Genomic DNA, 144,179 nt, shown 5'->3' with positions numbered 1-144,179 from the left:
ACTCACCACTCCTATTCAACATAGTGTTGTAAGTTCTGGCAAGGGCAATCAGGCAAGAGAAAGAAATAAAGGGAAGTCAAATTATCTCTGTTTGCAAATAAATCTCATATTTAGACAATTATGTCTAAATATGACATAATTGTATATTTAGAAAACCCCATCGTCTCAGCCCGAAATCTCCTTAAGCTGATAAGCAACTTCATCAAAGTCTCAGGATACAAAATCAATGTGCAAAAATCACAAGCATTCTTATACACCAGTTACAGATGAACAGACAGCAAAATCATGAGTGACCTCCCATTCACAAATGCTACAAATAGAATGAAATACCTAGGAAGACAGCTTACAAGGGATGTGAAGGACCTCTTCAAGGAGAACTACAAACCACTGCTCAAGGGAATAAGAGAGGACACAAATAAATAGAAAAACATTCTATGCTCATGGATAGGAAGAATCAATATCATGAAAATGGCCATACTGCCCAAAGTAATTTATAGATTCAATGCTGTCCCCATCAAGCTACCATTGACTTTCTTCACAGAATTGGAAAAAACTACTTTAAATTTCATATGGAACCAAAAAGAGCCTACATAGCCAAGACAATCCTAAGCCAAAAGAACAAAGCTGGAGGCATCACACTACCTGACTTCAAGCTATGCTACAAGGCTACGGTAACCAAAAAAGCATGGTACTGGTACTGAAACAGAGATATAGACCAATGGAACAGAACAGAGCCCTCAGAAATAATGCCACACATCTACAACTATCTGATCTTTGACAAACCTGACAAAAACAAGCAATGGGGTAAGGATTCTCTATTTAATAAATGGTGTTGGGAAAACTGGCTAGCCATATGCAGAAAACTGATACTGGATCCCTTCCTTACACCTTATACAAAAATTAACTCAAGATGGATTAAAGACTTAAATGTAAGACCTAAAGCCATAAAAACCCTAGAAGAAAACCTAGGCAATAGCATTCGGGACATAGGCATGGACAAAGTCTTCATAACTGAAATACCAAAAGCGATGGCAACAAAAGCCAAAATAGACAAATGGGATCTAATTAAACTAAAGAGCTTCTGCACAGCAAAAGAAACTATCATCAGAGTGAACAGGCAGTCTACAGAATGGGAGAAAATTTTTGCAATTTATCCATGTGAGAAAGGGCTAATATCCAAAATCTACAAAGAAATTAAACAAATTTACAAGAAAAAGAAAAAACCCATCAAAATGTGGTCAAAGGATAGGAACTGACACTTCTCAAAAGAAGACATTTATTTGGCCAAAAAACATATTTTAAAAAGCCCATCTTTACTGGTCATTAGAGAAATGCAAATCAAAACCACAATGAGATACCATCTCATGCCAGTTAGAATGGTGATCATAAAAAAGTCAGGAAACAACAGTTGCTGCAGAGGATGTGGAGATGTAGAACGCTTTTACACTGTTGGTGGAAGTGTAAATTAGTTCAGCCATTGTGGAAGACAGTGTGGTGATTCTTCAAGGATCTAGAAGCAGAAATACCATTTGACCCAGTAATCCCATTACTGGGTATATACCCAAAGGATTATAAATCATTCTACTATAAAGACACACGAGACCGGGCATGGTGGCTCATGCCTGTAATCCTAGCACTTTGGAAGGCCGAGACGGGCAGATCATGAGGTCAGGAGTTTGAGACCAGCCTGGCCAATATGGTGAAACCCTGTCTCTTCTAAAAATACAAAAATTCGTCAGGCATGGTGGTGTGCGCCTGTAGTCCCAGCTACTCGAGAGGCCAAGACAGAAGAATTGCTTGAACCCAGGAGGTGGAGGTTGCAATGAGCCGAGTTCATGCCACTGTACTCCAGCCTGGGTGACAGAGTGAGACTGTGTCTCAAAAAAAAAAAAAAGACACATGCACACATATGTTCATTACAGCACTATTCAAAATAGCAAATACTGGGAACCAACCCACATGCCCATCAATGATAGACTGGATAAAGAAAATGTGGAACATATACACAATGGAATACTATGCAGCCACAAAAAATGATGAGTTCATGTCCTTTGCAGGGACATGGATGCAGCTGGAAACCATCATTCTCAGCAAAGTAACACAAGAACAGAAAACCAAATACCACATGTTGCCGCTCATAAGTAGGAGTTGAACAATGAGAACACATGGACACAGGGAGGGGAACATCACACACTGGGGCCTGTTGGGGGGTGGGGGGCTAAGGGAGGGATAGCATTAGAAGAAATACCTAAGATAGATGACGGGTTGATGGGTGCAGCAAACCACCATGGCACGTGTATACCTATGTAACAAAACTGCACGTTCTACACATGTACCCCCGAACTTAAAAGTATAGTAAAAAAAGAAAAAAATTAAAATAAATTTTACAAAGGGCTTGGACAGGACAGTAAGGCAGAAAAAAAGTGAATTTGCACTTTTTCTGGAGCTGGGGCACCCATCTTCTCCTGCTCTTAGATATCAGAACTCCAGGCTATCTGGCCTTTGGACTCCAGAACTTGTAGCAGTGGCCTCCAGGTTCCTAGGCCTCCTGCCTTGGACTGGGAGCGATACCATCAACTACTTTACTTTTCAGGTCTTTGGACTTGGACTGAGCTATGCCAAAGGCATCTCTGGTTCTGCAGCTTGTAAATGGCATATCATGGGACTTAGCCTGCATAATGGTGTAACCCAGTGCCCATAATAAATCTCCTCTCATCTGCCTATCTACCTACCTATCTATATCTATCTACATACTTATCTGTCTCCTATCAGTTGTTTCTCTGAGAACCTTGACTAATACACTAATACTGTGTTTTTGAGAATTGGGTATCGTGGTTTGTTTATCCATTAAGCCCTTGGATTATAATTTAGTTGTTTAAAACTTTTAACGATTACAAATAAAGCCAGCATCAACATTTGCATACATGTTTTTGTGTGAATATACATGTTCACTTCATTTGAGTAAACATGTAAGAAAGGGATTGTTGGGTCATATGATGAGCATATGTTTAACATTATAAGAAGCCACCAAACTATTTTCCAAGTGGTTGTGCCACTTTTCATTCCCTCCAAGCATTGCTCTATATCTTTCCTAGCAGATGGTATGGTAAAAATTTTTAAGGCATTCTACCAGGTGTATTGTGTTACATCACTGTGGTACTTATTTGCATTTCCCTAGTGACTTCTGATATTGCAAAGATTTTCATGTGGTACTTCATCACTTGTGTACCTTTTATTGGTGCAGATCTTTTAAAATATTTTGCCTATTTTTAAATTGGTTCATTTGTTTCCGTATTACTGAGTTTATAAAAATAAATAATTAAAACTTAATCATAATTTTTGGAACCCTAAAATTTATGTTGAGCCTTGAAGGAAATATGAGCATGTGGTCTAAGCTATGCAATAAGTAGCTGCAACTTCTGCTTCTCCTATTATAGATTAACTCTCTTCCTCATTGCTCTTGTTCTGTAAATTGACTAAGAAAGACCAAATGGTGCCAGAGATGCCACCTTCTCCCCTCCTGCTTGCTGACCTTTCTTCCCTTATTATCTTCCACCTAACTCAGACCAGATGGTACAAAAGACCCCATCATTGTTACACCCTCAATGTGGATTGTTAAATATGCCTTTCCCAAAATGAACACTTTTGCAACCATCATATTAGTTGAACTATAGCTAATCATATTATAATATGATTAGTCAAACTTAACTCATCATATTCATTGAAGGCTAGTACTATAACTATGTGCTAGCCTTGTGAGGAAAATGTGGAAACCTAATTAAGCTTCCCAAGCCTTAGCTATAAACAACCCCAAACTTCCCCACTTTGGAGCACTGACTTCCATTCTTTCGAATCTGTGTTCCCTGGTGGCCGTTTTCAAACTTTGTACTAGAATGAACTCAATACTTAATAGTATTTTCTCATTCTCTTTATTTTAGGTTATCAAGTTTTTATAGTGATTTATATATTCTGTAAACAAACTTTACAGATAAGTTTTTGCAAATATTTTCTTCCAGTGTGTGGTTTTCATTTTATTAACTGTGCCCTTCTAAATAGTACCAGTTTTATAATTTGGTAAAGTCATACTCAGCAACTTTTAAAACTTTGATCATCTATTTCAGTGTTCATTATTTGTCATAGATTTAAATTTCCATCTAGTGTCATTACCCTTCAATCTAAATAACTTATTTTTGTAGTTTTTTATAGTGTGTGTTTGCTGGCAACAAATTATCCCTGATTTTGTTTATTAATCTGAAAATATCTTAATGTTGTAGGATATTTTGTTGAATATAAAATTCTAAGTTGCCAGTCTTTTGTTCGTTTTTTAAAAATGTCTTTTTTTCGTCTCTAGTTTTTGTGATGAGAAATCACCTTCATTATTATCATTGTCTACATGTGTCCATGTCTTCTTTCTTTTTTGGTTTTCAGCAATTTAATTATGATGTTTGCAGGTATGAGTTTTGTTTTTTGTTGTTTGGGGATTTTTTGTCTTTTTTTTTTTTTTTTTTTTGCTTTTAACCTTCTTGGGATTTGCTGGGATTGACCGATGTGCAAGTTATTCTTTTTCATCAAATTTAGAACAGTTTTTGTTGGCCAGGCATGGTGGCTCACACCTGTAATCCCAGCACTCTGGGAGGCCGAGGCGGGTGGATCATGAGGTCAGGAGTTCAAGACCAGCCTGGCAAAGATGGTGAAACCCCATCTCTACTAAAAAATACAAAAATTAGCTGGGCGTGGTGGCGGGCACCTGTAATCCCAGGTACTTGGGAGGCTGAGGCAGGAGAATTGCTTGAACCTGGGAGGCGGAGGTTGCAGTGAGCGGAGGTCGCACCACTGCACTCTAGCCTGGGTGACAGAGCAAGACTCTGCCTCAAAAAAAAAAAAAAAGAAAAGAAAAATTTTTGTTAAAATTTAAATACTTTTTCTGACTCATTCTTGGTCTATTTTGTTCTAGGGCTCTATTTACACATGCCTTAATACCACCTTGAAGGTTATTTTGACTGTTTTAAGTCCTTTTTCTTCCAGTGCTTTACTTAGGATGATTTAAGTTGATCCAATTTCAAGCTCACTTATTCTTTCTCCTTTATATAAAATCTTCCATTAATATCATCCAATCAATTTTTTTATATAAAATTTTTTTTTGCTCTAAAATTTTCACTTAGTTTTTTATTGTGGTTACCCTGATACTCCTTACTCTTGCCACATATATCCATCTTTGTAGATTTTTAAACATATTTTCATAGTTATTTTGAAATGTTTGTCTGCTAATTCCAACATCTGGGTCATCTGTGGGTCTATTTTGCGTTACACTGTTGTGCCTACGAAGCTGTCATCTCTTCTCTAAGTTCTTCATTGCCTTGGCCCAGATATGTGTAGTTCAGAAGTCAGCAAGGGACTTTTGGTATTTATATGTAAATATTATTAATCATTTTTCATATTATACTATAACAAACTATATATTTTGAAATTAAGGTTATCTTAATTTATAATAAGAATAAGATTCCAAGAGTTAAAATTATATTTTGGGTTGAGGTACTATTATAATTACATAATAAATCACATATACCACAAATGTTAATAAGTGGTAAATGTAAAAAAATAAAATTTTATGAGAAAATCACTTTTAATGAGATGGCTGGGCTTTCTTTTTTTTTTTTTTTTTTGACAGAATCTCGCTCTGTAGCCCAGGCTGGGGTGCAGTAGCACGATCTCAGCTCACTGCAACCCCTGCCTCCTGGGTTTAAGTGATTCTCCTGCCTCAGCCTCTCGAGTAGCTGGGAGCCACCACGCCCAGCTAATTTTTGTATTTTTAGTAGAGATGGGGTTTCACCGTGTTGGCCCAGCTGGTCTTGAACTCCTGACCTCAAGTTATCCGCCCCCTTCAGCCCTGCGAAGTGCTGGGATTACAGGTATGAGTCCCTGCGCCTGGCTGGATAGGCTTTTTAAAGTTTAATTTACTGACGTGTTTGTTAAACGTTAGTTATTGCTAGAATGATTCAGTGTTCAGCATCAATTTTATTCTTATTCTACTTTCATACGTGTAAGCATATGGAATACTATTGCATGTAAATAAATAGATAACAATGGAAGAAAATTTGTTAATACTAATGCCATTCTGTTCTTAGAATTCCTTCCTAGTTACATGCTAAAAAGTCATAAACTGTTCTAACATTAAAAATGATTTTCAAGAATTGTTTGCTTACAGCTGGATTAGGGCCTCCTACATTTTTTTCTTTAGAAAACAAGGAACTAGAGACAATTTTTTACCCAGTGAATAGAGTCATTTATTTTCTCAAGACCAGAAACCAGTATTTTGAATTGTCTCATTGTTTGGTGTCCTGGAGGACTTTATGTCCCAGGGCTCAGTACTCAATAAATGGTAGCTATTCTCACTGTTTATGGGCCCCAGAGACCCTCAAGGCACTGACTATACCCCTACTGTGGCAGTTTCCTCTTATTCCCTTCAAAATATCCAACATGAATTCACAATTTCTTTTAGACTATTCAGATCTATGTAGATAATCTCTTACCTTCTTTTTGAAATTGTCCTTAGCACTTCCAGCCCTCAGAGATCTTTTCAGAACTCTTCCAGCATACAAACTGTTCTACGTCATTATCACGGTTACTTACATAATTTTTTATACTGTTTTCTTTCTCTATTAATCATGTGGCCCGAGTAAGATTACACCCTTTCTGAGAACAGCAGTTCTGATTTATAATTCTACAAACTACACACATACCTCATTGCTGAATATTTAATTGCGTTTTAAATGACATATGCGCCATTTCACATTTTAATTCTTATAGTATATCTTGGCTTCTAATCAGCATAAGCTGGACTCCTAACAAGAATTTGCCCATGCACTTGATTGTGATTTGCGCTACATTTCCAAGAAACTCAGTCTCAGGAATTACACAGTGCCTCAGTTTCAATCTCAAAACTAAAGAGAGAGAAGGGAAAGAACATTTAACTCCTTCATGAAGGAAATAGTATTTACATAACTAAAATTGTAAGCAACTGCTTTATATTCTTGATCATTACTATACTTGAGTATTGTGAATTTACTGATAAACAGAAGAATGCGATATGTAATAATAGGTAGGTAAATTATCAAATTACTCTGATTGATTTTATATTATTTTGAATTGATAGCAGGGTTAATGCAAAACTATGGGATTCCTAGGGGAAATGATTAGCTGATACTTCATCCTAGCTTTCCTGTAATAATTTTGGATGTTTGAAGCAGTGTCAATTCTGGCAAACCCTGCTGAAGAAATGAATTTGTGTTTCTTCATGAACCACTTCCTTTTTTATTTTTCATTCATTATGCATTTATTGATAACGTGTGAGTCACACGAAGGTGAATATAATGTACGGTCCCTGCCTTGACTCTCTTCTTTGTTCCTGGCTAGTAATGGGTTAACTGGAAAGTTACTCTCCTCATGCCATCTCCATTTCCTCCACCCTTCCCCACAAACAGGTAAATATGCCGAACCCCCAATTATTACATGGTATACTCAAAGTCACCTGAAAGTTTAGGAATGTGGCTGACAGCACAATTTCTCAATCTTTTTAATACTTACTATCCTTCTGAGGATCTTAATAGACCTTTTTTCTTTTCTTTTCTTTTCTTTTTTTTTTTTTTTTTTTTTTTGAGACAGTCTTGCTCTTTCGCCAGGCAGGAGTGCAGTGGCACAATCTCGGCTCATTACAACCTCTGCCTCCTGGGTTCAAGCGGTTCTCCTGCCTCAGCCTCCTGAGTAGCTGGGACTACAGGCACGTTCCACCACGCCTAGCTAATTTTTGTATTTTTAGTAGAAACGGGGTTTCACCATGTTGGCTAGGATGGTCTCGATCTCTTGACCTCATGATCCGCCTGCTTCGGCTTCCTGAAGTGCTGAGATTATAGGTGTGAGCCACCGTGCCCGGCCGATCTTTCTTTTCTAACAGTGCCCCACCCATGAAATTTTAATACCACAAACATACTGTATTTCTTTTTTTAATTTTTTTTTTTTTTCAGACAGAGTCTCGCTTTGTTGCCCAAGCTGGAGTGCAGTGGCACAATCATGGCTCACTGCAGCCTTGACCTCCCAGGCTCAAGCCATCCTCCCACCTCAGCCTTCCAAGTAGCTGGGACCACAGGCATGGGCCAACACACCTGGCTAGTTTTTAAAATTTTTTTTGTAGAGATGAGGTCTCCCTATTGTTGCCCAGGCTGGTCTCAAGCTCCTGGCCTTAAGCGATCCTCCTGCCTCAGTCTCCCAAAGTGCTGGGATTACAGCTGAGAGCCCCTGGCACCTGATGCATACTGTGTTTCTGTTTAGTGATGTTGGCCTTTCAGAGGGCCACAAACCATTATAATATGAGAGATTCTTTTTACTCCCTAAAAAACAATTATTGCCCCCTTGGCAATGCTCCTTCTCCCATTAATCCTGCATGGTCTTGAGTGTCAGCCACACATATTCTGTTGGATGTCTCGCTGGCCCTCAGTGTTGTCCCTTGACTATAAATAAGAGGTCATTGGGAGAATCCAGAAACCGCTAAGTGCTAGGAATGTATCTTTGTGCAAGATAGTCATTGTCCTTGTCTTTGAAGAAAATAAAAATATTTTTCCCCAAAATATTTTTGACATATTTTGCAATGGTTGTTCGGAGAGTCAGCAAACACATGTAACCCTACAAAGCTGTTTTTATTGGGGAGGGTTAGTTTTTCAGGGCTGGGCACATTACCCAAATCAAGCCAATGATTACCAAGTGCATCTGTAGAGAATCCGCATTGAGGCAGCCAGGCCTTCCCTTGGCCAGATCTAGGAAAGATGAACTGAGAATCTGATGCTTTTAAACATGTGAAAGAAACATTTGCCATCTTTTCTGTCTGAGAGCTGCTACCTGTGAGGTCTCATGTACATAACAAGACCGCCTTTGCCAGCCAGGCCTCCTCTTCTCCATCGCCATAAACTGCTTGGCCATAATCCAAGACCCCATTCTTTTTGTAACCCTAAGAGGGTATATAAACTTCTAAACCGCATTGCTGTGGGGGGTGGTAATCACTGTGATTCTCTCCCATGTGCACATTAATGAATTTGTATGCCTTTTCTCCAATTAATCTGCCTTTCATGAGTTGATTTTTCAGCGCAACTTTTAGAGGGCAAAGGGAACATTTTCCCTTGGCCCCCACATCCTCGTGCTTATGGTGTTGTACAGTTTATTAAATTGCAAAAATAATTAAATTACAAATATGAGGCTGGGCATTGTGGCGCTCTTGCCTATAATTCCATCACTTTGGGAGGCTGAGTTAGGTGGACCCCTTGAGCCCAGGAGTTCAAGATGACCAGCCTAAGCAACATGGTGAAACCCCAACTCTGTAAAATACAAAAAAAAAAAAAAAAATTAGCTGGGTATGGTTACACATGCCTGTGGTCCCAGCTACTTGGGAGGCTGAGGTGGAAGTATCTCTTAAGCCCAGGTAGGTCAAGGCAGCAGTAAGCTGTGATCTCGCCACTGCACATCAGCCTGGGTGACAGAGACAGAACGTGTTACCAAAAAAAAAAAAAAAAGTACGAATATGGCTTCTGCATCTGAGTAAGATGTAATAAGTAGCAGAAAGTTATTACTCCTACTGCAACATAAGGAATTGCTCACTTTCCCTCCCGCTGTGGACGGACTGTTCCTGGGTACGGTAGTTTTATATCATTCTCAGGAGATATCCTGCAAGATCAAGCAGCCAGCTTGTCCAGTTCTATGAGGCACTTTTTGTATTTGTGTTTCCTCCTTCCTTTGCCTCACTTCCTCTTTTCCCCTTATTCTTATTTCTCTGGGATTGCATCTCTCCCCCAACCCCCATAAAAGTAACAGCACATACAATTTTGATTCAAGCATTGTTATTATTTTCTAGGGAACCCAGGATAAGTTATTAGGGAATTAATTTATTAATCTGTCTCCATAGTTACGAGGGTTAGGAGTTTTATTTAGTAAAATAGGAGCCAAGAAAGTTTCTTTTTCTAGATTTTTCACTTCCGAACTCTCAACTATTAGCAGAAATAGTACAAACCATTTGAGACTTGAATCCCCTTTCCAGCCTGTTTCTTTTAATAAGGCAGACATTATTTAAAGGGCACTGTTTTTGATAAGTTCCTGTGCATTGCCTCATTAGGGAGGCCCTCTATTTTTATGTGAGTTGAAAAAGCATTTAACCCTAACAAACTGTGTTTAGAACAGTATTTTTTCACTGAATTTTTTGAATGCCTAAGAGGGCAGCTTTCATGTTGGATGATAACCAAGACAAGCAAGTTTTCTCCAGATCAGGTATAAATTCATCTGAAGCAGACAATCTTTCTAAGAACGTTGACGACAGCATTCTACAGGAGCAAGAGGGAGAGGAGTGAGGAAGGTCGGAACTAGCTATTTAAGGAAGGCGGTGGTCTATTCTGTGTCAACGAAAAGAGGTCAAATTCTGTAAAATATTTGAAGAGATTTATTGTGAGCCAAATATGAGTGACCATGGCCCATGACACAGCCCTCAGGAGACCCTGAGAACATGTGCCTAAGGTAGTTAGGGCACGGCTTGGTTTTATACATTTTAGGAAGACATGAGACATCAATCAAATACATTTAAGATATACATTGGTTCAGTCCAGAAAGGCGGGACAACTCGAAGATGAAAGGTGGTTCCGGGTTATAGGTTGATTTAAAAATGTTCTGATTGGGAATCGGTTGAAAAGTGGAATGTCTAGGTTATGATAAGAGGTTGTGGAGAGCAAAGTTTGATCATGTAGATGAAACCTCCAGGTAGCGGGATTCAGAGAGAATAGATTATACATATTTCTTATCAGACTCAGGGTCTGTGTTGATGTTTAATGCTGGTCGGCTTTTCCTGAATTCCAAAAGGGAGGAGAGCATAATGAGGCATGTCTGACACACCCACCCTTCCCATCATGGCCTGAACTAGTCTTTCAGGTTAACTCTGGGGTCCCCTGGCTGAGGAGGGAGTCCATTCAGATGGTTGGGTAGGAGGGGGCTTAGAATTTTATTTTTGGTTTCCACCTGAATCTTTAGTGTTGTCCAAAGGGTCCATGGAGTAGAAGCAGTGAAAGAATAACATATAGGTGCAGCCATAAAAAAAAAAAATGAGTTCACGTCCATTGCAGGGATATGGATGAAGCTGGAAACCATCATTCTCAGCAAACTAACACAGGAACAGAAAACCAAACACCACATGTTCTCACTCATAAGTGGAAGTCAAACAATGAGAACACATGGACACAGGGAGGGGAACATCACACACTAGGGCCTGTCAGGGGTTGGAGGGAAGAGGAGGGAGAGCATTAGGACAAATACCTAATGCATGTGGGGCTTAAAACCTAGATGATGGGTTGACAGGTGCAGCAAACCATCATGGCACATGCATACCTATGTAACAAACCTGCACATTCTGCACACGTATCCCAGAACTTAAAGTAAAATTTTAAAACAATGGAAATTTGTCTTTACTTATAAAATTGAAACAAAAGTTTCGTCTTTATAATATTTTTTAAAAAAAGGGAATAACTTACAGGCACAACATGGGCAAATTCATAGGATTCTTTTTGTTTGTTTCAGTCAAGTTTTTTACATATAAACTTAGTAGAAGTTCAATGTGAAGTATCTGTGTAAAAGGACCTGTTCTCTCTCTTAATGAGAATTCTTAAGGAATTCTCATTTCTTTTCTCAAAACAAGTTGACATAAGAAACGAGAATTCCTGATACCTAGTTACAGTGCTAAGTAGCATCCACCCCTGGAAGCAGTATAAGTTAGGTCTGTGCTTCCCAGGATATACCATCAGACCAACTTATTACTGTTATTATTGTTGTTGTTTTACAGATCAACCCCTGTATTACATCTATCTATTTATTTATTTACTTTTGACCATCTAGACTCCCCACTTTTGGTCAAAGCACTCTGAATTTTTACTACCACTCCAATATAGATCCATGTTTAGGAGTAGAATTAATCCCTACTTCTGGATCTAGGGTTGAACATGGGATCCTTGTCTAGCCAATTAGTATCTCCCACCCCTTAGTCAGTGGGTTAGTTTTTCAGGGCTGGGCAGATTATTCAAATCAAGCCAATGATTATCAGGTTTGAAGGTCAGATAGCGAGAAGAGCCTGCCTGAACAAACCCAACAAAGAGGCAGGCTGGCACAAGTCCACGTCCTGGTCTCCTTCTGCGGCCTCTGCATCTGGTCCCACCAGAGCTTTTTGCATTAGTATCACATCCCTAGTGAAAGAATGGAGGATTCAGAGTACCAGATATTTTTTGTCTTTGGTCTTTGATTTTTCTATGTAAAGTGACAAAATATCTACATGAAAAGTGAAAAATTCAGTCACTGATTCATGTTGTCTACATATTTTGATGCATATAAATGTAACAAACAAAATTGTACATAGTTTGATATATGTGACTATTCAGTGCTATTTAAGTAAAATGTATGTTTTCAGCTTATTATCTTAAGCACTTGATATTCCCATCACTGAACACATCGCAGGCCCTCAATAAATATTTACTGATTTTTTTCTGTGTAATATTCAAATGAATATTAAAGAAAACAGTTACAATTTGCCCTTATATTTATGTATTCTGAAATTAGTTGTGGTCACCAGGGGTCAAGAATCAAGGGTGTTATGTTATTATTATCAATATTAGTATTATTTTGTTAAGGAAAATGAGATACATGAACAATTACTATTGAATGCTACTAAGAGGAGAAGGTTTAAGTCCTTATTTTTCTATTAATAATGTCAGCTGAGGGTTGGCGGTTGACCTCACCAGTCTGAGCCTCTCAGTTTCTTTATTTGTAAAAATGACATTATAATATTTTCCCTGCCTACCTTATGAGAGTGTTTTGAAATCAAATGGGGTCATTTTTAAGAGGAACTTGTGAACTGAAGAGTACTATATAAATGTTGGTGTTTAGGGATTATTTGTACCTTCTTAATGATGTTTCTTCCTTTTGAGGTATGACACAGTATCATTTTGAAATGTTATCTTGCTTTCCAAAAAGTAAACCTCCCAAGCTAATAAGTAAAAATAATGACAAGAAATAAGTTGCACATTGTGTTTACTCAAATTGATGACGTATCTGAAACTGCTGACGCCTGACTGGAAAGTGAATTCCACTCAGAATTGCTCTTGCTCAGTTTCTACTACAGCGACATGCAAGAACTTTTCCTAATTCTCAGAATTTTACCCTTGAAAAATTACAGTCCTAAGAAATACACCAGGAAATGGCTTTGGAACCCAGAGCCCAGAGGCCAATTCTCAGTATGGGAACTTAGAGAAAATGTAGAGATAATGCTTTATATGTGTTCAAAGTCAACCACCCTCATGGTGCTGGTCCTTAAATGGATTGATTTCTGTGCTTGTGAATTTCCTAGAGCATGAAGTCTTATAGGAGAGCTGTCTCTTGCACTCTGCTACTTATATGTCACCCTAGAAGAGTCCATCAGGAGATAAGCCTGTTTGACGCCTTAGCTTCTTATTTATATTGTCTTTAAGATGCTCTGGAGGCATCTGTTTAGATGGTATTTGTGAATATGGAGACTTCGGAAGGACTTAGCAGGGAGTTTGTGGCCACTGACCTTTGTCCCTTCATTTTGTTGGCAGCTTGACTTCTAATTCCCAGTGGTCTGGATCGAGGTGAGAGGTAGTGCTCCCTGGACTGAAACCTAGACCAGAACATCATAGGCATCGAATTTGTTGCTGGACAGCTCCCAGCTTTGCTTCTCCTCTCTTGTTTGCTTTGCCTTGCAAAAGACCTAATGAATATAAATAATCCGAACCCTAAGTTCCTAGAATGATCTCAACCAGGAGAACAGAGAGAGGAGGTTTTTCCTTCAGGGCAAGGCTACACTGTATTCCCAAGTATGATCTTTTATTTCTTAATCTCACAGATTCCTGTTGGGTGCTTGTCTATCTCCTAAAACTAACACCTCATTCATCTTACGAGAGAGAACTTCTTGTCTTTAGATCTAATTGATTGGAAAGGAAGAAATTAATTTTTGCCTATTTTACTGTTTTTCTCTATTACAAAATGGCATTATTCTTTTTATATATATAACACATATATAGGCATAATTCTTTATATATATAATATATCTTATGTAAATTATATATGTATATATGGATTGAGGTGAGAGGTGGTGCTCCCTGGACTGAACCCTAGACCAGAACATCATAGGCATCAAGTTTGTTGCTGGACATATATACACACATACTCTAAGTTCTGGGATATATGTGCAGAACGTGCAGGTTTGTTACATAGGTATACACGTGCCATGGTGGTTTGCTGCACCCATTAACCCGTCATCTACTTTAGGTACTTCTCCTAATGCTATCCCTCCCCTAGTCCTCCACCCCCTGATAGGCCCTCATGTGTGATGTTCCCCTCCCTGTGTCCATGTGTTCTCATTGATCAACTCCCACTTATGAGTGAGAACATGTGGTATTTGGTTTTCTGTTCCTCTGTTAGTCTGCTGAGAATGATGGTTTCCAGCTTCATCCATGTCCTGCAAAGGACATGAACTCATCCTTTTTTATGGCTACGTAGTATTCCCTTGTGTATATGTGCCACATTTTCTTTATCCAGTCTATCATTGATGGGCATTTGGGTTGGTTCCAAGTCTCTGCTATTGTGAAGAGTGCTGAAATAAACGTACATGTGTGTGTGTCTTTATAGTAGAATGATTTATAATCCTTTGGGTATATACCCAGTAATGGGATTGCTGGGTCAAATGGTATTTCTAGTTCTAGATTGTTGAGGAATTGCCACACTGTCTTCCACAATGGTTGAACTAATTTACACTCCCACCAACAGTGTAAAAGCGTTCCTATTTCTCCACATCTCTCCAGCATGTGTTGTTTCCTGGCTTTTTGATGATCACCATTCTAACAGGCATGAGATGGTTATCTCATTGTGTTTTTGATCTGCATTTCTCCAATGACCAGTGATGATGAGCTTTTTTAATATATTTATTGGCCACATAAATGTCTTCTTTTGAGAAGTGTCTGTTCATATCCTTTGCCCACTTTTTGATTTTTTTTTCCTGGTAAATTTGTTTAAGTTCTTTTTAGATTCTGGATATTAGCCCTTTTACAGATGGATAGATTGCAAACATGTTTTCCCATTCTGTAGGTTGCCTGCTCACTCTAATGGTAGTTTCTTTTGCTGTGCAGAAGTTCTTTAGTTTAATTAGATCCCATTTGTCAGTTTTGGCTTCTGTTGCCATCGCTTTTGGTATTTCAGTCATGAAGTCTTTGTCCATGCCTATGTCCTGAATGTAATTGCCTAGGTTTTCTTCTAGGGTTTTTATGGTTTTAGGTCTTACGTTTAAGTCTTTAATCCATCTTGAGTTAATTTTTGTATAAGGCGTAAGGAAGGGGTCCAGTTTCAGTTTTCTGCATATAGCTAGCCAGTTTTCCCAACACTATTTGTTAAACAGGGAATCTTTTCCCCGTTGCTTGTATTTGTCAGGTTTGTCAAAGATCAGATGGTTGTAGATGTGTGGTGCTATTTCTGAGGCCTCTGTTCTGTTCCATTGGTCTATATATCTGTTTTGATATCAGTACATTGCTGTTTGGGTTACTATAGCCTTGTAGTGTAGTTTGAAGTAAGGTAGTGTGATGCTTCCAGCTTTGTTCTTTTGTTTAGGATTGTCTTGGCTATGCGGTCTCTTTTTTGGTGCCATATGAAATTTAAAGTAGTTTTTTCTAATTCTGTGAAGAAAGTCAATGGCAGCTTGATGGGGATAGCATTGAATCTATAAATTACTTTGGGCAGTATGGCCAAAATGGCATAAGAGGTCAAGAATAACTGCATTACATGGAAATAATGTATTCTCAAATTTGGAGATTTTATTTTTATAAAGCAGAGTTGTTACTGAATATAGATTTGGATATTTGTTTTGCAAGGCAGTAATATTTTTTGTATGCAAGTTTTGGTTTGAGTTGGGTTTTCTGTTTTTAGAATTCTTCGGGAAGCACTCATATTTGGTTGTTGTTTTTGCTGTGGCTGTGGAACCATTCTGAACTTTGAAATATTTCATTGTAAAAATGTTTGCCCTTGGAGATTTAATCAACTAGAATTCATTTTTCCAAGCACTGCAAATTTTGATTGTTTTTAAATGGTTGAAATTTTTAGCCAAAAATCTGCTAACAATCTATCAGGTTCTCACTTAAGATATGGGATTGGACCAGTAATCTTGGGAGGTCTCTATAATTTGGTGCTTTTCAATGGGATCAGCCCATGTTTTGGGAAGACATGCTAGAGAGAGATGAAAAGACTGCCTGCTCTTGTACAATGTATTTGACTACGAAGGAGTTAGTAAATGGAGCTATCATTTTTATGATATTGGTTTTGTTTTGCAGCTGGGAGTTAAAAAAAATTCTGCCATAGCCTACCACCTCATGACTTTGAGTTTGTCTGTATTACACCAAGACAACATAGAAGTTATGAGGTAAGTTACCTATATGACATCAAGTACCTGAATATTTGCAAACCTTTTGATAGCTTTGCATATTTTTCCAGTTTTCAGTCTATACATGTAGTACAGTGACTGAACCCAATGTATGAATTCTACTGCATGACGGTGATTCATTGCATAGTACAGACAGGTCATCAGACATTTAATTTCACACCACTGCAATCCTAGACCCCGTATTTTCCTTACACCTTAGCAATAATTATGTCATCGTTACATAATTGCCACAGGGTTGTAAATATATATGTGGAGAAAGTTTCAAAATGACCAGAAGGCAGTTAAGTAAATTAATCAATTACAACTGAATTGTAGGTGCATTTTGCCATGAAGTTCCCTTTATACCATACCAGGTGCCTATTTTCTGCCTAAGATGACTAACAAAATGTCGGGGGAGACAGCCACCATTTTCTGAAGGCTCCAAAGGCCTTTGGACCATCTGTCTACATCTCCACTGCCTAATGAAGGTTTCCCTTCTTTGGGGCACCTAAAGGAAATTTAAAATTCAAGCTAGTAATAGGAAATACATGTGATGGCATCCTTTGCACTTTCCCACAAGCTGCTCTTTCATTCAAATCCCTATTTAATTATGTTCGTGATCAGTCGTTTAGAAGAAGTGAATAGCTTGTTCCAAGGGTCTTGCGTGGAGACTCTGTTGGCATGTCGCCCAGAAGCCATAGAACAGAGACTAGGGAGGAAAATTTAAAATGGGTAGAATTAGGGCTTGGAGATCAGGGAGGCACAAACTTGGGACTCTTTACATGCATTTTCTCAGCACATACGTTTCATGTTGGAAGCACAGCCAATTTGTCTCTCAGAAAAGTCTAAGCAACATAGCAAGACCCCATCTCTAAAAAAAAGATTTTTTTTTAAATTAGCCAGTTGTGGTGGTGCATGCACAGCCACTGTCCCCCAAGTGAGCAGGAAGCCGTTTAGTGGTGCAGACACCCATCCCTCACTCTCCTCTTGCACTGGCATTTGAATTCCTCTTTAGAATTCAAAGAACATTCCATGTGCATCCTGTTTGCTCTCACAATAGCCTTAAGAGGTAGATAGGGCAAGATATAGTATCTTCATGTTATTTTACTTATTTATTTAGAGACAGAGTCTTGCTCTGTCACCCAGGCTGGAGTGCAGTGCTGCAATCTCGATTTGCTGTAACCTCTTCTTCCTGGGTTCAAGCGATTCTTATGCCTCAGCCTCTCCTGAGTAGCTGGGACTACAGACCTGCGCCACCACGCCCAGCTAATTTTTGTATTTTCAGTAGAGGCAGGGTTTCGCCATGTTGGCCAGGCTGGTCTTGAACTGCTGGCCTCAAGTGATCTGTCTGCCTCAGCCTCCCGAAGTGCTGTGATTACAGGCGTGAGCCACCGCGCCCAGCCAGTACCTTCATTTGGCATGTAAGGTAAGTGAAGCTCACTGATGCTCAGGACTTGCTTAAAGGCATGCTGGGAACCAGGTGTAGTGGTTCACACCTATAGCCCAGTGCTTCAGGAGGCCAAGGCAGGAGGATCCCTTGATACCAGGGATTTGAGACCAGCCTGGGCAGCAGAACAAAAGATAAGAATTACTCAGGTGTGGAGGCACACACCTGTTGTCCCAGCTACTCTAGAGACTGAGGTGAAACGATTGCTTGAGCCCAGAAGTTCAAGGGTGTAGTGGACTACGATCATGCCACTACACTCCATCCATTCTGGGCAACAGAGCAAGATCTTGTTTCTAAAACAAAAACTAAAATAAAATAAAAGGCATGCTGGGTGGCTAAACTCCATCTCCTCTTTCCCTGGGGCTCCCCTGTGGGATGCCCTCTTCCAAAGTCCTGCTAGAATTTGAATCAGGACTCTCAGAGGGCACCCACCAGAGGACCCCAATGAGGGGATGGAAACAAATTAACCTCCATCATCACCAGCCCTATGCCCTGGGCTTTGTGTGCATGCTCTCGTTTAGTCCCTTCCACCTAAGAGGAATCATCATCCACATTTAACTCTGAGGAAAGTAGGGCTCAGAAAAGTTTAGTGACTTTTCCAAATTCACACAGCTAGTACGTAGTGAAGCTTATTCATTACACACGTCCCTGGTGTTTGAATTATGCCATCCTGACATCACCACAACTCACAAGGCCAGAGGGGCTCTTGATCTTATCTGCTCCCACTCTCCCATTTCACACATCTGGAAACTGAGGCCCTGGTGTTTGACACATACTTGCCCAAGTAATGGCTGTGTTGTGCTGAAGCTCCAGCCTCCTGATCCTCATCCTATTACTCTTTTCATTGTCCCATAGTGGGCTGCAGAGGAACTGTCGAGGTCCTGGTGCTGTCTGTGACCAAGGAAAACGGTGGCTTCCCATTCCAAGGTCTGGCCTGGAGCCCTGAACTGTGGTGGTCCCCCCGCGATGGCGGGACACAGGCGTTCCAGCCCTTTTACCTGGCCTAGCTTCCAATTACTACTGCTACTTTTGCAGCTAACTCCACATAACCTGTCCCCAACACTTTCCTTCCCTTCTCCTTTCCCCTTACACATTTCTACTCCACATATTTGTAAAGGTCTGAGTGTGTGGTGAACGTTATGAGAAATTGACATGCTGGAGGAAAATAAAAATCAGTTTCATCTTCCTTTCAGCATGCCCCATTTTCAGCAAGTGGTTTTTTGTTTTTTGTTTTGTTTTTAGAGACAGAGTCTCGCTCTGTCATACAGTGCAATGGCATGATCATAGCTCACTGCAGCCTCAAAATCCTGGGATCAAGCAATCCTCCCACCTCAGCTTCCTGAGTAGCTTGGACTACAGGCATGCAACACCATGCTGGGCTTTTTTTTTTTTTTTTTTTTTTGGCAGAGGTGGGATCTTGCTATGTTCCACAAGCTGGTCTCAAATCCCTGAGCTCAAGCGGTCCTCCTGCCTCAACCTCCCAAAGTGCTGGTAGGCCTCAGCAACTGTTTTGATTCTGGTATTTACATCTCAACTAAATCTTGTGTGGAAAGCTGTGGGTGGAGAGGAGCTGGAGGGTCTTGACCCAAAGTTCAGGTGACCTTTCAAGTTTCACATGAAGTGTAAAAATACCCTGGCTGCACTTAAATCATTGCCTCCCTTACATAACATGTTTATAGTCATAAATCCAATTCTGTAGCCATTTTACACATAGAAGTCCCAGTTAGGACTCCAGGGGCCACTACAAGCAGGAAGCAAAGCCACGGCTTCACATAGGAGGCTTTGGAAACCCAGTTCCCTTTTGTCACTTATGACATTTGAGCTAGGCCCACCATTCCCATCTCCTTTAAATAAATGCGATTGCCCATTGATATGGTTTGGCTGTGTCCCCACACAGATCTCCTCTCGAATTGTAATCCCTATAATCCCCACACGTCGAGGGCGGGGCCTGGTGGGAAATTACTGGGTCATGGGGATGGTTTCCCCCATGCTGTTCTCATGAGAATGAGTTCTCACTAGATCTGTTGGTTTTATAAGGGGTCCTTCCCTCTTCACTCACTCCACGTCTTTCCTCCAGCCTGGTGAAGGAGGTGCCTGCTTCGCCTTCCTCCATGATTGTAAATTTCCTGAGGCCTCCCCAGCCGTGTGGAACTGTGAGTCAATTAAACCTCTTTCCTTTATAAATTACCCAGTCTCAGGTATTTCTTTATAGTAGTGAGAGAATGGACTAATAAACGCATTTAGGATTTTCTAGTTCACAAGACACCTTTCTGTTTTTTCTCTCTCCTCTTCTAGACTACAGAATCCTGGCGAGGAACCTATTCCTATATTTACCTCCATCTCTCTGGTACCTGGCCTAAGTCTACACAGTAGGAGTGTAAACATTGTTGAACAAATATATGCTGTTCTTATCACAAGTGTTGGTAGTAGGATTACCAGTGTCTGTGTTTTACGTAAGAGAAAGCAGCTTCCAAAAAAGGTTGGGATCTGTTCAGGCCTCAGCTTAGAAGTGCAGGCCTTCTAATAATAGAGACTGAATTTTTCCACTTACCTCTGGCTACATGCAACAGACGCAGCTTTGAATTTGGAGCTTCTGTGTTCCTTCTTGCTAGATCCAGGAATGGAAGTGGGTAAGGTGCCTGTTTGCTGGCCTTGTGATTAACACAGCATCACTTGACCTCTAGGACATTCTTGTTGATTTCTGTGGGCCATTCCCATTGGCATCTGGGGTGGGAGGCAGGGGCAGGTGTCTAAATAGAATAAGGCTACTCTAACTACCTTAGAGTTTTACAAAGCCTCAAATAAGAGAATGGGTGTGAAAACTTTTTTTTTTTTAAATTTGTAGAACACTATACCAAAAGGCATACTGTTAATAATGATTGCTGGGCACAGTGGTTCACACTTGTAATTCCAGCATATTGGGTGGCCAAGGCAGGAGGATGGCTTGAGCCCAGGAGTTCAAGACCAGCCTGGGCAACATGGCAAAACTGTCTCTACAAAAAATAAAAAAATTAGCCAGGCATGCTGTCATGCACCTGTAGTTCCAGCTACTCAGGACACCGTGGTGAGAGGATCACCCGAGCCTGGTGAGATCGAGACTGCAGTGAGCCATAATTGCACCACTGTACTCCAGCCTAGGTGACAGAGTGAAACCTTGTCTCAAAAATAATAGTAAAAATGATGATAAATAAATTATTAGGTTCATTTAGCGTTAGGCTCTTGTATTCACTTTTCACAGGGTGAATAAGTTTGTGCTGTCAAATCTTGCTCACACTGGCCTAGGCAATTCTCTGACTTCCTGGATTCCTCTAGAATTTACTTTGTATTTTCACATGTTTTGTAGTGGTTTACTCCAGTGAATGTCTACTTCTGGACTTTTTCATTTTAGGACTTCCTGGTTTTAGAGTACTGCCTTGTGTGCCTGCCACTTTCAGGTTTTGGAGGAAAGTACATATTAGACAATTTTTCCCTTTTATTTAACCTTTTCTACCACAATTGAGCAACTTAAGAAACTGTTCTCTGATATTTCTCAGTCTTCACAGTGACACAAGTTCTATGGGGCAATATTTTTCTATTTTAAAATGTCTTTATCTTACTCAATTCACATGGCTTGCTGTTTGCCTGATTGGCTAGACATTGGAAACTGTGGAAGGCATTTTCACAATGGTTTGACATTTCAAACTCCATGCTAATATTGAAAACTAGGAAACTTCCAGAAACCCTAATGTCAGACCAAAATTTAATTTAAAATGTTTAATACATGAGCTATTCAGATGTTTCCAGATTTATCCTGAAATCTGCTCCAGCAGTTCTGTACATCTCATGTTGCAGGTAAGAAATGGAAGCCGGACACACAGTGGGTTGTTTAGGGTCATGAACTCTGGTGGGAGGAGAATCTCAGACCCCTGGCTGAGTTTCCCTAAGTCGCACCACCTGCCTTGCAGTGGTCTGGGCACCTGTTGCTGCAGAGAGTTGCCAACCCCATATCCTGTGAGTCTCCATCCTTGAGCACCAAGTATCTAATCATTCTCTCTCTCTCAGAGCTGCGGTGCTATGAAGATTTTGGCATCCTGCACTCATGGCCATGTTTAGTCTATGGTCACATTGACACTGGAGAGTTTCAGGGACCAGTGCAGTATGCCCAGGTCTGACATGGGCTTCCAAAATGTATGTGAACAGAATAAGAATGATACTTTTTTGCTTTTCAAAATATTTCACAGCTTAGGTGGCACTTACCCTTATCCCTTGTTTTCTGTCTTTACTGATAAATACTCATCACCTTAGATTATTTTAACATCTAACAACTTTCAGTTGCAACTAGAAAATATCTTTAGACATGTTAATTATAAAAATATTCTTCATTTATGAAATTGATTACGCCTAGTGACTTCATTCATCAATTGTCTCAAAATCTTGCCTTTAAACTACCCGCAGGAGGAATCTCCATATTCACAAAAGAAAAGAGGGCAAAGGCCAGGCACAGTGGCTCACACCTATAATCCCAGCACTTTGAGAGGCTGAGGTGGGAGGATTGCTTGAACCTAGGAGTTCCAGACCAGTGTGGGCAACATGATGAAACCCCGTCTCTACTAAAAATACAAAAAAATTAGCTGGGCGTGGAGGTGCCCCTGTGGTCCCAGTTACTTGGGAGGATGTAGTGGAAGGATTATCTGAGCTTAGGGGGTTGAGGCTGCAGTGAGTCACTGCACTCCAGCCTGGACAACAGACCCAGACTCTGTCTCAAGGAAAAGAAAAGAAGAGAAAAGAAGGAAAGGGAGGAGGGAGGAGGGAGGAGGGAGAAGGGAGAAGGGAGAAAGGAGAAGGGAAGGGAAGGGAAAGGAAGGGAAGGGAAAGTGGGCACAGAAGGAAAGCCGAGTGGAAGGGAAAGTAGGCACAGAAGGAAAGCCGAGTGGGAATAGAAGCAAAGCCAGAGGTGTCCCTCTTATCTCTCAGAGTGTTCTATATTTATAAATCCATTGAGTCCATTTTCCCTATGCCTTTAGAGAAATCACTGAGTCTCTGGGGGCGGGTGGGGACTTGGGTAAATTCAGTTAAAGGTGATTTTAGAAATACTCTGTTCTCTGACGTAAGCCACCCTTGCTCTGGTGGGCACCTGGTTCACCTCTGAGCAGCAGTGACCATCTGAAATGCTCCTTTATGCTGAATCCAAATCTCAGTTTCCCTCATGCTATTTATTGAAGAAAATAATCCCTGTGCCTGAAACAGGTACTATGAAAGATATTACATTTATAGAGATTATAATTATAGAGATAAAGAAAATGTCTCTTTGCTTTCCAGTTAATCTGAGTGTAGCCACGTTGGAAACCATGCCTTAAAAAGCAAATTACAAAGATGAATACAGTGACAAATACAGTACAATTTGATAAAGTTATTTGGACATGGAAATCCCCATGGAGTACTGGCCGCATAAACTGTGAACTTAGGCAAAGCACCACTGTCGCAAATGTGACACTTTACCCAAATTATAGGCCTTGGGCAAAAAGCAAGTAACTTCAGAATCCAAACTTGCAAATATGCTAACACACACAAGGCCTTTAAGTAGCTGTAGGATCAAAGGCAAGATTTTAAAACTCAGGTTGATTGGGATGTAATTTGCATAGTAAAATTTACCCTTGTTAGTATGAGTTTTGATCAATGCATTCAGCCATCATGATATAGAACAGTTCCATCATCCAGAAAACTTCTCTGGTGTGCTTTTGTAATCAACCCCTCCCCTCACTGCCAAGCCTTGGCAACCACTGGTTCATAATCTGTATAATTTGAAGACAGGATTCTTAATCTTTGTAAGTCTTGGTTTTCTGATTCATCATATGAGAATACTAACACCATCATCTCTGTCATAGGGTTGTTGAAATGATTAAGTAAGATCATACATGTAAAATGCTTGGTACATGTGTGGTGCAACAAGCACTAAATAAGTCTTAGTGATTTATTATTATTATTAAAATGCTGAGTATTGAGAAGTTGTAACCCAGAAGACACAATAGCATAAGTAAGAGTAAGTTTGAGTTTGTAAAACACAATCTTCCATGTAATATAGAAGCTTTTTTTTTAAAAAAAAAACAGAGTCTCATTCTGTCGCCCAGGCTGGAGTGTAGTGGCACAATCTCAGCTCAGTGCAACCTCCACCTCCCGGGTTCAAGCAATTCTTCTTCCTCAGCTTCCCAAGTAGCTAGAATTACAGGCATGCACCACTACACCCAGCTAATTTTTTTGTGTATTTTTAGTAGAGATGGGTTTCACTATGTTGGCCAGGCTGGTCTCAAACTCCTGACCTCAAGTGATCCACCTCAGCCTTCCAAAGTGCTGGGATTATAGGCGTGAGCCACCATGCCCAGCCAAGAAACATTTTATATGGTACTCTGACAACTGGTGGCCAAGCCTAAATTAGAATGGGAAACTCAGGGTTTCTCCAGGCAGTTTATTACATGGTTGGACAGTAATGGTTATTTAAATTTTTCTTTTTGCCTTTCCATAACTTTTACTCAGAAATCACAAGTACAATTTCTCTATCAAATAATGTCTTGAAATATTGGAAGAGAGTAACCTCACCTCTCCTTAGTCCTATTCCTGAGATTTTTCCCCACTAAAGAAGACCAAAAAAAAAAAAAAAAAAAGGTAAAGCTGGGTGTTATTTTTAGGTGCTGAAAGGATATTGATTGTACCTCAGTATATAAAAGAGTGTTCTAAGAGAATTACTCAAAGATGAATGCACCCTAAATAGAGGTAATTATTCCTCTACCCCTAAGCTGTTTAAATCTTGGTTGAAGAATAATTTGTCAGGGATGCAGTAAGATCTGGAATATTATATTGGTAGTTGAACGAAGTAATTGCTAAGTTCCTTCTAGCCTGAGGGATATGATTCTACATACATTTGTTCTTACTGTCATATTCCTATGTGACAGTTAATTTCATGCGTATCTTGACTGGACCGTGGGGTTCCCAGATATTCGGTGTTTCCGTGAGCGTGCTTTTCATGAGATTGACGTTTAAGTGGGGAAACTGAGTAAAGCAGATTGCCCACTCTAATGTGGGTGGACCTCATCTAGTTGGTTGAAGGCCTGCATAGAACAAAAAGGCTGACCCTCCCTGAGAAAGAGAGAATGCTCTCCTTCTATGTGATCATCTTCACTCTGGTACATCAGCCTTTTTTCTGCCTTCAGACTTGAACTTGAACTGAAACATTGGTTCTTCCTGGGTCTCAAGCCTGCCATCCTTGAGACTAAAAGTGCACCATCAGCTCTCCTGGTTCCCAGGCCTTTGGCCTCAGATTAGAAACAAAGCATCAGTTCTCCTGGGTCTCCAGCCAATTCACCCTGCAGATCTTGTGATTTATCAGCCTCCATAATTGCATGAACCAATTCCTCATAATATATCTCTTTCTCTACATATATACATCATATTGGCTCTGTTTTCTCTGGAAAACCCTAATGCACTCTAAAATATTTTATTCATAATTTCACAGAGTCATATGAATCATCCTGACTTCTTCGAGGTGATTCCTTGCCTTGTGCTTAGAAATCCATGTATCTTCCTTGAGCTGTTTAATCAAACTCATCTCAAGTTTTTGCTAACCCATTTGGATAACAGAAAATGCACGTGAGAACCTCTTTAACATTTTTAAGGTGCTGTCAAACTTTATGTAGTCAGAATCCTTAATTGCACCTCAAAACATAATTTTAACTATTTCCAATGGAAATTTGTCTAAATTGCATTTATGCTATGGCCATACTTTTTTACAGTTTAACTATAATTTATGCTTCCCTGTCTTTTTTTATTACTGCTGAAGATTTCACATTTGGGGCAAGACTCAGCATTATTGTTAAGAATACTGCTGGGTGCAGTGGTTAATGCCTGTAATCCTAGTACTTTGGGAGGCTGAGGCAGACGGCTCACTTGAGGTAAGGAGTTTGAGACCAGCCTGACCAACATGGCATCTGCTAAAAATACAAAAAAAAAAAAAAAAAAAAAAATTAGCTGGGTGTGGCAGCTCACGCCTGTAATCCCAGCTACTCAGGTGGCCGAGGCACAAGAATCACCTGAGTCCAGGAGGCAGAGGTTGCAATGAGCCTAGACTGTGCCACTGTACTCCAACCTGGACGACAGACTAAGACTCTGTCTCTAAAAAATATATATTAATTGGAGGCTGGGTGTGGTGTCTCACACCTGTAATCCCAGCACTTTAGGAGGCTGAGGTGGGAGGATCACTTGAAGCCAGGAATTTGAGACCAGCCTAGGCAACATAGCAAGACCTCATCTCTATTTTTTAAAAAAGTAAAAGAATATAAATTGAGATACTGAGTTGTAACAATAATGTTCGCAGGGACAAGTATAGGAATGGATCTTTGTCCCTAAATAAAATGCTCCCAAACAACTGTTTGTGTGTGTGCACTTGCATATATAGGATTTCTGCTTTTTTTCCTGCATCCTCGATCTGAAATAGTAGTCACAGTGCACTTACCTGTAGTAAGTCTGTCTTTTTAAAAATTTATTATGGCTTCAAAATCACATATCTAAGCTTATTAGAACAAAGTATCAAACAAGAATACATAAGTTCTGAGTGACGGACTAAGGTATAAAATTCATCAACCCTCCTGCATGGTGCTTATATATTGTTTATTTCTGCAGTTCAGAGTAGTTTAAAAATAACTTCTGGTTCTCTCTTGTATTGTGGGAAGAGGGGGTTGAGGCTGTGAGTGACTTGAGATCAGGTGAAATCTGGAATTATTTCTCCAATAATAACCAAAGTGAGTTTCTCACCTTCACATCCAGGATTAGCAGGGGCGCTGCATCCACAGCAGCATCTGCCGTTGCTGCGGGGGGACCAGCAGGTGCACGGAAAGCAGCATTCTTTTGGTGTCAAGAAAGAAGCCGGGCCAGAGTTTGATTTATATGCCAGATATCTTGGCCACCTTTACTCATTTTTTATAATTATGTCATTCAGTGAATATTATTTCAAAGAAAACTGTTAAAAATGCTAGATTCAAAGAAGTCAGAAAGGAAACTGATGGGAGAATTCACCCCAGCAGTACTCCCCTTTGGAAAGATGAAGTGGAGAAATGGGAGTCCAGAGAAAGAACTGAAGGCTGTTTGTAGGAAGACAAAATATGCAAGAAGCAGGAAGATGGGCTTATTTTTTCTTACGCTCATTTGTCACTGGCTTCTCCTTTATCCTGGGAGGTACATTTGGCTCTTTGTTCCTGGTAAAAGATGTTCTTGGATCTTGCATGGTGGCATCGTGCCAGGTGTAGCATCAGGAAGAAGCTGTGGGGTCACTGAGGTCAATGGTAAAAGCTGCAACCAGAAAAAAATGGGCTTCCTGGAATCTGCTGGACACCCTCCATCAGTGGCCCCAGCAGGACTTGTTCCCTTGGACTGCCAGGAACTGTGCTCCTGAGCTCTGCGCTTGGTGCCCAAACACCTCTCGAGAAGAGAATTTCTAGATTTCAGTGTGCATAGAGATCATTTGGGACACCATTGAAGTACAGGTTCTGACTCAGTAGGTCTGGGCTGGGACTGGAATTTCTAACAAGCTTCCCGGTGATGCTCATATGAATTGCACAGGGGCCTCTCTTTGAGTAGCAATGTTTTTGATTATTTCAACTAACTGATTATTTGAATTAGCTAGGAATCTTGAGAGGAAAGGAAATGGTAGTTATAAAATAAACCAAGTGCTGAACTCCACAATGTTAGTGCTAAAGGAACAGAGAGAACATCCACAAAAGGGAGGCCCAGAGAACTGTGTTTCCCCAGCACTCATCCCTAATGAGGGGTAACAGTGCTGAGAGCCAGAGGCCAGGCCTCTTGATTTCCCGAGCAAGGCTTTCCAGGTCACTGTGTTGTTCCTTGTGATAGATGGGTCTGGAAAATACTGAAAGAGAGAGGACCCTAGAACTGAAGAGAGAGGTGGAATAAAAATATGAAGAGCCTCAAAAGAGGAGAAAAGCAACTGAGAGAAAAAGTGACAAGTGGCAGGAGTAAAAAAGTCTGGCTGCATGGGTGGGGTCAGTAGGAAGTCCTCTAATGATTGGAATCAAGGATATTGAAAGATCCTGACCCCAAACTTTCTTCCAGTTGATATTACAAGTCTGGAACCATTAAAAAATGGACTCTGTTGAATCTCCTGACACCTTCCCACAGCCTCCATTTACTCCTAACTTCCCATTGGCAATGATGTCTCTTCCTCGTTATGAATGGCTCTCTTATGGTGAGGTTCTTTTCAACTGAACATTCCTGTCTTAGTACTGGCTGCTGTAATAACCCAATAGCATAACTGGATGGCTTACACAACAAGCATCTATTTATCACAGTTCTGGAGTCTAAGATCAAGATCAAGATGCCAGCAGATTCGGTGTCTGATGAGGGTCTGCTTCCTGGCTTGTAGGTGACCAGCTTCTCTCTGTATTCTCATGTGGCAGAAAGAGGATGAGCGAGCTCTCTGGGGGTTCCTTTTATAAGGGTGCTGATCCCATTCATGAGGGCTACACCCTCATGACCTAAGCACCTTTCAAAGGCCCCACCTCCTAATATCATCACCTTGAGGGGGTTAGCATTTCAGCATGTAAATTCTATGGGGACACAAACATTCAGGCCATCGCAACTACTGAGAAATTTAATACCTAAGTCTTTATCCTCTTGGCAAATACATGTAAAAGATGCTTATTTGGGAAAGACAGAAGCATCTTCGGCATGTTGGCAAAGGTAGGGGTAGAGGAGAGAAGCTGCAGAGCTGAGATGAGAAACAGGGAAGAACCTTGAAGGCAGCAGGACATTTTCACTAAAGAGCGAACTGCAATGCATTTGCCTCAGTGCCAGGAACCCCAGAGAAGAAAAGATGATACTCAAGAAGTGTCTGCTTAGCAGAAGAATTAGAGGCAAAGCTGTGTGCTCCCTGTGTTGGTTCCTGCTCTGCTCTTCATGTGAGCATTCCAGATCCTGAGCCTTGAGGTCCTAGAATATTCACCACGAAACTTACAGTCGAAGCTCAAATGGTGCCAACAGTGTAAATATAGCGTTCACATTCTCCTTCACTGTGAAGACAAATGAGGGTAATGAATCTAGGCGTTCTCTTCTCTCAGAATATTTGGCATTTGAAAGCACTTCACATTTCTATCATTTACTTGTGTGTGTAGACACCTACTTCCAAAACAAAAACACAGTTGGCCCTTGAACAACATGCAGGTTAGGGGTACCAATCCCCCACCTAGTCAAAAATCCATGTATAACTTTTGACTCCCCCAAAACTTAAATACTAACAGCCTACTTTTGACCAGCAGCCTTACCAATAACATGTTCTGTATGTTACACATATTATATACTGTATTCTTCCAGTAAGTGAGCTAGAGAAAAGAAAACGTTATTAAGAAAATCTTAAGGAAGAGAGAAAGTATTCACTATTTGTTAAGTGAAAGTGGATCATCATAAAGGCCTTCACCATCACTGGAGTAGGCTGAGGAGGAGGAGGAAGAGGAGAGGTTGATTTTGCTGTCTCAGGTGTGGCAGAATTGGAAGAAAATTCACCTATAGGTGGAACCACATGGTTCAAACCAGTGTGGCTCTAGGGTTAACTGTAATGATGACATATTAAAGCCATCACAAATTTAAAGTAAGTCATCCATTATTGTGCTTTATTAATAAACAAGAATCTCCTCTTCAATTGTCCTTCCCTCCTTCCATCTCTCTTTACCTCTTTTTCTTTCTTCTTTCCTTCTTTTCTTCTTCCTACCTTTCTTTCTTTTTTTTTTGAGATGGAGTCTCGCTCTGTCACCCAGGCTGGAGTGCGGTGGCCCAATCTTGGCTCACTGTAAGCTCCACCACCCAGGTTCACGCCATTCTCCTGCCTCAGCCTCCCAAGTAGCTTGGACTACAGGAGCCTGCCACCACGCCCAGCTAAATTTTTGTATTTTTAGTAGAGATGGGGTTTGACTGTGTTAGCCAGGATGGTCTCGATCTCCTGACCTCGTGATCCACCCGCCTCGGCCTCCCAAAGTGCTGGGATTACAGGCATAAGCCACAGCGCCCAGCCTACCTTCCTTTCTTTGTTTCATCCCTCCTTCTCCCCTCCCTTCCTTTCATTCTTTCTTCCTTTGATTTAATTGGAGTTCAGAGAAAATCCTAGTCTTGTCAAAATTAACCTTGATTCTTGATAGGATAATAAGTCTCCTCTAGAAAATAAAAGTTTACTAAGCAGAAACAACTTTGAAAGCAACTACCCATTTTTCAATGCAATCTACTTTCTGTTTTAGAGAAGTTCTTTTTCAAAATTAAGTGTCCTGCTAACTAAGCTCTCAGGCTATTAGTTGAAGTGAATGAAATTCCAAAGATTTTACTTTGGCTTTTGTGTGGTTTATGCTTTCTAAATTTCCTTCACAAAGAATAGCCTGTAAAATTGTCTAGAAAGAGATCCCTTTGGGGAAATATTTACTCTTGTGAGTATTTTTATTCTAAAAACAAGAGCTTGATGTTTAATGAACAGTTTTGCTTAAGTGAAACCATAGAAACTCTTACAGGGCTGTGTTTATGTTCTCTGAGATTCGTTGAATTTTCTAGAAGAAGGAGGTCTGTTAGAGAAAATCAGGATTATGGTATGTGATCAGTGCTATGCCCTATATTTTCTATAAAGCCAGTGTGCATTGAATGCCATTATTTTCTCTAACTGAACCACTTAATGTGTATTTGTATGTAGGGCCATGCAAACCTGCCTTTTCTCAGGTTACATACTTAATTTTCTCAATTTTAGAAGCCAGCAAAGTGGAAGGAATAGGCATCTGGCATCAGACAGAACTGGATTGTCATCCAGTGTCTGCCATGACTGGCTATGTGACCTTGAGAAATATTTTGAAACTGGTTGATCCCCAGTTTCTGTCTATAAAATCAGGGTAATAAAATCCCTCAGGCTTCTTGGGAAGAGTAAGTGAGATAAATGCAGTAAATATTGAAAAAAGGAAGAATATAAAATATGAAGTGAGACGTACTATAAAATTAGAAGACCAAAAGAGAAGGAACTAACATTCTTAGATTCAAATAGCTCAGATGTTCTTAAGGAAGCTTGAGAAATTGTTTAATTATTATGCTTATTTCTCTTACAAGTTTTCAGAAATGAAAATGACAACAAAATTAGAAAACATCTCTAAAATCTTGAATTATGTTGGAATAGTCAAAAGCTTCAACCAGAATTTTAAAGAGTAGTCATTTGTTATTTATGGAATATCTGATTTTGGGTTCCCCTGAATGCAGAGCTTGAGGCAAGGGTTTGAGTACAAGTATGTTAGTTTGGAGGTGTGGTGGCAGAATTCTGAAGGTGATCCTTCAAAATTTCCCATTCTAATTTCTGGAACAGTGAATATGGTGAGATAGCATGATGGGGATTATGTTAACATTGTATTGCCAAAGGGACTTTGCAGATGTGATTGAGTTGCTAATCAGCTGTCTTTGAGTTAATCAAAAAGGAGATTGTCTAGGTAGGCCTAATCTAAGAAATGAGCCCTTTAACACCAGAAAGTTTTCTCCAGTTGATTGCAAAAGGGGAAGACAGATTAAAAACCCAGGAAGGAACTGACATGCCATGACAGGCTTTGGAAATGGAGGGAGACAGGCAGAAAGGAGCTGAGAATGACCCCCTGGCTGACAGTCAGGAATCAGGCACCTCAGTCCCACGACTGCAAGAAACTGGATTCTGCTAACAAACTGAACAATCTTGGACGCAGATTCTTCCCCAAAGCCTCCAGAGAAGTGCCCAGCCTGGTGGAAACTTGATCTCAGCCTTGCACTATTCTAACCTGAGAACCCAGTCAATCCCAGTCAGACCTCTGACCTACAGAACAGGTAATGCATCTGATACAGGTAATAAATAGGTGGTAATCTGTAATGCAGCAATAAAACTGATACCGGAGGTGATCTCAGGAAGCAGGAGTAAGGGAGTGGAGAGTGAAGAGGGAAAGAGGAAAGCTGATATAAGTATGCCTGATGGGAGGCTGTGGTTGGGAGCAATGAGAGCTTGATGATCCTGTGATCTCCTAAGAAGCATGCAGAATGCCATCCAGAATTATCCATCGAAAGCCGTGAGACCACAGCATCTACCTGCTAGCTCCACCCAGCCCAGACCCCCACCCCTACTTAGGTTAGGGGGACTTAATTACCGGCACTCAAAGGCTATCCTTGCAGCACACTGTGGAAGTATCCAGAGTGGAGCAGGGGCGAAATGCAGAAAGATTTTTTTTTTTTTTTCCAGCTGAAGGCTGGACGTACAAAATCAGTCTGAGTTTGCACAGAATGTTCTAGAAAGCTGCAGTGGAAAATAGAATTAGGTGAAAGTCTAATGGATAGAGTGGTTAAAATAAAATAGCAATAAAAATAAATAAGAAATAAAAATTCTAAAGAGTCAGATCTGAGCCTCAGAGAGGAGAGGGGTCTCACTGAAAGGAGGCAAGTATGTGGACGTCAGGGTCAGAGTGGCCACTCCAGCCCCGAGATGACAGTGCAGCCTCTCTCCACTGCCCCTGGAGCTTCGGCCTCGTAGGAAACACTGTGTTAAACCAATGAGCTCAAGGTGGGAATACAAATTAGTTCAGCCACTGTGGAAAGCAATTTGGCGATTTCTCAAAGAATGTGAAACAGAATTACCATTTGACCCAGCAAGCAATCCCATTACTGGCTGTATACCCAAAGGAATGTAAATCGTTCTACCATAAACACACATGCATGCATATGTTCATTGCAGCACTATTCACAATGGCAAAGACATGGAATCAACCTAGATGCCCATCGATGGCGGACTGGATTAAGGCAATGTAGTACTTATACACCATGGAATAATACAGAGCCATAAAAAAAGAATGAGGTCATGTTCTTTGCAGCAACATGGATGGAGCTGGGGGCAATTATCCTAAGCAAACTAACACCGGAACAAAAAAACAAATACCACATGTTCTCACTTATAAGTGGGAGCTAAACATTCAGTACATATGGACACAAATAAGGGAACAACAGACCCCGGGGCCCACGTGAGGGTGAAAGGTGGGAGATGGTGAGGATTGAAAAGCTACCTATCAGGCACTATGCTTATTACCTGGGTGGCGAAATAAGCTGTACACCCAAAATGTCCCCCCCACCTTTTGGGTCACATTATTCTATGTATTATGCCAAACTAGAATACAAGGCTGTTTCTACCCTCTAAGTTCATTTCACACTTAAACATATAGTGCTTTCAACTAGAAATAGATTTCAGGGTTATGGTGTAGTAGCAAACCAAAATCATACAAAGCTTAGCATTGTTCACAAAGAACTAAATACCAGGATAGCTGGGGAAAGGTGATATTGGGCTGATTACCTGTATTTTCAAGTTTGCAAACTCTCCACAATTCATTTTGAGTAATCTAGAAACTTCTTAGCTTCTCCTGACTTGTGGCATATCTCTCTGGCTTCTGAAGTTGGAAGGGAATAGGAAAAGAATGGACAAAACAATCTGATCCCCAAATTTCTTGCTGACAAGTCTAGCTTCTTGTTCCAGGTCAGTCATCCTAATCTACGCCTATTTTTAAAGCAGTAAGTCTGTTACTTCTCTTAATACTAAGCATTTAGACATCTTATCTTGAGTAATTGAACTTACATAGCAACTAAGACTTAATAAAGTCTCTGATAAAGCTTTATCTTTGTACCCTAAAGTGAGGTTGGTAAGCTTTTCTGAGCATCTTATCTTAAATTTGATTTCAATTTCAGTTTCAACAATTTAGACTTGGTTTTTTAGGTGCTCCAATTACTCTTAAAATAATCTATTCATCATGCTGGGCTAGCATTCTCGTTATATTTGAGCTTCATTCTAAGTACCTGGATTTATAACAAAGGAAAACAAGAAAGTGATAGTTCACTTCACAAAAGGTTGAACAAAGACAGCTTAAAATAGAGTTCCATTAAAATGACTTCAAACATTCTGCAACAAAGAACTTTCTGCAATACATCCAAAGGAGTATATTTTATTAATTCAAAGGCATACTTTTTTTTTTAATGTTTTGGCAACTATGAAATTGGGATGTATCTTACATTGCTGTTGGCCAGGGAGCATTTGTAATGTGCAGATCTTTGCCTGTGTATGCACAAACATAAAAAATGCCAGCATCAAAACTTGTGGAGTGACTAAGTCTGACACAGCCTGATTTCTCATTCCTTCGCCACTGCCCTCCCCTTTTGAGAGCTCGCTCCAGATATAGGGGCCTGACTGAGGGTCTAGGTTTGGTTGTGCATCTTTGTACCATCAATTCAGTATGCTTGGAATGCATCTTCCTCCAATATCATTATAATCATCATTCTTATTCCAGTTGTGAAACCTGAAAATTTGAGACTGGTCTCAGTTAATTTAGAAAGTTTCTCTTGCCAAGGCTGAGGACACACACACACCCATGACGCAGCCTCAGGAAGTCCTGACAACATGTACCCAAGGTGATCGGGGCACAGTTTGGTTTCACACATTTTAGTGAGACATGAAACATCAGTCAATATATGTAAGAAGTACATTGGTTCCATCCAGAAAGGCGGGGACAACTTGAAGCAGGGAAGGGACTTCCAGATCACCGGTAGGTTGCATTCTTTGAGTTTCTGATAAGCCTTTCCAGATCAGCATATGCATCTGTCTCAGTGAGCAGAGTGACTTTGAATAGAAATGGGGGGCAGACTTGCCTTGAGCAGTTCCCAGCTTGAATTTTCCTGTTAACTTAGTGATTTTGGAGGCCCAAGATATTCTCCTTTCTCACAATCTCAGCCTAAAATGTCTACTTAAACACATAAACTAAAGTAGCTGTCCAGTCTAGTCATTACATATCTGCACTCACTCACCACTATCTGAAATTTTTCTTGCTAGTTACTGATTGATTGACTGACTGACTGAATGATGGATTGATTGATTATCTCCCCTTCCCAGAATGCAAGCTCCTGCTGAGTTATTCTGCCTGCCTGTGTCACTGCTGTATCCCTAACACGGAGAGCAATGCCTTGCACATGTGGTGCTTCACAAACACATGTGGAAAGTAAGAATATATGTCAACTTTATTTTAGTCCACATAATACATAATATGGGTGTTACCAAGACCAGTTTTTTTTTAATACTTAATTTTATTGAGTCAAAGGAAAAAAAAGGAGAAAACACAATTTAGCAGACCTGGCTGGTGTGGCAACTTGTGTTGTGTTAGATGTCAAGGAGAGAAACCCCTTGATATGGTTTGGCTGTGTCCCCACCCAAATCTCATCTCGAATTGTAATCCAAATTGTAATCCCCACGTGTGGAGGGAAGGACCTGGTGGGATGTGATTGGATCATGGGGCAGTTTCTTTCATGCTGTTCTCATGATAGTGAGTGAGTTCTCATGAGATCTGGCTGTTTGATAAGTGTCTGGCACTTCCCCCTTCTCTCTGTCTCCTGCCGCCATGTAAGACTTGCCTTGCTTTCCCTTCACCTTCCGCCATGATTGTAAGTTTCCTGAGGCCTCTTCAGCCATGTAGAGTGTGAGTCAATTAAACCTCTTTTGTTTATAAATTACCCAGTCTTGGGTAGTATATAGCAGTGTGAAAATGGCTTAATATATCTTTCCCCATTTCCAGTTTTTAAGCCTCTTAATGCCAGTTTCTAAAGCTCCTCTCTGCTCTCTCTGCTTCATGGAAAGCAAGTCCATGTCTCTTTGTTCCATGTCTCAAGAAATAATCAGAAGTGAGCAAAATTCCTGCACACACATTTATTCATGAGTACAAATGTTTTTGAGTGAATAAACATACACACATTAAGGGAGAGATTTCATAATCCCACCCAGTGACTGTGGAAGAAATGGAATGATTCCAAACAGCTCTATGGACCAGACCCACTTTTGGAAACAGGTGAGTTCTATGTGCAGATCTGAGTCAATGCCTGGGTCATTGTCTCGGAAAGCACAAAGTTCTATTTCTTATCACCATATCATGGAGCCAAATTCCCCCAATTTCCTCTACTGGGACAAAGGATATCCTTATATTTATATATAATGATCCTTTAATCACTGAGTAAATAAGTTCCCTTTTTTTCCAGAAGCTCTTTATTGTGTGCCAATTTAAGGGAATTGTAAAAGCCACATGTTAAAATTACAAATCTTAAAAACAGACAGGAAATCAATATTTCCCCTGGTCCAAGGAATGTGGCTTCACAAATGTATATTACCATGTCTCTTTTGAGTCCTGAGAAGCCGAGGTTGAAAGAGCCTTGGGGTCACCCATCTGTGAGGAGTGGAGCTGGCAGCGAGGTCACCTGTCTCATACTTCCCTGTTCTTTCTAATTCTAATCACAGCTGGTCCATATTTAGCCCAGATCTCATCATTTACGCATCTCATTTTTAAAACAGGGGCAAAAATACCTCTGCCATTAACCAATACCAAGTTACTCAGTATCAGTTATTTTTTTAAGTTATTTTGTTTGTTTGTTTGTTTGTTTGTTTTGAGACAGGGTCTCACTCTGTCATGCAGAGTCGTGATCATGGCTCACTGCAGCCTCAACCTCCTAGGCTCAGCTGATCCTCCACCTCCTAGGCTCAGCTGATCCTCCCGCCTCAGCCTCTTGAGTAGCTAGGACTTCATGCGCTCACCACCATGCCCAGCTAATTTTATTTTTTTTTGTATTTTTTGTAGAGATGGGATCTTGTTATGTTGCCCAGGCTGGTCTCAAACTCCTGGGCTCAAGCAGTCCTCCTGCCTCAGCTTCCCAAAGTGCTGGGATTACAGGCGTGAGCCACCCTGCCTGGCCTTCTTTAGTTTCTATACTCACCAAATGCTTATTGTAAGCACCATGGTGATTTTCCTTTGTCTAGGTGGTTCACTGTTTTCACAGTATTGACAGCTGAAATGTTGTCACCGAATCCATGAGAATGCCCCAGGCAATGAAAGAAAGCATACAAAGTATGGCTGAGAGGGGTGGCCACCAGATAGAAATATGGAAAACTCTGCCTCTGACCCTGACCCTGACCCTAACCCACAGAAAGAGACCAAGATACACAATTACCAATGCAGAGAAAAGAAAATGGACTGGAAGAAAAAGCATCAGATAGTTCACAGCAGAAATACACAATGTTGGAAAAAACGTTGTTTGCTAAATGGAGCAAAGAGTAGGTGAGGCAGAGAGAGTGATGTGAGTGGGTGCATTAGAGGAAAGGAGAGACAGCTGTCAGGGAGTGGATGACAGGTGAGCGGAACATGAAGTCCAGGTGGCAGAGCAAGTTGGCAGAGGGAGCCGGGTGAGGAAGTGAGCAAATTGCAGGGGTCAGACAGGACAGGCATTGATGAGGCAAGTATAGATGAGAGGCATTCAGAAACCACTGCTCAGCTGATCAGTCTTTTTTATTGCTTCAAGATCTAGCTTCAGTATCATGTAGAGCTAGTGGGGATGAAATTAGGTAAAACCGATTCAGTCCTCACAATCGTACTTCTTATAATCAGCATCAACTTAGAGTCCAAATTGTGTTGTCATAACCAATAGCATTTCTGTCTTCCAACACTGGTACTTTGTAATGAAGTCAGGTTAAGTCGGTAAGTAAACAGGGTGTGTCTGTACAAATGTGCTGGTTTTCCTTGAAGGCAAGTATTTATGAAAGCAGGAAGAGCTTACTGAATTCATCTCTGCTTTACAAAAGCAAAATATCAGTGAAAATGTACTGTAGCGGATAATTTGATTATTTCAGTTCAGCGTAGTCAGTATAGAAATGTTTATGGTTGCCTAAAATCTAGAGAAACAAATAATTTTTTCAGTAAAGATTGATCAATTAGAGCTTCTCTTTCTTGTGAGGAAAGGCTACACAATTCAATGTAATCAGTCAGGTGAGTGGAAAAAGAAGAGGAAGCATTTTCCCACTGAGAGGTAGAAAATGGTGCCACCTGCTGGTGTTCATATAAAACTTCATTTCTTTCCTTAGAGCGCGTAAGGAATAATTTAAAATATATATAAATGTATTTAATTTAAACTTTAAAAAGTAAAGCATAGAGCATATTTTAAAATCAAGTATAACTAAGTAACACATGACCAAAAAACGTGGACTATACCCACAGTCTTTTCCTCCCCTTCCCATCTCCTGTTCTCCAGAGATAATCTCTTTTAACGTTTTTAACTGTGTTTTCTTACATTTAGCTTTATACATCATTTTGGTAATAAACTTAGACTGCTGCTTTTGAACTATAAATTGTAGACATTATCTCTTGATTTCATGTTATTATAAATGACTATATAGTTTTCCTTTTCCCCTACTCCCATCAAATTAAATATTCACTTTAACTTGTATTTAAAGCCAGCCAGGGTTTATATGACCACGTTGTGACATTACAGAATTTATTTATTACCTTTCTTTTACCCTTTGCTTTTCCTGAATTGCCTCTTTCTTCTCCCTTGTGTAATTTCCTGTTAACATCATATTAATGTTTCCCATTGGCTGTATCATAGTCCTGTTAGTAGTTTTTCTCCAAATACATATATTTGGAGAAAAGATATTTTAGCGTTGATAGAAAAAGATATTCTATCAATGATAGAAGATATTATGTTATTTCCATTATTGCCTGGAGACCTCTTTCCTTCTGGAACCTTCCCTCTACCTGCTCAAATCGGGACCTGTTGCTCTTGGGCCAACTCAGTTATCTGTCATCTTGGGACCCCTCTTGACCACCTTCCTGCAGTTCCCTCCTGAACCACGTTTTCCTCTTCTTTGAAGTATATCCTCTCACAACTTCTAAAAAAGTGAGACATGAGATGTGAGTTTCTTTGAGTCCTTGTAAGAATGAATATGTAATTATTCCACCATTACAATTGATTGACATTTTGCTGGCCGTACAATCACTAGTTGAAAAAAATCTCCCCAGGATTTTGAAGAAACCCTACCATTTTTCTTCTATTCGTGATACTATAGTCAATGGCTTTCTGTTTCCTGTTGCTTCAAGAGGATTTTTTTCTTCTTCTTTGGATGTGCTTAGGACCGCTCTTCTCATGTTCTGAAATGTCAGTTTGATTTTCTTTGTGTTGGGTCTGTTAATTCTGCGGAGCGCTTGGTGGGTTCTTTTGATCCGAGGACTCACGCTATTCCATCCTGGGAAGTGTTCTTGTATTCTTTTATTAATTTTCTCCCTACATTTCCCGTGTACTTTCTTTCATAATTCCCATGGATGTTATGTTAGACCTCTTATATTGATCTTCTAATGTTCTCTTTTTCTAATTCCTGTTTTCCATTTTTTATCCTTTTGTTTGTTTGTCTGGGAATGTGCTATGTCTTTATCTTTTAATTCTTCTACCTTTTTTAAAACTTTGGCTACCATATACATTTTTAATTTCCAGGAGCTCTATTTATTCTCCTCAAGTTTCTATTTAATTGCATGCTATTCATAATATGTAGATGCAATATCTTCACACATTTATTTGAGGATGTCATAGTAGTTTTTTTTAATGTTTTCTTCTGAGTCTTGCATTCGTCAGGCTTATTAACTTTTGAGTTTCACTTCAAGGTCACTAGGCAGTGAGAGTCAGTTTCTTTGGAGAATTCCTAAATGTTTAATGTTTAACCTTTTCTCTTGGTCATTCAATTTCTCTAGAGACAAACTCATCAGTTTCTGACATGTGGTAGGCAGCTGTCATTTGTGGATAAGGACAGGAAAAGAGGTTTGGAAACTCTCACCAGTGCAATATGAAAATTTTCATTGGCTTCTATTATTTTGAGATTTTGCCCCACCTTTTTCCTGACCGTGTCTGGTTTTTCCTTATTTAAGAGCCTCGCTAGTGATCTTTACAAAGTCTTCCTGCCTCCTGCAAGGTAGAGGTGGGTTTGGATGGTATCTAGGATGTAACTGTTCATAAACAAACTTTCAATCAGTCCTTCATTTTTGGTCAGAACCTCACCCTACCTTCTTGGTACCTGGGTCTCAAATCCTAAGATTTTCACGGGTCTATAAAACACATAAGCTAACTACTCTCTGCATACTTATTTATAGATCAAGTTGTAGCCCTTTTTATTCATCTAAGAGAATTCCCACCACGTTTCTATCCACACCTATCTTCAGTAGATCTATTTAAACCTCATGTCCATTGTTATGCGCTCTTACCCTTTCTCTTTGCTCTTGTGGGATTATATCTCTAAATCTATCTCTGTCTCTATCTCTATCTCTATCTGTACCTCAGCCTAGTTCTATGTCTATATCTACCTATTCTTTGCCAATTTACAAGCAGGCCAGTAATGAAGGATTTCTGCATATATCCACCCATCAAGTTTAACTAGAACCATTTCCTGAAACTAAATCAGATTAGTCATCTCCCTGATTCGAACCTTTTAGTGGTTTTGCATTCAATTGACCCACAGCCCTTTCCCTGGCTACCTCTCTGGCCTCATCTTTTGCCACTCCCTTTAAAAAATCTGCTACTAGCTTGAGCCCAGGAGTTTGAGACCAACGTAAGCAACATAGGGAGACCCCATCTCTACAAAAAATAAAAAATTAGCCAGGCCTGGTGATGTACACCCATAGTCCCAGCTACTCAGAGAGCTGAGGCAGGAGGATTGATTGAGCCCAGGAATTCAAGGCTGCTGCAGTAAGCCATGATTACACCGCTACACTCCAGCATGAGCAACAGAGCAAGACCCTGTCTCAAAATAAGAAAAAGAAAAAAAAAATCTGCTGCTGGAATCTTAAAACTGGAAGTCGCCTTAAAGATTAGCCAGTTGAGTTGTTTTTAAACTCTGCCTTGCAGATACCCAGAGATTTTGTAGAGATGCCAGACTCACTGCTGAAGGTTGTGGGTTGTAGGGGGTTGTGGTGGGGTGGTTACAGAAGTAGACAAAGAGTCATACTCTGGTGTCTTCCCTCAGTTCAGTCTGAACAGCTCCACTTTTATCAGTTTTATGAGCCAAATCTCTGCATAAAAAAGCTGCAGGCTGCAGTAAAATTAAAAACACAAAAACCATCCATCCAAACCACTTATTTTAAACATGAGCAATCTGGAGCCCAGGGAGGTGGTCAGATGACTTCCACATTCATGGTCAGTGGGGACAGAGCCAGGGCACTCAGTATGTCATTTGCTCTGTGATGCTGCCCACAAAAGAATCTAGTGGATGATGTGGGCTGCCCAAGCCTGCACTGGAACAGAAGAGGCACATTTATATCTTGATATGTTCACATAAGAGAAGATTTATCCATCACCTGCCATGCCAGCCACTGTTCTAGAATGCAGGGGTGGAGCAGTGAACACAGCACACATGGTGATCCACCCACCTCAGGCTCCCAAAGTGCTGGGATTACAGGCATGAGCCACCGTGCCAGGCCAGAATTTTTTTTTTTTTTTTTTTTTTTTTTTTTTAGAAAAGCAGGCTGGGCGTGGAGGCTCACACCTGCAATCCCAGCACTTTGGGAGGCCAAGGAGGGCAGATCACCTGACATCAGGAGTTCAAGACCAGCCTGGCCAACATGGCGAAACCCCATGTCTACTAAAACTACAAAAATTAGCCAGATGCGGTGGCACGTGCGTATAGAATTGATTATGGTATAGGGCTTATCAGTGGACCAAACCTGGACCACTACTGCTTTTTGTAAATAAAGTTCTAATGGAACACAGCCATGCTCATTTGTTAATAGATTGTCTATGGCTGCTTTTGCAATTATAAGTCATTGCATCAAAAATTGAAATTTAGGCTGGTTGTAGTGGCCCCTGCCAGTAATCCCAGCACTTTGGGAGGCTGAGGCAGGTAGTAGATTGCTTGAACTCAGGAGTTCGAGAAATTTGGCAAAATTGTGAAACCCCATCTTTACCTAAAATAAAAAATAAAAGAATATTAACCAGGTGTGGTGCCCTGCACCTGTGGTCCCAGCAACTCAGGAGGCTGAGGTGGGAGGATCGCCTGAGCCCAGGAGGCGGAGGTTGCAGTGAGCCAAGATTGTGCCCCTGTACTCCAGCCTGGGTGGCAGAGTGAGACCCCATCTCAAAAAACAAACAAACAAAAAACCCAAAACACCATACATGCTGAAATGTAGACCCTCAAAGCCTAAAATATCTCATTATTTACAGGAGAAATTTGTTACATGCATAACATGAATGTATTCCACAAAACAAATGGTGGGTGGACGAAGAGCACTCCCGTAAAATTGAGAAATAGTTAAAACTAATCTAGCAGTCAGAACAGTGAATACTTTCGGAGTAAGTTGGTGATTCTGCAGGGTGTGCCGAGGGCTTCTGAGGAGCTGAGAATGTTCTATTTTTTTATATGAATGCTGGTTACATAGTTGGGTTAAATTTGAAACTTTATTGGGTCATACGCTGCATAACATTTGTTCAGTTTCAATATTATAAGTTTACTTTTAAAACTCATTTTTTGAGGTGAGGCATAAAATCTCTTCTGCAGTCTAAAAAACGGAAGGAGAGAAATTGCATTAAAGGCTAATTAAATATCAAGAATGTAGGTTTCCCGGAAGTATTTTATTTTCCTTATATGACTTCTTTCATGTCTTGTCCTGTCTTGTCCCTTCCTTCCTTCCTTTCTTTTCTTTCTTTCTTTTTCTTTCTTTCTTTCTCTTGCTTGCTTTCTTCCTTTCCTTCCTACCTTTCTTTCCTCTTCCCTCTCTCCCTCTTTCTTTCCTCTTTTCTTTTCTTTCCTTCCTTCCTTTCTCTTTCCTTTCTTCCCTTTTTTCCTTCCTTCCTTCCTTCCTTATCTCTTTCCCTCTTTCTTTCTTTCTTGCCTGCTTGCTTTCTTTCCTTCCTTCTTGCCTTCCTTCCTTCCTCACTCCCTCCCTTCCTTCCTTATCTCTCTCTCTCGTTCTTTCTTTCTTTCCTTCCTTCCTTCTGTCCTTCCTTTTCTCTTTCCTTTCTTCTCTTTCTTTCCTTTCCTTCCTTCCTTCCTCCTTCCCTCTCTCCCTCCCTTCCTTCCATCCTTTCTTCTGTTTCCCTTCCTCCCTTCTTTCCTTCCTTCCTGCCTTCCTTCCTTCCCTCCTTCCTTCCCTCCCTCGCTCCTTTCTTTCTTTCCTTCCTTCTTTCTTTCTTTCTTTCTTTTTTCTTTCTTTCTTTCTTTCTTTCTTTCTTTCTTTCTTTCTTTCTTTCTCTTTCTTTCTTTCTCTTTCCCTCCCTCCCTCCCTCCTCCCTCCCTCCCTCCCTTCCTTCCTTCCTTCCTTCCTTCCTTCCTTCCTTCCTTGTATTTGGGGTACTAGGTGTATAAATCTATTATGAGAAAGAAAAAAATTAACATTTCATTTCAGAGAGCTGTATAATTCTTTGAGGCTATGAAAATAACATATAATAAATTAACCACCCGAGGCAGATGTATTGTAATATAAAGAGTATTTCAGCTTCTAAAGCTCCCTGAAGTTACTTTTATGGAAAATCTCAGCACATCTATTAAAATGTAATCTTTCTTTCATGCAGAAGAACAGTGAGTTCATGAGCTGCCAAGCAAGCCTTTATGTTTATGCAAATGGATTTGATATACTCTGGGAGGTTACATTTATGTCAAATTAGGGATTAGATGTTTCCTGAGGTTATAGTATTAGGGAAGTGGTTTAACTCCTTAGGTAGGCTTGGTAAATGATTTCCCTAAATCATTAGCAAAAAGAAGAAAACATTCATGCTTTCAATTTTTTTTTGCTTTCTCCTCTTGCTTCCATTCAGTCTTTCCTAACTAATCTCTTTTCTTTAAAGTGCTTTTCTTCTTTTTATTAAATTTTCTTCTGAGACTACCACTTAACTGTTTCACAGTTTTTACAATGTGGTTTCACTTGTGCATGTAAGGCTTTCTTTTTTCTTTTTTTAAGGAAAAGGGTCTTGCTCTGTTGCCCAGGCTGGAGTACAGTGGTTCAATCGCAGCTCACTGCAGCCCCAACTTCCTGGGCTCAAGCAATCCTCCTGCTTCAGCCACCTCAATAAGTGGGACTACAGGCATGCGCCACCATACCTGGCTAATTTTTTAATTTTTGTAGAGATGGGGTCTTGCTATGTTGCCCAGGCTGGCCTTGAACTCCTGGGCTCAAGTGATCCCCCTGCCTTGGCCTCCCAAAGTGCTGGGATTATAGGCACGAGCCACTGCACCTGGCCAGAAGACGAAAATATTTTTCATGTTACATTAGCATGTATTTCCTGAATTCTAATTTAATCACTCATTCAAGAAGGAAGAGACCAAAGCTTGGGAAATGCCAGTCAGAAGCATGAGGCTGCTACTTGGCCTTGGGAAGAAGTTAGGTAACTCACCCTAATCACCCACCGAGACTTCAATTGCTACTGTTTGCCTGAGCCAAGGACATAGCTCCTGTCTTCAGAGGTGTCCTAGCATAAGCTGGATGACCCCTAGGGGGAATGTCATAGACCAATGGACAGTCCAATAGAACTATAATGTGAACCACAAATATGAGCCACATATGTAACTTTACATTTTCTAGAAGCCACATTAAAAACACGGAAATAAATAGGTAAACTTAATTTTAATAATATATTTTAACTCAACATATCTAAAATGTTATTTCAGTCTATAATGAATATAAAATAATTGAGATCATTTGTATCATTTTCTCCATAGTGAGACTATGAAACCTAATGCATATTTTATGCTTGGCTCCCATCTTAACTTTGACTAGACTCACTTCAAGTGCTCAGTAGTCACTTCTGGCTAGCAGATGCTGTGTTGGACAGCACAGTTGTAGATTTCAACACTGGGAGAAAAAGTGCGACCGGCCACAGGACTTCTAAAATCCTTTCCAGACAAGATAATTTAACCCTATCTACTTTGAGTATGGGGCTATTGTTTTTGTGGTTCTAATTGTATTTTGTTAAGGGAACAGAGTCTTTATTTCCTTGGTCATATGGACTGTCATTGTTCATTTTGTGTTACTATCACAGAATACTACAGATAAAATAAATACTACAGATAAATAAAAAAATTTATTTTCTTTCTCATACTGGAAGCTGGGAAGTCCAATATCAAGGTGCAGGTATCTGGCAAGGGACTTCTTGCTGTGTCTTCCCAGGCATCTGGCAAGGGACTTCTTGCTGTGTCTGGTAGAATGGCCAGAGAGCATAAGACAGTAAAAAAGCAAGAGAGGGTTGAACTCACTTTGATAATAAACCTAATTCTGTGATAATGACATTAATTCATTCGTAAGGGCTCTTCCCTCTGCCCTTATGGCCTAATCACCTCTTAAAATTCCCACCTCTCAGCACTGTTGCATTGGCGATTACGTTTTCAACACATAAACTTTGGGGAATGCATTCAAAACATAGCATTCCACCCCTAGCCGCACAAATTTGTCCTTCTCACAATGAAAAATTCATTCATTCTATCCCAATAGCCCCCAAAATCTTAATTCATTCCAACATCAATTCAAGAGCCTGAAGTCCAAAGTCTCATCTAGCTCCAAAATGGGTGAGACTTAAGGCACCATTCATCCTGAGGCAAATTCCCTCTAGCAGTGAGTCTGTGACATCAAAATAAGTTATCTAAAAAATGAGTTATCTCCACTGTAAAATACAGTGGTGAGATAGATGTAGGATAGACATTCCCATTTCATAAGGGAAGAATAGTCAAGAAGAAAGGGGTAACTGGCCCCAACTAAGTATGAAAACCCAAAAGAGAAAACAAGTCTTAAAACTCCAGAATGGTCTGCTTTGACTCCATGTCCCATGTTGTGGGCACACTGGAGTAGAGGTTGGACTCATAAGGCTCATACCACCCAGCAGCATTCACAGGTTGGAGTCTCTTGCTGTGCCTGCAGCTCTCCAAGGCAGTTCTGGGGTTGTGGGAGTGGTCTCACTCCCATGGCTCCACTAGGGATTGTCCTGGGGGTGCTGTCTGTGGGGGCTCTGACCCCACAGTTTCACTGGGCATTGCCCTCATAGGGGCTTTCTGTGGTGACTCTGACCCTATGAAAAGTCTTACCCTGGGTCCCCAGGCTGTCTGTGACATCCTTTGAAATGTAGGCAGAGGAAACCATGCCCCCAAGTTTCTTGCATTCTGCACGCCTGCAGAATTAGCACCATGTGTACACTGCCAAGATTTATGATTCGTACCTTCCAGAGTGGTAGGTTGAGCTACACTGGAATCTACTTGAGCCACAACCACGGTGGCTGAGGAGCACTGCACTGGAATGTGGAAGCAAAGCTCTGAGGTGGCTGTGGGCAATGAACCCACGGAGGGTACCCTGGTCTGTCCCCCAGATTCATTCTACCCTTCTAGAGCTCTGGGCCTGTGATGGCAGGGGCAGCCCTGAAAGTCTTTGAAATGCCTTTGGAGGCATCCTCCCATTGTCTTGATGATCCCTTTTATCCATATGAATCGCCTTAGCACACCCTTGGTTTGCTCTCCTGAGCACACCTTTTCATTCTTTACATGGCCAGGCTGAAAACTCCATTCTGCTGCCCTTTTAATTATGAAATCCATCTTTAAGTTATTTCTTTCCTCTTCTATCTTACTGTATGAGGTTAAAAATAGCAGTGCATCCCATCCCCTTGGGAATGTAACGTCATACCTGATCAGACCACTGACCTAAACTACTGGGCTTGCAATTACATATACACTTATGAGTTAGACAGACACTTTGAGAGCCAAGGTTGTGGCAGGTTTCGCTCTGTCAGCTACTTCTCTGATTGCCGAGAGCTCAGGCTGTGATGGGCCTTGGAGCTTTGAAACATCCCTCCTTCCCCTTCCCACTACCACACTGCTACTGCCCTCTAGCATCAAGGGACCTTACGTCCTTCACGGATTTCCCCCACTGTCTTGGTCAATCCAGCTTCTCTGGAGAACCGCTCCTATCAAAGTACATCTCAAAATTTTATAATTAGGCTTTACTTTTCTTAAAGCCCTGCTTCCATCCTAACTGAGCAATTGGGAACCCACTCACTATGTGGTTAACATACCTGGTCTATCAAGTGTATTCTCTAGGAGATCTATTTGCTATTTTCCCCATCTTTAACCATTGTGAACCAAAAGAGAAAAAGATCTCTGTATGTCAGTAAACCATGTGATTCCTGAACTTGTGCTCTGATATCTCCTAATTTTAATCTCGTAGAACACAATTCTACTGCCTTTATAATCAGAGATTATAAAATAACATATGTTACCAAAAATGACAGATGTTACCAAAAATGACAGATGTTACCAAAAAATAAAGGTTGAAATGACACATTGCATGGGATATATATTTGAATACATTTTAAAAAAACATTTGTGTTAAATAACCACACCCCATGAAATCTGCTATCTTAATCATTTCTAAGTGCACAGTTCAGTGGTGTTGAGTATATTCATATTGCTATGCATCCCATCTCCAGAACTCCTCATCTTGAAAAACTGAAAGTTTATACCCGTTGAACTAACAGTTTCCCATTCCCTTCCTTACCTGCTCCACCCAGCCAGCCCCTGGCAACCACCGTTCTACTTTGTGTTTCTAGTCATTTGGTGATTCTAGGTGCCTCATATGAGTGGGATTGTACAGTATTTGTCTTTCTGTGACTGGCTTATTTCACCCAAAATAATGTTTTAAAGGTTTATCCATGTCATAGCATATGTCAGCGTTCTTCATTTTTAAGGGTATTTTACACAAAATTAAAATTAGGGGGTGGGGCAGAAGGACTGGATAGCATGGGAAAACCAATGAATCAATCATTCCATCTTAACGGCTTACAATAGAAACTTATTAAGCCATATGAAGGGGGAGAAAAATAGTCTCCCATCTTCTCTACTTAGCTCTTAGCTGATGGATCCCTGTAGCAAAAGACAGATTAACAAGACAAAAACAAACAAGCTTATTAAAATGTATATATCATATACATATGACAGATACTCAAAAAATGAGTAATTATCAAAGAGGTGGCTTAGAACTCCAGCTTACATAGCAACTTCAACAAAGAACAACAACAGTTTTAGAATTGTGACAAGACAAAGGAAAGGGATTTTGAGCCTCCTGGGGCAAATAAATGGTTGACAAAGGAGAATTAGTAAAGCTTGTTATGTAAATTTCACTGGGTAGTCTCCAGGCTGATAAGGGTTTAAAGGTGTCTCTGGTGCTTAACCTTTGTCATTAGTAGAACGGGAAGGAGGGATACCCTTGTAAATTTATGTCCTGCTTTTAGACAAATAGAAGGAGGGCAGAGAGTTTTTCCTGTGTCTGTTTCTTCTCAATGCCTTCAACTCAAAATAATCTTTATGCTAAAAAGATATATTTTGAAGCGGTATATTCTGGTCTTTTACACATAAAAAGGAATAGAACACTGATACATACAAAACCATGGGTGAGCTGCAAAAACATTCTGTTAAGTGAAAGAAGCCAAACATAAAAGGCCACATGCTGTATGATTCCATTTATATAAAATATTCAGAATAAGCAAGTCGTGAAGACAGCAGACTGGTGATTACCAAGGTATGGGGCAGGGGTCAAATGGGAAATGCCTGATTAATGGGTATGGGGATTGTTTAATGGGCGTGAGCATTTCTTTTTGAGGTGAAGAAAGTGCCCTGGGATTAGATGGTGGTGATAGTTGCACAACTTTGTGAATAGACCAAAAAAATCACTGAATTGTACACTTTTTAAAGGATGAATTTTTATGGTATGCAGATTATATGCTAATTTTTAAAATGGTGTGATGGAAAAAATAGGGACATAAGGGAGACAGAGAAAGAGTTAACGTAGGGCATGGATACAATTCTGATTGCTTTATTTGCTTTCCCTACTACTAACTGATACAGGCAGGAGGTAGACAAATTCCTAGGCAGTAAAACGTCCTCAGTGAATCCCAACCTTCAAGCTAAAAGACAACCTGAAGCCTGAAAACCAGGCTGCCAGTTCCAGGTAGAGTCCACAACCTAGAGTGAGAATGTCCTTGGTGCCTTTTAGCCAATCAAATGGTGCTTTTTTCTTTTTTTTTTCTTTTTTTAAATATATATATATATTTATTATACTTTAAGTTCTAGGGTACATGTGTACAACTTGCAGGTTTGTTACATATGTATAAATGTGCCATGTTGGTGTGCTGCACCCATTAACTCGTCATTTACATTAGGTATTTCTTCTAATGCTATCCCTCCCCCATTCCGCTACCCCATGACAGGCCCCGGTGTGTGATGTTCCCCACCCTGTGTCCAAGTGTTCTCAATGTTCAATTCCCACCTGTGAGTGAGAACATGCAGTGTTTGGTTTTCTGTCCTTGTGATAGTTTGCTGAGAATGATGGTTTCCAGCTTCATCCATGTCTCTACAAAGGACATGAACTCATCCTTTTTTATGGCTGCATAGTATTCCATGGTGTATATGTGCCACATTTTCTTAATCCAGTCTATCATTGATGGACATTTGGGTTGGCTCTAAGTCTTTGCTATTGTGAATAGTGCCGCAGTAAACGTATGTGTGCATGTGTCTTCATAGTAGCATGATTTATAATCCTTTGGGTATATACCCAGTAATGGGATCACTGGGTCAAATGATATTTCTAGTTCTAGATCCTTGAGGAATCACCACACTGTCTTCCACAATGGTTGAACTAGTTTACAGTCCCACCAACAGTGTAAAAGCGTTCCTATTTCTCCACATCCTCTGCAGCACCTATTGTTTCCTGACTTTTTAATGATCGCCATTCTAACTCGTGTGAGATGATATCTCATTGTGGTTTTGATTTGTATTTCTGTGATGGACAGTGATGATGAGCATTTTTTCATGTGTCTGTTGGCTGCATAAATGTCTTCTTTTGAGATGTGTCTGTGCATATCCTTTGCCCACTTTTTGATGGGGTTGTTTGATTTTTTTCTTGTAAATTTGTTTAAGTTCTTTGTAGATTCTAGATATTAGCCCTTCGTCAGATGCATGGATTGCAAAATTTTTCTCCCCAAATGGTGCTTTTTTCAGGCCTGCCCATGGACCAATTAGTATGCACTCCCCGATTCTGAGCCTATAAAACCCTCAGACTCAGCCACACACTGGGACTATCTGCCTTCAGGCTCCCTCTCACACAGAGGGCTACCCACATTGGGTCCCCTCTTGTTTTGAGAGCTTTTCTGTCACTCAAGACAATTCTTCCCCATCTTGCCCACTCTCTGGTGTCTGTATAGCTCATTCCTCTTGGATGCGGGACAAGAACCTGGAGCCCACTGAATGGCAGGTGTGAAAAGAGCTGTAGCACTGTAGTCCTCCCACCCTCCACTGGTGCCAGATGGCTGCCCCATGTGACAGGAAGTTGTGACAGCAGAACTTGATCAGCCAAGGAGCCACGGGCCTGGGCAGGGCGGCAGGACCAAACAAGCTGGGACATGACCTGATTCGCTGAAGCTTGCAGATGATGGGAATGAATGAGCTGTAACGCAAATGAGCTGTAATGCTTCCTGAGGGCTCAAAGGAGACTTTGAGCTTAAAGTCCTAGCACTTTAGGAATCCCTGAGGAAAAGGCTGTAACACCCCTTGGGGCTCTGTGGTTGCTGGCATCTTCAAGCTTTCAGGCACTGCTGCATCCCCCTTACCCAGACATTGGCGCCCAAGGCAGAAGCCGTTCAAGGCAGCCTGCAGACCAGTTGCAGGCTGAGTGAAGAGCTGGTGGGCATGGGATCCAGGCCAGGAGCACAAGCCAAATACAGCCTGCCAGGACAAGTGGGTGGAGCAAGCCAGGCAGTGAACCCAGAGCTGAGCAAGGACCCTGCATTGCCAGTCACAGAGGTTTCTGGCTGACACAGAGGCACCAAAAGGCTCCTGTGTCATAACCTTTGTGGAGATAAAGATCACCCACATGAGAACAAGGTTTATTAATTGAGAGCTCGCTCTCTATTGTAAGAGGCAGCCACCACAACAGCTTGTGCTTGGCAGAGACTCAAAGGCAGGCAGAGGAGTAGGAAAGCTTTATGGTAGGAAAACAGGAGGGTGCATCCTGCTGGGAGCGGGCTGATCTGGGAATGGCTGGAGGCAGACTGACAAGAAGAGGTGCGTTCCGCATGATCCATGAGGGTCAGTGTATTTGGCTTCCCCTGTTGACCCTAACTTGGAAGTGGGTGTCAAAAATGAGGGACGGTCTGGATTCAGTCCTGAGCATTTGGGGCAGATCACTGTGGAGATGTGGGTAGGCTCTCCAGGCTGGTGGCTGCTCACGGCCTTCCTGTGCTCACCAGTGAATTGAGACAATTCATTGGCCTGGAAACCCTCTTTATCATCTCTGGTCAACTGAATACCTTTCCTAGACAGAGAAACTTTATTCAGTATTTCTATAACAACTCCTATTGGTAATCATAGTAATAATTACAATAATGATAAATAGCAATGACAATAATTACTTTTATATACTTATTAATATTTATAAAATTCTTATAATCTATACTTTAATTTACATTTCAGAATTTATATGACATACAGGGCTGGGCACAGTGGCTCACACCTGTAATCCTAGCCCTTTAGGAGGCTGAGGCGGGCAGATCACTTGAGGTCAGGAGTTTGATACCAGCCTGGCCAACATGGCAAAATCCTGCCTCCACTTAAAATACCAAAATTAGCTGGGTGTGGTAGCATGTGCCTATGGTCCCAGCTACTTGAGAGGCTGAGACAGGGGAATCACTTGAACCCAGGAGGCAGAGGTTGTAGTGAGCCGAGACTATGCCACTGAACTCCAGCCTGGGTGACAGAGCAAGACTCTCCCAAAAACAAAAACAAAAACAAAATTTATATAACATATTTATGTATTATATAATTTATAGATAAATATTTTGTATTTTATATATAGTTTATGTATAATAAAGTTATATATTTATAATACTTATATAATTTATATATATTAATTACAATTATGTTTATAAATAACAAAAATATTCTCATTACTATAAACCTCGTGAGTCACTCTCACACCTGACACTCCATCCTGCACCTTCCAGCTGAGGACTCAGTCTCAGTTTTTAACCCTCTAGCTGCCCTTTTGCACCAACCCTGGCCCATTCCCACCCCCATTTCACCAGGCTCAGGTCTGGCCATCTGGGTGACCTTCATGGATTACATAAAAGCAGCCACCAGCTTGTTCCTGGCAAGGGATACGAAAGTCTGTGTCCATGGAAGCCATCACAGGTGGTGAGGACACCCGGCCTTGGCTCTACTCACGTTGGGTCACATTTCTTGGCCCAAGGCTGGCGGAGAGTGCCCAGAGTGTGCCTGGCCTCCACCTTGGAGCTCCCTGGTTGGAATGGGTTGGAGGGGGCCGACCCCCACAGTCCAGGAGGCCTGGACTTTTTTTTTTTTCCAGAGGGCCCTGGGCCAGGGCCAGCTATGGGTGGGGGACAGTGGTGCCCTGCAAGGTTGGACATTCTGAGCCCTGAGCACCTCCTCCGTTGCCTCCCATTGGTGGAAGCCTTTTGCGGACAGAGAGCTGTACTCAGCGTGTTTATTGCTCTAGCTACGACAACGAATAATCATAACAGCGATAGTTACAATCATGATGAGTGACAGTGACAAAAATAACTTCAGGCCTGGCATAGTGGCCCACACCTATAATCCTAGCACTTTAAGAGGTGGAGGTGGCCAGTTCTCTTGAATCCAGGAGTTGGAGACCAGCCTGGGCAACATGGTGAAACCCCGTCTCTATAAAACATTTTAAAATCAGTCGGGCATAATGGCATGTGCCAGTGGTCCCAGCTACTCAGAAGCTGAGGCAGGAGGATTGCTTAAGCCCAGGAGGCTGCCATGAGCCATGGTCGCGGCACTGCACTCCAGGGTGACTGTTACTCTGGGTGACAGAGCAAGACCCTGTCTCTAAAAAAAGAAAAATAACTGTTCACGTTTATTTGTTTTTCACATGGATTTATCATTTATAACCTCTACAATTTATATTTAATGTTATAGAAGACTGTATTACAATTTCTGTGATTTCATATTTACAGATAAATATTTCTAATAACAATAACATTTTTCCCATAAACCTTGGGCCCCACCCCACCTGAGGAATGATTCTCTGCTTTACCCCCGCTGCCAGTCTGGGTCCCCGTGGGCCCCTCTCTAGGTTGGCCCTAGCCTCTCGTCTAAGGTGGCAGCCGGACAACTGGTCGACCCAGCAGCTCGAGGCCTTGAGCTAGTCCACTGTCTCAATGGGCTGTCCCTTGGCTACAGTCTAATGGGGACCGCTGGCCTAAGGCAGGCAGGGGCCTATCGATGTGAGTCTTTGGAGGTTGATGGACTGCAGAAGAAAGACCGAGCCTGGCAGACTGCTGGTCAACCCTGAGGATGCAGGGGGCTACCCATCCATCTCTGCTATCCCCACCGCTCCCCAACTTTGTCCCAGCCCAGGGTGCATCCTGGCAGGGTGAGGAGGCGGGGCATTGAGTCGGGTTGCCAGGAGGGTACCTGATCACTGCCGCCCCACAGTGTGGCTCCGGGTCCGAAGTCCTAGGGATCAAGAGGGATAGATGCATAGATGCTTGGAGCCTCCATATGGGTGGACAAACCCTGGTGTCCAGGACTGACTTTCAATGGATTGCAGCGAGGGAGCTGTTCTGCTGCTTAGGAAACCCAGAGGCAGGTCTTACTAGCATCAGTTTCCCCAGGAACCTGCATTTGGTGACGAGCGAGGGGCAGGTGTCTCTTTCTGGCAGTTCCCCTTTTCCCAGTAGGGACTCTACATCCAGATGGGCCTAAGCGTAGGAGGAGGATGCTGTGCACGCAGGGTGCACCCCGCTGCCCGGTGAGGGGAATGTCTGGGACGAGATATCCAAGGTCAGTCAAGCCTCCTATGCACCGCTCTATCTTCTGCCTGCCTTAAGGTCATCCCGATGGTAGCTTTGCCTCATTGGTTACTCAGACAAGCAGACACCAAAAGCCTGAGCCTGCAGTTCCTTTGTTAGGGAGCAGGATTGCCATGGCAACAGTACATCTCCTGTAGGAGTCTAAATGTTACAGTGGTCCAAACCCAGCTCAAATGTTCCCTGTCACAGGGACTGGGAGCAAGAGTTGACTCCCTGAATGGATTTCAAAAAGCTGGCTCTTGGGTTCTTGAGAAAACAGCTCTGGGGGGTCGCTTTGCATCTCAAAGGGCAAAGAATGTGTAATTGCAACCTTTTTTAAAGTAACTATTCTAAGAGAGAGTCCAGGGGCCTATCTGCCTATCACCTGGTTTGGTCTGGAATAAATTTTGGTAGCATGGAGCTTTCTCAGGCAGGCATTTTAAGTGGGACTGGGGTCATGGCCTTAAGCTGCTGGTAGCCAAGCTAGAGTTTGGTCAGGTCTCTTAGTGCAGCGATTTGGATGGAGCCATTAGGTGCTGAGAGGTCTGCAGTTTTCTCCCAGCTCCTTTTTATCTGCAAATTCAGTCTGAGTTTCCATTTTATTCTGTGGCCCTTTCCCTGCAGCCTCTTCACAGAGAAGTGGCACCACTGAATTTAAAAAAAGATGGTTAATCCTCTTTTAGCTAGTACCTACATTTTGGGGTATTAGAAAGTCTTGTTGTGATGTGCACTGCTCCTGAAACACTGAGCTGAGGAAGCTGTTCGTGATGGTTAATATTAGGTGTCAACTTGATTGCATTGAAGGATGCCTAGATAGCTGGTATTGTTTCTGGGTGTGTCTGTGAGGCTTTTGCCAGAGGAGATTAACATTTGAGTCAGTGGATCGGGAGAGAAAGACCCACCTTCAAGCTGGGTAGACACCAGCGAAGGTAGAACAAAGTAGGCAGAAGGTGGGATAAGCTGACTTGCTGAGTCTTCTGGCTTTCATCTTTCTCCCGTGCTGGATGCTTCCTGCCTTTGGACATCAGACTCCAGGTTCTTTGGCCTTTGGACTCTTGGACTTACACCAGTGGTTGGTCATGGGCTCTCGGGCCTTTGGCCACAGACTGAAGGATGCACTGTTGCCCTCCCTGCTTTTGAGGCTTTTGGACTTGGACTGAGCCACTGTGGGCTTCCTTCTTCCCTGGCTCGCAGACGGCCTGCTGTGGAGCTTCACCTTCTGATCATGTCAGCTAATTCTCCTTAACAAACTCCCTTTCATATATACATCTATCCAATAGTTCGGTCCCTCTGAAGAACCCTAATAGTGTTAGAAAACCTAAAGGTGAGAGTGTTTAATTTGGGAGCTTTTAGGTGGCAGCACATCCCATGACTAAAAAAAGGATAGCTTACATATTTGTAATAAACTCATATTACACTGATAAACACTGCAAAACAAGCTAGTTAATATTTTTGAGATCAGATGTCTCTTATTTAAAACATCTTATTGATTTTAATATAGCTGTAAAAAGGATCTTTATTTAGAAAAGATTTCTAAGACCTTTTATGCAGAGTAACTGCAAAACTTCTTAGCTCTTTCATTAAATACTTCCTTGAAACAAATTTTATTGATGTTTGTCTTCTGTATAATTTCATGAAGAGCAAAAGGAAAATAACATTAGCCTAATTAAAAAAAAATTAGCCTAATAGCTAATGTTGGCCAGCACTAACTACACTCAAGGCCCTCTCCCAAGCATTTCACGTGGAGCAGCATTTCATCCTCCCACTAACCAGCGAGGGGAGGACCACTCAGCTCCGTTTTCAGACAAAGCGCTTGAGGCACACAGAAGTTACCTTGTCCACGGTCACATAGCAAGTAAAGGGCAGGGCAAAGCCAGGATGCAAAGCCACACAAGGCCACCTGGCTCCAAAGCCCCTGGGTAGAAACCAGTGGGCCACCCTGGCACAGCAGCAGGGCCTTCCTGGAGCCAGACAGCAATGGGGAGGCTGCTCTGCCACACCTCGCCTCTCACCTCCACTTCCTGTCCTGGGCTTTTCAGCAGCCCTGAGCACCTCTCCTTCAGGGGACCGTCAGTGGGGAGAGGTCAGGCTCAAATTCATTTTTACATAAATGTTTTTGGTGTTAAAACTTCCCGAATGAGGCCAGGTATGGTGGCTCATGCCTGTTATACCAACACTTTGGGAGGCTGAGGTGGGAGGATTGCTGGAGGCCAGATGTTTGAGACCCACCTGAGTAACATAGTGAGACCCTGTTTCTACATAAAATTAAAAAACAATAGCTGAGCATGGTGATGTGTACTTGTAGTCCCAGCTACTTGGGAGGTTGGAGGCAGGAGGATTGCTTGAGGCCAGGAGTTTGAGGCTGCAGTGAGTTATGATCATGCCACTGCACTCTAACCTGGATGTAGAGTGAGACCTTGTTTCTAAAAAAAAGATCACCTGAATGAAAACGTCTAATATTATGTTGCTATGTAATACCGACCAAAGCCTAACTATGGAAAATAAAATCGTAAGGTCATGGAAGACATATGTCTTTTAAGTAAGTATCTATATTAGTAAAATTCATTACTCAATTCAATTATGCTGGATTTTTCCCCTTGCTATATGCTTAGAAAAGAAGAAAAATGCACCCCTGTTCAAAAACTCATAAGAATTAAATTTTTAAAAACTTCAAATTTTAGGATGATTTTTATTTACAAAACAGATTGGGACTTTTGTTTTACAAAAATTACAAAAAAATGACTCTTAAAAATAGAAATAGCTTCTCAGACTCTTGGGAACTACTTTTAAGCAACCAAGGAGTTAGAACTCAGATGGTTTTCTTCTTTGTAACAGCAACAATGACCACGGCTGTGTGCCATGTCAATCACTGCTGAGTGTCTTCTACAATTACACAGCCCCGAGCCGTGTCTGGTGGAAAGGTCTCCACTCAGGTCAGAGTCTGAAGGAGCAAGATCTTCTCGTTAATGCAGAATCTGTGCAGAACCACCATCAGATTCTCTCCACAGCGGGAGACCTGGCGCTCCATGGCCAGGCGAAAGTCCTCCTTCACGCCTTTGGTGATGCCTCGAGTTACAGTGTGGTGCCTGAGGTCAGCAATAGGGAAACAGACAAAGACCAGGGGTTAGCACCAGCATCGCTGATCGCTGCTACTTGGGTAGGAATAAAGCCTGCCCCATATCTAAGTATAATTTCAGATATTTTAAAAAGAACACAAGAATAGCTGCAACCAACCAAACATTCCAGCCCATTCCTCTTCAGAAAGACTTAAAACTAGACAGACATCTTTCTCACTCTATAAAAGGTTACTTCAAACATTTAATTGTTCAGTAAAATGCCACCTGCTTTGCCTTTGAATCAATGAAGCTCTGGTGTTATGCATCCCTACTGCTGACTGGTACACAATTCAGTTACTTAGGGCCAAATGGGTCCAGTCCACACTGGCTACAAAGAGCTCATGTCCAGCCAGGCCAGCAGACCCTCCAGAGGCAGCAGCAAGGAGGGAGGAGACCTGAATGAGCCAATCACCCAAGTGAGCTCCCACCATGGCCCCCGCAGCTGGTGCTCCCAGAAAGGTTCAGGGCTCCTGCACAGCCGGGGTCACAAGCACGTCTCTCTCCCCAGGACACCAGAATAGGGCAGCTCCTCTAAATGCTGTGCCCATCTAGACTCTCATATGTTGAAGAAAACGCAGCGGGAGGTGGGGTCCTGACACAAGAATGTGGCACAGGTCAGGAGAGAGAGGCAGAATCTCTGAGGGGCAGAGGGAGTGGACTGCGTGGTCAACGCTGTCTGGGCACTCGGGAGACCTGCACATGTGTGGAAGGGGTGGTGGGGACACAGGGAAAAAGGTCTCTTAACTACACCCCAAAGGTTGTGCTTTAGAAAAAGAAATCACACATGAAATCCCAGGAAACGGAAGAAACAAAATGAAGAAACGAAAAGAAAAATCTAGCAAAAATCAGTCAGCTAAGAGGAAGGGAGTTTTACCTACTAGTTCAGCAATTTGGTAGACTTAGACAAATAAAAGTCACCTCTGTTTCCCACCCTGCTGCCTAATTTCCCTCACACAAAGTTATAAGGATTGAAAATGAAGATTTTTTATGTTCTGGGCAAGATAAAAGTGTTAAAATTACTCTAAAATGTTTCTGTTTTTAAAAACTTGTATTAATGATCATATCAAATAAGGACAACAGGAGTCACCAAATTGTAAAACAACAGATGAAAAGAAAAAAAAAAAATCCAGCTTTGTTAGACAAGTAAAGCTATCACAGAACCTTCTAATGCCCATGGATGTTTTAAAGAACTACAGGGGAAAACAGCAGGGCCGTGGGGTAAATGCACACTTCTTTGTGACTATCTCTCGTCAAATGTGGGTGGGTAGCTCAGTAGTTAGGACATAGCATCAGTGAGGTCCCGCTAGGATAGATGCAAACCATTTATGCTGCCCTGAGATACTGCTCTTCTGGGTCCCAGGCTGCAGCCTCAAACTGGAGCTGACCCTCTGACCAAGCGGAGGTTACTGGCACTTGCAGACAGTTAGCTAAAGGGCAAACCCTCCTTTTTTTTTCTTTCTTTCTTTTTTTTTTTTTTTTTGAGATGGCATCTTGCTGTGTCACCCAGGCTGAAGTGCAGTGGCAATGATCTCAGCTCACTGACACCTCTGCCTCCTGGGTTCAAGCAATTCTTGTGCCTCAGCCTCCCAAGTAGCTGGGATTACAGGCATATGCCACCAGGCCTGGCTAATAAACCCTGCTTTTAATACCACTAAAAATATAACTAAATGCTACATCCTGCAGATCAGGGTCCAATTGTATTATCTCCATATATAAAGAGTGGCACAATTCAATTATATTTCTATTAGAAGTGCTATCACTTTGGTAAGTTTGGATGAAAAAGAGAATTAGTAAGTTTTTGTGGTTTAAGAACAGGATAAACCAGCTAATAAATGTGGCATTTTAGCCTATCAAATATTTTCAATTCAGAAAGGTAAGGCCTGAAAAAACATCAGTAGCAGGAAAAAAAACACATTAGTGCCTATTTAGATACCAGGCAACTAATTGCTAATATGACCATAATGACTGGTCACTCATATGAATATCCACAAATAAAAATGTACTTAAAATAAACGTCAGCATCCTTAAACATATATGACCAAAAGCCTTAACGTTTTATCAAAAGAGAATCATAGTGCACCTAAGCTAATGTGCACTTAATTGAATACAGATTTATATAGCTTTCATTGTTTTTTCCAGACCCATAATGATTTTTAAATCGAACACAAACACACTGGCAACTTATGGAAAAAAATAAGAAATGTTACAATATTACAACCAGATGGTTTGCCAAAATGCAGAACAAATTAAAAAATAAAGAAAGCATGAAAAAGAGCACTGAGGAACAAAGAGCTGAGAACCATGGGCAGTGAACATGTTGACAAACAGCACACTATGAGCGGGCGTTTATTCCACTTGGTACCTGTCAGCAGTCTGTATGCTGGGCTGAAGCACAGGTAAGAATTCCTGCTGCAGCAACCCCATGGGAGGGCTAGAAGGCCTTTAAAAAACAGCAAACAGCAGCATTCAAACACCCACACCGACTCACCCTGCACTGCAAAAACAACACTCCAGAGAAAATACACAAGACTAGAAGCAGACTAAACAGAAACTCGTTAACCTCAACAAGCCCCTGGCCGTGGCTGGGTGTTTAAGGAGACTGGGGAGAAGCTAGCCAGCCCTCACTGCACCCGCTGCTGCTGGTGCGTGTCCAGAGGCGTCTCAGTTCCTGGTCCCAGAGCTCAGCCCCCTTTTGATGTGGTATAAAAAGCGACCAGTGAGGAAGAGGACGATGGAATGCAGCTGAATGGCAATAGGGAGTAGGGGCAGCCTTTGAGAAGACACATTTTCAAAGCCAGCCTCTTTACTTTCCACTCTTCTCACGGTACACCAGTCCCAGCATTCAACCTGGTGATGTCTGGTAACCATCTTTAACAGGACTGATGCCCCACCGGAGAGAACCTTCCAAGAGGACTAAATGGTCTGGCAATGTTTTTGATTAAAAAAAAGGGTGAGTTTCAATTTCAAAAACGTATTGAGAACAGATGGGGGAAAATAAGAGTCCGGGACCCATGGCTGTGCAGAATTCTGTAACAACAAAGATTTAGTGTATTAGCTGGTGATCACCTCATAGAACATTATTATCCACCCTATTCAGAGTATAAGTAGGACATTGTTTTCCATTTTAATCCACTCTAATACAACTAAGATACTGCATTTATCAGCACAGAAACATTTCTCTGTTTTAAAATACTTAAGAGCAAAAGGTCTGTATAACAGATTAAGAGCTTCTCCCTCCTTTGAGTGAAGCACCGGGTGCCCTCAGTGTTGGTACTGTACCTGCTTGCATCTCAGATGCCACAGCTAGGGCAGACTCACAGCCTTACCCCCGGGAAGAAGTGTACACTGCTCACAACATCTCTGCCACTCATCTGGAGGGACCACCCAAAAGGTCTGTAATGGCTTCAGAGAACTTGTTTGGAACCCAAAGGGAAAAGGAATTTAGATTGTTTCATAAAGATTCCAACCATTCCTCAGTTAGGAAGAGCTCTCTGGCTTAAGCAGTGTGCTTTCTACCATGTTAATTTAGGCATAAGTAATCAACCTTGAGATTCACACAGTGAAGACTGGGCAAATCCCTACGAGGTCAGATCACTAGGGAATAATCTCTATTCCTGCTTCCAAACTGATGAAACTGCAGCCTTCCTAAGAGGCTTGTCTTCTATAGAAACTTAGAAGAAATTAAGGGTTATATTGATCAAGGTAGGAGACCCTGGAGTTATCCCTCACTAGTTAGAAGTGCATGATGGGTATCCTTTACACAAACAACTCCAAACACTCTTCCCTGTGATACTAGCTGGTACCCAACACTCCCCTTGCTCTCATTCCTCATCCTAGGGTTTGTCCACGTGGACTTATGTCACTCTTCAGCTCAGTAAAAACTGGTAGAAGAAGAAAGGTTCAGTACAATGAAGTCTGAGGTTCAACTGTTGATTTTTTGACAATCCATCTCTCACACCTGCACTAACAGTTAGGCATTATCTAGGTAAAGTGATAATCATCTGTAGGTTTAATCCTATGTACACAGACTTCGGTTCCACTATGACTGTCTCTATATTAACTCGTATAGTGACTGCTGATGGGAATTAACTAAAAAGCTTGATTCAGGGTGTATTTGTATATCCAGTTTCAAAGTCTAGAAAACAAATCACAATACAAAAGGGGTTACCTGGGCTTCCGTATCCAAAGGTAATCTTTATCCCCAAACACTGTTAAGAATATTTTGAACAACATAGTTATTCTTCCCAAAGTTTCGATTCACGATCTTAGAAAAGTAAATGGGGATGGGAAGATGCCAGTCCTTGTCCATCCTGCTTAAGCAACCCAATGCAGAAAGGTCTCATGTATTTTTAAAAAGAGCATTGTTCTTTTATTTTAAAAGTTTATAATTTAATAACACTTATAAGATGAAGGAGAAAAAACCACTTAATCTTTCCATTCTTGAGAATGGAGTCCACAAGACCCTATTCCTGCTAGACACAAAAAGAAATGTTTGCTACGCAGCAAACTACTGAGGTTACAGAAATCTAAAATGAACATTTCTTACTTCTTTCCCTAGGCATCTCTAAGACTATCAAGATAGAACAAGATGTGGATTTTTGCTTTCAACCACTGAAAACTAGTTTATTCCACAATTGAGGGAAAAAGAAAAATATTTTTAGTTTTAGCAGTACTTTCTTCTCATTCAGGATTCAGTCTCTTGCAGAAACTCTAACACTGACTTACAGACACACTGAATGTGCAGGAAGCAAAGGAGGAAGTATGAAAATAAAACTACACGTGGCATTTACAGCAGAGAGGATATATTACCCAAACTACAATGAGGATTGAAGGAGAGAAGCAAGATTTATGAGCTATTTAAAAATCATAAATGGTCACTAATTTGGCATTTTCATCTGGGCCAACCCGGAATTTTAGTAACATCTTGTGGGTTCAGGGGAGTATGGTGGAGACCAACCACTCCCACCATTTCTTGGGACAGGTGAGTTCTTAGAGGCACTACACCTGGCTATTAATACTTCGTGTTATGTAAGTAATGAGGACTGCATAGGAGGGCTTCATAGGTAGTTTATAAATAAAAAGTCTGTAGTTTTTCCTAAAGAATTTTTCTAACCCAGCACAATTTTAATTAAGCACAGCTGTTTTTTTTTTGTTTTTTTTTTTTTTTTTGAGATGGAGTTTCACTCTTGTTGCCCAGGCTGGAGTGTAATGGCATGACCTCGGCTCACTGCAACCTCCACCTCCTGAGTTCAAGCAGTTCTCCTGCCTCAGCCTCCCAAGTAGCTGGGATTACAGGTGTCCGCCATCATGCCCACATAATTTTTTTTTTTTTTTGTATTTTTAGTAGAGACGGGGTTTCACCATGTTGGCCAGGCTGGTCCTGAACTCCTGGCCTTAGGTGATCTGTCCTCCTTGGCCTCCCAAAGTGTTGAGATTACAGGCGTGAGCCACCATGCCTGGCCACACAACTGTTCTTAATTAAAGGCACTCTGTGACTAATCAGAAACTTATAGAATCACCCTATAAATTTTTGAAAGGAAAAGATATCATGAATGAGACTTTTGTCTAGTGAAAAAGTTGCAAATGTGACAAAAATACCCCAATTTAAGCAAAGTGTTTTAAGAAATGTAGTTAAGGAAATGCAAGTTTTTCAAAGGGTACCCAGAATCAAACTGACTGTCATAACAGAGACCAGGTTTAAAGTCCTTTGTATTAAATTTTTGATAGGTATAGACATTTACAAATACTTCATACAAAGACACAAAAGGTGAGCACTCAGCATGGAAGAGCAAAAGAGAACATGCTTACTTGATCAGCATTCCTTGATTGGGTAGTAATTCCAGATGAATTTTCCCACCTTCCTGAGTTCTCAAGTAGGCAAATTCCTCCAGCATATCAATATCTGCAGGCCAGATTCAGGTTAACCACATGTAAAAAAAGGTGCTAGTTTTCTCTGATGAGGAAATGGGGTCTCGGCAGTTGAGTAACTTGCCCATTGCCATCCCACTAAAAAAGGTGTCAGTTCTCTCTGATAAGGAAATGGGGTCTTGGCAGTTGAGTAACTTGCCCGTTGCTACCCCACTAACTGCAGACTCCATATTTGAACCCAGATCTGTCTGATGCCAAAACCTGATTCTTATACCCACTAAACTCCCTCACACAGATAACTCTTGGCATGAGATGTGCCAGGCTAAAGAGTGTGAGGACAACATGTTTTCCATATCAATAATAATTAATACTACATGGTCACAGGAGCAAAATTTTTTTGTTTTCTTAATAAGAAATGAAAGAGGAGGTGAAAGTAGGGAGGATTGTTTGGTGTTACAGAACATAAAATTCATAAAAATCAAGTGATTACTTCTTCATAACTGGGGTGCAAGGGTTTTTAGATGCATCAGAGGAGGAAGCTTCTGTGAGTCACCCAAATTTTATGCAATATGTCGCTGACATTCATGTATGCATTTTTCTAGTGAAAAATTATGTAACTTTCATTAGATTCTCAAAAGATATCTGTCCCAAACCATGGTTAAAAACTATTACTTTGGCCTGGTATGGTAGTGCACACCTGTAGTCCTAGCTACTCAGAAGGCTGAGGTAGGAGGGTCTCTTGAGCCCAGGAGTTTAAGACTGCAGTGAGCTATGATCACACCACTACACTCCAGCCTGGGTGACACAGCAAGACCCCAACTCTAAAAAAAACAAAATAAAAATAAAAACTATTGCTCTGAGCACCTGAACAAGAATATCATTTATATTCCTTGCGATTCAGAAATAATGTAATAAGATAAACAATGAAGTAAAAACACCCAAATTGATAACTAACCTTTAATTCAAAGGTCTTTCCCTAATAAGCAGTGTGAAATACAGCATTACCTAATGTCAGAAGCAGCTACTGTGCTGTGCAGCATCTCTGGTGGGTACTCACTGGTAGGTAAGACAGCTATGGCAGGGTGCCCTAACAAGTGATCGCAGGGCACAGCCACTGTCCCCAGAGGCTATAGGAGGCATTCTTTTGATAGATGGAAGAAGAGGAACTATTAGTATTATATTCCTTGACTAAACCAGGCAAGCTGCACCTATCAGCAACCTGTAGGCTATTACTGGAGGCATTTTGGGTACCTTCTTAGAAGTCACCTAGCAGTGGAAAATGGAAGAGGGTTGTAAGATTCCCAGTTCCTTGAATCATGTCTTTACGACTTTCAGAAGATCAACTGCCACAGCCCCAGTTTTAATCCCCATTCCTTCTCTTCGCTGCAAAATAGTAAAACTCATTATTTCTATCCAGAATAGTTCATTCTTTTTCTATCATGTATTCATTCTAAAGAAAATCAGAATGTGTTATGCTTAAACAAGACAAAAGGATACTTGTAACGTAATTGAAAAAATTCTCATATTGGAAATTTCCTTGTTGGCAAATTTTATTGACAGCTTTCAGGAAAAGATTCTCGCCCCGTGGCCACTCTTGCTGAAGCAACACAATCACATGCCCCAATGCCATGTCGTCTCTGTTGTCTGTGAAAGCTCTAAGCTGCAAGACAAAGATTTATACAAGACAGAAGGAAAAGGAAGTCACAGGGTAATCTGAAATACAGCAAACATCACTTTCCAAAAATATGCTGTATATGCAAATGTGTGATAAAGGTCATTAGAGTAAGAAGGAAACAAAGGCAAAACGAAATGGCTGGTAAACATCACAGCTGCCTTCTAAGGAGGGCGGATTCTAACCAAAGAAGCCTCAGGCTCCCTCTGCACAGCTGCTGGCAGTGTGTAGATGGCAGTTGGACATGGGTGGGCCTGAAGATTTTGTATATGAGAATCAGGGGCAGAGAACTTTGATTCATCCTGTGTAATGGAGAAATAAATCTGAAGATTTCTTTGAAAGGGAGCAGATGGGAGTGGAAGGTGGGCAAGAGGCCATCCAGGAGAGAACTGTTTGTAGAGAACATGGGATTGCAGAGAAGGAAAGGTGGTGAGCCACAAGGAAATAAGCAGAAGTGTGAACTAAAGAAATGGTCAAAAGAGTTTTTGTTTCAAATGAGCGGTTATGCATAAAATCACACTTTAAATTGTTTTTGTTGCCCTAAAAAAGTGATATGGATGATGAGTTAAGTGGGAGTTACTGCACTGAAGTGGAGACCCAATGTTTTACTCTCTGGCCAACAAACCTTCCAGAAACAATGAAGCCTCCCTGCTCTAAGGCTCTGCTCTACCTGCAGCCAAGGGCCTTGGCGTTCTTTCAAGTCCTGGAACTTTCCCAACTGTTGGGCCGTTACTGGTGTTGATCTCAACACCTAACATGCTTCATCTAGCACATCTTTACAATGACAAACTCATCATCCCTCCATGAACCTAACCGTAATTTGTATTCCCTTTCTTTGTAGCTAATATATTTATATTGATAAAATATTTACCAAACACTACAACAGTCAAGGTTATTTGCATATCTGTCCCACTATTACACTTTTTGAGGACGGGGAGAACTTGCTACTTCTCTTTGCCTAGCGCAGTCATTATTTAATATAGATTTGTTAATTAGTAGCCCATGTGCTTTTCTAACTGTTTGGGCCTGCCCTCAAAAGTACTAAAATAACAGTCCTTAGCAAGGTTCTCAAGTTCTCGAGTCATGAGAATAATATTTGAAATTATATTTTTTTTCAAGCTAATCAACTTTAAGCTTACCTTAAAACAGGCTAACATTAAATGCAGGCAGTATGGCATGATAGCCTTGCTGGTACAAGGCAGGAGCTTCAGATCCGAACCTAATAGAAGTCCACAATGTTAGGTTAATGTACGTTATTATCAAAGATAACAGCTTTGAAAGGCAACTGTTTAAGATGCTTTCATTAACAACAACAAAAAAGAGAATATGCAACAGTCACACAATTTCAGTTATATTTGAAACACAATTATACTTTGTGATGGTGAAATTGGCTTTTGATGGTCTCTAGATTTCATTTGTCAATATTCTTTCCTAAACTTGCTTAAATACTTTTTATGAGAAAACATTTCAAATATACAGAAAGTTATATAGAGAGAATATAACACTGGTGTGCTCACCACTGAGCTTCATGAAATGTTAATATCTTAATTTTAAACATTTCTAATATCAATAATCACAAAATCAGTTAAAGCCTATTATGTATCCTTCTCTGATCCCATTCTCTTCCATCCCAGAGGTCGCCATAATTCTGAAGGCAGTGGTTGTCATTCCTATGACTGTTACACACATAAACAACAATGGATTGTTCTGCATGCTTTCAGTCTACTATATAAATGGTGTCATTTTGTATGTATCCTTCTGCAAATTGCTTTTTTTACTCAACTTCATGTGGTTCAGATTTATCAACTGGTCAATATCAATACACATAGCTCTAGTTCATTCATTTTCAGTGTTATATAGTATTCTGTTGTCTGCATTCCTTTTACAGAGGATACTGACATTTCCAATTTTTCGCTATTACAATGATAAATATACATTCTTACATATTCTTGTACATTTGTGGAAAGAACTTTAAGCAACAGCTTTCAAAGCAAAATCCCAATCTTTCCTTTCTGGTCTGTGTTCTTTATGTCTGTTATCTTTCTCTACTCAGAGGCAAGATAGCAAGAAATAAATAATATTTTTCACATGGGATCCTGTACACACATACTTACATAATGTGATATATCCAAAACAAAAGGTGCATGGAATAATAGTCTCTCTTCTTGTCTGAGATGTCGTCTTAAAATATTATTAAATTCTATCTCATTAAAAAAGAAAATTTCTGGTTGAAACTCATGACCCTGTAAATGAAGACTCATAGCTTGAAAAACACTCATCTAAGGTATACAACTAGGAGGCGAGGTACATTTAATAATTAGGTAACGACATGTTCAACTTGGTCATGGGAAGTTGGTTTCCAGAATGGTTGCATGACTTTATACACCTTCCAGAAGCACGTGGCACTGTGTTCCTTCACATCCTCTTCAATTTTTGCATTCTGATGTGTGTGAAATGGTAGTTTATTGTTTTATTCTGAATTGCCCATATGACAAAAGGTTGAGAATCTTTCCAAATAGTTTTTGGCCATTTGGATTTCTGCTCCTGTGAATCTGTTCTTCCTGTCCTTTGCCTATTTTTCTATGGGGATTGGATAATTGCTTCCTACTGGTCTGAAGGAGCTCTTTCAAAACTCTAGATACTAAGTTTTTGTTGATTTTGTGTGATAGACAATTTTCTGGCAGTCTATGCCTTATCTTTTCACTTTGATTGTAACAGCCTTTGTTGGTATTTTAATTTTAATGTGATCAAACTTACTAATCTTTCTATTTTTAAATTTTCTTCTAAAAGTTTGGAAGTTTTGGAGTTTTTGCTGTCACATTTCAACCTTAAAATTTAAAGGATGTCTATGTAGTGTGAAGGAGGGGATCTCATTTTTTTATTGTCGTTTTTTACATTTGGATAATAAATTTTTCTAGTACCACTTATTGAATAAATTCATTCTTCCCCCACTGAATTTTAATGTCATCTATTTCTCAGTTTTCTATGCTGTTCCACTGGTCAACCCCTGTGCCAATACTACCCTGTCTTAAATTACTAAAGCTTTAAAATAAGTCTTGAAGTCAGCTAGGTCAGTCCTATCCACCTAATCAGTTTCTGGAAGGTATATAAAGTCATGCAGCCACTCTGGAAACTAACTTAGCATTACCAAGTTGAACATGTCATTACCTAATTATATGCCTTGCCTCCTAGTTGTACACCTTAGATTAGTGTTTCTCAAGCTGTGAGTCTTCATCTACAGGGTCATGAGTTTCAACCAGAAACTTTCTGTTCTGCAGAAATACTTAATTTTTGAAGAAGTCTGGGCTAGATTTTTTTTTTTTAACCATTTGTTATAGAAAACTTCAAACATATACAACGTAATCTGCTCCAGCACCATTGGTTGAAAAGTCTTTCCTTTCCTTATTGAATTACTTTGATGCCTTCATCAAAAATCATTTGATCAAATCTATGCAGGTCTATTTCTGGATTCTCCATTCTTATGTCGATATTTTGTCAACTCTGTCTTGATTATTATGCTTGTATATTAAGTCTTGTTATTATGTAGTATAAGTCACTTAATTGTGTCTTTTTAAAAACTGTTTTGACTATTCTAGATTATGTAATATTTCCACTTACATTTTAGAATCACTTTGTGAACTTCTAGCGAAAAACCACCAAAAACCGTAAAGTCTGCTGTAATTTTGCTTGAAATTGCATTAAATCTACCGATACATGTGGGGAGAACTGGCACCATAATAATATTGAATCTTCTGATATAGAAACATGATCTGTCCATTTTCAAAAATCTTTAATTTTTCTCAGAAATGTTTTCTGATATTCAAAGTGGAGGTTTTGCATATCTTTCATTAAATTTACCTCTAAGTATTTTATGTTTTTTTGATGCTATTAGAAATAGTATCTTAAAAAATTCATTTTCTAATTGCTTATTAATAGCATAAAAATTGAATTGATTTTTTATACACTAAAACGTCTTGGAATTTTTTTTTTTTTTTTTTTTTTTTGAGACAAGGTCTCACTCTGTCGCCTAGGCTGGAGTGCAGTGGTGCAATCTTGGCTCAGTGAAACCTCCGCCTCCCAGATTCAAGTGATTCTCCCACCTCAACCTCCTGAGTAGCTGGGATTAAAGGTGTGTGCCACTATACCTGGCTTATTTTTGTACTGTTAGTAGAGATGGGGTTTCACCATGTTGGCCAGGCTTGTCTCAAACTCCTGGCCTCAAGTGATCCACCTGCCTCCGCCTCCCAAAGTGTTGGGATTAGAGGCGTGAGCCACTGTGCCCAGCCTTGGGGATTTGTGGAGATTCCCTCAAGTTTTCTACATAGCCAAATATGTAACTGTGTTGGGTTTTTTGTTTTTGTTTTTTGAGACAGGGAAATCTTTCTCTGTCACCCAGGCTGGAGCTCAGTGACACAATCATAGCTCACCACAGCTTTGACCTCCTGGGCTCAAGCGATCCTCCTGCCTCAGCCTCTAGAGAGCTGGAACTACAGGCGCACACCACTAAGCCTGACTGATTTTTAAATTTTTTGTAGAGACGGGATCTCACTTTGTTGCCCATGCTGGTTTGGGCTCCTGGGCTCAAGCAATCCTCCTGCTTCAGCCTCTCAAAGTGTGGGGATTACAGGCATAAGCCACCATGCCTGGCCAAAATATGTAACTGTGAATAAAGGTACTCATATTTGTCAAATCTTTATGCCTTTATTCACTTTTCTTGCCTACTGTACTGCCTAGAATCTCCAGATTATTGAACAGAAGTGGTGAGGGCAGACATCCTTGTATTGTTTCTAATCTTAGTGGGGGAAAGCATTCAATACTTCATAGTTAAGTTTGATGTTAAAAAATAGTTTCCTTCTATTCCTAGTTTGCTAAGATTTTTGTTACCATGAACTGATATTGAATTCTGTATGCATCTACTAAGACAGTGATGATTTTTCTCCTTCTGTCTGCTAATGGAGTGAATTACACTGATTTTTGTTTGTTTGGTTTTTTTTTTGAAACGGAGTCTCACTCTGTCGCCCAGGCTGGAGTGTAGTGGCGCAATCTCGGCTTACTGCAACCTCCGCCTCCCGGGTTCAAGCGATTCCCCTGCCTCAGCCTCCCGAGTAGCTGGGATTACAGGCGCCTGCCACCACGCCTGGCTAATTTTTTGTATTTCTTAGTAGAGACGGAGTTTCACCATATTAGCAAGGATGGTCTCCATCTCCTGACCTCGTGATCCTCCTGCCTCGGCCTCCCAAAGTGCTGCAATTACAGGCATGAGCCACCGCGCCTGGCCACTGATTTTTATATGTTCAAACGCCTATGCATTCCTGGTATACCTGGTCATAATATATCATCCTTCTATATTGCTGTATTCAATTTGCTAGTATTTTGTTAAGGATTTGACACCTATTATAGTTCATGATGGGTACTGGCCTTTAAAGTTCTTTTCTTGTGATACTCTGGTTTGGTTTTACTATCAGGGTTATTGTGTCAGCCTTTAAAAATGAATTGGGACTCTTCCTCTATTTTCTGATAAGAGTTTGTGTAGAATTGGCACTATTTCTTCCTAAATTATTGATAGAATTCACCAGTAAAGCCATTTGAACCTGAATTCTTTGTGGAAGGTTTTTGATAACAAATTTAATTTCCTTAATAGCTAAGGGAACATTCTGATTTATTTATTTTCTTTCTTTCTTTCTTGAACATTCTGATTTCTTTTCTTTCTTTTTTTTTTTTTTTTTTTGAGTCTGGTTGTGTTGAGCAGGCTAGAGTGCAGTGGTGTGATCTTGGCTCACTGCAACCTCTGCCTCTCAGGTTCAAATGCTTCTCCCACCTCAGCCTCCTGAGTAGCTGAGACTACAGGTGTGTACCACCACACCCAGGTAATTTTTATATTTTTAGTAGAGATGGGGTTTCACCATGTTGCCCACACTGGTCTCAAACTTCTAGGCTCAAATGATCTGCCATCCTTGGCTTCCCAAAATGCTGGGATTACAGGCATGAGCCACCATTCCTGGCAGAACATTCTGATTTTGTATTTATTTTTTGTGTCAATTTTGGTAAATTGTGTTTAAGAAACTTTTTCATTTCATCTAAGTTGTTAAATTTATTGGCATAAAGTTTTTCATAATGTATTCCTTTACTGTCCTTTTGATTTCAGTAGGATTTGTAGTGACATTCCCTTTTTCATTTCTGATACTGGTAATTTATGTTCACCTTCCTCCTTATCGATCTCGTTAGGGGGTTATCAATTTTATAATATTTTTCAAAAAAAAACTTCTAGTTTTATTAATGTTCTCTATTTTGTTTTCTATTTCATTGACTTCTGCTCTTAGCATTATTCTTTCCTGTCATCTATTTTCTTCAAGTTTAATTTATGTATCTTTTTCTAACAAACTCAGATCAGCTGTACATTTCATTTTTCAAGCAACATGAAGCTTGAGCTGAAGCTCAGAATGGTTTCAGATGGATATGCTGACAGATGCCTCCTAATTAATCATCTACACATTTTTCGAGAATTGTAAAGATAGGAAAAAGAGTTCACTGAAATTTGTCAAAGAGATAACAAACTCAGGAAGTGAAGAGAGCTTTGGAAGAAAGACATTTACAGCTGCTCATGAAATCAGAGCCAAGGAAAAACTTGGAAAGGGATTAACTTTTTATACAATTTGGCAAGCCCTGCAGCAGTATTATCTCATTAGGAACTGTAAAACATTGTTCAGCCTTGGGTCCTAAAACTATTTTTCTTTTCTTTTTAAATTGTTTTAAGAGATGGGGTCTCACTACATTGCCCAGGCTGGTCTCAAACTCCTGGGCTCAAGCTATCCTCCCGCCTCAACTTCCGAGTAGCTGAGATTACAAGTGTGAGCCACCGTGCCTGGCTTTCTAAAGCTATTTTTACAAAATAGTCATAAAACATGTCACTGTACCTTTTCTAAATTTGGGCTTTACTTTCGAGGGTTCCTCCTGGGATTTGCCTCCATCTTGAATGGGGAGTACCATGTAGCACATCAAATCAAGGACTTTTTCACATGTCATCTAAAGCAGAAAAGACCAAAAAGGAACTAACTTGAAGCTTTCTGAACTGAAATCAAATAAAGTACCAAAATATTTGCAGCATACAATCAGGCAATGTGTACATGGAGGTCTGTATTTCTACCTCTCTATGTGATCATTACCATTGCTCAATAGTGAATACAGAAAGAGTAAAGAATAAGACTCAAATCTATGTACTAGACTTTAGAGGGAACACTAATCCATTCTTTGCTATTAAAAAAACAAAACTTAAAAATTAACCAAGCATTAAGTACTGAGGCGTTCAACAGCACAGCAGCAGCCAAAAGAAAGATGTCCCTGCCTGAAAGATACTGACTAACTCACTGCATAGAAAGACTAACAAATAAAAAATGTAGCAGAGGTCTAAGGAGTATGATATAGAGCATAACTTAAAATGCAGGAGAAAATACACACAAGAGAAACTAGCAAGAAAAGGTTCAGGCAGGAAGGTTATCTTGACCTAAGCCTTAAAGAGAGGAAGGATTTGGAATGCAGAAAAGAGGCCTTTCAGGCAGGAGAGAAAGACATGGGGAAGGGCTATATATGGGTTTAGGTGATTTACTTGAGGGCCAGAGGTTTGGTCTAGGACACAGATGAGACACTGGACGGATGCAGTGCTGGTGGAGAGGAGCCTCGAGTGCCTCTGTGCAGGCTGCCCTTGATCCAGACAGTCCGCATCACCGCTTCCTCTCTATCTACTCAAATTCTCCTAACAACAATCAGATTCCATGCAATGAGCCTTTTATCTGTGTCAAGCAAACCCTTTTGTTCTCTATTTTCCAGAGGAGGAATTGGAGCTTTTTTTTTTTTCTTCTTTTATGCAAAAGGCCAGAGACATCTCTGGGTCTCTGGGTAATTTTTTATTTGTTTATTTATTTTTGTACTTTAAGTTCTGGGATATATGTGCCGAACATGTAGATTTGTTACATATATATGTGCCTTGGTGGTTTGCTGCACCTATCAACCCGTCATCTAGGTTTTAAGTCTTGCATGCCTTAGGTATTTGTCCTAATGCTCTCCCTCTCCTTGCCCCCGACCCCCTGACAGGCCCCAGTGTGTGATGTTCCCCTCCCCGTGTCCATGTGTTCTCACTGTTGAACTCCTGGAAGTGGGGATTTAAACCCATGCTTCCCGACCCTTTGCATGTTGTGGCACACCCTGAAAGTAATCTGTGTGTGGCTGCTCAGGGTTGGCAGCAATTGACCTTGGGTGGCCCCAGCAGCCCTAGGTCATGGCTGACTGCCCCAAAAGCTGCAGGATCCATATATTGGCACCTCTAGAACCCACCTATGCCCACAGGGTTGTGAAGCTCTAGTTTAGAGAGATGAGCAGCCTGGTAGTTGAAAACTTGAACTCTGGAGTTGGATAGGCCTGGCTGAGGTAACCTACCGATGTCACAGAGCTAGCCAGGACTTGTACTCCAGAGCTACAAGCTGCCATCCTTCAATGCCCATCTCCAGCCAATCTTTTCTATCAGTCTTTCCTTGAGTCATCTTTGGACCCAACAAAGAAAACACCCTTCCCCGAATGCCTATTGTGCCTATGACTGAGGACTATCAACTAATATTTGATTTTTTCATTGTCTTATACAAACACTTATACTTTTTTCCCTAACTCAAACCATGTGCCCCTGAATTCAGGGATCCCATATTCCCCACACCCTGCTTCCACTCCCCAGCCAACAGCGGGATTCAACACTGAGCACCAAGAAAACCAATACTTCAATTAAGTAGAATGATGAAAGCAGTATTTTAGAAAGCAACGACTATAATTTTATAGGGTTGGAAAAAGGGTTATAGGCCAAAAACTTAGTTAAAAGGCATGGATTAGGGTGGTGACAATAGAAATACAAGGTAATATAGCAAAGAGATTAGTATCACACTGGAAGAATCAAAAGGATTCGCTAGAGTAAGAGTCCACCAAGACTTGAAAGTTTTGTGTCTAAGGGCCAGTACTATGGTCTGAATGTCTACATTCCCACCAAAATTTGTATGTTGAAACCTAACCCCCAGTGTGAGGGCATCACGAGGGACAGCCTTTGGGAGGTGAGTAGATGATGAGAGCAAAACCCTCATGAATGGGATTCGTGCCCTTATCAGAGCGACTCTACAGTGCTCTCTTGTCCCTTCTATGAACCGGGAAGCAGGACCTCACCAGACACTGAATCTGCTGATGCCTTCACCTTGGACTTCCCAGCCTCCAGAACTGTGAGGAATAAATTCCTATTGTTTACAAGCCTCCCACTTTATGGTATTTGGTTATAGCAACCCAAGCAGACAAAGACAGCCAGAGAACTAAGGACACTTACATCTGGACATATTGAGTCTGGGCTAAAGATGGGAAGTCAGGAATCAGGTAAGTCTGACACTGCCCATAGGCCTAATAGTGATGTACTCAGAGGTTGGAACTAAGCCCTCAAAGGAAATGAGTCTGTCTTGTTTAAGTTAGACAAGTCTGTCTTGTTTAGTAGTTTATATTCCCTACTACAATGAAGTTAGTATGCAGTATAGCTAATTCTATGTGAGATATGTATGTCAGTGTGAGTAAATATGTGCTGCCTTTTAAGTTCTTAAAAGGAATTAATTAAAACTTAGAGTTAAGTAACTGATGGATAATTATACAAATAATGGTGGAAAAGCATTTTCAATTTTGAATGCTTTACACATTCTCCAATTGTTCCTTTCTAAAGATCATAATGACAAATTAGTAATCATATTTCAAAGTTCAAGTTAAAAATTTAGGGATTTTAATCACAAAGTGATCAACAACATATAGAGGGGTGAGAAGAAATCAGTTTGTGTTATGCTGTGGCCTTGAGTTTATACAGTCCTTGCATACACAACAACACGGTTATCATTTTAACTGAATTCAAACGCTTATTGTACTGTGGTAGGTGTCATGAGAATTCAAAGATAAAAACATAGTCCCCACCCTGTAGTAGGAAGGGCTTAAAACCTGGAGGAAACACACCCATGTATAAATCTGCCCCTATTGGGTATTATCACCATTTTTTTTTTTTTTTTTTTTTTTTGAGACAGAGTCTGGCTCTGTCACCCAGGCTGGAGTGCAGTGGCGCAATCTTGGCTCACTGCAACCTCCATCTCCCAGGTTCAAGTGATTCTCCTTCCTCAGCCTCTCAAGTAGTTGGGATTACAGGTGCCCACCACCACACCCAGCTCATTTTTGTATTTTAATAGAGATGGGGTTTCACCATGTTGGCCAGGATGGTCTTAAACTCCTGACCTCAGGCGATGTGTTGGCCTCAGCCTCCCAAAAGTCCTGGGATTATAGGCGTGAGCCACCACACCCGGGCGTGTTATTACCATTTAAAGAGAGAATCTGAAGTTTGAGTAAGCTAAATATAAATCGCCATTTCCCACTTAAAAATGGCCTTGTGTTTCCAAGTACAACAGAAGAGACAAGAGTGTAATAATAATAAAAAGAAAAATAATAATAAAAAGAAAAATCCTCCAACAAATGCAACAATGAACAAGAAACGTAAAAAGTACTGATGCCTTATTTCAGGGAAGCTGTAGTGAAGAGAAAATTACATAAAACAAAATCATTGTGATGTTCACTAGCAGATTAAGTAATAAATCTAGGCAGAAAGATCAAATTGAAACAAATGTGCACTGAATGAAAAGCCACACGCTAGGGAAAGGAGAAAGGCCAGGTGGCCCCCTGCACCTGCGGCAGGCATGTACGTGTGCAGTACTCACTCTGTACTCCCCTAGCGCAAAGTGGCACGTCGCCAGCTGGATGAGTGCCCTCTGATGCTCCAGGGTCCCCTGCCCTGTGATCTGTGGCTGAGAAATGGATCCCTGGAGAGCTGCTAAGTGATGCAGGCTGGCTATTGCCTTTTTATATTGACCCTAAGAAAGACAGAATAGCAAGGAGGGGAAAAACATCACCATTAAAAAAAGAAATTTAAAAAATACCCTTCCAGGGTTCATGAAGCAACGACCAAGCAACTATACAAAGACGGTAGCTTGGTTTGATCATCTGAGGAAGAAACGGAGAATTGGCAATAGAATCAAATCAACTTAATTAAAGCCAGGTGGGAGTTCTTTCGGGCGGTACTGTATAAGGATGAAGATTTTTCTTTCTGGTCTTAGGTCTCGAGACTAAAGAAAATAACCAGGCCCTGTGATGCAGCACATTTGGATATAACATTTCTTTAGAAATATTTTACTACAAGCACCACTTCTCCTTTATGAAGGATGGAAGCAGCAACCTGCCCATTCCAACACCACCTCATTCGTGAATTATCGACTATCTCCATTCTAGGTCTAAGATGCTGGAGAACAGGATAGCCAGGCAGACTCCACCAGCAGAGAGGAGGGTGAGAAGTAATCCTCTTTTACCGAAAGTAAAAATCTTACTTTTACAGAGAGGTGTGATTGGATATACCAAAAGTAACACAGAAGGTACAGGCTTGTCATTTTGGAGTTTTTGTTTTGTTTTGTTTTTGAGACAAGGTCTCACTGTCACCCAGGCTGGGGTGCAGTGGTGCTATCATGGTTCAGTGCAGTCTTGACTTCCTGGGCTCAAGTGACCCTCCCGCCTCAGCCTCCTGAGCAGCTGGAACTATAGGCACATGCCACCACACTTGGCTAAGTTTTTTATTTTGTAGAGACAGGGTCTCACTATGCTGCCAGAGCTAGTCTCGAACTCCTGGGCTCAAGCAATCCTCCCACCTCGGCCTCCCAAAGTGCTGGGATTACAGGCGTAAGCCCCGACACCCGGCCCATAGTTACTTTGAAAGGAAAATGGACCATACCCCCTCAGCCACTGAAAACAGAACAGGTGTCAGGAGGCAGTGGACTAGCCCAAGAGGGAACATGACACATTCTGCATAGGAAAGCTGGTTTGCCACCATAGCCATGCTGTACAGACACAGGTACCTAAAATATGTGTAATACTCTACCTGATAGATGATCATATCAGTGAGGAAGATTCTTAACCAAAGCCAAGTATCCGTCTTCCAGGCCAAGCAAATCCTTGTAAATTCTGAGTAAGAATTCAAGAACAAATTTACCAAGTATATGTAGCAAAGAAGCAGAAAACAAACTAACAAATCCAGTAAGAGAGAAGAGAGACAACCTACCAAAAATGTATAGTAACTTTGACTTTGATTTCTAACACACTGCTCTAGAATTTCAAGTAGAGAAGAAACACACAACACTTATCAGTAATACACAAGCAATATTTTGTAGATGCTAACAACTTACTGAGCACATACCAGGTGCCAAGAACTGTTTAAAGTGCTTTTCATGTATTTCCTCATTTATCTTTTAAGCCACTTTGCTTTCCCCAAAACAAGGTCCCATTTTATTTTTATTTTATCTTATTTTTAGAGACATTCTCCCTGACACCCAGGCTGGCAGTACAGTGGCCCTAACATGGGTCACTGCAGCCTCAACCTTCCAGGCTCAAGCAGTCCTCCTACCTCAGCTTCCTGAATAGCTGGCACTACAGACACATGCCATCACTCTCGGCTAAGTTTTGTTTTTGTTTTTTTATAGAGACGGGGTTTTGCCATATTGCCCAGGTTAGTCTCTAACTCCTGAGCTCAATGATCCACCTGCCTCAGCTTCCCAAAGCACTGGGATTACAGGCATGAGCCATCTTGCCTGGCCCATTTTATTTTGACCTAATTAAAATAACAAACATATAATGACACTAAAAGGTTTTATTCATTTTTTAAAAAATCAATTTCTAACTAAAGGAAAGATCCCCTCCAAAATTGTCACATATGTGTTCACAATCCCAAATGTAACAGAAACTGAACAGTGCTGAATTTACTTAGAAAAGATGACACAGCACATCTGGCCAAAGGCTCTGTATGACACATGACTGCAGCCAGGGGATGAATGTCCACGGGCTAAAAGTAAAATAAGGGGCCCCGATTCCAAAGTGTAGTAAGAATACCTTAGTTAGCAAACAGCTAGTGATTTCTAAGCAATGTCAAAATACCCAGTATACTCAAAGGAAAATAGGCTTCCTATAGTTTTTGGATTTTGAGTTTTTCAGACAATGGAGTTAATGCAGATAAAAACAGCAATATGGCTGGGCACGGTGGCTCACGCCTGTAATCCCAGCACTTTGGGAGGCCGAGGTGGGTGGATCACATGGTCAGGAGTTCAAGACCAGCCCGATCAACATGATGAAACCCTGTCTCTACTAAAAATACAAAAAGTTAGCCGGGCATGGTGGCACGTGCCTGTAGTCCCAGCTACTTGGAAGGCTGAGGCAGGAGAACTGTTTGAACCCAGGAGGTGACCATTGCAGTGAGCCAAGATAACACCATTATACTCCGGCCTGGGTGAAAAAGAATGAGACTCCGTCTCAAAACAAGAAAAAAAAAAATGCATGAACTACTGTAATCAACTTAATTTGCCGTAAGTGACCTGACATTTCAAGTAGCATAATGATTTTATATAAAACATCAAACAGCACCAATGACATGCGCTTTCTTACCTTTGTCAAGGAATTCTAGGGAATAGAGTAACTCCCAGCTCTCCCTGGCCAATTTAAAGCTTTCTAACACTTCAATGGAGTTAGCAAGTTCGGCTTTATTGACTACAATGTGACGATTTCTTCCTTTGGCCGAACAGTCTTCATCATCTGAACTCTGCTTAAAGAATGTGGAGAACATGGTTAATTCAGTTATAAATATAGTCATATATGGAAACATATTATTGCTGCCAGTTTTGCCCATGATATGAATTTTATATCAAAGGATACCACATACATACAATTTTTTTGAATTTAACAATTTAGCTTTGAAAATTAATTTTTTTTTGTCTTTATACTCTCACACATTCCATTTTTACTTCTCAAATTGAGTGAATCTTTTTTCTGATGCTAAATTCTTATGTTTGCTTATGGTGGTTTTAGAGCAAAGTTTAAAAATATCAATTTTATGAAAGTCAAAATTTAGATTTTTACATTGAGAGACACAGCTTAAACAGCACCTGTTTATAGTTTACTTTTTTTTCTAATACGTGACATGATTTAATTGGCTTCCAAATAATGGTTTGGCATGTACTGGGATAAAATCGAAACCTGGGGTCGGGCGTGGCAGCTTATGCCTATATTCCCAGCACTTCGGGAGGCCGAGGAGGATGGATCACTTAAGGCCAGGAGTTTGAGACCAGCCTGGCCAACATGGCGAAACCCAGTCTCTATTAAAAATACAAAGTCAGCCAGGCATGGTGGCACGTGCCTGTAATCCCAGCTACTCAGGAGGTTGAGACACAAGAATTTCTTAAGCCCAGGAGGCAGAGGTTGCAGTGAGCAGAGACCGCACCACTGCACTCCAGCCTGGGCGACAGAGCAAGACTCTGTCTCAACAACAACAAAATTAAAGCCTGCGTCCTCTAAGAAATAATGTCAGAGAATAACTGTTAGTTATCTTTGGTTCACTGCGCATGACTCCCCTGCACTGGTCACCCCTCTCTCGCTCTCCTCCCCCAGTGCAAGGTCCTGGTCAGAAAGTACATTTGTCTGCACTTACCTAGTAAAGCCCTCTGTATTTTACAATACACATTTCTACTTTTCTTGCTCTTCATCTCAAGTAATATAAAGCGCACAGAAAAGAGAGGGCTACAGAGAAAGGCAATTATTGGAAATACCGCTGGGTAGAGTCAGATGTTTTGCCAAAAAAAAACGTAAAGGTAAAAACAGCTCCACTGAATTTTATTTTGCTAAGAATTTTCTCAATCTTTTATTCCACCTAGGTCATTTTACTGATTTAATAACCCAAATGAAATTCTTCCTGCAGATCTTTACTCCACTAAGATCATTTAAAAATATGTGCAACTACATGTATACATCTGTAACAAACCTGCACGTTCTGCACATGTACCCTAGAACTTAAAGTATAATAATGATAAAAGAAAACCTAAAAAAATAAATAAATAAATAAATAAATAAATAATAATATGTGCAACTAATGTCACTAAAAGCTCCAATCGTCAAGCTCATCTCAGGTAAGGTGGGCAGGAAGCTGTCAGCACCTCCCTCCACTGCCCACCTTCCTTTCCACTTTCTGAGCTTGGTATCTTCCTGATAGTCCCTGTTCTTGGTGACTTTTCCCTACCCCCCTGTTCTGCTGCATGTTCTTATCCTCCCTAAGTAATGTTTTTGCATTGGGAAAAACACACCTTGTCCAATCAAAACCTATCTACCAGGCCAGGTGTAGTGGCTCACCCCTGTAATCCCAGCAATTTTGGAGGCCAAGGTGGGAGGATTGCATGAACCCAGGAATTCAAGACCAGAGTGGGCAACATAAAAAGAGCTTGTCTCCACCAAAAAAAAAAAAAGAAAAACCACAACCCTATCTGCCAGGTACTGTTTCATCAGGGGCCTGTTCTTTGCCAAGTAATGGCAACCTAATATCATACACGAACACGCATGGCGCGTCTGCTAGTGCTGCAGCTTACAGAAAACATTCCTGCCTCAACACGAGATCAGGAATTTATGAAAGGACCCCAGATGTGGTGGGACTAGTGTGAGTTCCAAATGTTTTTACATTTAAAGAAACTGATTCTGAAATGTGCAAGTACACTCTGAAGCACTGAGAGCGTGCTATGAAGCAAGAATGCACCAGGTAGGGGACAGATGCCCACAGGAGAGGCCCATCCCAGCACCAGCCATTTATGACGTCACATGAGTCTGTGATGTAAGCTGGCTGGAGAACTGATGTGGGCCACCCCCAACTCCAGTTGTGGGTTACCACCAGGGGCCAGTGTGATCAGATATCCTAATTACAAAAAGGAAGTCAGAAATCTGGATTGTTATGAGAAATGCTAGGTTTCTATTTTTTTTATTTTTTTATTTTTTATAGACAGGGTCTCCCTCTGTTGCTCGGGCTGGAGGGCGGTGGTGTGGTCATCACTCACTGGAACCTTGAACTCCTGAGCTCAAGGGATCTTCTCATCTCAGCCTCTGAAGCAGTTGGGATGATAGGTGCATGCCACCAGCCAGCTAGTTTTTTTTTCATTTTTTTATAGAGATGGGGTCTCACTATATTGCCCAGGTGGGTCTTAAACTCCTGAGCTGGTGATCCTCCTCTTTTGGCCCCCAAAGTGCTGGGATTACAGGCATGAGCCACTGCACCCAGCCTGGTTTCTAATTTTTAAATACTAGGTTATTTAAACAAACAAAACACTGGGAGCAAAGCAAGATATATGTGAGCTGAGCTCATGGGCCTTTAAGGTCTGGACCTGCATCAGGTTGGAGCAGACTCAGGGATAGAATGAAAATCAGGACAAAATCAGTTAAGACCAGGAAAACAAAAATGGATGGAAATTCTGCATTGGGTAGAAGGCCAGGTTATGAGAACAGGGCTTGCTAGATGAGTGCTTGACAGGCAAAAAAAAACCGGAAGGAAGAACCGCTGGGCCGGGTTTAAACAGCCATCCCATAGCCTGGACACCAAACCCAGGAGGGATCAATGAGAATTCCCTCCTTCACCAGATGCTCGCCACACACCTGCTCCAGCCCAGGCACTACTCAGATGCCCAGGGTATGGTAGAGGACGAGGCAGAGAAAATGCTAGGCCCCACGGAGCTTGTACTCTAGTGAAGGAGGGACAGAGACAGTAAACCAGTCAGTGAATAAACAAGAAAAAACAGCAAGGAGGATGCCGCAGAGAATTAAAAAAGAGGAATAAAAAGAGAGAACTGGACAGCTACTTCAGATGGGTGTTCAGGAGAAGCCTCAGAGGGAGACTCGTTTGGGCTGGGATCAAGTGACAAGGACCTAGCCGGGCAGAGATCCAAGGGAAAAGCACTGTAACCACAGAGCACAGCCTCAATGGGCAGAGGCTGGGAGGCAGGGACGGGCCCGGGGTACTGCCTGGTCAGGTTAGAGGACTGACGATTCTTCACATTCTCGGGCTTCTTGCATCTTTGTGCACACTTTTCTCTCTCAACAAAATCTACCTCCCAATTCCAACTGACAGAACCCTTCGCCTTTCAGCACTGATTTCAAATGCTGACCTCCTTCATGAAATCTTTTCTGCATCTGCCCATAGGCTGTTCCTGCTGCCCTGCCCACCTCAGAGCTTTCCATTCCGAGGCCAGTACCCCACGCTGCACCCTGCTCTAGAGGTCCAATGCCATTTTGCTTTTGTTGTTCAAACTGAATCGATGCCATTCAGTCAAAACATGTATAAGGAATATATGCCATGGGTTCTCCACCTCATCGCTGACCTTTTGGGTGGTCCTGTACACTGTGAAGTGCTCAGCAGAAACCCTGGCCCCTCCCCACCAAGCTGTGACAACCAAAAATGTCTCCAGACATTGCCACATGTCCCCTGAGGGCAAATCACCTCCAGTGGAGAACCACTGACTTAGTAGTTATTAATATATCATATAATTTTAAAACCCAGGCTTTATCGATTTAGCTCCAAAGCCATATTTTACAAAGATTCATCTCTAGCAAAGCGTCCCATCCAATCTGTTAATAAGTATATTTGAAAGCCTTACCATGGTTTTTTCTCTTCCTTCAGCTAGTTTCCTCTTTTTATGGATGTGTTTATTACGATCAATTTCTACATCACCATACACATTCGATACATCTTCAAGAAGAACCAGTGGAACTTGGCTCGGGGCATTAGGACCTAAGGACGGGGAAAAACACCAACACTTACCAGTGCAGCAAGGAGGCCAGGCGCAGTGGCTCATGCCTGTAATCCCAGCCCTTTGGGAGGCTGAGGCAGGTGGATTGCCTGAGCTCGGGAGTTCAAAACCAGCCTGGGCAACATGGCGAAACCCCGTCTCTACTAAAAATACAAAACATTACCCGGGCATGGTGGCATGCGCCTGTTAATCCCGGCTACTTGTGAGGCTGAGGCAGGAGGATTGCTTGAACCCGGGAGGCGGAGGTTGCAATGAGCCGAGATCACGCCACTGTACTCCAGCCTGGGCGACAGAGCGAGACTTAAAAAATAAATAAAATTTAAAAAAATTTAAAAATGCAGCTAGGAAAAGAATACTTAAAATAAGGGAGAAACTTACTCAACTGACATGAGAAACGTCATTAAAAATATGTTCAGTGTGATCTCAATTAGGTAAACAAACAAGTATATGCACATAGAAAGAAAAGACTGTACAGATATATACCAAATTGTTAAAGATTCCCTGTCAGTAATAGAATACAAGTGACGGTTCCTTCTTTGTATTTGTTATGTATCTGCAAATTTTTTATAATGATCATGAGTCATTAAAGTACCATAAAAAGACTACCAAATTATACTTACATTATGGTTACAAATTCCAAACAAAATCTAAATATATGTAATATTATAAGGCAATACGTAAAAACGACCGCTGTATTATACTGGAAGGATTGTGGGTGATTTCACTCTTATTTCTATTTTTCAAATTTTCTACAGTATATTTATGCATATACTCTCTCTATATAAAATGGATATTTTACTAAATAAATCTTTGCCTATTGTGATGTCTTCATGAAACCTACTTAAATAGGTTGTTACATCTGCTGTTTTTTTCTTTTTTTTTTTGAGATGGAGTCTTGCTCTGTCACCCAGGCTGGAGTGCAAGGTGCGACCTCAGCTCACTGAAGCCTCTGCCTCCCGGCTTCAGGCGATTCTCCTGCCTCAGCTTCCCAAGTAGCTGGGATTACATGTGCCTACAAACATGCCCAGCTAATATTTGTATTTTTAGTAGAGATGGGGTTTTACCATATTGGCCAGGCTGGTCTCAAACTCCTGACCTCAAGTGATTCACCGGCCTCACCTGCCAAAGTGCTGGGATTACAGGCGTGAGCCACAGCGCCCAGCCTGCTGTTATTTTCAAAATAGTGGCATTTGATATCTCTTTTTAGTTGTGCAGTACCATTACGCCCTTTGATATAGAAACTTTTAATGAAATATACTTACATAAAAACTACCAATTAAGCCAAACTAAACAAAACTAAATCGCCAACTATAAAAAGGACTGGTACCGCCCCACAGTTATTCGGATCCAGCAATACTGGATAAACACTTTCATCTTCCTTACCATCCCCACAGTATGAACTGGCTTTTTGGACACTCTAAAATTTGTAAACCAACCTTGGAAGAGAGATGGCTGTATGCTGTTGACATACTGGAATGCATTCTTAAAGAAGACCAGCATGGTGGAATACACCACTTGGTTTTTATATTTTGCATGTGCTTCACTATCAAAGTTGTTCATGTATCTGCAGAGATCCTTCATTCTATGCAAAATATCTCCATAGCTTCTAAAAAGGAAGGAATGATGAAACTTATTCGATTACTCTGGGCTGGTCAGCAAGAAGTCTAAAGAAAAGCTCTGGTGGTACCATTACATGTACCAAATGTTGCCCTAGGCATGTAAAACTATTCTCTATTGTTCAATATAAATGGTAACTTTTCCCTTCTGAATTAGGGTGGTGATCAAGATTTCATGACACAAACATGCTAAGTAGCTTCTCTTTTCTCTGAAGTAGCTAGGAGACGTTCAAACACAACATCGTCTTAAGAGTTCATATTTCAGTTAGAAATCTGTTTTTCTTTTTTTTTTCTTTTTTGGAGACAGGGTCTCACTCTTTCGCCCAGGCTGGAGTGCAGTGGTGTGATCTTGGCTCATCGTAGCCTCCACCTTCTGGGTTCAAGTGATTTTCTCACCTCAGCCTCCCGAGTAGCTGGGACTACAGGCACACATCACCTCGCCTGGCTAATTTTTGTATTTTTAGTAGAGATGGGGTTTCACCATGTTGGCCAGGCTGGTCTCGAACTCCTGACCTCAAGTGATCTGCCCAACTCAGCCTCTCAAAGCACTAGGATTACAGGTGTGAGCCATTGTGCCCAGCCAGAAATGTTCTGATAAAATGAAAAACCATCCTCTTTTGCATTAAGTATTGAGTGTCACAAAATTTGCCCAAAAACTATACCTACGCATTACACAGATTTAAAAAGCATGATTTTGTTTTTATAAGGATCCAAAAGAATTAATAGGCAATTCTGGAAATAAGCTATTTATTACCGTCTTCCTTTATCCATCTGCCATTCACATCTCATTCCAACAACATTCAAAATCTTAAACAACCTCTCCCAAGGGTCCACGATCTGGGATGATTTTTCCGTCAGCCCTTCTATTATGTACTTCTGAGAGCTACGTTTGCTAGGTGACATTAAATCAGATGTATCTTGGGCGCCTGAGATGTAAGAAAAAAGTAGCCTACAATTAACATTATGACTTACTGTTGACATGGTACCTGATAAAGAAAGTCTGACTCCCCATGAAAATGCACAGAGCACAGAATTCCAACACATTTATGTTTTGCTCAAGGACCGACAACAGGCCACTGGTATAAGCAAGAAGTAATTTGCACTACTTCATCATGGTACATGTGTAATGTTCCATGCAATAACATTACAGCTCAGCCAGAAGACTGCTTTGATCAAGGGGTGGCATTGCTTCCAGAAAAGCCTCATCTTTTAACTCTAGTATTTTTTTTCTAGATATCATCTTTTGAAACACTCCCAAACTGGTAAGTATCCAGAGGAGAATAATCAGAACATTGAGGGGTTTCTGAATTTTGCAATATTACTAAAGCCTATTTAAATAAAAGTACAGGGTATTCCTACTTACCTTGATGCTGATTTTCTATTTGAGTAGACCTAGTGACATAATTGATATAAAATTCAGCTGCTTTGTTCAAGTACTTATATAATAAATTGGCAGGTAATCGAACATCATGGTTGTTAATTATTAGAGGAAGGACATCACAAACTGTTGGAGGAGAAAAAGAAGAAATAAATTAATTAGGTTGTCTACCCTAGAGTTCTGATAAATACAAAAGCTTTCAGAGTTCATTTGATGTAGTATCTAAAATATATAGTGGGAAAAATCGCTTATGACTCATGTATTCAAAATGTGCTGTGCAGAGAAACACCAGTGGCTGGAGTCAGGGAGGAAACACAGACACTTTTATGCTGTGGGTGAGGGTCCAGTTCTTCCATTGAATTCAGATGTTTGTTTACTATTATGCTTCATACTTACATATACAGCTATGCATATTCTTTCAGAGGTATCAAATCTTACATAACAAAAGTTTAGAAGTTGTTTAAAATGCTTTTTTTTTTTTGAGACAGAGTCTCGCTCAGTCACCAGGTTGGAGTACAGTGGCGCGATCTCGGCTTACTGCAACCTCCGCCTCCCAGGTTCAAGCGACTCTCCTGCCTCAACCTCCGTAGTAGCTGGGACTACAGGCGTGCGCCACCATGCCCAGCTAATTTTTGTATTTTTAGTAGAGACAGGGTTTCACCATGTTGGCCAGGATGGTCTCGATCTCTTGACCTCGTGATCCACCCACCTTGGCCTCCCTAAGTGCTAGGATTACAGGCGTGAGCCACCGCACCCAGCTAAAATGCTTCTAAATTAAAAAAAAAAAAAAAAGAACTTAAATGCCATAACACATAAAGCTCCTTTGCCTTTCATATATGAGCTTATCACTGAACCAACACTTACCCCAGCATATTAATTTACCATAGAAGTAATAGAGAATACAATTTTCCTTACCAAATAATTTTCTAAAGCAGTTCACTGGAGATTCTTGTTCTTCAATAGTTTCAGCCTCTAATAGTGCCTCCCCAAGGCCAACCTATTTCAAAACAAAATTACTCATTTAAATGTGTTACAGCATAAGTTGTCAGAACTATATGAAGTAATGGGATATTTTTTTTACTTATCACAGTTTGCATAATCAAACTTATCTGAGAAACAAATAATCACATTTTAAAGACTGGAAAATAAAAGAATGCACCAGCCACACACCCTAGAAGGCCAAATTCACCTGAACATCTGACCACTCTGTCTTGGTTATTCTCTTCATAATTAGCAAAATTCTAATTAACGATGAACAAGAATTAACAAAATGTCTATAGAAATGTAAAGGAAGCAATGGAACTGGAGTTCAAATGATAATACAGGGGTAGAGAGATTTTCTAAGAAATAAAGAAACTAAGGTTATTCTCTACATGAAGATGTATCAATATAGACAAAACGTATTACATTCAAGATAAGTTCTGAGTTGTAGCCAGTCATACAGTCTGGTGTAGAATGGACAGAAAGGTCAGAGTTTTAAGGCTACATTTCCATTACCGATGCCTTAGCATAGTAGACGGTCCCTTACCCAAATCCACCAAGACGCTGGTATCAACTTCCTTGTGACCACACAGGGATGCACCACAGGAGTGGAAAAGTGCGAAAGATTACATCACACGGAAGGTGAAAGGTCAGAGTTATGACCAGAAAGTGTGCTGGGCTGAACAGTGCCCCCCCAAATTCATATCCCCGCAGAACCTCAGAATGTGACCTCATAGACATCTTACCTTTTTAAAAAAGTATCTTTGTAGATATAATTAATTAAGATGAGGTCATAGTGGATTAGAAAGGCCCTCAATCCAATGACTAGTGTCCTTATAACATGGCCATGTACACACACCTGTAATCCCAGCTACTCAGGAGGCTGTGGCATGAGAATTGGTAGAACCCAGGAGGCAGAGGATGCAGTGAGCCAAGATCATGCCACTGCACTGCTGCCTGGGCAACGGAGCAAGACTCTGCCTCAAAAAACAACAAAAAAAAGGCCATGTAAAGACAAAGGCACAAAAGAAAGAACATCATGTGGCAATGGAGCAGAAATTGGAGGAGTGATGAAGCTGCCTGCCAGGGAATGCCAAAGATTGCTGACAGCCATCAGAAGCCAGGGAGAGGTAAAGAAAGATTCTTCCCCAGAACCTTCAGAGGGAAAGTGGCTCTGCCAACACCTGACTTTTAGACTTCTAGCTTCCAGAATTGTGAGAGTCCTTCTGTTGTTTTAAGCTACCCAGTTTGTAGTACTTTGTTATGGCAACCCTAGGAGACTAACACAAGCAGGTATGGAAATGATTAACCAGGGCCAGATGCCAGAAAATGGCATGGGAAAGAATAAGCCGCAGAGTATGAATGAATGGAGTGAATGGTTTGAAACCTGACACCTCACTGGCTATGGGAAGTTACTAAAACACAAAATGCTCAGTTTCGTCATCTGTAAAGTGGAATACTATTTACTTCAGGGGATTTAGGAAGATAGGAGATACCTAGCACTTTCCTATGCCTGCCAATAGAACTCGATAATTATTACAGATGAAGGGAAGGGGCAGGAATAGAATGAAAATAGTCTCCATAGGGCAGAAGCACAGGAAAAACGCCATCTGTTAAGACTATAAACTCTACGCTAAATTCAAAAGCACATTGTAGAATACAACGGAAAAAGATTACTTTTTACCATATGGATTGCAATAAACAGTACTGTCAGAGTTTGGTGATTTTCCTGATAAAACAGCTTCTCCTGGAAACTTATAAAATTTGGTGAAAAGAATGTCCTTTTAGCTTTACTAACAAAGAACCTTCTATTTCAGTTCAATCTTAACCAGTACTCTTCAGAAACTTCTGCTTTGTAGCTCCTCACCATACCGATGAATCTGTTGATGACCCATTGTATTTTATATTAAAAGAAGGGGAAGAATCAAATCTCACCCCATGCTGCACCACCGTTTCAGGGAAGCGCCTCAAAAGTAGAAGCAACATTTCTGATCGTTCTAACGTGTTGAAGCATTGTTCCGTGACCTTTAGTAACATTTCACACTGGACCCGACCAGGAAGAGTTTCAAATAAACCTGTACGAAACATATTTCACTTTTAAAAGTTTCTTGCGGACAGAAAAGACTGCAGCAACAGTGCTGAGTAAGGCATTTTCATGTACAGAACAGTAAACACTACATGTGAAATCAATGCAGTTAAGTTTCACCTACAACCTGGCAGCCTTTTGGAGCCAATAGTATCTGGCACAGGATGTTTGCTGAATAATGGTAAAATATTTGGAAGACTGATCAAATTCAGAAAACAATGATGTATGTGAATGGTCACGAGAATGCCTGTTGCAGGTTGAGATAGAGAGCATGTGCTTGTTGAAGTTCAAATGACCTATGCATCTACTTGCTATTTTATCTGGAATTTGAAATCTTTGATTGATTACAGCAACATACAGAAGTTTAAAGAGAAAGCTTCTAAATTACTAAAAGCTTCTCTCCTGTTTTGTGGAGAGCTGGTTAATCTATAGCTGCTATCTGGTTACTGTAAAACCTGTTAAAAATATATACAATTAATTCCTCGTCTCACTGATAAATCCATATACTTTAAAGAAGCTTAAAGGGTTCTAAGCAAGTCAAGGAACCGAGTGACATTATTATAGGCTTTGGTTGCCAAGAATAAAACATGCATATGGTTACCAATACCCCAGGTGTGACTTTTTTGTGTGTGAAATTACTATATATGATTTGGTATTCCCGAAATGGTAACTTATACACTATTATTCTTACTTCTTAAAAATTGGGTTTGTTTGTCCTGTGAATCGTTCCTTAATGCTGATGTAATAATGCTGATTTCTCTCCACACCACCGGCTGGTCTGGGAAATTCACAAACCTATTTTTAAAATAAATACATTAAATTAAAACGTCAAAGTCTATACAGTATCCAAAAGAAAAAATGTTAGCATTTGGTGAAAAAGTTTCCTTTATTCCAAGTGAATGCTTAGACGTGCCAAAACAAACCAAAATAAAAATGTAAAGATAAGAATTACTTGATTTATAAAAATGAGAGTACTCACATAAGTCTTTAGTGGGTTTTACAGGTGAAAAGACAAGTAACCTTAATATAGAAAGAACTTCTAAAAGTCAACAAGAATAAAACAAACTATTTGAAAGAAAAAATAGGCAAAGGCAAATCACAGAATACACACAGCCAAAGAGAACAGTTGAAACAATACTGAATCTTATTAACAGTATTAGTACAAATTTTTTTTTAAGATAGCAAGATACCATTTTCTCCTATCACAGTGACAAGAACTAAAAAGAGACTAATAATATCCAGTGTTGGGAAGGGCATGGGAAAACACACTCTTTATACACCATTGGTGGTAATGTAGACTGGGATCGCACATTTTGGAGAGTAATTTCATAGCGTTATCAAATTTTCAAATGCGCATAAACTTTGACTATGAAAATGTCTTAGAATCTATTCCACAGAAAACCACCAAAATATGACTACAAAATTGTTGACACACTGAATACAATTTCAAATAATTTAAAACTATCTATTTAAATGTCTACCAAGAAGAGAGTGGCTACGAAATACTACACAGGCATGAAAAGGAATGAAGTGGATCTCTACATACTGATACGGGAAGGGGTCCATGAGAGTGAGTAAAGGAAACATGCTGCAGGGCAAAGGTAGTATGGTCTTCTCACTTTTGTAACCCCTTCCCCCCAAAACCTTATTTATGTATTATGTATACATGTATAGATACACTGCCTACAAAACTTAACTCTGGTTGAGTTTAGGATGCCCTTTCACTTTTTGTTCTCTATAACAAGTAGTGTTTGAATTTTTGTAATGAGCACATATTATTTCTAGAATAAATTATGAAACAGAAGTTTTAACAAGGATAAAACATAAGAATAATAATTAAACTCTTCTGCAAAAGCCATGTCAGCAATTTATGGCAGGCCTGGACTCCTTACTAGGTTTGCTTTAGGTATCGAAGATATAGATGAACTTGAAGATCTTCCCCCAACTCCCACTTCTGCAGAGAGAAACAAAACCTCATGGAGAGATTCAGTGCAGTAAAAGTGATGTCAAGCGTCCCACTCACATGTCGTACAGCAGCCTCCCGGCGGTGGCGGTCCGCTCTGCATTCCGCTCGATGGTGTACATCTCATACTGCAACACACATCAGGCACCCTGGTCACTCACCCCTGCACAGAAGGCTCCCAGCTCATCCAGCATCGCTCGTTGGCCCTCCCGCAGGAAGGGAGGGCCTGAGAGTGAAGCTCCGCCTGGTGACACAGCGCCACATACATGGCAGACTTGCCATTGGGCTTAGAGTGTGACCCTGGGGTTCACTTGCAATCTCACGCTCCCAGGATTAAGTAAGATATTTCCAAAGTCGCAGGCCCTGAACAAACTGCTGCCATTATGATGAATGAAGGAGCGAATGGCCTTTTGCTAGTGGCGATCATGTGCTGTCTAGGCCAGATGGCACGCTGAGCCCCAGGGACCTAAGCACACCCGACCTCAAGCGGGATCGGCCGTCTCTCAAGTGCTGGGGAGAGGGCTCCTGGAAGGTGTAGGAGCAAGGCGGGTGAAAGGTGTAGGAGCAAGGTGTAGGATGGGAGGGGAGTAGAGGAGGGAGTGGGAGAGGAGAAAGCAGGGGGCCGGGCAGGAGGCGGCAGCCCCCAGGCAGGCGCAGCTCTGGGCCAGGGCAGCCCGGGCGACGGGAGCGCGCACCTCTACGCAGAGCGGCCGCATGCACAGCGGGGACCTCACCTGGATGTTAAAGTCTGCCGGGTAGAGGCTGCGGGCCGTGATCAGCCACGCCTTGGCTGCCCACAGGTCCTGCGGCACCAACTCCCGGGCTCGCTGCACCAGGAACTCGCAGTCCCCCTGGGCAGACATGACCCGAGCGCTCTCCAGCCGCCAGCCCGAAGCGGCCGGAACGTCCAGCTCTGGACTCTCAGCCGCCACGGCCGCCACCGCCGCCGCCACCGCGGGGGAGGCTACTGCGCATGTCTGGAGGCGCACGGAGGCTGGCAGCGTGGATCGGGAAAGCTTTTCCGGGTTTTGCGAGCAGTCTCCTCCCCTTGGCTCCTCGTTACCGCCCGGTCCCCTCCTCTTCTGAGAAGCCAGAGCAGTTGAACCGCTTCCAGGTCACCTCCAAAATGCGGAGAAGTGGATTTTCATTCCTGCGGGCTGCAGCGTGACCCTGGTGAAGTCAGGGAGCATGCGCGCGAGCGGGCAGGCGCCAGGCCACTTCGCCATTTCCATCCTCTCTGGGTATTGCTCAGTTTGTCGGGGGCGGAGGCGGGGGCGGGGAATGGGCGGTCCCTGGGCGTCCCCACGGCGTGGAAGGCTGGGAAGAAGTTTGAGAGGAACAGCAGAGGGTCGGGGAGGCGGCGGGAAGCACTCTCCACCCGGGCCGGCCTGAAACACCTTCCCCGGGGGCCGCTGCCTGCGACTTACTCCCCGGGCTTCGATTTACGCGAAAACTCCTGGGGCTGGTGGGGGTGATCGTGCAAAGCGTGAGCTCCGGGGTTCCTTCCCTTTCCGAAATCCGTCCACGTTTTATTATTTCACCTTAATGCACCGGTTTCTCCAACAAACGTTTATTGAGCAATGAAGTACTTGGAAAGCGCTTTGGTGGATGCCGTCCGTGGGAGCTGCAAAGATGACTAAAACCCTGACCCAGCAAGGGTTTTATATGTTTTAAATGTTCTGGACGTGAAACCCACAGAAAGATAACTACGCTATTATTATAATTATCTCCTCCAGCCACAATCAATGTCCTTTTCACCAAAACTCCAGATTTGTTTTCCATCTAAGAGATGAAAAACATCTAGGAGATTCTCCATCTAAGAGATTCTCCTGCCTCCGCCTCTCGAGTAGCTGGGATTACAGGCGTCCGCCACGACGCGCAAGCCCGGCCAATTTTTGTATTTTTAGTAGAGACGGGGTTTCACCATGTTGGCCAGGCTGGTCTGGAACTCCCGACCCCAGGTGTTCCGCCCTCCTTCGCCTCCCAAAGTGCTGAAATTACAGGCATGAGCCACCGCGCTGGGCTTCAAAGCACTGTTTAATATCTCCTAATTATGCACAGAACAGCATAACTTTATGATTACTTTATGGGCCAGGATTACTCAGTGATACAATTATTATGGGTTTGTAGAATAGAAGATGGTAGAAAATTGGATTTAAACAGAGTAGGATAATTTTTATCTTATAAAGTGTAGAGCATAAAAGCAGATTGCTAGCTTGAATTGTTAAAATTATTTCATTGACGTTAATATATGAAGTGTAAGAATTTTCAAATGGTAAAAATGACTGATTTGGTCATTAAACTTTCTGGTTTTGGTCTTTACCAAAAATAAAAAAACAACTCCACACTTGTTCCTAAGCCTAGTGTTCTGTGGAATAACAATTGTAAATTAAGATTTTAAATTTAGAGGCTAAATAAGGAAATTCTGTTTTTGTTTGTTTGTGTGTTTTTGAGACAGAGTCTTGCTCTGAAATCCAGACTGCCACTGAGTGCAGCAGCTCGATCGTGGATCACTGCAGCCTTGACCTCCCAGGCTCAAGCCATCCTCCTGTCTCAGCCTCTGGAGTAGCTGGGACTACAGGTGTGTGCCACCACATCTGGCTAATTTTTAAATTTTTTGTAGAGACAGTGTCTCCCTATATTGCCCAGGCAGGTCTTGAACTCCTGGGCTGAAGTGATCCTCCTGCTTCAGCCTCCCAAAGTGCTTGGATTACAGGCGTGAGCTATTGCGCCCAGCCTCTGTATGTATTTTAGATGCCAACCTTGAGAGGGCCTCTAGACTTTTTGCCAGAATACAACGTAAGGTTTGTGGTTATTTTTAGTCAGCTTCTTGATTTTGAATGGTCCCCAGCTAAACATTTCTCCTACAGTGTTATGCTGGCATCTCAAAGTACAGAAGGGAGGTAACACACCAAGTGAATTTACATCTTTTGGCCTCCTTGCGGTGATCTTGACTCACTGAAGACTTGAGGTGCCTAGCTCATGTTCTTCTCCATGACAACTTTTTTTTTTTTTTTTTTTTAAAGATGAGTTTTGCTCTTATTGTCCAGGCTAGAGTGCAGTGGCACAGTCTCAGCTCACTGCAACCTCTGCCTTCCGGTTTCGAGTGATTCTACTGCCTCAGCATCCCAAGTCACTGAGATTACAGACGCCAGCCACCATGCCCAGTTAATTTTTTTTTTGTATTTTCAGTAGAGACGGGGTTTCACCATGTTGATCAGGCTGGTCTTGAACTGCTGACCTCGTGATCCACCCACCTCGGCCTTCCAAAGTGCTGGGATTACAGGTGTGAACCACCACACCGGCCCTTGACAACTTCTAAGTCACGTAAAATGCCCTGCATCCAGCACCCGGCTTCAATTTCTGTGAGCTCAGTTCAGTGATCTGAATTAAACTGTACATTGCTTTTCCCCTTCCACTTCAAAATCTTCAAACTCCAAGTTTCCTCACATAACCTCTTAACTTCCCTGCCCTCAACTGTCTCCTTGGTTCTTTTTAATAATTTCCTCCTTTCCCTTCTCCCTGATTTTACCTTCATGGGCCTCTATCCCCTTGACACCTACATTTTCCCCTAAGTGCATCTGCCACCCTTTGGGCTTATTCCTCTCCCACTCATGCTAAACCCTGTGCTCAGACATTCAATATGTTCATGTCTTTGCGTTCTTATCCTGCCACTGTATCCACTATTTTTTTTTTTTTTTTTTGAGACAGAGTCTTGCTCTCTCGTCCAGGCTGGAGTGCTGTGGCGCAGTCTCAGCTCACTGCAACCTCCTCATCCTCATTTCAAGTCATTCTTGTGCCTCAGCCTACCGAGTAGCTGAGATTACAGGCGCAAGCCACCACGCACAGCTAATTATTGTGTTTTTAGTACAGACAAGTTTCCGCCATGTTGGCCAGGCTGGTCTCAAACTCCTGGCCTCAAGCCATCCACCCTCCTCAGCATCCCAGACTGCTGGCATTACGGATATGACCCACCGCACCTGGCCCTTAAACTCCAAGTTTGAATACCACAGCCCTATTTATCTTTCAAGACTGTACATCTGATCATATATGTGTTTTTGTTTTGTTTTGCATTGTGTTGTTTTTAAACAGTGTCTTTCTCTGTCACTCAGGCTGGAGTGCAGTGGCACGATCATGGCTCACTGCAGCTTCAACCTCCAGGCCCAAGCAATCCTCCCAGCTTAGCCTCCCAAGTAGCTGGGACTACAGGCGTGTGCCACCACACTTGGCTAATTTTTAAATTTTTTGTAGCAATAGGGTCTTACAATATTGCCTAGGTTGGTCTTGAACTCCTAAGCTCAAGCAATCCTCCTGCATAGGCCTCCCAAAGTGATGGGATTACAGGTATGAGCCAGCACAATGGGCCCAGATAAGTATTCTTTTTTTTTTTTTTTTGAGAGGGAGTCTTGCTCTGTCGCCCAGGCTGGAGTGCAGTGGCATGACCTCAGCTTGCTGCAACCTCTGCCTCCCAGGCTCAAGTGATTCTTCTGGCTCAACCTCCCGAGTATCTGGGACTACAGGCTTGTGCCAACACACCGGGCTAATTTTTGAATTTTAGTAGAGACAGAGTTTCACCATGATGGACAGGCTGCTCTGGAACTGCTGACCTCAAGTGATGCGCTCACCTCAGCCTCCCGAAGTGCTGGGATTACAGGCATGAGCTAACACGCCTGGCCTGTATATGTATTCTTAAAAACCCTTTGATGGTTTATAATTGTGCTTCCATGGGGTTTGCAGCTAGCTCTCTGCCCCATCATTTGCTAGGACCCTCCACCCAGAAATTCTTTCAGTTCTTCAATGTAGTATGTTCTTTGTCGTTTCCACACATTAATGTGTACTATTCGCTAATATCACCTCTGTCCTGCCTAGAACACTGCCCCCTGCCGGCCTCATTGGGCTAATTGAATTTCAGATAACACTTCTCAGGGAAACCTATTCTGCCCCTACCTCCCCTGTTCCCCCAGTCCTTATGCTGTTTCATTACTGATGGTTTACCAGACAGTAAGCTCCATCAGGAAATGGACCTGACCTGTCTTTTATGCTGTGGCTTTCCCAGCCCCTAAAACATGCCTGACACTTATTGATAGTAGGCTAGCAATAAAATTTAGATGAATTTTAAATGTCTTGGCCCTTCCCTACAAATGTACATAAAGCCTTTAATTTTATACAAATTTCATTCTGTCTAGTTTCAAGGGATAAAGAGTCCCTTTTGTTCAAGGCCAAAATCCTCACCTGTGCTTCTAATCCCATACCCTTGGCTTCCTTAGGGAATCTGTTATCAGTTATCTCCACTCTGTAGTTTCTGTCTATTTCTCCTGGTACCTTCCAGTAGAGTATGTGTTTGTGTTGGATTACTGCTGTTTCCCATTGATTATAGTAGACATTGTGTGCCCTGCTCAGATCGCCTTTGCCAGGCAGTACATCTACTCCCTACTGCTGTCAGTATTGGCTGCTAACTGCTCAGAACTGCTCCCTTCCGTAGAGAATTGCCCTTAGCTTCCTGGACGAGTTAGCCACTCCCAAGGGGGTGATACATAGTAAAAAGGTTAGTGACCCTGCTTCAAAGGGGGCAAATGTGTGACATAATTTGTATTTCAAAGCCCTCCCTGGTGGATGGGGCCAAGGCTGGATCTGCCTGAGACCACACGCATGCTGAGCTCTTTCCTCTTCTGTACCCTTCTTCCTCACTTTGTAGGTTTTTCTTGATGAGCACTTTCTCAATAAATCATGTGCTCCCAGATCCCTGTCTCAGGCACTTCTAGGATGCCCAGAGACGATAGTTATTGCTGGACGGACATGAGGTGCTTCCATGAATCCTCTCTGTTCCAGATATAGCCCCTGCTGCATCGCTCATGTAACAGCAACTATTTCCCCTTAGTTATCAGGATTGATTGTCTGACCAATAAAGTAACCCCTTTCTTTTGCACCTGTTAGTTCCATAGTATAAGAAGCCCAGGGCCGGGCACGATGGCTCACGCCTGTAATCCCAGCACTTTGGGAGGCTAAGGCAGGCAGATCATGAGGTCAGGAGATCAAGACCATCCTGGCTAACACGGTGAAATCCCATCTCTACTAAAAATACAAAAAAATTAGCCGGGCATGGTGGCACACACCTGTAGTCCCAGCTACTCAGGAGGCTGAGGCAAGAGATTCGCTTGAACCTGGGAAGTGAGCCAGGTTGCAGTGAGCCAAGATGATACCACTGCACTCCAGGCTGGGCAACAGAGCAAGACTTCATCTCAAACAAAGAAACAAACAAACAAAAGGAAGCCCAGATGCTCAGGAGGCAGTTTCACTTCCAATTCAATAGAACCAGGACTATGTTTCCTGTGGAAACCCTCCTCCCTTAGGAATTAGAGCTTCTTCCAAGTCCTCAGAGCACAAGATTGGGGAACATTCTGTTAGTGGGTTATTAGTATATTTTGAGAGGCTACTAGCTCCTTCCACCTTTGGTTGATTTAAAGCATGTACTTCTCCGTAGGATGGTACCCAACCTCAAAGGATATGACTTAGCTGACACCATAATTAAGCCTCCAGGAGACCATATCCCACCATTCTCTCAGGCCAGTTACTTCTGGGTGATGGGAACAGGGTAAGACCAAGGAATTCCTTGAGTCTGTTCCCTTTGCTATATTTCTTTTGCCATAAAATGAGTTCTTAGGTCTGAAGTGATATTGTGTGGGATACAATGGGCTATGGTTTGAATGTCTCCTCCAAATCTCATGGTGAAACTGAGCTCTCAATTAGGCAGTGTTGAGAGATGAGACCTATCAGAGGTGACTGGAACATGAGGGCTCTGCCGTTATGAATGGACACATCCATTCATGGATTTATTGGTTAATGGATTAATGGGTTATCATGGGAATTGAACTGGTGGCTTTATAAAAAGAGGCAGAGAGATTCAAGCTACCATGCTCAGCCTCCTCACCATGCGATGCCCTGCACTGCCTTGGGACCCTTTAGGGAGTCTCCAGCAGCAAGCAGGCTCTTTCCAGAGGTGCCCCCTCAACCACAGACTTCCCAGTCTCCAGAACTGTAAGCAATAAAGTTCATTATAAATTACCCAGTTTCTGGTATTCTGTTATAAGCAACAGAAAACAAACTAAGTCACAAGGTAATGATGAACAGAAAACATATTAAGACACAGTGGTAATGAATAAGGTGTTCTGTACATGGATGAGTGGTGGTGGAACAGGCAGAAGTGTGATGGAGAATTATCTGAATCTGTAATAGTATGAATTCCCATGAGGACAAATCACTGCCTCCTCCGTGATGGAAAAGGTCTAGTGTCATCAGCTTTCCACCAAGTGACTATCCATTCCTTCTGGGGAATGGTGCCATATTGAGGGTCTTGTTCTGGCTTCTTCCATTGACTGGGCACTCAATAGTAGTTTTAGACATGTCATCCTTGGTGAAAGTAAGTCATGCTGAGCCCATACATAGCATCCCTGGTGCCATGGCTATTCTTTCCATGGATCCACTGAGCAAACCCGAAATGGCTGGTGAAAGAGACTGACATCACAGGATGAGTCATCCTGTTTCCACCTGATTAATGAGATGCTTCTTTGCTACAGATGTCCTCTGGGGGGCTTTTACAGAGAATGCGGCTGTTTTCACTCTTTGTGCCCATTCTAAGACTCCACATACTCCTCTCCTAGACCACTTTGACACCAGTATTGCAATTTTGTTCTTTTGACATCCCTGACCTGTCAGACAAGTCTGTCAGCCACTGCCCTTGCCAATGGAGAGCCATACTTCAGGATGTCTTTCCACAGTGGACCACCCAGATGAACTGCCCAAAGTCCTACCTACTGGAAATATTTCTCTTCATTGTGTTTTAGGGTTACCACTGAAGATGGCTGTCGTTCAGAGGCTGCCTGCCTCCCGATGACCACATACCATGCACAGCCTTCTCTATACCAGGTGCTCCCAAGAGGCTAAGATGTGAGTTCAGGGAAGGGTGGCGAGGCAGTAGATGTAGCCACATGGCATTCTGAGCCATGTTGATGAAATCTTATGCTTTTCAGACCTGCTGAGGCCCTTTCATAAATATTGTATTTCCACTAAGTAATAGAATGCTAGTACTATAGCATAGTCGGAAGTACAGTTCCAACTTCATGGTGGGGTCATAAATGATATTTAGATAATATCAAATTCATTATGGGCAGCTGAGATCACATGTCAGTTGATAGTCTGTGATCAGGGGTTCAGTCTCTACCAGGCTCCAATAACAGTCTAGGTTCTGGTGTTCAAATGGGCGTGGTTTGGGTTTGCACTGTGATTCTTCTGTTAGCCATATCAGAGGCTCCAAACAGCGTCCCTGTCTGTCACAAGCATTTTGAATTCTATTGCGTCTGTTACAGTAGTTGTAGAGGCTTATCCTGCTTTGAGCCCCACTCAACTGGCATTTGCTAGGGGAAAAGTTACATACCAGGTATCAGGAGCTATATTAATTTGTTTTTATTTAAAAAATTTTTTTTAATTTTCCTAGAGACAGAGTCTCACTCTGTCATCCAGGCTGAAGTGCAGTGGCACTTTCATGGCTGACTGCAGCCTCAAACTCCTGGGCTTGAGTGATCCTCCCACCCCAGCCTCCTGAGTAGCCTGGACTTCAGGCATGTCTCACCATGCCTGGCTAAGTTTTAAAAAATTTTATTTTGTAGAGATGGGAGTCTTGCTATGTTGCCCAAGCTAGTCTCAAACTTCTGGCCTCAAGCAATCCTCCTGCCTTGGCCTCCCAAATTTCTAGGATTGTAGGCACAAGCCACCCTACCCAGTCTTAATTTGTTTTAGTATAAAGATACATATCTCACTTGAGCTCAGGAGTTTGAGACCATCCTAGGCAAAATTGGGCGACCCCCGTCTCTATAAAAAATAATATAGGCTGGGGGTGGTGGCTCACGCCTGTAATCCCAGCATTTTGGGAGGCTAAGGCGGGCAGATCACGAGGTCAGGAGTTCAAGACCAGCTTGGCCAATATGGTAAAACCCTGTCTCTGCTAAAAATACAAAAATTAGCTGGACGTGGTGGGGCACGCTTGTAGTCCCAGCTACTCGTGAGCCTGAGGCAGGAGAATCGCTTGAACCCGGGAGGTGGAGGTTGCAGTGAGCTGTGACTGCACCACTGCATTCCAGCCTGGGTGACAGAGCAAGACCCTGTCTTAAAAAAAATAGCAAAAAATTACAAAAGGAAGATACACATCTAAACCAGCATCTGCAGCTGGCACCACTATCTGATTAAGGTTATGACATAGTTGTTCTCCAAGATCCATCTAGTTTTTTCAAGATGAATGCTCTGGTGTGTTAACTGAGATATCATGGGAGCCATTTACCATCCATCTTTCAGGGATCTGATGGTGGCATTAATCTCTGCAATTCCCCTTGAGGATACAGTGTTGCTTTTGGTTTACTATTTTGGCAACAGTGTTTCTACTCTTCTTACATAATAGTTCTACCCTTCCTATATAATAGCTCTCACATGGTTTGGCTGTGTCCGTACCCAAAATCTCATCTTTAATTGTAATCCCCATAATGCCCACGTGTCAAGGGAGAGACCAGATGGAGGTAATTGAATCATGGGAGCCGTTTCCCCATGCCGTTCTCTTGATCGTGAGTGAGTTCTCGCAAGATCTGATGGTTTTATAAGTGTTTGGTAGTTCCTCCTGTGTTCATTCTCTCTCTTGTTGCCCTGTGAAGAGGCTGCCTTGCTTCCTCTTCACCTTCTGCCATGATTACATGTTTCTTGAGGGCTCCCCAGCCATGCTGAACTGTGAGTCAATGAAACCTCTTTCTTTTGTAAGTTACCCACTCTCGGGCAGTTCTTTATAGCAGTGTAAAAACGGACTAACACAAGCTTCTATTTTATTAGTCAGGGAATGGATGCGAGGATTCTTTTTGCTAGTTGTGAAATGTGTCTATGGGGAAATAATCACAGGATCGTTTCCTGTGAGCATCATCGGACCCAGTGTGAGATGGGCTTGGACCAAAACACACTTATCACCTGACCAGTAGACTAATGTGGTCAATATTAATTCAGAGCCAGTGTCTAATAACACCAGGAGGCCTGGGTTTTCCACTCCTTTAATGGCCAGTCACCGTGTTAAATGGCTGGAGGTCCCTCTGTGGAAGGTTTTGAGGATGATGTATGGTATGAAATTGTGATCAAGTTGCAGAGTCCTTCCTAAAAGGGATCTGGCCTCCACCTCAGCTAAGGAACTCTGGATGTATGAACTGGCTGCAGTCTGGGAATTGGGTTCTTCCTACGATGGTCACTCAAGTCAGATTTCTGATCACTTGGCTTTGACTTTCTCTGATGTTATAAATCAAGTCATACCTCTGTAGGCTGCCCATCTGTTGCTTTCGTAGGACCTTTATGATCCATTAGCTACTGCTACCAACTCTGAGAGCCAAAATGCTCTAGTTGCCACTGTATCCCTGTGACCTATTAGGGTTATTGCCTCTGATGGTCAAGTGCTGCCATGTGACTTCTACTATGCAAGAATCCCATTATTCCCATTGAAATCAGGAAGCCCACTTCTATGGCGGTATCTCATGCCAGCATCTCTGGCCCACAGAGGATAGCCAACACAAAAATTTTTACGGATGTTGATGCTTCCTTCAGTAATACATTTCTGGGCCCTCCTGGTGTGTATGGTAGGGGTTTGCTGAGCAGACTGCAGATAATGAATTCCCTCCAGCATTCCCATCTCATTAAGCCGGGGATATGGTTTGGCTCTGTGTCCCCACCCAAACCTCATCTCAAATTGTAATTCCCATAATCCCTGTGTGTCAAGGGAGGGACCTGGCAGGAGATGATTGGATCATGGGGGCAGTTTCCCCCATGCTGTTCTCATGATGAGTATGTTCTCACCACATCTGATGGTTTTATAGGTGTTTGACAGTTCCTCCTGCACTCATGCTTGCTCTCTCTCTCCTGCCACCTTGTAAGACATGCCTGCTTCCCCTTCCGCCATGAATGTAAGTTTCCTGAGGCCTCCCCAGGCATGTTGAGCTGTGAGTCAATTAAACTTCTTTTATAAACTACCCAGTCTTGGGCATTTCTTTATAGCAGTGTGAGAACTGACTAGTACAGCCACCATACTCGTTTCTCTAAAGCATGCTAGGAGAATTCCAGCATCTGTGTCTAGGCCATGTTTCAGCCTGGCTTGGAGCCATTTGGTACTCAACACTCATTTCAGGATCGAAGCAAGAGAGAAATCTGCAATTATTCTAACACATTCAGTAGAATTCTTAGTGTTTGTGACAAGTAGGGGTGCTGTGTGGAACCTCTGAAAAGGTCTAATAGGAGAATCACAGTGTAAGCCCGCAGAATTTGAGAACAAAAGCATGACCATTTGAAAAGCAGTTTCATGCCTGGGTATGGCATCTCATGCCTATAATGTCAGCACTTTGGGAGGCCAAAGTGGAAGGATTGCTTCAGATCAAGAGTTTGAAAGCAGCCTGGGCTACATAGCAGGACCCATCTCTACAAAAACAATTTTAAAATTAGCTAGATGCAGTAGCATGCACTTGTAAGCCCAGTTACTTGGGAGGCTGAGGGAGGAGGATTGCCCGGGAGTTCAAGGTTGCAGTGAGCTATAATCATGCAACTGCACTCTAGCCTGGGTAATAGAGCAAGACCTTGTCTCAAACAAACAAAAAACAGTTCCTAGATTGCTACTGGACATACTGAATCTGGAATTCCTGGAAAATGCACTCATATTGATAAATTTGGCCCTAATTTTATAATTTGTCCCATTTGATCAATATCCTTATTGTCAATTCCAAGGGTCCTGTTAATACAAATTAGCAGAATCCTGCAACTCATTTGGCATACCCTGTACCTCTTCCTGGAATAGGTTTTATACTTCGCTCTCTGGGCTGTACAGGAATTTCTTTTCCTTTTTAAAAAAAATTTTTTTAACTTGGAAATAATTTCAAACTTACAGAAAATCTACATGAATAAAAATTGTATAAAAATTATTTATATACTTGCTATGAATTTAATCATGTCCCCTCAAAGCAGACAGGTTGAAATCTAAACCCATAGTATCTCAGAATGTAACCTTATTTGGAAATAGGGTTTTTACAGAATTAAACAGATGTTTGACTTGAAGTCATTAGTATGGGCCCTAATCTGACGTGTCCTTTTTCAAAGGGGAAATTTGGACACAGAGACAGGGAGAATGCCCTGTGAACATAAAGGCAGAGATCAATGTGACATGTCTATAAGTCAAGGAACCCCAAAGACAGCTAGCAAATCACCTAGAATTTAGGAAAGAAGCATGGAACAGATTCTCTCCCACAGCCTTCAGAAGGAACCTTCCCTGCCAATAACTTGATCTCAGACTTCCACCCTGCAGAACAGAGACAAAAAATTTCTATTGTTTAAGCCACCTAGTTCATAGAATTTTGTTATGGCATCCCTAGCAAACAAACAAATACATATCCTTTACCTGGATTCACTTATTATTACCTTTTAATTTCATTTGCTTTATTATTTGTGCAGATGCTCTCTCTCTCTCCATAAATACTTATGTATGTATAATATTTATACTGAACAATTTGAGAATAAATTTTATACATCATAGCTCTTTATTCCTAGACATTTCAGAGTATATTTTATAAGAAAATGGATATATATGTATGTGTGTGTGTGTGTGTGTGTATGTATGTGTGTGTATATATATATACACATATATATATAATATATATGTATATATATACACATATATATATAATATATATGTGTATATATATATACACATATATATATAATATATATAATTTTTTTTTGAGACAGAATCTCGCTCTGTCACCCAGGCTGGAGTACAGTGCCATGATCTTGGCTCACTGCAACCTCCACCTCCCAGGTTAATGCGATTCTTCTGCCTCAGCCTCCCAAATAGCTGGGAGTACAGACACCCACCACCACACCCAGCTAATTATTGTATTTTATCAAGATGGGGTTTCGCCATGTTGGCCAGGTTGGTGTCAAACTCCTGGCCTCAAGTGACCCACCCCCCTCAGCCTCCTAAAGTGCTGGAATTACAAGCATGAACAACTGCGCCCAGCTGGAAGTGGATATTCTTCTACATAGCCACAATGTAATTATCAATGTCAGTAAATTAAACTTAATAAAATAGTTTCACCCATCTATCATCTCTATTCCAATATTTTAATTCACCAATAATGTCTTTTACAGCATTTCCTCCTCTAGTGGAGTCCAGTTGTGGATGAGGTATTACATTCACTTTTCCTTTAGTGTTTTTTCCACAGCCTCTTTTTTTTTTTTGTCTTTTATGACTTCGATATTTTTGAAGAATGTAGTTTGACTTCATTTTCTTTTAAATAGAATGTTCTTCATTCTGGGCTTGTTCAATCCTTCCTCATTTTTAGATTCATTTGTGTATTCCTGGCTGGAATACCACATATTTGATATGTCCTTCTTAGGGTATCATATCTGAAGGCATAAAATGTCTATTTGCCCATCATTGACAACATTTATTTTGTTCCCTTGTTCAAGGTGCTGTCTAATTTCTCCATTCTATAATTACTATTTTTTCCCTGCCAACACTAAGCAAACTATGGGAACACATTCTAAGTTCATACAAATACTCTGTCCTGGAATTTATCTCTTTTTATATGCCTGGAGACAATGAAGGATAATGAGGTGAATCTTGCAGAATAGGCATCCCAACCCTCAGCCACTTACAGCCTAGCAGCAGAGATAAGAAGTTCCTAGGAGGCCATGATAGAAGCTTTCTGATTTCAACCCATGCCTTGGTTGAAAGTTCAAGACACCAAGCTTATCTTTTTCAAAGCTGCCAATCTACTTATTGTTTGTCATACTGATTAAATAAGATTTCCCATGTCTTTTCTGTGCACTGTACTCCATTTCATGCCATGTCAGGCCATAAATTGAAATTATGCCTTTTTAACTTCAATTACATGGAAACACTCTGCTCTTATATGGCTCCTGCTCCACCACCTTTCACCAATTATATCTTTGATTTCACTAAATGTATCTTTATACATCATATACTCCAAAACATAGACTAATGATTTTTTATGCATTTGTCTTTTAAATCACGTGGAAATAAAAATTGGTGTTGCAAACTAAAGTTATAATAATACTGGCTTTACAATTAAACCAGATATTTATCTTTACCAGAGATCTTTATTTCTTTATGTGGCTTCAAGTTACTGTCTTTTGTTCTTTCACTTTAATCTGAAGTATTACCTTTGGCATTTATTTCAGGGCATGTCTAATGGTAGTGAATGCCCTCAGTTTTTGTTTATCTGGGAATGTCTTAATTTCTCCCTCATTTTTGAAGGACAGTTTTGGCTGACATGGAATTCTTGTTGACACTTATTTTTCTTTCAACACTTTGAATGTACCAACCCACTACCTTCGGTTTCCAAGGTTTTCTGATGACAAATCTGTTGGTCATTTTATTGAGAATTACTTGTATTGGATGAATTATTTATTTTTTGATGCTTTTGAGATTTTTTTTATCTTTGGCTTTTGACAGATTATAATGCATTTTTGTATAGGTCTCTGAGTTTATCTTACTTGGAGTTAGTTGAATTTTTTAGATTTGTGGATTCACATACAACATCAAAGTTTTTGGCCATTATTTCTTGAAATAATCTCTCTCCCCCTTTCTCTGTTTCTCTCTTCTATTTCTGCAATTTCCACAGTGCATATGCTTGTCCACCTGATGTATTTCCTCAAGTTCCTTGGGCTCTGTTCACTTTTCTTCCATTTTTTTTCTTACTTTTCCTCAGAGGCAATAATTCAATTCTCCTACATTCAAGTTTGTTGATTCTTTCTTCTGCCTGCTCTAGTCTGCCTTTAAATTCATCTAGTGAATTTTCTATTTGAGTTATAATTTTCAGTTGCAGAATTTCTTTTTTGTTCTGCTTTGATTTTTGTCTCTTCATTGATATTCCATACATATTTCTGACTTTGTCCACATCTTCCTTTAGCTCTTTGAGCATCTTTAAGACAGCTGTTTTATTAAAGTGTTTTTCTGGTAAGTCCACCATCTGAACTTCCTCAGGGATGGTTTCAGTCTATTTGTTTTACCTTTGAATAGGCAACACTTTCTAGTTTCTTTTTGTGTCTTTTAATGTTTTCATTAAAAACTGCATATTTGGATTTTATAATTTGGTAACTCTGGAAAACAGATTTTTCTCCTTTTTGGCTTTCTTCTCTTTGTTTTTGTTTGCTGTTTTTAAATTTTTTTTTCAGTGGGGTATTACCCTCTGTGTGAGATCAGCCTGAGATGTAAACTGAAGGTCTTCTCACATCTTTTCTGAGCCTATGTCTCAGGCATGTTTAGTGACTTTCTATATTCCCACAAATGTGCAGTTGCTTTTGAATGTCCAATCTCAAATGCTTGGCCTCCAAAGGTAGAAAAAGGGGGAAATAAATGAGAAAAAAAAAGGCATTGTCTTTGTCAAAGAAAATTTATGGAAGGCCATTATTTGGACTAAGCTTCTGCTCTAGTTCCCAGCAGACCCGACCAAACCTAAATGGACTCACTCATGCTAAGTGCCACATAATCAAACTGAACTTTGAAAAAGGCCATTTTCCCAAGAAACAGAAGATTCAGAGCGATCAGTTGTACTGAGCCAGCATAATAAGAAAGTTCCTTTTAAACCCTACAAGGAAAATCATTTGGAAGTTGATGCAGGATTTTTCCTTGACACCTTTGCAGGACTTGCGCAACAGGGGTGCCCCATTTACTCAGGCTGCCACGCTCAACTCCTTGTGGGAGGGAGCACATGAGCGAATGAGTGTAGGAACTGGCTGGTTGCTTTGGCGCTGGCAGGAGCAAACTCCATGCAGGCCTGCAGCAGCATCCAGATGGGGGTGCCTGTGACCCCAAAACTCCAGAGGATATGTTACAGTGCTTTCTTAGCTCCACCATCTGAGGACAGCAGAGTGCTATCAGCTCAGTGGTCCCTTTGCCTCATTGCATGGGGTGGCTGCCCTCCACCAGTGAGAGCAAAGGGCCACTGTGAGCCTTTTTGGGTACTGCACTTGGTGGGTCCCGAACTCTTGTCCAGTACCCAAGAAAAGTGAGGTCACGTGGACAACTGAACGCTGGTGCATGCGAAGATTTTTACTGAGCGATGAAAGTGGCTCTCAGTAGAGAAGGGAGCTGGAAAGCAGATGGGAAGGGCAGGTCACTCTCCCCTGAAGTCAAGTTGACTTTCTACTTCTCTCCTCAGAAGTCAAGTTGACTCTTCGATGTCCAGCTGCTTCTCTGAAGTCAAGTCACCTCTTCCTGACATCCAGCCATTTTTTCTCCTTACTGACTGAATCTGGGGTCTTTATAGCCACAGGATGGGGGGCAGGGTGGGCCATATGTAGTTTCGTAAAAGGCAGCATTCAGTTGGTAAAAAGACACTATTTAGAAAGAACCAATCAGGAGAGGGCAGGCAAACGGGTACGGAAGTTCTCACTTTCCGCCACAGGTTTCAGGCTTTTCGGCTTGAAGGTGGAGTTTCACTGGGGACCTGTCCTTGTCTTCCTAGAGTTTCTCTGCTTTCTGCCTCTATCAAAGTAACCAGTATGCTTTTTTGTTCATTTGTTTGTTTTTTGTTTTTGTTTTTGTTTGAGACAGAGTCTCACCCTGTCACCCAGGCTATAGTGCAGTGGTGTGGTTTTGGTTTACTGCAACCTCCACCTCCTGGGTTCAAGTGATTCTTGTGCCTTAGCCTCCCAAGTAGCTAGGATGACAGGTGTGTGCATTTTTTGTATTTTTAGTAGAGATGGGGTTACGCTACATTGGTCAGGCTGGTCTCCTGGCCTCAAATGGTCCACCTGTGTCGGACTTCCAGAGTGCTGGGAGGACAGGCATGAGTCACCATGCCTGGCCCAGTCTGCTTGTTATTCCTTGTTTTTGCTTTCAGCCCTTTTCTCCTTATAAAGCCAAGTCTCTCTGCTTAGCTCACCAGAGCATTTATTCTATTTTGTAGAATGAAATGCTTCCTGATTCTAGAGTCACAAGTATAAGCCAACTGGATCTTTAACTCTGTAGTTTTTGTCTTTTAACATCTCTTTAAATCTGCTGGTAGCCACTTTGGCTGGAGTGGTATTAAACAATGGCAGTGGGAGTTGCAACAGTGGCTGCCTGCCTCTGTGTCTGCTTCTCTGTAACCAGAAGCACCAGTCGTGATTACAACACAGATCCCCAACATTTGGAGAACAAAGTCCTTATTGCCCACTCTGTATCCTAAAAGCCGCTCTAGGTACCCTAACACAGCTGCCTGCCACAAAGCTGGGGGTGGGACGATGCATAGTTGCTGCTGCACTAGGCTGAAATTGATCAAAATTAACCACACCTTCCCCTGGAAACTGCAAGCCTTTGAGTGGACTATAGAATTCCCAAATAGTTGTATCAGACAGATTCTGCCAGTACAATCGTTGTCTCCCTCAAGAGACAGATCCCTGGTGCTTCCTGCTCTGCCACCTCCCCTGACATTGCAAGCTTATTTAAACTTACATTCTTGTACAGTTGCTTTTAAATTGTGTGTTGAAATTCTAATTTAACATTTATGAAAACTGACTCTAAGTTGCTGTGTGGAATTTAGAAGTGTTGAAAGTCATAGTTGGAAATTAATTTTTAATAACATTTTAAGGCCTTCTTCAAGTGATATTCCAGGTTAGGCAAGGACAAAAGAAGGCATGTTTCTGTGTATAAATAAGACATACATGTATCATAAAATCTAGTAGAGAAAGGATTGGGATCCTGGGGAACTAAAGCTTTTGAGACTATTGTAAAACCATCAACTTGCCATTATCTTAAAAATAAGAAGATAATTTAATTTAGATTAAATTTAATTTTTAATTTAATTTAAATTTAATTTAGATTAAAAATCTTAATTGTTGTAGAGTAGCATCTCTTGTGACAGAGTGATCAGGCAGAGTCCCAATAAGGAAGAAAAATTACTTTCTGAAAGCTTAATGTTCCTCTTGTATTAGGCCTTATTTTATGGCTTCATCTTACATTTAAATATGTTTTCTTTGACTCCCTGCATTATTTATACACTATCATATTTTTGTTATTTCCATTAGCTTGATTTATTTCTCCTATTAGATGGCATTTCTTTGAGAGCAATCATTGTTTTAATTTTTTATGCTATACACTATTGGGTACAGCTATTTGATTAATGTTTGATAATTAATTATTTTGGATACAGGAAATCTAACACCTTGAAACTTGTGATTTATCAGAACAAATACTTTTATTTAAGAAGCTGCTACATTAGTATGAGTTCTGATGAGAGTGAAGGAAGACATTCTTGATATAGAGAATGAGTTCCTAATTATGGCTCAAAGTTCTCTCTTTTGTTTCTTCTTGATCCTATTGGACATGTAAATAATTCACTGACATGTATATAAGTCAATAATTTGGTATTTTAAGTTTGGTACTAAGGCATTAAACAAATTAAACCGTTGAAAATTGGAAAAGGACACTATTATTCAATTTTAGCTGTGGAACGCCTTGTAATAGTTTGAGAATCACCACCGTAAATCATCCAAATACAGATTGAGCATCCCTAATAAAAAAATCTGAAATCCAAAATGTTCCAAAATGCAAAACTTCTTTGAGCACCAGCATGACATCAGAGTGGAAAATTCTACACCTGACCTCATGTGATGGGTCACAGGCAAAACCTTGTTTAATGCACAAAATTATTCAAAATATTATATAAGATTACCTTTAGGCTATGTGTATAAGGTGTATATGAAACAGAAGTGAATTTTATGTTTGCACTTGGGTCCTATTCCTGAGATCTCTCAGTATATATATGCAAATATCCCAAAATAAAAAAACTCTTAAATTTGAAACAATTCTGATCCCAAGCATTTCAGATAAATGATACTCTACCTATATACCATAAATTTAACAAGTCAGTATTCAAACTTATTTCCTGGACAGTGTCTTTTGCTAAAACCAATTGTTTTTATTCATTATAATTGTGTAACACTTAAAGTTTCTGAAAATAATACATAATCATTATAGGAAATTAGAAAAGTACAGAAAAGCACAAGGAAGAAAATAAAATCACTCATAATTCCATCATTCAGAAATAGTCATTATTGCCATTAGGGAGGATCCATGCAGTCCGTTTTAAAAATCTTTTTCTCCACTTATATTCTGTGCTTTTAAAGGAAAAGACAAGTAATCCGATAGAAAAAATGGGCAAGAGTTTTGAATAGGCACTTCATAAAAGAGTACATCTAAATGGCCAATAAAGCTATTAGAAATAAGGAAAATACAAATTCAAATCTCAACAAGATATTGCTATACAACCATACTATGATTAAGGGTAACAATAACCAGTATTATTAAGGATATGAAGAATGGAAACTGTCACTGTGCTCATGAGAGTGACAAATGGTTATAGGCAATTTGGAGATCTGTTAGATATAATCTATAAAAGCTGAAGATCTGCATATCACTTCATCTGGTTATTCTACTCCTAATTCACTCAACAGAGTTATACGCTCCCTGTGTGATGAAAGACATCTAGAAGAATGTTTGTAGTAGCATATTCCCCAACTGGAAACTAAATGTCCTTCAAGAGCAGAGTGAATGAAGACATTGTGGTATATTCATGTAACCCGTTAGAAAGGCTTTTTCCATTCCAATGTGTATACAGCAATGAAAAACGATTACTAGGTGCAACAAGAGGGATGAGCTTCACAACCAAAATGTTGCGTGAAAGAGCCCAAGAACAAAAGAACGTATATTATATGATTCCATTTACATAATGTTTGAAATCAAACCAAACTAAATTATAGCGTTTACTGATATATATGCAAGTGATGAAACTATGAAGAATGGAAATGATTACAATCCTATCAGGAATGTGGTTCATTTGCAGAGAAGGGAGGGTATAGAGATTGGGAAGTAGAAGGAGGGCATTTTGGGGATGCCTGAAAGATTTTAGTTCTAGACTTGGATGGTGGTAACAGATATTCATTTTGTGATAAATCAGCTATCCCCATTTCTTCTGCACACAGTTGTTTATGTGTGTTATATGGAATTGTAGAAATGTTTAAAAGGAAATGATAGTATTGCAGTAGACATTGCTTTTAAATTTGCTCTTTTCAAAACCATCTTACTAACGTTTTTGACATTATTAAGTGTTCTACATTTTTACGGCTGCATATTATTTCCTTGAATTGATAATTTAACAAGCTCCTTATTATATATGACGTTTAGTTATTTCTAGTTTTTTAAAACTATATAATAGTTTTCTGAACATCTTTGTTTATATACCTTTTCAAACTTTCATGATAATTTCTTTGGACTAAATTCTTAAAAGTGAAGTCATTTAAGTAAAGATTTTTAAAAAGGTTTTTTTGAAAAAAACTTTAATATTAAATATTGGCAAATTACTCTCCAAACAAGTTATGACAAACTAGATTCCCATCAGCATTGTGGGAGAATGCTACTTCTCTCCATGCTCAACGACATTAGGTATTGCCATTTTATTTTTATCTTTTCCAATATCATCAATCACACTCTTATTTTTTACTAGAACTTGCATTTTCTTGACAATAAGCAAGTTTGAACATTAAAAAATATGTTTATTGCTCAGTGTAGGTCTTCTATGAACTATCTTCGCTCGTTTTTAAAGTGAGCTAAGTTTTTTCTTATTAATTTTTTAAAGATTATTAAATAAGAATATTAATCATTTGCTAACATAGATGGACTTTTTATAGTGTGCCTTTTAATCTTATGATGTTTTAGAAATAATGTTTTTGTTGTAAAACATGGATATAGATGACCAAACAAAATGGAAACATAGCTTAGTGAATTATTCTAAAGCAAACATCTTTGTAATTACTTCCCAGGTGGAGAAAGAGAAGTTTGTCTCCCACAAAGCCCCTATATGCTCATCTTTATCTCCCTCCTTCCCCCAACAAGTAACCACTACCTGACTTGTATAAAATAACTTCTTTTATAGTTTGAACACCCAAGCGTGCATCCATAAACACTGTGGTTTAGTGTTATCCGTTAAAAATTAATATGTCCCCTTTGTTATTTTGAAATTGGAATATAATTTGCACACCATAAAATTCACCCTTTTAAAGCATACATTTCAGTGTTTCTTAGCACATTCTCACAGTTGTGCACTCACAATCAATATCTAACTCCAGAACATTTTCATCACTCCCAAGAGAAACTCTGTACCCATTAGCAGCCACTTCCTATTCCCGTTTCACCCTGGCACTGACAACCACTAATCCTTCTGTCCCTAAGGATGTGTTTATTCTGGACATTTCATATAATGGAATCATATGAAATGTGATTTTTGTATCTGGCTTCTTTCACTTAGCATAAAATTTTCAAGGCTTATCCATGTTATAATAAGTATTAGTACTTCATTCCTTTTTATGGCCAAATAATATTCCATGGCAGGTATATACCATACTCTTGTTTATCCATTCATCAACTATTGGACATTGGTGTTGTTTCCAGTCTTTGGCTAGTATGAATAATGCTCCTATGAACATTTGTGTACAAGTTTTTGTGTGAACTTGTGTTTTCATTTCTCTTGGATATATACTTAGGAATAGAATTGCTGGATCATATGAGAACTCTACAGCTAACTTTTGGAAGAACTGCTAAACTTTTTTTTCAACAGCAGCTGCACTATTTTATATTCCCACTAGCAATCTACAAGGATTCTAATTTCTCTGCCAACTCTTGTTATATTAGTATGTTGTTTAAGGTTCTTTTATTCTATACTGTCTCCCACCCCATTTCTTTGTTTTCTTAACAATGTATTTATTGAAGAAACCAGACTATTTGATCTGTAGAGCTTCTCACGATTTGGGTTTTACTAAATGCATACTTATGGTGAAATTTTAAATGTCATCTAATTTCTGCAAATTGGCAGCTGTATTCAGAGACTGGGTCAGACTAGGTTTGATGTATTTGGCAAGACTGTAGACGGTTTTATCAAGAGGCACGTGATGTCTGACGGTCTCTCTGATGGTGATGTTAACAGCTGCGAATGCTTTGTGCCTAGATTTAATAATTCACTGGGGATTATGAAATGTTGCTCTTCAAATTCTATCACTTCTCTTTCACTTGTTGGCTAGAATATGCTCATAAATATGATTTTTGTTATTCTCGTGCTATAATTCATATAGGATGCAGCTCATACAGGACTGGAAAATTACATGCTTGATTCGTGTCCTTTATTAATTAGATCTGCAAGACAACTGGTTTCCTATCAGCCTCTGAAAGTGATTAATTTCGGTTTTAAAAATATTAATTAGTTAGTATTCTTTTTTTTTTTTTTCTGAGATGGAGTTTTGCTCGTTGCCCATGCTGGGCTACAATGGCATGATCTTGGCTCACTGCAACCCCTGCCTCCCGGGTTCAAGTGATTCTCCTGCCTCAGCCTCCCAAGTAGCGGGGGTTACAGGCGCCCACCACCATGCCCAGATCATTTTTTGTATTTTTAGTAGAGATGGTGTTTCAGTATGTTGACTAGGCTGGTCTCGAACTCCTGACCTCAGGTGATCCACCCACCTCAGCCTCCCAAAGTGTTGGGATTACAGGTGTGAGCCACTGCACGCAGCCCAATTAGTTAGTATTCTTATGAACTCTTGGGTTTAAATTTATTTGATGGGTTTCAGATCATTGCAATGATTAACCTTCTTGAGAGCCTATTGTCTTATCTTTGGCCAGGAGAATCCTCTTTGAGTTGGCTGCACAGAGTTATTCTGTCAATACTCTAGTAGTTTTTGACAGCTTCCTTTTTACCTGATGTATTAGTCCATTTTCATGCTGCTAATAAAGACATACCTAAGACTGGGTAATTTATAAAGAAAAAGAGGCTTAATGGACTCGCAGTTCCATGTGGCTGGGAAGACATCACAGTCATGGCAGAAGGTGAAAGGCACGTCTTACATGGTGGCAGGCAAGAGAGAATGAGAACCAAGCAAAAGAGGTTTCCCCTTATAAAACCATCAGGTCTCGTGAGACTTATTCATCACCACGAGAACAGTATGGGGGACACAATCCCCATGATTCAATTACCTCCCACCTGGTCCCTCCCACAACATGTGGGGATTATAGGAGCTACAATTCGAGATGAGATTTGGGTGGGGACACTGCCAAACCATATCAACTGCTATAACAAGATGTTCCAGAGTCATCTTCTACTGCTTCTCTTTTACATCTGTTAGCGATTTTTTAAAGATGCCTTTTTTGGTTTGTTTCTTTTTGTATCATTTTGTATTTTCATGGGAACTGTATTCCAGTGTCCACTGTCGAGGTGTTCTGCTGTTCTTTACTGTGGATTTCTGTTGGCTGTTCTGTGGTGTTGCTGTTCTCACCCTGTCAGATGCCCGGTGGCTTCTCTCTGTTTCTTCCTGCAAAGATGTCAATACCATACAGGTATTGTGGCTGTTGGTGGTTTGTCCTTATCTGCTTGAATTTTGGGGTTTGTGGGCATACCCTCTCACCCAGGTTTATTGTTAATGTTAGCCGTGATTTTGCCATTGCTAAATAGTTTCTCTGTCTATTGTTGCATGGCAATTCAGAAAGAACCCAAAGCTATGTCATGTCTGCCACTGCCACATTCCCAGAATCTTCTGTGGTGTTTTTGGACTTGCAGAAGTCTTAAATTTTAATGTAGTCAGATTTATCAATCTTTAATGTTATGGGTTTATGCTTCTGCTTGTATGCTTAGAGAGGCTTTCTCCACTCTAAACTCAGATAAGTAATCTCTCATACATTTTTAAGTACTTTGTTGGGTTTTTTTGGTACATTAAAAATGTAATCCATCTGTAATTTATTTTGGTGTTTGGTGAGATTTAGGGATCTGATTTTATTTTTCCAAGTAGCCTTTTCCAAAACCATTTATTGGATTATCTCAGAACTGATTTAAAAGGCCTCATTTAATCTAGATTAAACACTCTTTGTAGTTAGGTCTGTTATTAACCTCTTGAATCATTTCCATCAGTCTGTCTTCCACACAGTTTTAACGACCAAACATAATTTTCCATGTCTGCTAAGTGTAAGAACCTTTCTTTTATTAATCCTTTCTAACATTTTAAAACCATTCCTTCCCATTTATTCTTTAAGACGAATAGCTGAAAAATTTCATCAATCCCATGATTATTTTGACTGAAATGGCAAATAATTTGGAGAGAAATAATATTTTCATAACATTAGAATGTTTCCATTCAGGGAAATAGTATATTTCTTCATTTATTCTAGTCTTCTCTTATGGTCCTTGGTAAAATTGTCAATTTATTCCTATAAGTCCTCCAAATCTCTTTGTGAATAGAAAAATATAATCCATTATCTCCTTCTTCTGAGAGGCAGAATTTGTTCCAGAGTCTGGGCTGCTGATTCCCCAAATGGGGTTAAATGTTGCATTGCTCCCCAGCTGGAAACCTGCAGAGACAGAGAATAAACGAGGTATGGCCACTGTGAGCATGTGACTTGCAGCTCTCTAACTTCAGGGAGCATAACTGTGCAAGGGCCGGAGCTGCAGTGCTCTGATGTGCGCTGCAACATTTGCACCAGGCCGTGTTACTCAGAGGTTGCGCCAAGCCAATGACAGGGTGTGGCTCAGATGCTAAGGCAGACTCATTTCTAGGAGACGGACTTCTGCCAGCTGACTTTAGCTTGAGGACTTCTCAAAAGCTCTGCTGAGATTGCCTTAAATTGCATGGCCATGGCTGTTTGGGATGTCTCCACTCAATTTTTCTCCCCTATTTCCTTTGCTTGCGTCCTCTTTCCTTGTGTCAGTCTGTCGATCTGGTGGATCTCCAGGCCTTCTTGGCTCCCCACCTCTTTTCTCCCATAGGTGTTTTCTCTAATACAAGTCTTGTATGTTTAATACCATGTTTGTATCTACTTCTTAGAGTACCTGGACTAACACACGTGACTTTGCAATTTCATATTTTAAAATGATTTTACTCTTAAAATTTAATAAAAACATATAATATGGTTAAAATGTTGTACCAGTAAGTAGTTTCTCCTTAGTAGAAGAGCTAATAAGTAGTTTAGCTGGGCATCAAATACTAGCTTTTGGTCTAACTCAAAAGCCCATTCTCAGCTCACACATGTGGTTTACACTTTGAAGGGCAGTATTATCGGATTGGCATAGAGACTCCATATTAACCAGGAGAAGCATTTAAGGTGGGAATGAGAAGTTGGGACTGGAGTCTGGGCAATTTGAGTGCTTGGCTAGGGCATTTTAGGAGCTGTGAATTCTGGCTGAGCAGTGGCCTGTCATTCTACTTAAAGCAGGGTCTAAGTTTGTTGGTGGCAAGGGAATTTAGCGTTTCAAAAGGTAGTTTGGTAATACGTGTATACAGAGTGTCAAATAAATGCCTTTTGATGCTGCATTTGCACTTCTAGAAATTTATGTGAAGAAAATAATTAAGAATATACTCAGCTATGGTACTATAATAATGTTCAATAAACTGCTGTTTGAAATAATGCAAAGTTGGAAACAATGTAAATGTCTAACAATAGAAGATTTGGTTAAATAAGTGATGATCTATACAAGTGTATAAAAACATTTGAAATGATGTTACATAAATGTAACTGCTGATGTGAAAAGTGTTTACAATATGCTTTTAAATGACGTATTTATTTATAGACAAGGGTCTCCCTACATTTCCTAGGCTGAAGTGCAGAGGTGCAATCACAGCTCACTGCAGCCTCGACTTCCCAGTCTCAGGTGAGTGTCCCCCTCAGCCTCCCGAGTAACTGGGACTACAGGTGTGTGCCAGCACGCTCTGCTAATTTATTGTATTATTTTGTAGAGATGGGGTTTCTTCATGTTGCCCAAGCTGGTCTGGAACTTTTGGGCTCAAGAGGTCCACCCACCTTGGCCTCCCAAATTGTTGGGATTACAGATGTGAACCACCATGCCTGGGCACCATATGCTTTTTTTTCTTTCAAAAGCATTGTTGAATTAAAAAAAAACCTTTATTTTGAAATAATCTTAAACTTATAGAAACATTGCAGAAACAGTAAAGATTTCTTTTCCTTAACCATTTTAAAATAAGTTGCCAACATGATGTCCCAATGGCCCTGAATACTTGTGTACTGTGGTTAGGTGTAGGTCATTCTCCTACCTAATCAACATACAACTATAAATATCAACAAATTAACATTGATAACTGCATTAGGGTTCTCCAGGCTGGAAAAAACAAGGAACGATTCTCCCCTCGAGCCTCCAGAGGGAGCTCAGCCCTGCTGACACACCGATTTTGGACTTCTGGACTCTAGAACTGTAGGGAAAACGTTTCTGTTATTTTAAACCATGAAGCTTGTGATAATTTGTTACAGTAGCGTCAATAAACAAATATAATGTCCTTTCCTTGCTCTAGCCCTAGTATTAGCTATTTCTCAAGCAGCCCTGGTTCCTTGGTGTAGAATGTGTAATATACGTGTACATCCATGAATTCACACTGATCTCTCTAGTTTCTACTTACAATCACAACTTTCACACCTGTCTTCTTTTTTCCCATATTAATACCTTCCTCCTCTAACAGTGAGAAACCACCTGTTTCTCAATATATTATTAGTTGAATCCCCCATGTGTATGTAAATTAGCTCCCATTGTTACTGGTGGAGGGTGTCTAGGTTCTTGGCGTCTTGAACAAAGAATTAGACAAAACACACAAACAAAGCAAGGAAAGAATGAAGCAACTAAAACAGATTTATTGAAAACAAAACTACACTCCGCAGGGTAAAAGTGGGCTAAGCAAGCGGCTTAAGAGCCTGGTTACAGAATTTTCTGGGGTTTAAATACCCTTTAGAGATTTTCCATTGGTTAGGTGGTGTACACCCAATGTAAATGAAGTAGTGGCCCTTGATCAGTCTGATTGGTTGTGGGGGGACCAATCAGAAGCTGAAGGGAAGTCACAAAGTTACACGCTATGCAAATGTCTGATTGGTTGCAGAAAGTGACCGATCAGAGGCTGAAGTAAAGTTACAAAGTTATACTTCTATGCAAATGAAGGTTTGGCCCGTGACCAGCCCGATTGGTTGCGGGAGGGGACCAATCAGAGATACTTTGAAATTTTCATCTGCTCAGAGAAAAGGGGTGGTTTGCAAACGGAGTAGCCTCCGGTCCTTTTGTTACTTGGGCATGGAAAGTTAGGGTTTTCCTTTTGATTTAGTTATAGGAAGTCAGTGTGAATCAGCCGTAGGTTCCCTGCCTCCAGACCCTATTCTCCTGCCTCACCATCACCACCAGTGCCCACCCACTCACAGATGCTCTTCTCATCCTGCTTAGTCTTTAAATTCCTGTTTGGGAGCCGCCACGCAGCAGGCTGCCCCTCATACTGGTGTCCTCCTCACTCAGTTGGATTATTTTTTTAATTTTTCTAATTTTTTAGTTAGTTTTTTGTTTTGTTTTGTTTTGTTTTGTTTTTTTGAGGCAGGCTGTTGCCCAGGCTGTAGTGCAGTGGCACCATCTCAGATCTCAGCTCACTGCAACCTCTGCCTTCCAGGCTCAAGTGATCCTCCTACTTCACCCTCCTAAGTGGTTGGGGCTACAGGTGTGTGCCACCACGCCTGGATAATTTTTTTAATTTTTAATTTTTTGTAGAGGCAGAGGTCTCACTATATTGCCCAAGCTTATCTCGAACTCCTGGGCTAAAGCAATTCTCCCACTTCTGCCTCCCAGGGTGCTGGAATTATAGACATGAGCCACCGTGCCTGGCCCCACTTGAATTCTGACACTTTGCACGAGGCTGCCAATGTCACTCTCCATTCCTCTTTTACTCCTCCCCCTGCTGCCTCTGATGTACCCCATGCTGGGCTGCCACAGCCTGCCCTCCATACCCTACCCTCACACTCAGCCACAGGATGCCCCCCTCACTTGGTTCCACTTAATGATTTAATGATCTTGGACTCAGTTTTTCAGGAAGAAAAAGAAGGAAAAGAGGAAAATAAAGGCAGAAAGGAAGACACCATCTACATTTTTAAGTGAAAAAAAAAAGTCATACTCATATATTTGGGGGAAAATCTGTACAAGCAAAGAGAAGAATCTGGACATGCCTATGCTAAGATTATCCACAGTGACTGTCGCCGGGAGACTAGGTCTTGGGTGTACTTTCTTTCCTCTTTTAGCTGGACTTAATTTTCTTTTCTTCTCTTTGTCATCCTCCCCCACCTTCTCCTTAAGAGGGGTGTTCAGTGAGCACAATTTTTTTTTTTTTTTTTTTTTTTTAGAGTCTCTCTCTGTTGCCCAGGCTGGAGTGCAGTGGTGTGATCTTGGCTAACTGCAACCTCCACGTCCCTGGTTGAAGGGATCCTCCTGCCTCAGCCTCCCGAGTAGCTGGGATTACAGGCATGTGCCACCACGCCCGGCTAATTTTTGTGTCACAGTTTGTTTTTGTAATAACTAAAATAACTGAAAACTTTATTTTTGAATATGAAAAACAGGGTCTATAATTAAACTCATTTTTTTTTTTCTGTCCTCTGTAGAGAGTAAATCAAATAGTATGGTTTTTAGGATTACTTGAGTTTTTCTTTTAACTTGAAAAATGGTTTTTGGAAGCTGGCCCACCCAGAAAATAATGCTGCTTACTTATTGTGTTAATTGCTTGAATCTGAGGGTGTATCTTTTTCTATCACTAACTGATATCTCTGACATTTTCCCAGCTGGTTTATTGATTCACTAAAAGATAAATCATTCATCTGTGCTGGGTAATGTGTAGAGTAAGAGAGAAAAGTGTAGAAAACAGGATTCTTGTTCTTTTTTTATGCTCTCAAATTTAATACAATTTATTAACATTTTCACTTGTGTCAAGTAGAGCTGACTTGAATCTAGGCAAATACCAACACAACTAAGAGCATCAATAGCTCTTTAAATTTCTACTCTGCAGATATTGGTGGGACGTATGTGGTTGATTGTAAGCAACCTGTTTTAGAAAGTTACATACATGCAAAAGCTTTGTGATATGTTATACTAACATAGCTCTGTAATATAGTTCCTGTTGCTCCAAATCTTTGTTTTCTTGAGTTACTTATGGTAGAATCAATTTTACTTTACATGTGGCTGTTGAAAACAGACTCCATTTAGAACGATTTATTCCATGAAGTCATGCTCTTTGCTCTTTGGAGCTTTCACCAGGGAAGTTTTATTTCTTTGTATTAGTGATTTTGGCCCGACAAAGCGTTTCTCCACTCTGACTGGTTTCTGAGTAAGCCACACTTGCCTGGGCCTTTTAGATTCCAGCTGTAGAAATTTTGAGCCTATTGAAAAATCGTTTCCTATTACTCTGTAAAGGGAACCAAATGTGTAACACCCTTTAGCATTAGGTTTATATTTTTCTAGTACTTTTGTTTGGGTTCTTTTTTATCCTTGTGTCCAGTAACATTATTTGTAATGGTCCGTTTTCAGGGAGATTAATTACATTCTCGGTATATCTGCTTTCCTATTGGAAAATTTTCTTTCTGGAACAGGATTGGAAAATAATAGAAAACAGCTCACACAGCTGCCTCAGTTACCAAGACAACAAAATGGAGAAATAACTGGCTGGTTGGCTTTTTTCTCTTTTTCTGAACTACCTTCCAAATACAGTCATCTCCTTCCTAAAAGCAACGTACCTGTTTGAAATAACTAGTTTGAGATTACTAGTTGATAGTTACTGTATTACTTTTGTCACAACAGTATTAAGTGCCCTGATTATAGTCTGAGGACAAAACAGTTTGTTTTTCTCCAAGTTTTCCTTTAAATTATTTAAAAAATTATATAGATAATACATTTATACATGTTCAGTATAAGAAAGTAAAACTTTACAGAGGTATAAAGTGTAAAAAGTGTAAGTCCTGCTTTCCAGGTCACTTATCTTGATCGATATTAACATATTGTAGTGAATATGATTTCAATAAATTGACTCTGAGTGAACTTCAGAGCAGTAATGTGTTCAGATCAGTAAGAGCCATGTGTTAAATACAGATGTTGAAAGTTAAACATTTAAGAACCCCTGGCTGGGCATTGTGGCTCATGCCTGTTATCCCAGCACTTTGGGAGGCCAAGGCAGGTAGATCACATGAGGTCAGGAGTTTGAGACGAGCCTGGACAACATGGTGAAACCCTGTCTCTACTAAAAATAAAAAAAATTAGCTAGGTGTGGTGGTGGGCTCCTGTAATCCCAGCTCCTTAGGAGGCTAAGACCGGAGAATCTCTTGAACCTGGGAGGCGGAGGTTGCAGTGAGCCGAGATTGCACCATCGCACTCCAGCCTGGGCAACAAGAGCGAAACTCCATCTCATAATAATGATAATAAATACATAAGTAAATAAACCCCCCTTAACATTTATATAAGGAATATATGTTTCTTGTATAAAATTCAGAAAAAGACAAGCAAGAAAGTACAAATTACCCGTAATTGCAATACCCAGAAGTCACCCCCATTCAAATTTAGTTTCTAATTCTTTCAAGAGGATTAGTTTTTATATTAAAGTAATACCAGATCATTAAATAAAAAATAAATATGTATTGCCATTCATAATAACAAACCAAAAATAATAGCTACTCTTATTAGTACTTCCTATGTGTCAGCCCTGTAGTAAAAGCTTACATGCCTGTAAACACAACCATTTTGGGGTAACATTTGGCATATTAATTTGTGATACATTCTTTCCTTTTGAATATAGGCTTTTTTTTTTTTTTTGAGACAGAGTTTCACTCTTGTTGCCCAGGCTGGAGTGCAATGACGCGATCTCGGCTCACAGCAACCTCCGCCTCCTGGGTTCAAGCCATTCTCCTGCCTCAGCCTCCCAAGGAGCTGGGATTACAGGCATGTGCCACCATGCCTGGCTAATTTTGTATTTTTAGTAGAGATGGGGTTTCTCTATGTTGGTCAGTCTGGTCTCGAACTCCGGACCTCAGGTGATCCGCCCGCCTCGGCCTCTGAAAGTGCTGGGATTACAGGCATGAGCCACCGCGCCCAGCCTATATAGGTATTTTGTAAAAGTATATAGTTATTGTTGTACTGTATAGACAATTAGAAGTCTAATTTTTGTTTAAAATTTTTCTGTGATTTATATATTATTTGAAATAATATATTTTTATATTACATTATCAGATAGCTTTTTAAGCATGCTTTTATTGGTTGTCTAATATTTCACTGAATGCCTGTATGATTCATATATAATCATTTCCATGTTGTTGGACATTTATTATTTCTACCTTTTCATATGGAGCTCTTTTTATATTATTATTCCTTAGAATAAATTACTTCTAAAATCGATTTATCAGAAATGAATTTATATTATTATTATTATATGTTTTTAATATATTATTCCTTAGAATAAATTACTTCTTAAAATGGATTTATCAGAAATGAAATGATTGGGTCGGGGCTATGAATTGTTTTGGAGCTCTTGAATGTATTGCTAAATTGCCTTACCAAAGGGATACTGATTCATCCTGTCGTCATCATTACATAACAGCATTAGCGACTGTGTTTCCTATTCTTCTAATTTGATAGAAGCAAAATGACAACATGTATTTCGTTAGTTTCTCTTTGATTATGACTGATTTTAGTTATTTATCCATGTTTACTAGTACTATTTCCTTTTTTAATGAATTTTTTTCTCTGTTATGATGCTGCATTTTATCCTAAAAATGTATGTCTTTTTTAAATCCCAAAAGTAATACACACTTATTTTAAAATTAAAACAATACAAAATGCAGATAAAAAACAGAACTTTCTCTCTTTTACTGCATCTCCTTAATCCGGGAGTGGAGGGGTATGTATATCTACATCTCCAGACCTTTCTCTAAGATAAGGAATTAAACCCTATCCATTCTTTTTGATAGTGATGGAGGGGCTACGAGTTCAATATGGGTTCCTTTTCAAGCAAAGATAGTCACCTTTGTCTTATGTCCTTTATATGCATATTTTCCATTTGTTGTTAACCTTTAAAAGTTAAACTAAATAGTAATTATAATCATTTTAAATTTTTTAAATTAGGCTTTTGTTTCTTTTGCAGTCAACTTTGCTCATCTTTTCCCTTGTGTTTTCATTTTTAATTATTTTCACCTTACAATGGCCTTTTTCACCAAAAGGCTCAAAAAATATTAAGTTCTGTCTTCTGCTAATATAAAATTTTGGTATATATTGTAAGATGATCTTCTAAAAGCTTTTCCCCACAAATGGTGAGTCATGTCCTCAAACGTTGGGCTGCATAATCCCGGTCTTTCTCAATGATTTGCAGTGCCTCCATGGTTCTATTTTAAGTTCAGAAGTCTAAGAAGGTCTTTCTCCAGTGTATCTTGTTTTATTGAGTTGTGTCATTTAATGTTATTTTTAAAAAGTGTTACATAAAAATAGGTCTGATATTTTAATAAGAGTAGATTTCCCTTTGTATAAAACACAGAAAAGTTTATGTATGCCTCCCTGGGAAATGTTTTTCCTCCAGAACTTGCGTAAATTTTTAAAAAGTACTGTTAATATTTTATGATGTACATTAAATATGGATTAACATATAAAAATGAGATTACTCATTTTCTTATTTTCAGTTTAGAGCTTGAGCTCTGCTCAGATGTTTACTTCTCAGTGATGATGAGGCGGGGGACACAGCAGAGAGTTGGTACGTAATCAGTACTGCTAATCCTGTTTTGCAGATGAGGAAACTAAGGACCTAACTAGGGTCTGTCTCATATGCATGACTGACTGCTATTATTGAAGAAAATTTGGCTTGCTTTCTTCCTCTGACTTTTGTAAACATCTCTTTTTAAGTATGAGAGTTAGAGCTTCTTGTTTCCTAATTCAGAACACATCTTTTTCTCTTAAAGAATGGGTATCTAAATATTGCCATGTAAAAGTTTTAAGAGAATGTGGCATGTAGAGTGTCTAAATCATGTAAGAGCAGAGCTTAACTACAGCCAATTGAATTATGAGTGTTTAGATGTTCACATTTTCGTTCATTGATTAAAAACTTGATTTCAACATTTCAACTTGATTTCAACTGTGCCTAGCTGTGCAGCTAACATCTCAAATTATCTCTTATTATTTTTTAAATTGTGGTAAATATATGCAACATAAAATTTACCACATTGACCATTTTAAGTGTACATTTCAGTGGCATTAAGTATATTCACAATGTTGTACAGCCTTCACCATCATCCATCTCAAGAATCTTTTCATTATCCTACACGGAAAATGTACCATTAAATAAGTAGCTCCTCATTCTCTCCTCCTTAGTCCCTAATAACCTCTGTTCTACTTTTGTCTCTGTGTATTTCCCTATTCCATGTACCTCCTGTAAGTTAAATCATACAATATTTTCCCCTTAGTGTCTGTTTATTTCACTTAGCATAATGTTTTCAGGGTTCATTCATGTAGTAGCAGGTATCACAATTTCATTTCTTTTATGGCTGAATAATATTCCATTATGTCTATACACCATATGTTGTTTATCCATTTATCTATTGATAAGCACAAAAGATGTTTCCACCTTTTGGCTATTGCAAATAATGCTACAGTGAACACTGAGTATCTGTTTGAGTCACTGTTCTCAATTCTTTTTATAAAATTTAAGTTCCGGGATACATGTGCAGAACGTGCAGATTTGTTACATAGGTATGTGTGTGCCATGGTGGTTTGCTGCACCTATCAACCCATTATCTAGGTTTTAAGCCCTGCATGGATTAGCTATGTGTCCTAATGTTCTCCCTCCCCTTGCCCCCCACCCCCCAACAGGCCCTGCTGTGTGTTGTTCCTCTCCCTGTATCCATGTGTTCTCATTGTTCAGCTCCCACTTATGAGTGGGAACATGTGGTATCTGGTTTTCTGTTCCTGTGTTAGTTTGCTGAGGATGATGGTTTCCAGGTTCATCCATGTCCCTGCAAAGAACATGATCTCATTCCCTTTTATGGCTGCATAGTATTCCATCATGTATATGTACGACATTTTCTTTATCCAGTCTATAATTGATGGGCATTTGGGTTGGTTCCATGTCTTTGCTATTGTAAATAGTGCTGCAATAAACATGTGTGCATGTGTCTTTATAGTAGAATGATTCATATTCCTTTGGGTATATACCCAGTAATGGGATTGCTGGGTCAAATGGTATTTCTGGTTCTAGATCCTTGAGGAATCGCCACACTGCCTTCCATAGTGGTTGAACAAATTTATATTCCCACCAACAGTGTAAAAGCGTTCCTATTTCTCCAAAGCCTCATCAGCATCTATTGTTTCTTGACTTTTTAATAATTGCCATTCTTAGTGGCATGAGATGGTATCTCATTGTGGTTTTGATTTGCATTTCTCTAATGATCAATGATGTTGAGCTTTTTTTCATGTGCTTGGCCACATAAATGTCTTCTTCTTTTTTTTTTTTTTTTTTTTTTTTTGAGACAGAGTCTTGCTCTGTTGCCCATGCTGGAATGCAGTGGCACGATCTCGGCTCAATGCAACCTCTGCCTTCTGAGTTCAAGTGATTCTCCTGCCTCAGCCTCCTGAGTAGCTGGGATTACAGGCATGCACAACCATGCCCAGCTAACTTTTTGTATTTTTAGTAGAGACAGAGTTTCACCACGCTGGCAAGGCTGATCTCGAACTCCTCACCTCATGATCTGCCCGACTCAGCCTCCCAAAGTGCAGGGATTACAGGCATGAGCCAGTGTGCCCGGCCAGTGTCTTTTTTTTGAGAAGTTGTCTGTTCATATCCTTTGACCACTTTTTGATGGGGTAAAAGGGTTTGCTTTTTTTCTTGTAAATTTGTTTAGGTTCCTTGTAGATTCTGGATATTAGACCTTTGTCAGGTGGGTAGATTGCAAAAATTTTCTCCCATTCTGTAGGTTGCCTGTTCACTCTGATGTGCATTTCTTTTGCTGTGCAGAAGCTCTTTAGTTTAATTAAATCCCATTTGTCAATTTTGGCTTTTTTTGTTTTTGCCAGGATACATTTAGATGGATACATTTAAGTCTTTAATCCATCTTGAATTAATTTTTGTGTAAGGTGTAAAGAAGGGGTGCAGTTTCATTTTTCTGAATATGGCTAGCCAGTTTTCCCAGAACCATTTATTGAATAGGAGATCCTTTCCCCATTGCTTGCTTTTGTCAGGTTTGTCAAAGATCAGATGGTTGTAGATGTGTGGTGTTATTTCTGAGACCTCTGTTCTGTTCCACTGGTCTATATATCCGTTTTGGTACCAGTACCATCCTGTTTTGGTTCTGGTAGCCTTGCAGTATAGTTTGAAGTGACGTAGCATGATGCCTCCAGCTTTGTTCTTTTTATTTAGAATTGTCTTGGCTATATGGGCTCTTTTTTGGTTCCATATGCAATTTAAAGTAGTTTTTTCTAATTCTGTAAAGACTGTCAATGGTAGTTTGATAGGAATAGCATTGAATCTATAAATTACTTTGGGCAGTATGGCCATTTTCATGATATTGATTCTTCCTATCCATGAAGATGGAATGTTTTTCCATTTGTTTATGTCCTCTCTTATTTCCTTGAGCAGTGGTTTGTAGTTCTCCTTGAAGAGGTCCTTCACATCCCTTGTTAGCCATATTCCTAGGTATTTTATTCTCTTTGTAGCAATTGTGAATGTGAGTTCACTTACGATTTGGCTCTCTGCTTGTCTGTTGTTGGTGCATAGGAATGCTTGTGATTTTTGCACATTGATTTTGTATCCTGACACTTTGCTGAAGTTGCTTATCAGCTTAAGAAGTTTTTGGACTGAGATGATGGGGTTTTCTAAATATACAATCATGTCATCTGCAAACAGACAATTTGACTTCTTCTCTTCCTATTTGACTACCCTCTATTTCTTTCTCTTGTTTGATTGCCCTAGCCAGAATTTCCAGTACTATGTTGAATAGGAGTGGTGAGAGAGGGCATCCTTGTCTTATGCCAGTTTTCAAAGGGAATGCTTCAAGCTTTTGCCTATTCAGTACGATATTGGCTGTGGGTTTGTCTGAAATAGTTCTTATTATTTGGAGATATGTTCCATCAGTACCAGGTTTATTGACTGTTCTCAGTTCTTTGGGGTATATACCTGAGAGAAGAATTGCTGGATCATATGGTAATTCTATGTTTAACTCTTTGAGGAACAAGTAACATTTTTTTTTCATAGCAGCTGTACTATTTTACACTCCCACTAGCAATGCACAAGAATTCCATTTTCTTCATATCCTGGCCAATATTTTGATTTGCATTTACTTAATGACTAATGATGTTAAACATCTTTTCATTGCTTATTAGCCACTATGTATTTTTCTTGGGGAAATGTCTGTTTAAGTCCCTTACCGCTTTGTGAATTGGGTTGTCTGGTTTGTTGTTGAGTTATACAAGTTCTTTATACATTGTAGATATTGATCCTTTATCAGGTACACGATTTGCAAATATTTTCTTCCATTCAGTGAGTTATTTTCTTATTCTTTTGTTGATGTCCTTTGAAGTACAAAAGTCTTAAAATTTGAAGTCCATTTTATTATTATTTTTGTTTGTTGCCTGTGATTTTGGTGTTATAGCCAAGAAGTCACCACCAAATCCAAGTCATAAAGATTTTCTTCCAAGAGTTTTATAATTTACACTCTTTGATTTAGATCTTTGACCCATATTGAGTTAATTTTTTGTATATGCTGTAAAGCAAGCGTCCAACTTCATTCTTTTGCATGTGGATATCCAGGTTTCCCAGCACTGTTTGTTGAAAAAACTCTCTTTTCCTTATTGAATAATAAGGCATTCTCAAAAAATCAACTGACTACATTTTTAAGAGTTTTTTCCTGGGCTCTAGGTTCTATTCCATTGGTTTATATATATATTTCTATGCCAGTACCACAGTGGGTTAATTACTGAAATTTTGTAGTAATTTTTGAAAAAGAAAGTGTGAGAACTCCGACTTTGTTCTTTTTCAAGCTTGTTTTGGCTATTTGGTATCCCATGAGATTCCATAAGAATTTCAAGTTGGATTTTTCTATTTCTGAAAAAAAAAGTCCTTAGAATATTGTAGTGTCTTTGTCTGGCTTTGGCAATAGGGTGACACTGGCCTCATAGTTAGGAAATGTCTCCTTCTCTTAAATTTTCTGAAAGCGTTTCAGAAAGATTGGTGTTAATTCTTCTTAAATGTTTGGTGGAATTCACCAGTGAACCCATGTGGTCCTGGGTTTTTTTGTGTGTAATATTTATGATTACCAGTTCAATCTCCTTAGTATCTATATGTCTATTCAGATTTTCTGTTTCTTCATGGCTCAGTTTTGGCAGATTGTGTGTTTAGAAGAATTTGTCCACTTCATCTAGGTTATTCAATTTGTTGGCATACAATGGTTTATGGTATTCTTTTATCATTTTTATTTCTATAGAATCAGTAGTAATGCCTATTCATTTTCCTGTTACAATTGTATTATGATAAGAGCATGAAATACATTTTAAGGGAAAATTATTGAACTTAAATTTCTTATTATTAAATTCATGAAGTTTATAACTCAGGAGGGCAATCTTGGAACAAAAGTTTTGGAACCAAAATTCTCAAGTATCTTACGTCACAAAATAAAGTGCTTTTGTTGGTGGCTTGAGTCAGGATGAAAGGCTGGCTTTTAGTTTGAATTTTGCAGTGTTTCAAATACAGGAAATTTGTAGGTGTCACAGTTAAGACCCAATCTGACTTGGGTGCAATTATATCCAAATGTGGCATTTCTGTTTTAGGAGTGATATCAGATGTGTCACATCCGTGGATGTCATCAGTCTCCAGGTGATGAAGTAAGAAGAGTAGCATTTGCATAATTCATTGTCTATTTAATTTATTACCCATTGTTTTATTTCTGCACTTACCTATAACTTGAATATGTATGGATACAAACCCAATTCAATTTTTTTTGGTAGTTCTTTAAGGCCTAGACAACAGATAACTGTCAATCAATAGATGTAAGGTCAAAAACTGCAAAACAATACTTTTATCTTTGATCATCACAGTAATAGTTTCTAGAAATTGAAAGCATTTGAAAGAATTGAGAAAGCCAATATCCTTACGGTGGATGGAGAAAATCTTATTTTCTTAGTAGAGTTTAGAAGAGTCAATGGTATGATTTCAAACCATTTCGCGTGATGGTATAAACTGGCATAATCCTTCAGTAAAGCAATATGGCAGTATCTTCAAGAGCTCTACAACTATTCATAATCTTGAGCCAATAATTTTATTGTTGATAAATACATTCTAAGAAATAATGCTACTTAAATATATAAAGATCTTGATATAAAAACAGAAAGACAGCTTTCTGTATAGTATTTTATAGTCCCCATAACATAATTGGTAAAGTTTAAGTAAAAGTATGGATTTGTTCACAGCTATAGAAGATTAAAATTAAATTTCATTATCAGGACAACACACAGATGTTCAGGTACCTTATCCTCAGTCTACATCCACAGTATTTTGTGAAGTGAAACATTAAGAAAAAAATAAAATTTATTTATCACTAGTGTTTCTATGTGATAATGTGGTCAGCAGTGTTTTGATGGCAAACTGAGATCTTTACATTAAGGAACAAAACATGAACTTATTTAGCAAGATAGAAAAGTAGAATGAGATATGAAAAAATAATTTCAGTATGTAGTCTCTAAGGGTCATTTGAATCGGAAATTCTCTAGAACAATGATTTTGTCCCAAGGGACATTTGTCAACCTCAGGAGATGTTTTTTGATTGTTTTGACTGGGGGTGGGGAGTGGGGATGTGCTACTGACATCTAGTGGTGGAAAGATCAGAGATGCTGCTAAACATTCTATGCTGGTACAGGACGGTCATCCACAACTGCCCTGAATGGTCAGTAATGCTGAGGTCGAGAAACCAGCTCTAAAGAAAGTCATGAATATGCTTATGCTTTCACAATTATTAATTTACAAGGATGAGAAGTCTCAAACAGGTAGATTTTGACTATGCTATTACTATGATCATGAGATGAAATTACAAGTGTGCTATATTTGAACTGCAGAAGGAAAGAAGTCCGGTATATGGATAATCAGGTACCAGAGACACATTCTATTCTCTACAAAGACTTCCTCTAATTCCACACCCACCACTAAATTATTCAAAATATAAAGTTAGGACAAGTGTACAGTAGTATAAACGAGTTAACATCCATTTGCAAAGAGGTCCACATAAAAATATGTTGTCATAAGAGGTGTTACCCTCTCAGCTTTTTTTTTAGTTTTTATTTTTTGAGATGGGGTCTCCCTCTGTCACCCAGGGTAGAGTGCAGTGGTGTGATCGTAGCTCACTGTAACCTTGAGCTCCTGTGTTCAGGGGATCCTCCTGCCTCAGCTTTCTGAGTACAGAGGACTGCAGGTGTGGACCACCACACCTGGCTAATAATTTTTTTTTTTTTTAGGAGACAGGGATCTCGCTATGTTGCCCAGGCTAGTCTCGAACTCCTGGCCTCAAGTGATCCTCTCACCTCATTGTCCGGAGTAGCTGAGATTCTAGTGGTGAACCACCATGCCTGGCACCCCCTCAGCTTTATTAAGGTATGATTGACAATTAAAAATGGCGTATAATGTGATGCTTTGATATATGTATGCATTGTGAAATGATTAAATCAAGCTAATTAATATATCCATCACCTCACATGCTTATCATTTTCTCGTGGTAAGAACATTTAAGATCTAATCTCTTAGCAATTTCAAGTATACAATGCATTATTATTATAGTTACCATGCTATACAATAGATCTTCAGAACTTATTCATCCGTCTAACTGAAACTTAGCAGTTTTTGCTGTTTGCTCTGAGAATCCTTGCTGGCGGCGTTTGCCCAGCATAACTTTGATAGGAACTACCTCGCTTTTAATTTGTCAGGAACTATCTCACTTCTGTTGTTATTTTCCCATTGCTCTAATATATTGACTTCGGAAGCAAAAGACATCATTCTATTTATAGCATCCTGTTTTTAGTACTGGTATTTCCATTTACAAAATATAGTAATTCTCAATCGCTGATGATGTCAAATCCTAGCAAACGTAGAATTCCTACATTTGATGTTAACGTGGCTCTGGAAAAGTTGTTGGCTGAAAGAAGATTCATTTAATGAATCTGATTTTTTCCGAAATAGACGATTCAGATGATGCTGATGTTCATTCTGTTGAGAAATAACTCTAAGAACTGTTTTTATAATTTATTTTCACATTGAAAATCAGATTTACTTCAGCCTCAAGGAGCGTGTTTATGTGACATTAAATGAGTGCTGGCAGTGAGCTGCACTTTTTTTTCTAAACGGTAAAAGCAACACCTCCCCAGTTCTCCATAAGAGGTGTTTTTAATACCTAATATCATTATATTTGATACATACAATAATATGTAATGATATACACATCAGATATAAATATGTACATGATGATATAAGTAGATATTAGTAATGATGCATTAAATGAATACCCATAGCCTGCCACCCAACTTATGACTTAGGACATTACCAACACTGTAGGTTTCTATCTCCCCAAGAGGTAACCACTGTCTTGAACTTTAGATTTATTATTCCTATGCCTTATAAAAATATTGATATCATATATACATATCACTAAATTGTATGCTGTTTTTGCTTTTCTTTTCCTATATAAAAATGGTATTAGAATGGAGGTAGTCTTTTGCAACTTGCTTTTCTTACTCAATATTTTTCGTTTTATCACATGTAATTTATTCATGTTACTTCTGCATAACATTCCTTTGAGTACTTATTCCAAAATTTGGTTATGTATTCCTGTTTACTATGTATATTATGTACACATTTAGGTCTGTTAGAGGCTAAATTGTTTTTCTCAAAATTGCATATGTTGAAGCTCTAACCCTCCCGGACCATAGAATGTGACTGTATTGGAGATGGGAACTTCGAAAAGTTGATTAAGGCAGAATAAGGCGTTAGACTGGGCCCTAATCTAATCTGACTGGTATCCTTATAAGAAGAGGACATTGAGATTCACGAAGACACCAAGATTTGCACGTAGAGGAAAGACCCTGTGGGAACACACCAAGAAGGCAGCCATCTGCAACCCAAAGAGCGAGGCCCCAGGAAAAGGTCCCTGCCGCCATCTTGATCCAGGACTTCCGCCATCTTTACTCAGGACTGCTACTCTCCCAAGCAGTGAGATAAGTCCATTTCTGTTGTTTAAGCCACTCATCCTGTGGCATTTTGTTATGGCAGCTCCAGTAAGTGAATACAGGGTTGTATCTAGTTTGTAATGTTATGAACAATGCTGCTAAAAACATTTTAGTTTCTCTCCACATGTACCTCATACTTTCTTCTCCATATGCAAGTGTGATACTGCTGGGTTGTCGAGTATACATATTTTTCTTTACTAAGATAGTGCCTGAAAGTTTTTCCACAGAAGTGTAAAATTTTAACATAACTCTACAATCTTGCGAATGAATACTTAATATTGTCAGACTGAATTGTTGCTGTTCTTGCTTTTTCTAAATTGAATTTTCTTTTTCTTCCTTACCTTGTTCATGGGTTCAGAAGTTATCTACCGTATTTCTTTTATTTTAGTGGTTACCTTTAATATTTTACCGTACATCTTTTACATTTTTTTTTTTGAGATGGAGTCTTGCTCTGTTGCCCAGGCTGGAGTGCAGTGGTGCGATCTCGGCTAACTGCAAGCTCTGCCTCCCGGGTTCACGCCATTCTCCTGCCTCAGCCTCCCCAGTAGCTAGGACTACAGGTGCCAGCCACCACGCCCGGCAATTTTTTCCTGTATTTTTAGTAGAGATGGGGTCTCACCATGTTAGCCAGTATGGTCTCAATCTCCTGACCTCGTGATCCGTCCGCCTTGCCCTCCCAAAGTGTTGGGATTACAGGCGTGAGCCACCGCGCCCGGCCAAATTTTTTTTTTAATGTTTGTGGGTACATAGTAGGTGTATGTATTTATGGGACACATGAGATGTTCTGATACAGGCATGCAATGTGAAATAAGCACATCATGGAGAATGGAGTATCCATCCCCTCAAGCATTTATCCTTTGAGTTATAAACAATACAATTATACTCGTTAAGTTATTTTTAAATGTACAATTATTATTGACTATAGTTATCCTGTTGTGCTATCAAATAGTGAGTCTTATTCATTCTAATTTTTTGTACCCATTAACTATGCCTTCCTCGCCACCAGCGCCCCATTACCCTTCCCAGCCTTTGGCAACCATCCTTCTACTCTCTACGTCCGAGAGTTCAATTGTTTTGACTTCTAGATCCCACAAATAAGTGAGAACAGTGATGTTTGTCTTTCTGTGCCTGGCTTATTTCACTTAACATAGTGATCTCCAGGTTTGCTGTACATCTTTTAATCTAAAGTTAATCAGTGTCTTTCCCAGGATCATATAAGAGGCTTAGAACATTGTTGCAATCACACTTTCCCAACTTACATGGTACTGTTGTCTAGTGTTTTGTTTTAATTATGTTGTTTTAACTATGTTGCCCAGGCTAGATTCCAACTCCTGGGCTTAAGGAATCCTCCTACCTCAGCCTCCCAAGTAGCTGGGCCTATAGGTATGTATCACTGTACCTGGCTGTTTTTCTTTTTTTTTTAATTTAAATACACACATCTTTCTCTGTTGCCCAGGCTGGAGTGCAGTGGTGTGATCACAGCTTACTACAGCCTTGCTTGAACTCTTGGACTCAAGTGATCCTCCTGCCTCATCTTCCCAAGTAGCTGAGACTACAGGCGTGCACCACCATGGTGGGCTAATTTTTCTATTTTTCACAGAAACTGGGTTTTGCCATGTTGCCCAGACTAGTCTCAAACTCCTGGGCTCAAGTAATCCAGTGCCTTGGCCTCCCAAAGTGCTGGGATTACAGACATGAGCCATGACGCCTGGGCTGTTTTCAGTTTTTTCTTAACTTATGAAGCTAGATGCTATTATTCTATATAGGTAATATGTGCTTTAGATATACACATGTTTATCAGTTTGTTTCTTTGTTCATTCATTCCTTCTTATATTTCACACTTTGCTCCTTCAGCTGGTTTTTGTTTTTGATTTTCTTTCATTTCTGAACATCTTTTAGAAGTACCATTAGTGAAGGTTCACTGGAGATAAATTCTGTTTTTGCTTATCTGACAATGCCTTTCTTTCAGTTTTGTTCTTGAAATATAGTTTTTTGGAGGTCATAATTCGAGGGCCATGGTGGTTTACTGTCTGTATTTTTTATGTATTATTTGACATTTCAGTTCTCTTAACTTCCATTTGTTGCTGTTAAGAAGACTGCTAACAGTCCGGTGATCATTCCGTATATGTATAGGTGACATTTTTTTCTCACTGGGTGCTTTTTTTTTTTTTTTTTTTTTTTGAGTTGCATCTTGCTCTGTCACCCAGGCTGGAGTGCAGTGGCATGATCTTGGCTCACTGCAACCTCCACCCTCCCTAGGTTCAAGCAATTGTCCTGTCTTAGCCTCCCAAGTAGCTGGGATTACAGGCACATATCACCACATCTGGCTAATTTTTTATATTTTTCGTAGAGACGGGTGTGGTTTCACCATGTTGGCCAGGCTGATCTCAAACTCCTGACCTCAAGTGATCCACCAGCTCAGCCCCCAAAGTGCTGGGATTACAGGTATGAGCCACTCTGCCTGGCTTTCCTGGGTGCTTTTAATAGGATGACCTGGTATGTGAGTTTGCCTACGACAGCTGTTTTAAGTCTGTTTTCTTAGAACATCTATTAAGAATGCCCTTATTGACTCCAAAAAAAGTTCTAGTTTGGAGAATAAATAATATGGTTACCTCAGCATTTAAGATCTTTTTTTATCTTTCCTGTTCAGTTTCACTGAACTGTATCTGGAGGTAGGTTTATTTTAATTCATGACCCTTGATACATGGCATATTCTTTATTTCCCTTTTTTTCCTTGCAGCAACTTCTAATCTATCCTCATATGTGCTAATTCTCTCTTTAGCTATATCTAAATTGTCATTTTGCCCATCCATTGAGCCTTTAAAGCCAATTGATTATATTTTCAAAATCAATTCATTTAAAATAAATTATTGGCTCATTTATGATATGTTTTATTGCTTGTGCAATGCTCAGTTTTGTCTGTCTTTTATACAATCTTTTTTCTTCTTCATACGAATTTATTTTGTATTCTATATCTGATAATTCTAATATTAAATTTAGTTCTTTGGGTTATAAGTTATTTTTTCCTGGACTTTTTTTCCTGGTGGCCTATTTCCTCATATGTTTGATGACTTTGCACCATGAACTTATATTTGATTGACTTTAATCGGTTGGAATCCTGAGGTCCTAAGTCATGGACGCTTTCCTCAGAAAGAATTTGTTTTACTTTCTGATGTGTGCCAGTGGGAGCTGCTGGTCTGGAACCACTTTAGACTGCTTCAAAAGATGCAGCTTAATGTGAGAGTCTCGGGTTTAGCTCCCAGACTTTGTGTTGAGCTCTAGGAATGTGGATTTTTCTATTTTACCTTTCATTTGTATTAGTTTCTGCTTCATGTACTTTGAAGTTCTGTTGTTTGATGCATGCACGTTTAGGATTGTTACGTCTTCTTGGCAAATTGATCCTTTAGCATTACGTAATACCCCTCTGAATCCCTGGTAATATTCCTTGTCCTGAAGCCTACTTCGTCTGCTGTTAATATGGCCACTCTCACTTTTTTTTAGTTAGAGTTTGCATCTTATATCTTTTTCTACCCTTGTATTTTTAACCAATGTCTTTAAAGTTAGTTTCCTGTAGACAGCATAAAATTGGTTCTTGCTTTTTAAAAATTGTTCTAACAATCTGTCATGTAAATGAAGCTGATAAGAGTTAATTTTTTCTATGGAATTTATATAGGAGAGGACTAAAATTTTTTGGTACTATTGAAATAGTCACTTATTAATAATGAGATACATAAAAATTACTAAATTAGTCCACAGTATCAAAGTTCTAAGTGTTGTCTAGCACATGATAGGTACTCAAAAAGCATGTATCACATGAAATGCTGAAAATGTTTAGGGTTACCTAGATTCAGCCAAATACATTTATTGACCACTTACTGTTTCCTAAACTGTATCAGGCACCAGCCTAGTTGAAATAAAGAAAATATAGTACTGTGTTGACTTGCATTATTTCACCTTTCTTCCCCTGTTTTCATTCTGAAATGATAGGTAGAAGTGGGAGTGATAGAAGCAGTTTCTCAACAGCCCAGAATCTTAGAGGATAATTTGTGGCCGGCTTTTTTTTTTTTTTTTTTGAGATGGAGTCTTGCTCTGTCACCCAGGCTGGAGTGCAGTGGCGTGATCTTGGCTCACTGCAAGCTCCGCCTCCCGGGTTCATGCCATTCTTCTGCCCCAGCCTCCCGAGTAGCTGCAGTGACTGGCGTTTTAATTGCCCACAGCAATGTTTGCCCCTGGTTTTGATTGTAATTAGAAGCAGAATATACTTTAAATAAATATTGATGCTTGATACAGAAGCTTTGCATCAAATTTCCCCATTTCCACCCTCTTTCTCATCTCCCTGCTCCCATTTGACACTGCACTGGGACAGCAGCACCCTCATGTTGCTTGGTGTAACCGAAATGGCGGTGGGATTTGGAACTCAGAAGGTAGTTGTTAGAATCCTGGCTCAGCCATTAATTTGTTCTGGGAATTTCAGAACAAGTAGATTCAGATTGCTCAGCAACAAACACACAGAAGGCGCTAAGTCCTGACCCCTGTCCGATTAAAAAAATTATAAATCCAAGGATGATGTGAAACACACTTTTAAAGATAAAAAGAATCTGGATTATTTATTAGTGACTTCTTAGGAAATTGTTATTATGGAGAAATTTTAAACATCAAAAGTAAGGGGAATGGTATAATAGAACCCATGTTCTCATTATCAAAACATTTTGCCAATCTTTTTGCTTATCTCCAGCCCACCTTTTTTTTCCTTTTGTTTCCCAAAGCATTCTAAGGAAATAGATACCAAATAACAGGTACCAGGTCATTACACCTATAAATACTTCAGTATATAAGTAAATCTTTTAAAATTACATCTACTAAACTTTTCTTGGGTCCTACTCCCTCCTTATTAGATTAGGAAACTAAGAAGTTAGTGACTTGCCCAAGGCCGTATAATTAAGTGGAAGAACTGGAGCGAGAACGTTAGTGTTCCTAATGCTTAATCCTGTATTCTTTCCCCATAACATGTTGTCTCTGAAGAACACCTGTGTACTAACTGTCTTAGACTGTTTAGGCTGCTGTAAGAATGTGGCTTACAAACAACACAAACTTATTTCTCACAACTCTGGGCGCTGAGAATTACAAGACGCAAGTGTCAGCAGATTTGGTGTCTGGTGAGGGCCTGCTTTTTGGTTCATAGATGGTACCTTCTAGAGGTGTCCTCGCATGGGGAAAGGGGTAAACAAGCTCCTTTGACCTCTTTTGTAAAGGCACTAATTTTATTCATCCATGAGGGCCCTGCCCTCGTGACCTAATCACCCTCCCTTTGGGTGCCACATCTCTTAATGCCATCACACTTGGGATCATATTTCAATACAGGATTTTTGGGGAAATACAAATGTTCAGATCATAACACTAGCTAAAAAGAAAATTGCAATTAGATTCTCCACCAGTATTGTGTATCAGAATCATCTTAGACAATATTAGAAATGCAGGTTCCTGAGCCCCATCCCCAAAGGACCTAATTTCTTAGGGCTAAGCTGAAGCCAGCAGTGTGTTAGAGCCAATTTATATCAGTTCCTGAGAGCCAACTATTAAATTTCAAGAATTTTATGAGCTCATTACTAAAAATCATTACAAATTAAATTGTAGAAGCTCACAATTACATAAATTATGTTAAAAACAAAGGTAATAAGTATTCAAAACTCATCACTTCCTATTGACTTTACTACACTTTGCTATTTATGCTTTTGAGGTTATGTCTATTACTTCTGTGTGGTGGAGATACTGATACTGGTGTGCTACTGTACATCTCTTCCCAACTTCACATGCACTGATAGCTTGAAATTGGTCATGTGGGAATATTTACACCATGGCATTTGTCAAATACAACCAGGCTTGATTTATTGTTTTGTTGATTATGTAGACAATGATGGAATAAATGTTAATAATGTAGATTAAACTTAAAGTGTGTCATGCCTGTGGTTGTTACATGATAAGTAGTATAAACTTAAGGAAATATTGTCCCAGTCTTCAAAAACTATCTTCCAGTTCAGCAAAGAAGTCTCTCACATCATTAATAAGTCATGTGAGATTAAGAAATGATGCTTCATTTTTACTCATTAATGTAAACAAAATTATTATTATGATTTAAGAGACAAGGTCTTGCTCTGTCATCCAGGCTAGAGTGCAGCAGTATGAACTTAGTATCCTCAAGCTCCTGGACTGTAGCTCTCCTGCTGCGTCAGCCTCCTGAGTAGGTGGGACTACAAGTATATTCCATGGTGCCTGGTGAAATTTAAAAAAAAATTTTTTTAGAGATAGGGCCTCTTTACGTTGCTTAGGCTGATCTTGAACTCCTGGCCTCAAGTAATCGTTTCATCTGAGTAAACAAAATTATTACCCAACATTCATTTGGAACTATACTTGTTCATCTCTTGCAACCATAGGCTGACTACAGATACAAGAGTTTAGCAAAAGCCAACAAAAGCATTTTGTAAGATTTATTAAATTTACAATAAAGAATATTGGATGTATTATTACTTGTAAATTAGGTCCTACACATTCTCTTATCAGTAATATTTTCTAGCATACCTCTATATAAAACCTTGGAAACTGCATTTCAAATTAGCATCTCAGATGCTCTCATGCATACTAAATTTGGAGAACCACTGTTTTAGTCATTGAACAAAAAAATCAGGATCACTTAATTTAGTCTCCAAAGGTTCTTCCTGATTTTTACTGAAAGCAAGATAGAGAACATGTTCTTTCAAATGCAGAGGCCTGTTTTTTAAATGTAAAAATTAATTTTAAAGTAGTTGTAGAGAGGTATAATTAACATACAAAAAATTGGCACACTTTAGCATACACAAGTTGCTAAGCTTCGCCATATGTATACCCCCGTGAAACCATCACCACAATCACGATTGTGAATATATCCATCCCCCCTAAAAGTTTTCCAGTACCCCTTGGTGATTCTTTCCTTCCACCCCTTCTCACATACCCCATACCCAAGTGACCATTGATCTCCTTTCTGTCGCTATGTTAGTTTGCATGTTTTAGAATTTTGTATAAATGAAACCATACAATATGTGACTTTTTTGGTATGTTTATTTTTCTCAGCATAATGATTTTGAGACCCATCCTTGTTGGTGAGCGTCTGAGTAGTTAATTCCGTTTTCTGATTGAGCAGTATACCATTTTATTATATGCCACAATTTCTTTATTTACCTGCTAAGGACATTTGGGTTGTTTACTGTTTTTGCTTGTTACAAATAATACTGTTCATGATGCAGGGCAGGCAAATCCCAACACTGGGGCTTAGTGCAGGAGTGATCTTGGCTTCACCCAGGAAAGTATTCAAGAGTGAGTAAGGCAGTGGTGTTAGACAGCAACTTTTATTGAAATGGCAGTGTACAGCAGTGGCAAATGTACAGCTCATTGTGGAGCAGGGATACCCCATAGGCCGTGTGACCAGAGTAGCAACCCAGAGGCAGGTCTGCACTGACATTTATACCCACTTTTAATGACATGCAAATTGAAGGATGCATTATGCAGCAATTTTTAGAAAATGGGTGGTAACTTCTGGGCCATTGGATTGTTGCCATGGAAGGGAGTGGTAACTTTCAGGTGTTGCCATGACAGTGGTAAACTGACATAACACACTAGTGGGTGTGTCTAATGGAAAGCTGCTTCTGCCTCATTCTGTGTTTTAGCTAGTCCTCAACTTAGTCCAGTGTCCAAGCCCTATCTCTGTAGTCAAGTCCTACCTCCTGAGTCAAGTCCTTCCTCTTACCTCACAATGAACATTTGTGTTTAGATTTTTATATTGAAATGTATTTCCCTTTCTCTTAGATAAATATCTGGGAGTAGAATGGCTGGATCATATGGCTGATATGTGTTTAACTTTTTTTTTTTTTTTTTTTTTTTTGAGACAGAGTCTCACTCTGTCACCCAGGCTGGAGTCCACTGGCACAATCTTGGCTCACTGCAACCTCCACCTCCCCCAGGTTCAAGGGATTCTTCCTGCCTCAGCCTCCCGAGTAGCTGGTATTATAGGCGCCTGCCACCAAGCCTGGATAATTTTTGTAATTTTAATAGAGATGGAGTTTTGCCATGTTGGCCAGGCTGGTCTCAAACTCTTGACCTCAGGTGATCTGCCCGTCTCGGCCTCCCAAAGTGCTGGGATTACAAGCGTGAGCCACTGCTCCCGGCTGATACGTGTTTAACTTTTTAAGAAACTGCCACTCTGTTTTCCAAAATGGCAGAAATCAATTATTTTCTTCCCTGTCTCCCTCCGTCCTTTTCTTTCTTCCTCCTTTCTTAACCCCCACACCCCTGCAACTTATTTCTTTCTTTCTTTTGTGGTGGTGAGAAAGTATGAGTAATTAAGACTTTCATGTGAGCACTCCAAGCAAGCTAGTAATGTAACATAATTTATATCATTTAAATAATTACTTCACATTTATTTAGTAGGAGTGGGAAAGTATTTTGTAGTAATGAACATTACATAGAGTCACTTAATTTACTTCATTGGCTGATGATGAATTTGTTTAAATTTGTTTTCCACTTTTTCAGCAGTTCTAGTTTGCCCTTCCATTTCCTTTTGTGAGTTTCTGAACCAGACAACACCTTGGGAAGTATATTAAAGGGTTTAACATTTTGGATAATAAAAGATTCACTCACTTCTGTAAGTATTATGCCATGTATTATTTGGTTTTAGAATTTCATTTGAAGGCAACAAATTACTATTTAGCATGTATACATTGCCAAAATATTCAACAGAGTGTGTGTGTGTGTATGTGTGTGACTGTGTGCGTGCATGTGTGTGTGTGGTGGGGTGGTGTTTGTCTTCCAACTCCGAAATGCCTATTTCAAGAGTAGTGAGACAATTACATTTTACTCGGGATAAGTGGGGCTGTATTTCCAATTTATTTTAGTGTTATGTGAGTTCCCCCTTATAGTTTCCTCTTATAGATTGTTGCTCTAAGAAGCTGCCTGGCAGACCTCTGCCTCTATCTGGCTCTGAATGTTCCCTTTGAAGAAAGAAAACCTAAAAGCTAAGACTAGGTATGCTATTATTATACAAGTAGACTTTTCAAAACCCCTAATCTAAACTAGCATAGCTTCAGTTCATTGCCAGTTAATTGTAACTAGAAATTCAGAGCCACATCAAGGCATCTGCAAGGACATGCCCACAGGGAACCCTGACCAGAAAACATTTTTCTTTGTAAGTGTGACAGCTTCTGACTTACTTCAAGATAAGGCATTATTTCCCACATTTTCTTGGAATGAGTTGGTTGGTGGCAGAACTGGAAGAGACGATGACCTAGCCAGTGCTGATGCTTACTCGAGCTTCAGGTAGCCCTCCCAGGAGGAGGTGGTTTCGGCAACCTCCTCCATCCTTGGGGAAAGAGCCAACAGGTGCAAATTCTCCCAGAAGTTACTGGATCAGTGCCCAATTCTTTGATGACTCGGCAATGTGGTGTTATTAAAATTTATTTTGTTATTTTATCTGTAATCACCGTATTACTCTGAAAAATGTAACTTTTCATATAGCAGTAAGAGTTTATTATCCACCCCCAACACCCAGCCTTTTCCTGGGTGTTATTTTCCAGTGCATTGCAGAAGTTATGTAAAAGTCTTCAAAAAGCCCTTTATCAGCAAGGGAACAGTCTGTCTTTCTCTGCCCAATCAAGATAAAAGCTGTGTCTGAAGGGAAGCACTGTTTATAGGTCCTGGGACTGGTTGTCTTCCAAGATGCTAGTAAAAAAGAAAAAAAAAGTAGGAAGGAGAAGTATGTGTTCTGTGAGAGGGAAAAGAAACAAACACACAAAGAGCTTCCTTATTTTAGTTCTGTGAACACTGTTGATATGACTCTAGTTATTGGCTTAATAAAATGAGAGTACACAGATGGCACTAATTATCACCCCAATGAGAGTACAAAACTTGGTATGATATGACTAAAGAATGAAGCAAATGACTGAAGGAGTATATGCATTCATCGCCATCTTGTTGGCCTTTCCATTGTGATACTTCCTCACCCTTCTGACCACACATAGCACAGCCAAGGATCACTGGACTAGGAGTCCGGTGGGCAAATCCCAATTCTGAATTTATCTTGTTCTTAGAGGAAATATTAGAGATCAGTGGTTTCCTCCTATTTTCCTCCTATTATTCTTTCCTACCAAGAACCTATTTTTATTATTTCTGCCCTGTAAATAGGATGTTCTGAAAAATATTATTAGTTACCTCTTTTATCTCAGATTGTAAGGTATGGGAACCCCAGAGTTGTGTCCATGGGAAAGGTTGGCCTGAGTTTGAATCCTGCCGTCATGGCTTACTAGCTGTATGACCTTGGGAATGTTCTATAACCTCTTTAAGCCTCAGTTTCTCTATAGGGTTGTGGCAAGTATATATTTATGGCTTAGAGCAGCGGTTCCCAATCTTTTTGGCACCAGGGACTGGCTTCCTGGAAAACAGTTTTTCCACGGGCAGGGGGTGGGGGATGAAAGCTTCTACCTCAGATTATTACGCATTGGTTAGATTCTCATAAACAGCCTACAACCTAGATCCCATGCATGCGCAATTCATGATAGGGTTCGTGCTCCTGTGAGAATCTAATGCCACCGTACATCTGACAGGAGGCGGAGCTCAGGTGGTCATGCTCTCTTGCCTGCTGCTCACCTCCTGCTGTGCGGTCCAGTTCCTAACAGGCCACAGACTGGTACTGGTTTGCAGCCTGGGGCTTGAGGACCCCTGGCTTAGAGCAGTGCCTGGAACATGGTGAAAGTCAAACTACAATAGTAATATGATGATGATGATGATGATGATGATGATGATGATGATGATGATGATGATGATACGGTTATTACTGCTATTATTGTTTGAACTAACCAGGGAGAAGGGTTGGCCCTTCTTAGAGTTGACTAGCAGTCCCACCTACACGTCCAAAAGAATATAGAAAACTGTGGTTTAAGTGGTGTTGCCGTATTGTTTAAGGACATGTGGGAGTGAGCAACAGGAGTTTGGGTGCAGAGGTACTATTTTTCAGGTTGCTGAGGTCTATACTAATTTTTGGGGGGCTCTCAAGGTCAGAGAAGGGTTAGGGAGCAAAGTTAGAGTATTGGAGGTGGGGGAAGTGACATAGAAAAAAAAAAGCAAGAAGGGGTCAAGGTATAGGTCAGATAGTCTGGGCTTCAAACTTAAGAGTTTGTTACCAGAGGGGGACTCGTATCTGCAGAAAACCATGTCCAACCATTAAAACTCCCTGTAAAACAAAGGTATTACTGCAAGAGAGTGCAGCTGGTGGCAGGCAGACACTCAAGGCAGGTCCAGACATGGTGAGCCCATCCTGCTCCATGAACGGGCTGTGGTTCCTAACAGAGGGCACCATATTTGCTTAGGACAAACTCAGGTCTCTGTCATGGCTGATTGTAGGTTAAAGGTCTTGAGAGTCTATAACTGTGGGAGTGGGAAAAGTAGGGCTCATGATTTTTTTCCCATTTTTATTAACATTATTTTTCTATTCCATCTCTGATCCAAATATTTAACCAAATATTTACCGTCATTGAAGTATAATAAGTTTACCTGATATCTGATGGTTGTGATGCTAAAAGACAATCAGGATATGCAAATATACAGGATATATAAATATACAGATACATATGCACTGTTCACTGCTTCTGCCTGCTTAATTCTGGGTTGGTTTCTAGGCCAAAAAACTGATGGTATGCTGGACACTCTGTGCACAGTGACTCGGTCCCCATTCACATTCCAGAGTGTCCTGTGATGTCAACCACGAATCAGCATAGGCTCATTGTGAAATGTCAGTGTAACCACATAGGTTTTATATGATTCTAGTAAAACTTTAATATTTACTTAGCCTTTTCAGCAGCATTGTGAGAAAATATGCTTCTTTTGTTGTTTTGAGGGCTCATATATAGCTAAAGATTCTTCTTGACAAACTCAATGGATACTATAGAATTTTTTTTTTTTTGAGATGGAGTCTTGCTCTGTTGCCAGGCTGGAGTACAGTGGTGTGATCTCGGCTCACTGCAGCGTTTGCCTCCAGGGTTCAAGCGATTCCCCTGCCTCAGCCTCCTGAGTAGCTGGGACTACAGGCACGTGCCACCACGTCGGGCTAATTTTTTTTGTATTTTAGTAGAGATGGGGTTTCATCATATTGGCCAGGATGGTCTCAATCTCCTGACCTCATGATCTGCCCGCCTCAGCCTCCCAAAATGCTAGGATTCAGACATGAGCCACCACGCCCCACCTCAGAATTGTATACATGGAACCATTACCCACCTCTGGAAACTCTCTGACCACTGAGGCATCTCCCTTACTGGTTCTGGCTTTCCCATCATTCCTTCCCAGCATCCTTTACAGAATCCTCTAATGTAGGGGTATCCAATCTCCAGGCCATGGATGAGTATTGGTCAGTGGCCTGTTAGGAACTGGGCTGCAGTTAGGAACAGCAGGAGGTGAGTGGCAGGCCAGTGAGCAATGCTTCATCTGTATTTACAGCCACTCCCCATCTCTCACATTACCACCTGAGCTCTGCCTCCTGAGCTCCTACTGTCAACAGCAGCATTAGATTCTCATAGGATCTCGAACCCTATTGTGAACTGTGCATGTGAGCTATCTAGGTTGTGAGCTCCTTATGAGAATCTAATGCCTGATGATCTGTCGTTGTCTCTCGTCACCCCCATATGGGACCATTTAGTTGCAGGAAAATGAGCTCAGGGCTCCCACTGATCCTACATTATGGTGAGTTGTATGATTATCTCATCATATATTACAATGTAATAATAATAGAAATAAAGTACACAATAAATGTAATGTGCTTGCATCATCTCAAAACCACCCCTGCCCCTGTGGTCCATGGAAAAATTCTCTTCCATGAAACCTGTCCCTGGTGCCAACAAAGTTGGGGACCGCTGCTCAGATGCTCCCTGGATTGTGCTCTCGGCCACCACCTTGCACTGGATCTTCTCTCTCTAGTTGGTCTTTTCATTCTAATTATTTAAACAATTACATTTTTGTACATGGAGGACCTCCATTCTTTCTAGATCT

The 144,179-nt window shown here is 40.4% G+C and overlaps 1 protein-coding gene and 1 long non-coding RNA gene across 6 annotated transcripts; one reads left to right on the top strand and one right to left on the bottom strand.

Annotated features, from left to right (window-relative positions):
- Nucleotides 1-56,296: 56,296 nt before the first annotated feature.
- Nucleotides 56,297-91,254, bottom strand: INTS10 (integrator complex subunit 10). 5 transcript variants are annotated; one of them, XM_019032650.4, is made up of 18 exons: nt 90,732-91,247; nt 90,058-90,125; nt 88,726-88,829; nt 87,884-88,023; nt 85,883-85,964; nt 84,953-85,093; nt 84,344-84,515; nt 83,410-83,579; nt 81,821-81,954; nt 77,805-77,961; nt 76,252-76,334; nt 75,044-75,196; nt 71,198-71,306; nt 65,423-65,502; nt 64,109-64,271; nt 62,552-62,645; nt 59,106-59,183; nt 56,297-56,713 (listed from the first exon to the last, which is right to left on the bottom strand). In XM_019032650.4, exons 1-18 carry the CDS (start codon nt 90,858-90,860, stop codon nt 56,557-56,559), a joined length of 2,214 nt encoding a protein of 737 aa, XP_018888195.1. In that variant the 5' UTR covers nt 90,861-91,247; the 3' UTR covers nt 56,297-56,556. The 5 variants fall into 5 exon arrangements, with proteins under 5 accessions (XP_018888195.1, XP_018888196.1, XP_018888198.1 ...); XM_019032651.4 differs by having other exon boundaries at nt 77,805-77,958; XM_019032653.4 differs by lacking the exon at nt 59,106-59,183 and having other exon boundaries at nt 77,805-77,958; nt 90,732-91,254.
- On the top strand, nt 91,127-131,515 carry LOC129524213 (uncharacterized). Its single transcript, XR_008667945.2, has 5 exons — nt 91,127-91,238; nt 92,456-92,578; nt 97,839-97,941; nt 122,552-122,622; nt 130,802-131,515. It is a non-coding gene; the product is annotated as an uncharacterized lncRNA (long non-coding RNA).
- The last annotated feature ends 12,664 nt before the right edge of the window (nt 131,516-144,179 follow it).

Source organism: Gorilla gorilla, chromosome 7 (assembly GCF_029281585.2).
Source record: "Gorilla gorilla gorilla isolate KB3781 chromosome 7, NHGRI_mGorGor1-v2.1_pri, whole genome shotgun sequence".
NCBI lineage: Eukaryota > Metazoa > Chordata > Mammalia > Primates > Hominidae > Gorilla > Gorilla gorilla.
The sequence above is the reverse complement of the archived record's forward strand: the minus strand, read 5'-3'. Positions and strand labels throughout refer to the sequence as shown.

Coding starts and splice junctions, on each gene's coding strand:
- INTS10 (XM_019032650.4), bottom strand. CDS start 90,860: ATGTCTGCCCAGGGGGACTGCGAGTTCCTGGTGCAGCGAGCCCGGGAG. Junction 85,965..87,883: donor AAACGGTGGTGCAGCATGGG/GTGAGATTTGAT, acceptor GTTTTGAAATAG/GTTGGCCTTGGGGAGGCACT. Junction 56,714..59,105: donor AGCATACAGACTGCTGACAG/GTACCAAGTGGA, acceptor TGCTGACCTCAG/GCACCACACTGTAACTCGAG.